Below are 144179 nucleotides of genomic sequence, written 5' to 3'. Positions count from 1 at the left end.
TATACTTTGTCACATACGAATAGTGAAAATAGCCTCTGTTCAAGCTCATAGCGCGTTGCGTAGTGGCGGGATGTATTGTGAAAAAAAGGCCATTTTAAAGGTTTTGTTTTACATTTTAGGAAAATGTTTGCCTATAATGACAATCCCAAAATAGGGAAGCCAGGTTTAAAGCACATTGCATCGCTACAAAAATGAAACATACTGTATTGGAAAACAAATAAACACCATTACTGTGTGTCCGTCGGCGTGTTCCAGCTCTGGTCGAAGACTTGGTGAAGACCAGTGGCCGACCCGTGATCCGACCCCAAGGCGCTCGCTGGGGCTCGTGGGAAACGTGGTCCGCCTGCTCCCGGGAGTGTTCCAGAGGGTTCCGCACGCGCAAGCGCACCTGTGCCACTCCGCAGGGCAAGACCACCCCCAACACCTGCTCAGGCTCCCCTGTGGAGTACCAGGACTGCAACTCCCAGCTCTGCCCAGGTACAAGACTCAAACTCCCAGAAACACCCTGGGCCATCTAACTTTCTCATTTGTCACAATTGCAGAACATACAGTAGGGTTATAGAACTGGTTCTATTCAAAAGATACCACCCCCCCCCCCCGCCAAAAAAACATAATTTTTATTACAGAAAAACTAAAGTTGTTTGTTGAGCTATTTTCACTATTTTTTAAGTGGTGTGTGTGTGTGTTGTTTTATGTTCCAGTGAGCGGCGCCTGGTCCTGCTGGTCGCCCTGGACTCAGTGCTCGGCCTCCTGCGGAGGTGGACACTACCAGCGCACACGCACGTGCTCCAGCCCTGCTCCTGCTAACGGAGGAGATATCTGCATTGGCCTGCACACAGAGGAGGCCCTTTGCAACACGCACACCTGCGAGGGTACAGCGCACGCGCACATTTATATATTGCACCTTTTTTTTAAGGCGGAAAAAGCTGATCTACAAGCCCTTATTTTTGGTGTGCGACACTGGCCTGCAACCAAGTATAAATCAGGCATAACTCCCACCCTAACCCCTAAATCTCTAAACCTCTAAATGAAATGCCTAATCCTAACTCTATCCCCAACCTGAAATATCGTAATTGTAAGCCTAACTCTAAAAGCAAATTTTAACCACAAAAAGAAATCATTTTTTAGGAAAACCGTCCTCACAATGTCTATTTATCAAATTCCCTCACATGTATATTAATAGAAACACACACACACACACACACACACACACACACACACACACACACACACACACACACACGCACACACGCGCCTGTGGAGGTGTTCATGCATGCATTCTCCTCTCTCTCCACCATTCCTTCAGGTTGGGGCGGGTGGACAGAGTGGGGTGACTGTGACGAGGAGGGTCTGCAGCGGCGGAGCCGTGCGTGCGGCGAGGACAGGGAACCGGAGGCTGCCAGCCTCTGCCAGGGCAACCTCACCCAGGCCAGGCCGTGCCAGGCCCGTGAAGTGCCAGGTAACGACCTCCACTTAAATACACAGTAAAAACCCTCAGTGTTCATTTAAGACCATCTTTAAATACACAATAAAACCCTCAGTGTTCATTTAACTACCTTTGAGCACTATATACTTTTTGTACAATGAATATCGTAAATAGCCGATCTATCAGCTCACAACGCGTCAGCTTATATTTTTGATTTAAAAACATTTTTTGGACAAAATGTAATCTGTAATGTAATGCAAAATGTAATTCTTTTGCCTATAATGACATGCCCAAAATAGGGATGTCATGTTGAAAATGGTTTACTCTGAGAGAGACAAGATCGGTATCAGATTTGAACCCGGGGCCTTGTGCACTAACTGGCTGAGGCATCAAGCACCCCATTAAACTAATATTTTAATTAATATTTTACTGTGTACTCGCTAGGCCTGACCTCGACTAAGTCGACTAGTCGACTGGTTAGTCGCGGGGGCTCCGAGTCGACTGCGTGTCTCTTAGTCGACTCTAGTCGATTATTATTATTTATTTATTTTAATGGCCAAAAATGTTTTAAATAGTTTTTTGGCCAAGTCTACACCTGCAACCACACGTAACTTCCACTTTATTCTTCTTATTCCTCGTCTTTGTATTGGTATTGTTTGTGTTGGAGCGCCTCAGTGCGGCTGCAGAGTTCATGTGCAACCTCTTCCAGAGAGAGATAGAGACACTAGAAACTCTGCTGGAGACACAAAACAAACTGTGTAGACTTGGCCCTTTGAAAAAAAAAATATTTTGGCCATAAAAAAAAAAAAAAAAATTATTAGTCGACTGCCAGTCGACTATTGGCAATTAGTCGCCAATTAGATTCGACTAAACAAATCCTTAGTCGGGGACAGGCCTAGTACTCGCAAATCACAGCTACAACAATATGAATATACTAAACTTGATTTATATAGCCAGTGTTGGGTGTAATGGATAAATTAGAATGCCAACCTGTTCTTCTATCATTTCTGTACTATCTAACTGTATTTGAAGTAAGGAGGTTTAAACTCACAGCAGGGGTCTTTAGTCAACCACTCTACACATGAATGTGCTAAATCTAACTCACCTACAGCTGTAAATGGAACAGCTGATCTGAATCCTTCATGCTATTCTCACTGTGTCAGCTATGTGTATTTGTGTAACTGTGTATGTGTCGCTCTGATCTTTAGTCCATACTTTATAAGACCATTTAGAATAGCCTCTTTGGTACAATGTGGAGTATAAAGAACTGTGGTAGAGGAGGTTTGAGAGGCTTGTGCCCCGAGGGGCGGTTGGTCAGGCCAGGAGGCCTGGCTCTACGGATCTGTGTATGCTGTTTGCTCTGATGAAATCTTCCGAATAAATGATCTAAAACTTCACCTGAATGGAATATAATATTTCTATTACATGGGCAGTAACACTATGCAAAATAATATATAACTCTACTATTATTACTTTCCCCAGTAACGAGTAGTGTAAGTTATTACAATTGCAAAAACAATATTATTATTATTGTTGTTATTAATCCAAGGTGAGGAGCCTAGTAGAGAAGCCTGGTCAAGCACCGCATAGTAGAACGTTGTCACGTGTGGAAAATAATTAGCTATAAGCACGTTGCAATGCAACGCATTGTTAGCATGTAGATCAGTTCTTTTTGAGCATGCCCCATCGTGCTAAACTATGACATGCAGGATGATAAGGAATCATGAGGGAGAAGAAAGACAGGCAAACTTTCAACACAGTATTGTCATTATTTTGAGTTTGTGTCAGTCAAAGATGCAAATGTTGTCCATTGCAAACCTTGAGCAGTCAGCAAATCACTTTCAACCATGAATAATTCAACATCTAATTTGTTGAAGCATCTGCAAAGGCAGGTTTGAGAGGCTGCAATGTGTGCAGTTGCGCTGTTTGGTAGATTTGTGACTCCTGTAATGATAATTATTGTTCCAATCATGAAGGCCATGGCCCCTCAGATTGGCCTCACCCGCCCACACCGCCCTCAACTGATTTCAGCGTTTGTCTCCTCTGCCTCTTTCCTTAAGGTTTTTAGACACCGGCATCTTTTGTTGAGATTCTGAATTCTTAACCCCCCCTGACTCCCCATCTTCAAATGAGTCCAATCAGTCCATTGACTCTGCTTAGTCCAGGGCTGAACCTTTACACTGGAGTTTCTACAAATATTGGTACATTTGTAAATGGCAATAAAGTATTTTGTGAACTGAACAGCCATTTATTTATTTCAACGATTAAACATTTTAAATTAAATGGATTATTTCCGTGCACTTAATATCATTGTTTTATTTGATGGCCTTCCTGCCCTGGCATTTGGTCTTTGTGCCCTCAAAAAAACAAACAAAAGCAATACAACAATTCTATTTCAATCCGGTCATGCTTTTAAAAGTAGAAGGCAGAATCAGACAAGGCTCCAACACTTCCCTGTTTCCCCGAACGACTTTTCAAAGTCACCGTTTCATCGCTTGGACGTTGATTTGGAGGAGTTGCGTTCATCAGGGCCAGACCGAGGCGGAGAGTAGGGCGTCTGGCAGTCACACAGGGCCTTGTTAAACCAACCAACCTAGGCATTTCGTCTACAAGTTCTTTCTTCCTTAAAGGACACGGGGGGCAGCCTACTCTCTCTTTTGCTTTTTATCTTTGCTGTGACAGACAGTAGGAAGGCCAAGAGAGGGTGAGAGACAGTGTGAGAGAAGTGTCCTTGTAAGCCACAACGAGGTTAAGCACAAGTTGAGGAAAGAAATGAGTGGTCATACTGTACATTTTTCATCTTCCTGAGATATAATTATATATATTTAATGGATAATCTTGCCGTCGCAATATTTTTGGTTTTCAGAACCAAGCGTTTGCATAACCCCACCAGGAAAATGAGGAGGAATTATCTTCCCGGTGTGCTGCTCAAATGTGGAAATATCGTTTTGTCTGTCTGTCTGTTCCCCCACAAAAGAACATACAAAGGATTGCTGACTTCTTAAATCTGTGCCTGTGGAAATAAGATGGTAAAAAAATTAAGATAAAGACAAAAAAGATGGATTTATAAAGACGTCAGCATTCTAAATTCCTGATGTGCGTGCGTGCATTTGTTTGATCTTGTGGAGTTCTAGCAATTAGACTACTAGCAATTAGACATCATAGCATTTTCATTTTTTTTGCCTCCATTTCTGTTGTTTTCTAATTCTGTATTTTTTGTGTTCTCCCATCCACTCTTTCTTTATCTTTATCCCTTTATCTTCACCTACATCTTCCTTTCTCTGCATTGCCACCCTTCTCTCTCTCTCTCTCTCTCTCTCTCTCTCTCTCTCTCTCTCTCTCTCTCTCTCACTCGCTCTCTCTCTCTCTTTCTCCCTGCAGTCATCTTACCGGGACAAGAGGAAGATCAGCGCTGTGGATGTAAGTTTTTCTTGCCCCTCTCTCTCAACAAAGACATTTTCTGGGGGGTTAACCAGGAAATGATGTAGTCTTTCTGACGTACACACTCGCACACACGCACTCACAGGCACGTGCCCGACACCCAGTTAATCTGCTTTTGTGTGTGGGGGGGGGGGGGGGGGCACTCGTTTTCATGCCCTGCCAATCCCGTCGCTTCCCAGGATGAGTCCACGCCACCCCAATTCATCACAGTCCGTCCCCCATCGAACAACCCCTCCTATGGCTCGTAGGGTGACTTCACTCCACTGGCTGCTAAAGAAGTCAAAGGGACTAGATGTCCGATTCGCTTATTTTAACGCGCACACAGCAGTCGCTGTGTGGAAACTCATAAATCTTCATTCTTTAATGTGCTTTTTATTTGTTTCTGAGGCAGCATTACTAAATCACTTACTTCTCTCTCTCTTTCTCTCTCTAACCCCCATTTTATTCTCCCCACTTCCTCTCTCTCCTTCTCCTTCCCTCTCCTCTCCTCTCCTCTCCTCTCCTCTCCTCTCCTCTCCTCTCCTCTCCTCTCCTCTCCTCTCCTCTCCTCTCCTCTCCTCTCCTCTCCTCTCCTCTCCTCTCCTCTCTCTCTCTCTCTCTCTCTCTCTCTCTCTCTTTTTTACTCTCCCTTCCTCCTTCTCTCTGTTCTTGTTCCCTGTCCAACAATCCAGTTTCTCCCCTTAACCATCTCTTAGATCACTTCATTGATTCCTGATATAGAATCGATGAAAGTACTACTCACTATTTTCAAGGCTTTAAAAGTCTAGCTCCTCATCTCTGACCTGCTCACTACCAATGAACCAATCACAACTCTCAGATCATCATGCACTGGTCTCCTAAGTGTACTTAGAATAACGTCTAACAATGTTAGTGTGTGTGTGTGTGTGTGTGTGTGTGTGTGTGTGTGTGTGTGTGTGTGTGTGCGTGTGTGTGTGCGTGTGTGCGTGTGCGTGGGATGAATTTGTATCTTTGTTCATAACACGCAGCCTTTACCTTGGTATGAAATGTGCCAAACAAACCAACTTGACCTTGCTTGACCTTCCCCTCCTCCACAGCCTTCACCTTGTTCCAGTTGGTGGCGGTGGGCGTGGCTAGCTTCCTAGCGGCAGTGCTGCTCTCCGTGCTGGCGTACGCGTACTGCCAGAGGACGAGCCGGCCCGCGGCCGAGTCGGCCGCCGTGCACCCCAGCACGCCCAACCACCTCAGCTACAACAAGCACGGCAACGCCGCGCCCAAGAACGAGAAGTACACACCCATGGAGTTCAAGGTTGGCATGGCGCGGCCTTTTATTATCTGCTTTCGATTTACAGTCAGTTTACGGTATATATTTCGGTTTATATGTCGTTGCTGTCAGGCAGAAACCTCCTATGTCCATATTCTAACTTTTTGTGTGTTTTTTTTTTTTTAAGTAATACTAGGTAACGTTTTCAACAAAACTAAAGTTAAATTGTATATCTTTTGTGAGTGGCAAAAGTTTCACAACACCCGCTCCATGAATTTCACCCCCGGAAGCCTTTTATTTATATATTTTCTATTGAACGGTGACGGGGGGGACTTTCCCGGGAAAATGACGTCATCTGGCTTTGGCCAGGAACTACCGCAACGGTTTCCTGTTTGGCCAGGAACTACCGCGCTAATAACAAAAAGGAACCTCACGCTGATTTTAAAGGTTTAATGACATTCACTTTTACACCACATTCAAAGTCTTTGTCCTGGTCCTTCAAAAGTGTACAAAAAGTTTTAAGTGAAAATTCCATTCCAGTGATCAATGGCAGGTGTTTTTCTCTCACATTTCTAAAGCCTTTTCAACTGCAATGAAAAAAGAAATCTTTGCCTGCGGGTGTCGCTGGTGAGGGATTTTGCCTGTCAATCATCGCCTCTGCTCCGCCCCCCCCCAAAGGAAAGGATAGGGGAGGGGAGGGGAGGGGCGAGGAGGAGAGTGGGCGGGATTATTCGACAGTGACCTCACTGTCGAAGGGCCAAGCTCAGATTACTTTTCAGCCTAATTATTCAGAAAACCCCAGACCACAGAAAATCCACTGAATGTTTTAAGTTCAGGTTTTTTGGGTGTAATTGAGGTCATAAAACCCCAAATAAAACATTGAAAATAAAAAAAGTGAAAATGAATGTCATGACACCTTTAAGAGAATGTAGGATTGGAAGATCGAAAAAGAACAGAAAAAGAAAGCACAGCTCATGGTAACTAATGCTCCACTGGCTAAGAGAAACGATCCGCAGATAGTATAAAACAATGAAAAGAACGCTTTTTGAAACGCTTCCGGCTTCCGGTGAAAACAAATGGAATTCTGGGTAATCGAGGACTACGGAAATTGTATGCAGTGACGGTAGTGACCAGCAGAGGTTGCTAAAAATCGTTATTTGTGAATCTGCATTGTACAACTTTAAATTAACGCCCTACTTGATCATACTTACTACAGCGTCACACAAAAGTATCCAAAGTAGCAGATCTGCAAGCTCGAAACGTGGCGCTAAGCGACGCGTTTTGAGCTAGTAGATCGATCTGCCACTTTTGCTGTTTTGGAATTTGAATACTGAAAAGTTACAGTTTTGGACATAATGAGGTTTCTACCCGACAGAGACGATATTCAAATTGAACGTTGTAGATATCAAGTAACCTGCTCAAGCTGCAGCCGAGGGACACAGACACACACCCTCTCCCCTCTGCTGTGCCAAACTGGAAGTGACGGGAGTCAGTTTTGTTTTTCCCCAAAAGCCCTTGAATAGGATGGAAGACATGATCATGATTACTGTGATTATGGTAAGCTTACATTTCACATCGCACACCATACAGTAAGAACTCCTGTAACTTTCACTAGCAAAAAGATAAATAATACAATCTTAATAGTAAAATATATGTATGAATAAATATAAATATAAAAATATAGCGATACAGTCTTTAGTCATGACGATACGTATTGTCATGTTTTAACCCATTAAGACCTGGAACGCATCTTTGTCACTTTAGATTTCTTTGGCTATTCAAAAATAGCAGATCTACAAGCTCATAGCGCGGCACCGAGTGCCGCGCTACGAGCTTGTAGATCTGCTATTTTTGAAAAATCGTGAAAAAAAATGTTTTTGATTTTTTTTTCAAAAAACTGTTAGGATTTAGAAAATGCTTCGAAGCGGCCTCAGGTCTTAATGGGTTAAACTTTTAAAGTCTACCATACCAGCCCTGACAAAAAAGGATAGTCGTTTTGTATTTTAATGTGGATGCTAGAGAGTTAATTATAACTAATAATATATCATTATTAATTATATAATAATGTAAGTAATATATATAATTCATATATCACAGCACAATATATTGTGACACCCCTAGTATCTACCATACAACTGTAGTATCTACAGTAGCTAATATTCGATATATTTGCATTCAAGCATGTACATTTACCTGGAACGGTTTTGGTCAGCTGCAGAATTTCATCAATATTGCAAAACCTTTACACTGTGCAAACCACAATTGCCCTGATGAAGACCTCTTGATAAAACTTTATGTTTGACAGTCTCTATTATAATGCTGAAATGTGGAGGCCAATTAATTTTATATCCAGTCTTCCCCGCCGCTTTGGATTTAGTGCCTTGGACACTGTGGATGTACTGTAGGTCAATAATTCCAGTTGAGTTTTGTAGCCTTAGAGCAATTTTCGTCTCTTTGTTGAAAGTTGAAAATGTTACCTCCCTACCGGCAACCTTTATCTCAAGTTTGCAGTGTGTGCAGAATAATCTGTGTACCTGTGAGGTTTGACAAAAGTGGCATAACCACTTAAACCCTATATACTTCGTTGACCGGAGTCCCCCAGGGCCCCCTCATTTTTTTCCCTCTACACAAAATCCCTTCATTGAAAATAGTCAATCTACAAGCTCACACCGCGTCACAACACATCGCAATGCAACATGTTGTGAGCTTCCAGATCGCTATTTCTGCCAAAGGTTTGCCCCAGAATTGGGACGCTAGGGTTCATGCGGTTAATTATCCTCCGTTGGTCTCGTTAACTTGTTCTGGAAAGACCATCACTCAAACAGTTTGATCCCCGGTGATGGGATTACCCAGGCTAATTAGTCTACACCTCTGCCTTCCCCCCTGCAACCCCTGTGTGTGTCTAGTATAGATCTCCCACAATTGATGGGAGATACTAGACATGTTAAGTGTGTGAGTGTGTGTGAGCGCGTGCGTGCGTGCGTGTGTGCGTCTCCGTGTATTGACATTATGTCACTGTAGGCATGAGTTGTGGTGTTTGACACCTCTACACCCTGTTCTGAGTACGTATCTGGAATAATCCAAATGAGGTTAGTGAGGGTGGAATAGAAGGAAGGAAGGAAGGTGCATTATTTGACTGTACACAGTTTGCTCACTTTGAATGTCAAATCTCCTGTTCCAAGCCCTGCTGTTTACCTCTTCGAGACCTCAGTACACATTGTATATAGAAAGTGTGTAGGTAAAGAGAAAGAGGTTGCACTGAAATAGGGACTATAGATACACAGAAAAACAAAGAGGAAAGTCAATCAAAATGACCAAAACTCGAAAGTCTTCCATTTATTAATAAATAGTCAGAGGGATGCTCATAAATGAACCAGCAACACCCCGCCATCCCCCCCTCAATGGTTTTCCTCTGGGTCCTGAGGTTCAGAATCGTGAGCTGCATAGGAGACAAGGGCGAGTCAGAGGTCAGACTGATGGTTGGAACAGTACACTCCCTACATAGTCAGTCTGACATCCACCGTGCTGTTTCTCTCCTGCAGCCAACTGGTGATTCAGAGCCAATTTGAAGGCCAATATCCAAGATATAGATATCTTAAAAACCTATTTCCAAAAGGCAATGCTTGCACGGTTTAAATGAGATCTCAGGGACATTTGGAGCCACAAGCCTCCACGATCAAACCCCCCCAATCTCTCTCAGCTGGTTAAAGGTCCCGGTATGTCACAGGACAGCACTTCATCATCCTGCGTGACCGCCACTGTCATTTGGAAGAACCTTGAATTTCCTTGTTTTTGGAGCCACTGTAAACGGTCTCTGCTTGACGTCCGTTCAGATCTCTAAATTATTATCTGATACACTATAAAAACACTTATTTTGCGACGGTCCAGCTCAGCAAGTAATGTATGAAAGATTCGGTCCCAATCCTGCGTCTAAATGAAGTTCAAGTATGCACCACGGTGTCGAGATCAAGGGAGGGTAAGGTGCAGCTCGGCCTGTTTCTGAACACATTTGTTGTTAATTTGTAAACCACCATACCGTAACGATCATGATCACAAGAAATACATGAACGTTATTCATTATATTGGTCGTAGTAGCAGCATTGAGAATGTTACGTGTCTGATACACTATAAAAACACTTATTTTGCAACGCGCTGTAAGCTTGTAGATTGGCTATTTTTGGCGAAGAGATTTGGTGTAGATGGGAAAAAAGGAGGGAACCGTGTCTGTATAGACACCTTGGGGAACCCCAGTCAGCAAAGTATAGGGTTCAAGTTTAAAACTCAGGTCTTGCTGTGTGTGCTCATCTCAACCTCATTTCTCTCTCTCTCTCTCTCTCTCTCTCTCTCTCTCTCTCTCTCTCTCTCTCTCTCTCTCTCCCTCCAGACGCTGAACAAGAACAATCTACACTCCAACGACGAGACGTGCAACTACTTCAGCTCCCCCCTTCCCTCTAGCAACGTCTACACTACCACCTACTACCCCCCGAGCCTCAGCAAGTACGATTTCCACCCCGAATCTCCCTGTAGGAACTACATGCACAGCTGAGAACCCCCCAACCAAGAACCCCCACCCAACGAAGCCCCCCCCCCCCACCCCCAAAAGAAAAGCGAGATGCCTGGAGGTCCCCAGCCCCTTAAACAAAAGCCCCTGTTGCAAACTGAAACCCCCCCCAAACTGTTTCTTCTTGTATTTTGCAGCTCCTCCATTCGTGGAGGGGTTCTGCGTGGGGTTTGCCAAAGCGTAAACGTGGGCATGGAGCCAGACCCCCCCCCCGGAGCTTCGGCCAAGGCCAGAAGCCACACTTGATCCAGAATGCATTCGTATTCAGCAGCACAAACCCATGTGTGCAGGAGCCTACGAAAACGATCCCCACGGGTCCATCTCGGACCCCATCCGTGGTCATTACAGTTACTCCATGAAGATTGTAAGCACGATATGTCATTTTAGTGAAATTGTCAACAGAGAGCCAGTTGAAAATGGCATCAAAACGGCATTTGGTTTTAGGTTAAGCGTGCGTTAACTACAGTACACAACGTTTTATCTTCTTTTTGTAATACCATGTGATGTCTATACATTCGGACACCTTTAATGTAAACCTTTTCAAGACTTTGTAGCCGCTTGTCTCGCTTGCCTTTTAAAATGAGCCAGACCGCCTGCTTCAAATCCATTGAGTGTACGAGCAGAAAAAAAAAACTGTAATTCAGAAAAGAAATACAAGTACTGATGCATTCGCAATGCGGTGAAGTGGCAGACAACGCGATAATCACATTTCAGATTAATTCACTGCATGCATTTGCTGCGTTTGGTGTGTGAACTGGGGATGAAGCAAGGATATCAAACTGAAAAGAAACACTCAATGATGAGCGACTCTTCTTTTTATCGTGTTCATAATTGAGTGAGATGTTTCTTTTCTGCTCCTCGAATGCACTCAACTCTTTGGCAAGGCAAGTTCTACGAGGACCAATGCTGTACTATTGTGGAATAACAGGCAGCTTTGGGACACGTTTATCACAAGTGCGCTCCATATTTTCACAACGCACGATCACTCTTTTCTGATGTGGATGTTTTGTGACAAAGCGGCACTATCCGTGGGACGAGGACCGGAGCTAATGTGTCGTGAGAAATCCTCCCCAGAGTCGTTAGCCTCGATTTGGGGTGGTGTGTGCGTGTGTGTGTGTGTGTGTGTGTGTGTGTGTGTGTGTGTGTGTGTGTGTGTGTGTGTGTGTGTGTGTGTGTGTGTGTGTGTGTGTGTGTGTGTGTGTGTGTGTGTGTGTGTGTGTGTGTGTGTGTGTGTATGTGTGTGTGTGTGTGTGTGGGGCAAAGGATTCAACGGGGTCAGAAGATACTCACAGAGGCATGTTGGCAGCCCGCTTGCTTTCATTTTTCATATTTCACGGATGGTGGACTGGAGCGTATGGGGAGAAACAATAGCGATGAAGGACACGTTTGACAGGCTTCCTCATGCGTGGCGCCCGGGACGCTAGCTCGCGAACCTTTTCCCGCAGTGGACCGCGCCAGTCCATGACGGTGTTGTTAGATCTGTCAGGTTCACCCAGTGTTATTTGAGCTGCTTTAGCCACTTGAACCCAAGCATCCCTAATCTGGGTGGAACATTCGCCGGAAATAGCAGTCCTACAAGCTCACAACACGCCATGTTTCAACGCATTGTGAGCTAGTAGATCGGCTATTTTCATTTAAGAGACTTGGTGTTGAGGGAAAAAGAGGACGCACAAAGTGCAGAGCCAACCCCAGTCAACTAAGTATTGGTTTAAAGTACAGTACAAGTATACCTCTCCATATTCTAACTTTTTGTATTTTTCGTAAATGATCACCCTACTTGATCATACTACAGTGTCAGGCAAAAGTATCAAAAGTAGCAGATATACAAGCTTGAGCATGTAGATCTGCTACTTCTCTACTATTTTTGAATTTGAATCCTTAAAAGTAACTGTTTTGGACATATGAGTTTTCCACCCGACAGAGACGATAGAGGGTTTAAGTGGTCAAAAGTAATTAAAAAAAAGGTGCCTGTACAGTGTTGTTACCGACAAGTATTTCGCCTGAGCAAATCCTTGAACTAAAGTGAACTGCTGCAAAATCAAAATCCATTTCTTGTCATGTGACTACAAGAATAGGAGCAGATGCCCATTCATCCAGACTACATGTCTTTTTAAGCGGAATGTGATTTTTGAGTGAACTGCAAAAGGCACAGAAAGAGAGAGAGATAGAGGGAAGAAAACTGTATCTCACACATCACTCACTGCTCAACTGGAAGGGTTCTGCTTGACATTTTCTTCAGGAGAAAAAGGACTCCAGTCAGGCCGTCAGAACGCCCTTGCTGATAAGCACCGTCTATCTGCACAGTGTGATCTGTTTAGTAAGGGTGCTATTTTTACTGTTTTGTTTTTTACATGTCATGTCAAAGGGAAATGTTATTCTTGTTGTCATGTGTTCTGCATTTAGAGCACGTAGCACTGTCAGCCCTCCCTGGACAGAGTGAGATAAGTGTGGATATTATTACCTTGGGCTCGTGTAAACATTACTTTCACTCTCAGCACATTTTGCACCACGGTATCATTTTTCACGACTCCTTCCGTGGCCGGGAGATTTGTTAGTGATGAGAACAGCACGTTTTTTTGTTGTTGTTTTTTTCATCGTTTTTTCTTTCGACAAATGGTTGATTGGTATGTGTGTATGATTGTGCGTGTGCGTGTGTGTGTGTGTGTGCGTGCATGCCTGAGCGTGTGCCCCGCTGTGCCTGTGCGTATGTGTGTGCGCGTGCAAATGCATGTTTGGAACAGTCCATATCCTACAGATGCGGTTGGTGTGTGGGCCAAAACCGAACCGATGGTGATGAATGGGGCTAAATCATGTCAAGCCCCTTAACACACGCTACAACACGCCAAGATATCGACTTTCCCGTTTCGCCTCATAATTTCTGAGCTGTAAATGCTGTGCAAACGGCATTCCTCCAATGACAATAATCAAAGGTACTGTGTGTTGTAAAATGTATATTATTCCAGACATGTTGTTTTGTTCAAGCTTACGGATGTAATTACTGTATGTACTTTGTAAATACCTTGAAGACCAAGCAATGAATAGAGGCGTTTCTCTCTATTTTATATGGTTATGTAGCATGAAGCTCCGAGCCCCAGTGATGTAAGCAACTGCATATTCAAGACACAATGTGGCATTTTACTGATTAATTAATTACGTTTGGCTGTGAGTATTGGTTTGTGTGAGAGTGTGTACTGTAGTGTGTGAGAGTGTGTGTGTGTGTGTGTGTGTGTGTGTGTGTGCGTGTGTGTGTGTGCGTGCGTGTGTGTGTGTGTTCACATTTGCATGGTTGCGTGCTTGTAAGCGCACATGCCTGTGTGAGTGAACTCGCATGTGCTGTAGATCTATGAACGTTTTTGACCAATAGCGTTCTTCACTTGAGCCTAATGTACACTTTGCCCTACGACAGTCGCTGAAAATATCCGCTTTTACGGTTGAAAATGTGTTATTTTTGGGTGAGCGACAAATCGTATGACAATGTATAAATTAGGCTTCAATTCTTTACAGGGGTATAGTGGTGTCTGGCTGGATGTGCTGCTATTTGCATGTATAAAGGGCTGCATTGCCTTCTATGCAACGGACACTGGTGGTACTCTCACATGCGTTATGTGTATCTCTCACACAATCTGTTGATCTTTAAAGGAAAAGTCAAAAGGAATTTGCTTGCCCCCCCCCACCCCGCCCGAAAAAGAAGAAAAAAAACCTCCCACACATCTGTTATTGAATATGATTATATGTGAGTTTAACTGAACACTGCCTTTTGGACACTGTGAACTTTTGGTACTTTATATTTTTGTATATTGTTCACTGTAAAAATGAGATGAATAAAACTTTGAACTTTGGTGCCAAATGTTCAGTATTGTCAGTATTACATTGCACAATTTTTTTCCTCCTATGAAGACAGTTTGATTTAATGATTTTCCTATTCACTTGCCCTCAAATATGCTACTTTATCTCAATCTGACAACAAAGATTGTTAATTTTACTGAGATTGTAAAAATGTACCCATAAAACATGACTCATTTAGCATTACTTGCACTTATAAATTACTTTGAGAATAAATATTTGGTTATTTATTACTATGAAATTACCAATGCTAGAATAGATCAGGTGAATATCTGTTGGCAACATGTGACAAAAGTTAGTTTCCATTTCTATTGTCTCATTACATTGCTATGGTACGAATAGGGTGCACTGCAAAGTACTGTAAGTTTTTTAAAAAAGGGATTCATTTGAAACACTAAGAGCTCTCCAGAGGTTCTCCCAAGGGACGGGAGGTTTCAGGAGAGGTGGGTTTTTTCTTGCCCGCAAACCACATCGACTACCTAAGCTTTATGAAACAGTCAGTCCATCGAGGCATTAAACTTTGATGTCTTCCTTTTAATCTTTGTCTGTCTAACCTGTGCCAACATCACCTCCTCCTCGGTGCCGTCAGCATCCATTATGAATCAATCCCTGCTCTGAAGAGATGTGAGGAAGGTGCGGTCAGTGCTGTCTGATAATGTGCCATGGGAGGCTAAAGTAAAATCTATACTTTGTAGCAGCAAGACGGTGCCACTCGTCAACACGCCACAAGTTGTGGAGTATAAATTAGTAGTAGAGTAGAGTAGACTTACAAGCATCTAAATCCTTCACTTAACTAGAGACTGACGATCTTTGTTTGTTGCTAAAACTAGGTGGAAACAATTACAGATTAGAAAATGATATACGTACATTAATCAATTAAGTAATTAATTAATACAGTACACACATTCATACATAAAGTACATAGATCATGTATGTATGTATGCATGCATACATAAAATGAATGCATGCATGCATACATACTATACATACTGTACATACATGCATATACAGTACATACATGCATATACAGTATACTGTATACATACATACATACATGCATACACACACTCTTTTTAATCATTCTGACAGGAATAGCACATCTGGCAGACCTTTTGAAACATACATTATATTGTAGGGGGAACACATTATGACAGGGATAAGTACCGTGGTACAATACCGGTCACAATCGGTAGTGTTTGTATTAAGTGGCAGCAGGTGGAGAATAACTGCTTAATAGGTTGGCAGTTAAAGGTTTTCCCCTCAAGAAAGACGGAAGCCATCCATTTCCTTACAGCTGTTGTGGATTAGGAAGCTTAGGCCTCTCCAACCACCTCTTCATCAGTTCAAAGAGTTGCTATGAGTTAATTTACTTCTTGTTGTATAATGGTGTGGATCTATTATTTCCCCTATTATCCATATTGTTAACGGGATGAATACGTCAGCTTGAGCTTCTCTAAACTTAGGCTTTTATCTTTGAATGTCTTACAGTGCACATCATATATTAAAGTCTAATACAATTAACACCATTTAATCATCCTCCTTGATTTGGCAGTCTTTCCTATACTCACCGTACAGTAGCCTCATTGTAATGATAATGAACATGCACAGCCCCAGTCTGCTGTCTTTCACTGATCTTTCACTGGTTTTCCTCTCAGACCCCTTTTCCTGTGGTGGTGTGTAGAAGATACATAGCTGCATATTCCACTTAAGTCCCAGTGATGAGGCCAATATGTCCCATATCCTACCATGTCTCTCTGATTGCTGTTTTCAAATCGTAACACTGTGACTGAAATCAGATTGCTGAATTGGTGAGTGAAACATCATGCTTGAAATGTTTTGTTTCATTCACATTGGCCTTTGTTATATACAGGCCAGTCTTTTCAGAAAACATGTGTTCTCTGACTGAGGAGTTCTGATCTGTGTGTGAAGATGATATGATGGCGAGCTAACCCACAGTGTTTCGAACCTGATCTTCAACACTATTCTGGACAACAACTCTTCTAGTCGGTAGGACAAATCAGCAGCCAACACACCATTCACACAAACACAATTCTCCATCTCTCACACACCCTTGCCCAGCACCTGCCCCTCTGACTTGACTTTGACTGAGCCCTGACTGCCTTGCCTGGGCTTAAGGATTGGGAAGTGAAGGGACAATCTGGTTGCTTTATTGAAGGGGCATTGTTTGGATTATGTTGAATATGTTGTGAATGGCCATACTGTGTTATGTTTATTTTCCTTTTCTTGATTTTTGCCTCTGGTTTTGAATACATGGTACTATTTTAACTGCAAATCTGTCTCTTGAGTGTTTTTCAGTGTTGTCATCATCAGTGTAATTTTCTGATGCAGTAGCTAGTCCAGAGAGAGTTAGACACTTATATCCAGTATATGCTACAAATGCTCATTCTGAAATTATCCTATTTGGCCCCCAAATGCCACCCACTCCTTCAGTCACACCTTGGCAGCATATCCAACGATGTTAAGTCATGTGGCCCGTAATTTGGCGATTATGTCTTTACACAAACTTCTCCTTCGATGGTCAAGATGCATTACCTGAATTAAGTCTTTCTTGTCAAATGCAGACCTTGGGAATCTCAATCATGCTTTTATTTTCTCACATTTAGACTACTGTAACTCCCTGTACTCTTGGCTTTAGTAAGAAATCTATTTCCTTGCAAAATTCAGCTGCTAGACAATTAACTAATTCTAAGAAATCTATCCATATACAATAGGTTTTCTAACTTCTCTGCCTGTGAATTTCAGGATAGATTTTTAAGATTTGACAGTGACTTGCCAGGTTAGGCTCCTACTATATTTACATTTTAGAAATGCTGGTCCCGTATGAGCCTGAGCACTGCTTGAGATCCTCTGATAGGGCTTGCTTGGTTGTTCCTAAAACTCGCCTCATTACCTGAGCGATTTATCTTTTGCAGCCCGGGCACTTAGACTTACAGAATTTACACTAGCAAAGTCAAGGTCTCCCTTCAAATCACTTCTTAAAATGTACATTCAGAAACCTCATATCTCAATATTTCAACTTTTTATCATAATCATACAAGAGCGTCACAAAATGCAAGCTTTGTGAGCTTGTAGATCGGCTATTTTAAAATGTTTTCAGAATAGTTATGAAAAAGGAACGTTTTGGACACACAAGTTTTCCGTCCAACAACGACAATGTATAACCTTTTATGCCTTTTTAATTTCTTCTTTTTGTTTTATTCTTTGTTTATTTAACTTTGGTGTTTTTTCTCTTTTGTTTCCGTAATTCTTTTGTTTTTTGTAAAGCACTTTGTAACCTTGTTTCGAAAAGCGCTATCATTTATTATATTATTTCCCTGCTGCAAACAGGCTAAACAAGTAACAAATCTGCACTGCAGGCTATATAAGGAAGAAAACAAGTAAACCTAGCAGAATTTTCAATCTAGGCAATTTGCCTGACAGAGTCATTCTGGCTGTAATAAGTGATGATCATTGAGATGTGAGCTATCTATGAACCCATTAAGTTCCAGGCTTTGATATCGTTCATTGGGCCCTTATCTGAAAGTAACAGTGCAGAATGTGGCGCAGGTGATCCATCTTCAAATAGATCATTTACCTAACAAGCTGCTATGTGAAAATCAGCTTTTTCTGAATGAATGCATATAAACATGAGGCAGTGATGCCGGATGTAATTTTGAGACAAAAATATACTGGTATAATCGACCATAATGGATCTCATCAAGGCTATGAATATGCATTATTATAATTGTAGTCTAAGCACCTTATGTGAGGGCAGATCTTTCCAGATATATAATTTCTTCTAAATATTTATAGTCTGCAAGTAGAAAGTTAGTTTTGACTTAGTACTTCAACACACGTAGCCTGTGAGGTTGAAATCTTTGTTGGTCTTTTTCCATCCGTCTCATTCTCTTCTACTCTTTTTTTCTCTCTGTCTGCACCACTCTCTAGCTGAATGAACAATACAATTGTGCCGGCCATGGCTGAGAGACTATATGAGCTGCCCATGTGTGACTGTATGATGGTTCCTGGAACAAATCCTGTAGATACACTGATTGTGGGTAATTGAAATTGTACCAAACTTACCTTAGTAATTAAGTAATTGTTGGCTAATTTCTCCATTTTCAGCTAGTTTAAAAAATAATCAAAATCACATCAAATCACAACAATAATGTAATTTTGACAAGACAATGATATTTAGTATGTTACCTATACCTCAAACAAGTTGTTGTCAGTCTACGCTAGTAGATTTTCATACTGTACTGAAATGAATGGAATCCAATGGCTTCCTCAACAATAGAAAATGACCACCAGTATGGTCCTTTAAAGTATCAGGAAGAAGCAGGGTATTGTTAAAAATGTAACAATTAAAACAACAGGAAGCATGCTCATTTAGCCTTGTCTGTATTACATTTCTAGAAACATCAAAGAGCCCAGATAGCATGGTAGCCTACTACATCAAAGTATTGGGGCCCCTCTTGGCGTGTCAGTTATAAATGGTATCTTGCTGACCAACTGTCATGACCTGCAAAGCAAGTAATTCCCTCTATCTACCCAGCCATTCATCATTCTTCATTAATTCGTCATTTATCATTCCAACAATGCAAAAATGCCTGAAAAAATGTCAATGTCAAGGAGGGAAATGGAAGGGTGTTTGTGCTGGGCCTGGTTTCTTTTGATTTCATCAGCCTTCCTCTTGCTCTCTTTTCCCTCTATATTTGCTTTTCTTGCATTTAACCAATTAAACCCTATTTCCCAAAATGTTCAAATTGTAGCTTGTAGATCAGCTATTTATGACGGCTTTTCAAAAAATAAATTGGGGTGTCTCTCCACTGTGCTGTGGAATTCACCCATGCACACAAGAGGAAGTTCACAAGTTGGTATGGTACAGTAGTATGGAAACATCCGCCGACTCCAGGTAACATCGCTAATCTATCCCAACAACAATGCATGGAACACATCACCACTGGGTAACAGGGGGACGAGAGAGAAATGAAGTTGGGATTTGAATCCATTTCACAAGTAGCCTACAATGAAAGTGCTCTCTCTCTTTCTTTTTCTCTCTCCCTCTCTCTCTTTCTCTCAGTGATCATCCTCAATGTGTGAGAAGCTGCCTAGAGCCCAATATTGATGTTGTCTTGAGAAGTGTTGTGGGGGCAGCCAGCCATTACTGTAACAGCACCATCATGCATCCCAGACAGACAAACTCTATATGTTGAACCTGTGAGTCTTCTGTATGGATCAGGTGAAAAGAACTCAACTAAACCAAAACAAAACCCGATAGCTGGACTACCGATGATGATCTCCCACCCAAAACTAAAATAACACAACTCAAAATACCTAAACACACGCTGAGGAAAAAAACGATTGTGGGAAAAAGAAAGAAAGAAATAAAAGAATCCTCAAAAAAGGCTGAGCTGCCTGCAGCCAGTAGGCCTACATGCCTCTACAATGAATTCAAACAGGCTAAAGGCAACGTTCCACCCCACCGATTTTGGGCCGACTCTGCATTGGAAAGCGTTGGAAAGCGCTGGAAATGTACTTGTAGATCTGCAATTTCAAAGGTTCCCTCCAGAATAGGGATGCTGGGGTTCAAGTGGTTAAACACTGCTTTTCCTCAATGCCTTTATCTGTTGAATGAAACCATATTGCATGATGAGAGACATAATGCGTTATTCTGTATGACATATGCTGATTTGGACTTTGGTCAGTGGAAGGCATAATGCATGCAGAGGAACATGCAACGCAACTTGTTGTGAGCTTGTAGATCTGATATTTTCACTGACTGTTTGCCCCAGAATATAGCAATAGGGTTCATGTGGTTAATCGGTCAAAATTCTTAGAGCTTATGTATTAATAATAATTAACATCCATATAAAATGTCTAGGCACTACACTTTTTTTTATGGTGCCTCAGAGGTAAAAAAACCCCCAAAAAAACACTGTAAACTTGTGATGTGACATCAAAGTTGAAATTGATTTAAGTTTTAAGTTAAATGTGCTTATTTCGTCCGGTAGTGAATACTGTAGGCTGTTTTCTTTGGTTGGCTAGTCCCGTGGGACATACTGTACATTTCTTAATAATATTGGCAATGGCGATCACAGGAACATCAAGCTCTCTACAGTAGACTTGTAACCTTTATATTGACCATGCTTGGCAATTATATTTTTCTAATCTTCTCAGAACACTCTCTGCTTTTCCTTATGTTTTCCATGTTAAATGTAATACACACAGTACGTCGTACTAAACAGCAGAGTGAGCATTTTCCTCTTTTTAAACTGTCTGCATGAGTGATTATGAGATTGAAAACACTTGTCATACTAATTAAAACAGAATAGTCTGCTTAAAGTATCACTACAATGCAATTATTTCTTACAACTTCTAAACTTTGCGGTACCAATACTTTTGGACAAACTATATTAGAATTATTTTTGCAGAATAAGCAAGAATTCTGTTATTTTCCCTTTTTAACTTTTTTGCTTTGTTCTACTGCAAACCAAAGACAGATATGCATGGATAATAAAATATATGATTTAATTTCAACACTTTTCTGGACAAATGGTACATTATTTTAATTAAAAAAATTCAGCCACATGTGTAAAGCTGACAAGGAGACAATATAGGGTAAGCCTTAACCACTTAAACCCTATACTAAGCCCCCATCTGTTTTCCCTCTACAATAAAAGTCTTCACGGAAAATAGCAGATCTACAAGCTCACAACACACCAAGTTGCTATGCATTGTGAGCTTGTAGATCAGCTATTTCCAGTCAATATTCGCCCCAGAATAGGGAAGCTATAGGTGGCCTTCGCACTCTCTTAGAGAACCATTGTGCCACAGCTGGGTTGTTCTGCAGCGGAGATACAGAAGACTAAGCAGGGGGCTTCCAGGTGGTCCGCTCGGAGACTAGGGGTTTGAATCCTCTGCAGTACATCTGGCTTGGCTGGCGCTCCAACGAACACAATAGGCCGTGTTCGGTCGAGGCGCCTGCTCAGTGGGGTGCAGAACTGGGTCAGATAGTGTGTTCTTCCGCACGTGCTACGCCTTCCAGGTGAAAACTCCTCATGGTCACGTCACGTGAAAAGAAGCGGCTGGTGACCTCATGTGTATCGGAGGAGACACGTGCTAGTCGACACCCTCCCACATGACCAACTGTAGGGGTTATAGCACTGACAGGCAATTGGCATAACAACAAAAAAATGGGAGAAAAAGGGAAAAAGAAAAAAGAATTTATCAGCTGCAGATGAAAGGGTCATATTGTTGTTCCATTTAACCCTATACTTCAGTTGACTGGGTTCCCCCAGCGGTCTATAGCCTACTTGGTCCCCTAGCTCCTTTGTTCCCTTTACACTAAATCTCTTTGCCGAAAATAGTAGATTGTGAGCTTGTAGATCTGCTATTTTATGCTAGGGTTCATGTGGTTAAAGTGACTTCATTCTCCAATCTCCAATTCCTTCCCTTCTCTTAGTACACAGTACTCACATCCCTAGAGAATTTGGCAGATAGAGAAGATACCTGGATGACCCCCATTTTGGCCCTTGCATGATTTTAGACAGTTTCTTTCAATATTTCATAAGTGCGGTTAAAGAGTGGGGGACAGTGGGTGCAGTGGGTGGATGTTGATTCGTGGGTGGATGTTGATTCGTGAATAATAGAGGTGAGTGCACCATTTGTATGCTGTAACAGCTGAACCATGATGGCACACATCAAAATACAACAGTTTAAAAGGGCACACACTACGGTTGATCAGAGAATTCATGATCAATTGTAAACAAGAAAAATAAATTTCCTGTGTCCCACAGGGACAAATTTAGTCAAACTGACTCCCCAAGGGAATTTCTTTGTGTTTTTATTCTCCGCCAGGTCGAAAGGCCTCTTGAACCGTAGGCCGTATAATAATTTCCCTCACATGCCAACAGTTGTTTTTTTTCCCAGCAAAAGAAAACGCCATATATGTTGAACGCAAATCATACTCAAATTGCAATCGCATGTTGAGGGGCCTTTATAGAACCTACCTTCATTGGCCTGTTCACTTCTGCCCATAGGGTGTGGCACAAACATGAAAAGTTGCACTGACCCAGCCCTGGGTGGCCAACCCAGCCTGGCAGAGATATGTGCTTTTTATGAATGTGGTTAATAAGCGTATACTTACAGTATGTACATGTATGCAGACCCTCACATACAACCGTACATACTTCCTCAACAACCCATGTATGTTCCTATGAGCAGTGCATGTGTGTGTGCATGTGTGTGTGCGTGCGTAAGCGTGCTTAAGCGTGTTGCTGTGTATAATGTATATGAGTGAGTTGTTGTGGAGTTGGGGTAGGGCACATGCTGTGTAATGTGAACATGTGGGTAAGTGGGGCTTATTAAAAAACAATATGTGTAGGAGGTGAGAGGGTGGGTGGGATTATTGTAGCATTATGTGCTTATACATAATGTTATATTGTCTTTTAATGTGAAGCACAATAAGTTAACCACGGTTGGAAATGTGATATCTCACGTGGCAAAGAGCTCATACTATGTATACCTTTGTTCCCGTGTCCAACACGGAGCGAAGCTGTAGATTAGTTCAACTGGAATTACAGTGCCTTGATCTCATCTAGTGGCCTGTTCTGCTGTAGGAAAGAAAGAAAAGAAAAGTTATCCAAGCCTTTCACTGCTGGTGGGGATTAGCGCTCCCATGGTATAAAAGGTGCTGTCTGGCCCATTTCTGAGAAATCCTGCACTCCATGGTCAAGGCAGTAATCCTGTGTTTGTGTTTCCCCATTGACGCTGGACAGGTGGCTTAGGAGGGCAGTGGGGTCCACTCAGCGATGGCCATTCAGTGGTCTCTCACACTCTATCAATCATCCCAGAGGGCCCATATTATGACTTTTTTTGGCCTTTAGTACCCTTCTAAGAGGGGGGTAGGGGGGATACTCAATCCCAATATGGACGCATGTTAACAGTATTTTCTCCAGAAAAAGGGGGTGGTTTATGATTTACAGTCCTACTTCTGAACATTTTGGCATTCCAGATTTTGAAATTCTGGAATTTTGAATAAAATGTGTACTTTTGTGGCAGAAAACACCAGTGCACCTGTCATCTCTGGACTACTACATTTTGGCTATTCATATTTTTGTCATTAACTTTCTTTGCATTAAAATGGGGGCATTAAAAACTGTGGCCATTACATAAATAAGTGGCTATTTGGTTACTTCTGCATGAAAAACATGGGCTAGTGTCCCAGCATGTATCTACTGTACCTTGACATACTGACATAACTCCCTGTCCTGGCAAATCCATTTTCATACTCTATGTTCTTCTTCTAGCTCTATAGATTATCTGGATTAATCACTGATTGTTTAAGGAATGCAACATTTTGGAAAAACACTACCTCCATTGGGAACAGAGTGATTTTTCACAGCCCCTTAACCTCTGCAAAAGACGCGCACGCACAGCACGTGTCTTCAGCATAGTGTGTGTGTGTGTGTGTGTGTGTGTGTGTGTGTGTGTGTGTGTGTGTGTGTGTAAACAGTGGTTCACTTCATGCCCTGATCACTGTTTGGTGAGAATTGATGGGTTTGCTATTTGCAGCTTGCCTCTAATTAACCTTTCTAATTACAGCTGTGGACTTGGACAGAAATGAGAGAAGGAGAGGAGAGAGAGAGTGACTTGTCGTAAAGGGGAGTTTGGTCAAACTACAATTTAACGGTTGGTATTCTGCAAGACTTTACAAGGTGACTTTATAAGATTTATATATTTTTCTGTTGAATAATAATGCTACAGTACTTACCAGTCATGAACCCATACCTATATTAAATTAAACAAATGCACCAGGGGATTCGAACCAGCATCTCTTGTTGTATGTCTCTCGATTGTAACCTTGACCTTTGAGCTTTTCGACCCAAAAGTTAAGCATGTCTTCGGGGCAGACTACTGATCACTCTCACCAAGTATCATCAAAATCATCACTTCTGCTATCGAGTTATTTTGCTAAGAGTCAAACCTTGATCTGATTTTGACTTTAACCGTAGACCTTTTCGACCCAACAGTGAATCATGTGTTCAGGGCAGCCTACGCATAATTCACTCCAAGTTTCCTAAAAAATCTTATGAATTTAATAACACATTGATATATAAATTGTTTTATTTATTACGGGGCCAGAGCTCAGCTCTGGACCTGTCTTAATGTTCCCCTCTTTTTTCTTCTGCCACTTTTCGCAGTTCTGGCTGAACCGTGCATACGCTTTTTACGAAACTTGGCCATATGGTACTGGTAGATGGTCATGAAAAACTATCAAGAAATAATTCTCACAATCTTTCATCAAAAGGTGGCGCTATAGCAAAATGCCAACTTTGAACAGGTACAACTCATGCCCTGTTTGACCTACAGCCATGAAACTTCAATATACATATGCGTCTACTCATGATCAACAACTTTCACACTCTGACTTTTGACCTCTGACCTTTAGATCTCCCACCATTTTGAATTATATGAAAAACAGTTAAAACCTATCTCCTCCTGGGATTTTTGAGTAATCTGCACGAAACGTTTTACACATGAACTTTGGACCTATGCCGACAAACATGTGCAAAAGATTTTCCATAAGTGAAAAAATGAAGCTTTAATGAGCCAATCAATATTGCAGTTTATGACAATTATTCATCTGCCCCTAACACATACATGCAGACTCACATTTCTTTGAAACTTTGCGGTAATGTTGAGGGTCATTCCAAATATCACTGAAACCAATCTTACTCCAATTGGTCAAAGGGGGGCGCTATAGCGATTTTTTGAAAATGCAAACTTTAAACAGGCAAAAGTCATGCCTCGTTTGGCCGACAGCCATTAAACCTGCTTACACATGTGCCTTGACTCATGAGGAACACATCTATCACGTTGACCAGTAAGCTCCGCCCTTAGATTGTCCGCAATTTGGAGCAGTTAGAAAAACACTTAAACCCAGGATTTTCCAGCTATTTGCGTGAAACTGTATCATCTGTGTGATCTCTTTTTTCACAGTTTCTGTCTGTTGGTCCAATGCCTTCTCCCTTAAACAAATGCCTCACAACACCAAGGTTGCCAGTTCAAGCCTCACTTGATGCAGGCTTCATTAAAGTTGCATTGCACACAACATGACTGTATCAGTGAATACATGTGCAATTGTTAAAAATAACATGAAATGCTTAACAATATTTGTTTGTCAATTTTCTGAAATAATTATGTTCTTGTAGAAAGTGAGCAACAGCAACAGTCCACCTGGCCTATTCCCATGGATTGGATCTACCCACCTCACCTGCTGTCATTCCCTCTCAATCCATAATCACACCTGCCCTCACTCACCTCTCTCTCTCTCTCTCTCTCTCTCTCTCTCTCTCTCTCTCTCTCTCTCTCTCTCTCTCTCGCTCTCTCTCTCTCTCTCTCATTGCATTGCACACAACATGATTGTGTCAATTAATGCAAGTGCAATTGTTAAAGATAACCTGAAATGCTTATTTGAGAGTATGTCTTTTCAATGTATGACATACTTCATTCTGAAAATAGCCGATCTACAATTTCAAAACTTTTCAGATAGCAACGTGTTTCTGAGCTTGTAGATCGGCTGCTTTCACTGGTTCAATTTTATCTTCAATAGACAACCTCAGCCTAGACAAAGCTATAGCACTATAGGTAGTGTTGCAGCCTGTCATTCCGAAGGTTGAGGGTTCGATTCCTGTTAATGGCAATAGGTTGAGACGTCCAATCAATCCATTCTGCTTCCATCTTTCTCTCTCTTCAATCTATTATGTTTCCATGTCTCTCTCTCTTCAATCTATTCCGTTTCCATGTCTCTCTCTCCGCCCTTACATTGTCCGCAATTTTGAGCAGTTTGAAAAACACTTAAACCCAGGATTTTTCAGTTATTTGCGTAAAATGGTATCATCGGTTTGACCTCCGTTTTCACTGGATCAGGTCTGTTGGTCCAATGGCTTCCCGCTTAAGTGAATGTTTCATAACATCAAGGTTGCCGGTTCAAGCCTCACTTGGTGGAGACTTCATTTAAAGTGCATTGCAAACAACAAGACTGTATTAATTGCAAACGCCGCGCCTCCGACCAAGTGGAGCTTACTATGTAACCCTGCTCAGGTTGTGTGTCTGTGTTCATGCTCTCATAATGCTCTGATTACAATGCACAACAGCCTGCTCTGATTACAATGCACAACAGCCTGCTCTGATTACAATGCACAACAGCCTGCAACACACACACACACACAATGTTCTCTCCCCATCACGGTGAAATAACACGGATTACAAGTCCGTAAATACACAATATTTTCGAGCTGCGTTCGCTTCCAGCGTTCGCGCGTCTTACTTGTGAATACATATGCAATTGATAAAGATAACATGAAATGCCTATCTGAGAAGGTATGTTTTTGCAATGTATGACATACTTCATTCTGAAAATAGCCGATCTACGATCTCAAAACTTTTCAGATAGCAACGTGTTTCTGAGCTTGTAGATCGGCTGCTTTCACTGGTTCACTTTTATCTTCAACAGACAACCTTAGCCTGGACAAAGCTATAGCACTATAGGTAGTGTTGCAGCCTGTCAATCCAAAGGTTGAGGCTTCGATTCCTGTTAATGGCAATAGGTTGAGATGTCCAATCAATCCATTCTGCTTCCATCTCTCTCTCTTCAATCTATTATGTTTCCATGTCTCTCTCTCTCTTCAATCTATTCTGTTTCCATGTCTCTCTCTCTCTCTCTCTCTCTTCAATCTATTCTGTTTCCATGTCTCTCTCTCTCTCTCTCTCTTGAGGGGTGGTCATAGCTGAGTGGTTAGTGAGCCAGCCTAGGGAGCCAGAGGCCCTAGTTGCCCCAGGTACGATTCCAGGCCAGGCCAGCAAATGAAATTTGTCCCTGAGCAAGACTCTTAACCCCTAATTGCTCACAGGCCCTCATTGGAAACAAGACCGCAAGGACTTTCATGAACGGACCTGTTAAAGGAATTATCCTTATCTCTTCAATCTATTCCGTTTCCATGTCTCTCTCTCTCTCTCTCCGATCTACAATCTCACAACTTTTCAGATAGCAACGTTTTGTGAGCTTGTAGATCGGCTACTTTCACTAGTTTTCGTTCCGAGGAGACACAAAAATGCCTTTATTGGTAAATGGTTTGTGAACCAGTGATCTAGAGTTGTTCGGGACACAGAGGCTTGGTTCATAATGGACGGAAATACTTATAACTAGAAAGCACAAGTCTCCGCCAGCAGACCCGTGCTATTTTAATAGCACGGGTCGTCTTGGTAGAACGCGTCGTCTTGGTAGAATGCGCGTGGTTTTTGATGTTCTGCAGGGGCGACTGAATATGTAGTGTCTGCATCTAAAAGATGTTCTTCTTGAAGCAATGTGTCATATGGGAGTCCTCGTAATTGACTGGTTTGTTCAAATGCTTGTCTGTCTTCTTCATCTTCATTGTCTTGAACAGTTTCAGCAGTTGATTGGTGTGTTTGATCTATGTCAGTTTTCTCTAGTGCTACATAATGTATTTGATCAAGGTGGCCAATTGTTACAGTATTAAGACTTCGGCCTTGTTGTGGGATCAATTCAACTCTATAGTCCTCTTCTGTGTTACTGTTGTAGATGAGTATGCTTCCTTAGCTTTGGCCTTCTGCGCCTTTGCTTGACCAATGTTAGGTGTTCTCAGAGGGACACACACACGCACGGACGGGTGATTTGTACTGGAAGGTACTGTTCCAATCAAGACTGATTGATCCTGTCTTACCTCACTTCAAAAGACATAAATGGCCTTTTGAAGTGACACACCTATTTATAGCATTTTATTTCGTCATGCGTCCCTCTAGCCAATCAAAGGCATTGGTGTCAACATATTGACACGTGTCACGTGGAGTTTGACCAATGTTAGCTTGGCTAGGGGCCATGCTAACACACGGCGGGACGAAGCGAAAACATACTCTCCACCTCCGGCGGAGACAATTATCAACAGACACTACCAGGGAGGCCATATATCTAGCTCAATGAGAAGAGAGGCAACCTCAGAGTCCGTAGATCGCTGGTCCGACCCCTGTCCGCGACAATCTATTGAGGTGATCATGATTTGACATTCTTGTGTTTACACATAGTGTTTCTTGAGGTTAGGCTTAGGCGTTGTTTTACTGAGGTTAGGGTTAGTGAGGGTTTAAAATGCTCATTTGTTAATTGCATGGTCTTCATTCTCTCAAGTTCATTCTTCTATGTTTCTATGGCTTATTGTGCATATTACTTATCATTGCTTCTTTCTGTTTTCTTTCTGCATTCCCTGGCCCCGCTTATCGCTGCTTGCAGCTATATTTATTCTTTTTTATTTACTTATTTATTTTTCCTTTCCTTCCTTCCTGGTGGCCACCATGGCCCCCACTTTGAAAACCACTGGCCTAGTTAATAGGTAAAACACAACAAAGAGAGAGAGAAAAGCCCTGAGCCTGTTAGTCCACACTTATTTTACCTGTTGTTTCTTCTTTCTGTCTCCTCCCATTCCATTTAGCACTTGCAAACTGGAGATAGCTCTTAAATATTAAACATATCCTGAAGGATGCACTCACATCCACTAGAGCGCTTTCATTCACTTTCTCTGTCCTTTACGCCGCACTTCCCATTCATATTGACACATTTTTTATTCATAAGAAGCGGTATTGACATCATAGTTCAATTTCGTATTAATTTTTTTGCTGGTGCTGAAGCCCAGAGAGTAAATGTAGGTCACATTGTAGTTAGTAGGGGAAGTAGGTGAAAAGGTGCACAATACTTTGGTGTTAATTAAGCTTGGAGGAGAGTACAAATTGACCCTAAATGGTGCATGTGTGTCCTTTTTTCTCTCTGAATTAAACTGATACTGAGGATTTTGCCATCTCATGTGGCCACTCTCAATGGACAGACACAATCTGAGTTATCTGGGAGAGAATGGTCTTCCGGGGTTAAGGTTTAATTTCTGTCTGGTTGACTTTTGTGCTAAATACTGGACAACAGAAACTTGTTTTTGTCCATTACTGGTATGTCCAGGTTACAGCAATCACATACTGTAGGCTACTCTAAACAATGTCAGAGTGTCAACAGCTGTGAAGAGACCCATTCCTCTCCTACTGAGAGAAATACAGCAAATTAATTACTCCAAAGGCTCCAAATGTCTTGAAGGGGCCGGGAGAAAAAAGCTAAATAACGTCTTTGAAATTTAAGGTTTACGGAAATTTAATCAGGTTTTCCCCTTTGACTTAGACCACTTCAGTGTAGAACTTAGTGTAATAAAGCTGCTTCGGCTGTCTAGGTGCCAAAGCAGCAGCACTGCATTGCTCAAACAGCAATATTGATTTAAAAAGGGGATGAGACCAAGGCACTCTTGTGGAAAAGTTAAAAAGCCTAATAGTTTGGCTAATGTATAGCAAGAATAAAAAATGCACCCACGCGTTGCGGCAATAATGCCTTCCTCAGTCAGTGACTAGTCTCATCCCTTTTTTTGCATCAGTTCTGTCACCCAGAGCACCTTGTTGGAGATTTTTACTCTAGCCAAACAGATGCGCTCCTTCCTCTTTTTTTCCCCAGCAATGTTGATTTATTGATGAGTTAATGCTTAAAAAAACAGAAGAGAATTTAGGTTTGTATAAAAGGAGAGAGAGTAAACATCCACCACCCATCCATCCATCCTTCCACTTTCTTTTTTTCTTTTTTTCTTTGTTTCTTTCTTTACTTCCTTCCATTCACTCCCTCGTTTGATGCAGTTTCAGGCCAGACCACAACACACTTCTACTGAATAGGTCTGTAGTGACTGATTACCTCTGAGGTTGATACCTATTACAGTACTGTACCATGCCTGAGCACACCAGATCAAAGATGTCCCCTTTATTTAATAGACTGTGGAGGTCACTCTGCAATGATTTCCTTTGTTTAATTGAAATCTTAACCACTTATTATCACAGGAAGGAGTTTGTACCTTGACTTTAAGTTTTGTCACGCAGTATGACTTAAGTTATGGTGGGTTTAATATCAATTTTGCGAAAGAGAATATTTTTTGCATCTCAGTATTTGCATCTCATGCATCTCAGCATGGCAAATGCATATTTGGTGATGATTTTTGTTTGATTTCTTACAATATATGAAACAGAAAATTACAACAGAATTAAAGTGCACATTTGACAATGACAAAATGAGAAGATAAACAATCAAATTCAGACAAGGCACAAATCCATAATATGGATAATATTTATATCCATGATATTTAAAAAGCTTTGAAGTTTTAAAAGCAAATATTCTGGCTAGTGTGTGGTTAACAGCTTGACCCACTGACCAATGACTCCAGGTGGTTCTAAAATAAAGCAAAACAACTTAATCCTCAACTTTTTAACTCTGTTAATCTACCACACTCAGCGTCCGGTTGTTAGCGGATTTGTCTGATCAAACTTTCTCTTAACACGTGAAGACATAATTCCCCCCAAGACAAAACGGGTCTAGTGGAAAAAATTGTCCTTCCTTTTGTTCTTCACATCAAAAGTAGCCAAGAGCTCAAAGGCAGTTCTGGTCTCCAGTAATCACATTTAATTTCATGAGATTTGAAATTAAATCTATTTGAATCAAACTTTTGAAAAGCTTTGTGGAATTTAGGTTGTAATGACAGTATTCTGTCTCATACCGCTGCTTTTAATGGGTAACGGTGATGTATATCTTAATGTTTAGTTAATGTTTATAAAGCACAGTTGACTGTAGACTTAGGCAAACCTGATATAACAAGGTTATATTGCGAAGATATGATCAAATTCATATCCCACATCAACATATATTTCAAGGAAATATTGTATAGATGTACACTATATCTTTTAGAGGTATATTTCAACTAGTGAAAATATTTTCGGCCACAAAGGAGAAATTCTTTCAAACTCTATTGGAAAGGATCATGGATAAAAATAATCCTGCACTTTCACATCTTTGTTAGAGTCAAAGAGGACGTGCGAATCAATCACAAAGGTGTCCCTTTGCTCCGCTCATTAGGGCATACTAGTCTGGGTGAGCTCTCTGCACCTTGACGTCCAACTATGACAGACAGGTTTTAATGATGGCCAGAGGGAACCAGACAGGGCTGCTTGTTTAAGTGAGTGTGACTTTTTACACTGTGTCATCATACCACCAAATTAATCACAGTGGTGACCCTAAGGCCACAAGAGAAGAAAGCGTGATAATGAAACCAGTAGGAGCGTTATCTTTTCAGATTTCTGTATGTTAGGCATCTATGTTTCTATTTCATTGCACAGTAGAAAGAAAAGCATTCTGCCAACTAATGTATTGTCCTTCTGTATATGGCAGATTAAAATAAACCATAATGAAACAAGTGCACCTGAGGGTACAAACCTCTGCATACATATCTTTTGTTCTGCGTCTCTCAATTGCAACCTCAACCTTTTCAAACCGAAAGTTAATCATATCATCGGCTCAGCCTACTGATCATTCCTACCAAGTTTCCTGGAAATCCAACCATCCATTCTCGATGTTGACCTTGACTGTGACTTTCACCTTTTCAAACTGAAAGTGACCTGTCTGTTCAACCCACTGATCATTCTCTACAAGTTCCATGAAAATATTTGAATACGTGAGACCTATTGCAACACACAGTCATGCTTTGTTGCAAGCAGATTCAACTATTTGGAAATATTTGACCCTGTAGGACTGGCAAATGTACAGCTACACAGAATATTTACAGTACTAGGATTAGTGCTATAAATAAGTGCAAAAAGGTGTACTTTTAACCACTCCTGCTATGTCATATTGTCTTAATCCATGTCAAGCTTTGGTTTCAGTGAGTGCTGCTATACATAAAGTGCCTCAGGAAGTTCACCTTGGAACCGGAAGGTTCCCGGTTCGAATGCCAGCTACTTCTGGGCTGGCTTCATTTTGAATTGTCCTTGAGCAAGACTAACTAACCCTAATTGCTCCTGATGAGCAGGTTGGTGCCTTGCAAGGTTACTTTCATCGTCGGTGTGTGAATGTGTGCAAATGGTTGAATGTAACATTGTAAAGCGCTTTGGATAAAGGCGCTATGGAAATGCAGCATTTATTTATTTATAAAAGTCTTACAGCCTCACTTTGAACTTTTTTGTCAGTTGAAAAATTGTTCTATAAGTAGAATCCATGCCAGGGGACCACAGTGTTTTAGCTCATCCAAGACAATGTCTCAAGAGACTCCTTAATGACAGGTTAGGAAACCTAAGGAGAGCTCTATTCTGAGCTCAAAGGGTTCAGATGCTGGACGCAGCAGAGGAAGGAGTGCTTGTTTTCTGTCCTTGAGTGACTTGGAAAGCCTTCCATTTACTTCCTCCATCACTCAGGTGACTACAAAGGAGCAAGTTAAAGTTAGGAGTTGGAATGGGGGGAGTTGGCTAGGGAAGGTAGCTATTGCTAACTTCAAAGTCTAATCACCTGAAAAGTGCGCTCTGGTATTTTTGTCCAGCAGGGGAGGTGAATTGAAGCCCCGGCTGCAAATTGCAGTCTTTTTTATTTCCTTTTGAGCTTTTCCAACCTCTCAAGGGGGAGGTGAGGCACAATATATTTCTATTTTTCTGTTAGCTACTTGAAGTGAAAGGAATTTCCTGTACGTGCTCAGAGAAAGAAAGTTCTTTACAACAAATAAAATAAATTGAAAAAACAGCGACTAAGCCGGACTTTGTCTTCGTTAAAAAAATGCATTAAAAGAGTCTGCCTCAGTCTTGATGTGATCAAGGTCAAGTAGCTTTTCTGCCCATGTAAATACTCACAAGCACAAAACTCCTTTCAAGTCAATTAGATCCTTCAGCATTCCTACCTATTACAGAGTGTGAATTCATTCAGTGGAGCAGGCTGGCTGGCTGGCATGCTACTCTTGCAGTGCCGTTTCACCTGCACTGCCAGTGAGGATTAATGGCCATCTTTGTGAATAAATAGGCAACACATTCCATCACTACTGAGACTTGAGTAGACCTTGGGCTGTCTATTGCAATTCTCCTAGGAACTGTAGAGCGTCAAGACTTTGAGGAACATTTGCCCTCTCTCTGAGAGTTGCTATTCAGTTCACATACATTTTGAGGAACCAGCGGTCAGTATTGGAGTGGTAGTGGAGGTGGGGGGTGGTGGTGGTGGTGGTGGTGGTGGTGGTGGGGGGGGGGGGGGGGGGGGGATATGTCAGGCTGAATGGATGGGAATCTTAATGTCATGCTTGTAAGTTCAGCTGAACAGGGGACTCTCACTTCACTTGTGTTTTTCAAACACAAGCAGGACTGTTTCTGTTGAATGGAATGGAAGAGTTCTAATAGATGGTCACTAAATTGTAGAATAACTATTTTGTATTGGTCCCTGTGGAGGGATTAATCCTCTGCGTTTAAACCCACATTAGGAGCAGTGGGTAGCCACTGAGCACTGAGCAGTGCCCAGAGACCAGCTCAGAAGCTAGAGACCAGTGCACTGGCAGGATAATACTACTAAAATCGCTTATAATAATACAAAAAAAAAGGGGAGTGGATTGCCTACTTCCCAAAATTATTATTTTTTAAAATAAAATTTGATAAGAAATGTAATACAGTAAGAAGATTCACTCTGTTGTGTGAGGTAACTCCACATCTCTGATACTATACTGCACTCTAGGTCTACTAAACTGAAAATGCAGCTTTCATCCTTCTCCACGATTAAAAGACACTGTATGTCATTATCCTTGGTAATACTGCCATCTTGTGGGGGAATAGTGACCGTTTTCTGAGCTCAAGAGACAGGTTAAGATCCAAATTATATTCAACACTGCAACTCTTAAACGCTTTCAGGCCTCCCTATTCTGGGCATGTCATTAGGTCAAAACGAAACAAATCCACAATAGGAAAAATAGCAGATCTACAAGTGTGTGTGTGTGTGTGTGTGTGTGTGTGTGTGTGTGTGTGTGTGTGTGTGTGTGTGTGTGTGTGTGTGTGTGTGTGTGTGTGTGTGTGTGTGTGTGTGTGTGTGTGTGTGTGTGTAGAAAAAAAAAACATTGGGGGGCCCACAGGGAATCTTTGTCCCCAGGGCCCAGAATTTGATGCTCTGTGTGTGTGTGTGTGTGTGTGTGTGTGTGTGTGTGTGTGTGTGCGTGTGTGTGGTGTGATGGCCCATTTTATTTGCAAAACCTGCAATAAGAGATCTTCAACCCACTAGTCAATGCAATATATTTAACTTGTTTCACCACATTTATTGCAATCTTTGGTCTACTCTCAGTCTCAGATCTTAGATGAAAATATCTTCTGCACGGCAACATCCTGAGTGTAATTGAACTCAAAGTTCTGTGTTTGCAGGTTTTTCTTCCAAGCTAACGCTACAACAGATGAGTTTAATAATCAGTTATCTCTAGTTTAAGGTGTGCTGATTGACTATTACAGTTTTTCACAATTGTTAACACACGTTTCTCAAAACAATAACGGCTTTCTCAAAACTGCACACACAAAACTGAAAACCTCACACACAAAATGCTAAACCCCACACTGCCTTTGCAAGATGACTCTTTGCCATCAAATATTTTAACTGTTCACAAAATGGAACTCGTGTTTTCATTTGGTACACACAGCCATATTTTCAAATGACACACACATACCATTCATTACAGTACACACAATAAGCATGTGCTGCACACTACCAAACATTTACAGCACACTGCAGGGCAAAATTGAAAACACAATCATAGAAATGGAACACACCATATGAATGACATTGACAATTTATTTTGTAAAATGACTCAGTGTATGTAGGCCTACTTTTTTCATAGTCAAACATAAAACAAAACACAAATATGCAGCCAAAAATGTTTTATTTCTCTACATGATTTAGGCATCATGCCTCCGGTTCATGTCTGGCCAGAGGGCCTCATTCACATCATAGGCAATGTTCTCCCTGTCCAAGCAGCGTTGGAAGAAACGCCTCGAGTGGCGCATGAAGCCCTGACAGGCCTCAACAGTGACTATAGGGCTGCAATCGATTTTCACGATTTTTGTATAATGACATTCTTCGATTTTGAATTGAAAAAAAAAAACATATTTCACTGTAATCGAGAATAGTTTGTTTTGAAAAAATCGGGAAAGAATCAGAATTGTGACCCCAAGAATCGGAATCGAATCAAATCAAATCGTGAGATAGCAGAAGATTCACACCCTAACAGTGACGTCGCCACAAGCCTCCTCCATGGCCTGGAGCAGTGGGACCCGGCTCTGTGGGTTCCGTTCATACTGTGTATACCTTCCACCTCCAAGCTCAAAATAACTCCTCAATGGGATTCAGGAAAGGAGAATAAGGTGGAAGATACAGAACGGAAAAATGTGGGTGGTCCTGGAACCACTCACGCACTGGAGCAGCCCGGTGGTGCAAATTGCTCACCAGACCTGAATGTTTAGAGATTTGACTATTTGTGTGTTGTAGGTTGATGCTTTGAGATTTTACGTGAAAAGTGTGTGCAACAACTGAACATTGTGTGTAGTGTTTGAACAACAAGGTGTGTTGTAGATTGATGCTTTGAGATTTTATGTGAGAAGTGTGTGCAACAACTGAACATTGTGTGTAGTGTTTGGACAACAAGGTGATAATGTAATGATAGTGAATCACTATCATTAGACTCTGACTTTCCTTCTTTACACTCATCACTATTAGTGATGAGTGTAATGTGTAAAGAAGGAAAGTCAGAGTCTAATGCAGATAAGGGAGTGTGAAGTAGTGCCAAATTGGGTCGAGCGATTAGTACATGAAGTTAAGGTTGTGAAAATTGTGCCGAATTTTCGCTTAACAATTGTGAAAAACTAATACTGGAACAAAGTTGAGTATTTCACATTGAGCTACATTGGGTGCTGACGGTGCTGTGGATAAGACCTGCAGGTGCACAACTGTATAAATCATAGATAAATAAATAAATAATTGTTTTTCTTTTATCAATTTGGTGGTCCTCGCCTTAGGTCTACATCCCCAACCCAAGAGGGATGGGTCTCGCCGATTGGCGAGTTGGTTACCTGGCTGGCAATCTCTACCAATACATTGACTTTTCCCCCCAACAATGTTTTTTATTCTATTTAACTACTAAACACAAAGCTAATTGTGTTTTGATAATACCTCTGAATATGAACAAATGAAAAAGACTTTAAATTAAAACCACCCGGCGTTGCCTGGCGACGATCTAAGCGACGATCTAACCAATCAAGGCGCGACCAACAGGCTGAGGGCCATCATATCGTTAAAAATGTACTTGAGTAAATGTAGGCCTACAGTGGCATCAAACCAAAAGTAAAAGTAGCCATAATGCAGAATGTCCCATTTAACACGTTTTTAAATGTATAGAAAGCTTGTACATTGGCTATTTTCAAATAGACAAAGTTTAAATAGGGCTGAAGTGGTTACTGTACTTAAATCTACAAAGTAACCAGTAACTAATAATTGTAGTGGAGTAAAAAGTACAATATTTGACTCTGAGATGTAGTGGGGTGGAAGTAAAACTGTAAAAAAAAATTAAGTACTCCAGTAAAGTAAAAGTACTTCAAAGTACAATACTTAAGTACATGTACTTAGTTACTTAATTTCCACCACTGGTGGTGACACTATAACTAACACCCCGCCCCCTTGACTGACACACGTGCATCAATCAGCCCTCTTCGCATCTCAACATCGACAAGGTAAGGTCAGCAAGGACGCCAAGACGATAACTAACAAACACGATTTATTCATTTTATGCCCAATATGCGTGACTTGGTGTCGAAATACTTGAAATACATGTAGTAGGCCTATCATATAATCCGCTCTAGTGGGAGTTGACTCTTAGAAAGGTTTTACTTTTAAGTATAAAACTTTATTGGTTGGATGTGGTAGATGCTACCGCGTGGAAGACAATGGCTGCCGCAACGCGATACATACAGTTAACATTAGCCTACAATACAAACTAAACCTATGTTATGCATTAAAGCAGTGGTTTTCAACCTTTTTCGTGTCCCCCAAACTGACACATGTTAGCCCAGGGACCCCATTTGAAAAGATATTCCAGGGACTAAACAATTTTGATTTCTTATTGGTCCCAGTCTACACTAGTATCATCATCAGTGTTCATTTAACTCTTGAGAGTGTACAAATGGAACCAAGTGGACCCATTCCATTTGTACACTCTCAGAGTTACAGACACACAAGGGTCAATTTGGTTGCTAACTATTAATTTGTCTGGGAACCCCCTCAAGGACCACTGGTGGTCCCCGGACCACTGGTTGAGAACCACTGCATTAAAGTATGTTTTAAGACAAAGGCACACCAATGTTGTAGGCTAGACGAGCACTGGCTCCCACGCTTTTTAGCTTGAGACCCGAAAGAGTTTCATGTCTCCCCTGACTAGTGAAAATAGCAGATCTACAAGCTCATAATGGAGCTTGAAGATCTGCTATTTTCACTACTTATTGAAACTTTTTTTCCTTTTCAGTTCATGGAATTTCTTGGATTTTTCTGTCATTCAAAATGCTAGATTGTCATTTTTCTTACACAAGTGTGACTGCTCCATCCTCAATTACAATAATGACCAACTAGAAGTGACGACTAGTTGTATCTCTATGAAATGTATGTTGAGACTGCACCTTTCTACACGTCAAATTGAATAATTGGACCTTCAAATAAAATATATTTCACTTTAAAAAATGTTTTGAAGTGAAATATCCCTTAAGCTCTCCTATGTACAAGGTCCTTGTCTTCAAACTGTAGCTATCTGTAGCCATCACTGTGATCAACAGTGATGTGAAATATGTATTCATATTTAGTTTCATTATACTGCTAATCCAGGTCGTGTCTTAGTTTAATGTTGCTTGAGATTGAAGTTGACTGCACTGTAGTTTCTGGGTCCAGTATGATTCTCATGTCTGGTGCAGGCCAGGGTTCCAGCACAATTATAAACGGTTTAATTTACCAATTATTTTTATTGGGTTTAAATTTACCCAAATCTCTCCACTGTTAATCTACATAGTATTCTGTACTCAATTTAATCAAACAGAAATCGTGTTATCGGGGTCCCTGGCACAAAAACATTTCAAATGCGGGTCTGCAGCCATCAGAATGGGGATCCTTGAAATAAATGTTTGATATCCACTGCTCTATAAATTAGTGTTTGTGTTAAATTTGTTTTCTTTAATTGCAGGCTATATACCTGTATATCTTTTCCAAAATCAGCTGACAATCATGGACGAGTGGGAGGAGGTAACTTAAATGGAGAGGACTGAACTGCCTTGATTAAAACATTCAGACTCTGTTGAAGTCATAACAGGTTTAATTTGTGTTCATGTTTACAGGGAACCAGCACCGGTGGCCAGGCTTCAAGCAGCGGTGGGTTTACTCATAGCAACTACACAGCAAAATCACAGACTGTTCTATTAACTATGACAGTGTTCAAATATACTCTGGGTTTGATTAACTCGCATGATTTTACTCTGGTATGCCATTGTAGACTTATTTTAATCTAGTCATAAAGTAGAATATTTCTAACTGACTATTGGAATACCCTCATGTATGTAACAGTAGGGGTAACCATTTACATTTGTACCAGTTAAATGTTCATATGGGTGATTGAATGGAGTTATTTTTGTATCCAGGAAGCTCCTGGAAAGACGACGGAGGATTTGGAGGAGGAGATGACAGAAGGGGTAAGTGTTGGTTAAGGGAAATGTGATTCCTCAGATTTGTTCTTCACCACTGGTTCAGGACCCGATATTTAGTGGCAGATAGATATTTGCCTGAATGGGCTCAAGTGAAACTTTGATAAAGGGACATTAGGTAGTTGACTTAATGTGAAATGCAAAATGGGTGTCCCAAATTGTGAAAACAGTCGACCCACTGTCCTAATGGGCAAATTCCCACATACAACGGAATGCAGACAACACTGGGCTGGGGTACTATGAGGCACTGAGTGATCCTTTCAAACAGTTAAAATTCTCAGAAGCAACACACTGTGCTGTTGGATCTGCTCCTGATTCGTATTCATTTGTGATCTCCGCCTGTATGTACAAGAATGAACATTAAGCAGTAGATGTCATTTACATAATGGAGGTTGCATGTGTTATCTACAGGTCGTGGAGGAAGAGGCCGGGGGGGACGAGGAGGAGGATTTAAGACTGAATTCTCTTCAGGTAAAAAAAACGTTTGGTTTGCACACAATTGATATTACTATAAAGGATCAATTTCATTTGCCAATAATCTGGTAACAAATCAAGCATACATGGCTATTTTAATGCTCCGCAAGCAGACAATTACATAAAAGAGCCAATCACAGCAGTTCTACTTTGGATATTCAGCAACATCTTTGCTACTCAAAATCATAAAACCCTTAAGCACACTAATACTTAAAGGGATATTTCACTTCAAAAAAACTTTGGGTCATTTTATCGTCTACTCAGGCTTTTGTGAGCCCCCCAGACCGTTTTTAAGTTGCTTGATTTAGTATTTAGATATTTGATCATTTTATCAGACACGCCCCCTTCCTAAACAAACCCATTATAACTTCAAACTCCATTTTTAACCTGTTAGACGTCCTTGGTTCTGCTGGCTCACCCTGCCCTCCTAATACGTGAGGGGGGGGTGTGTTTTTTCGATTACTTTTTACATTTTTTTTTCTATTGTATTGAATTTTTCATTTTCCCAAATTTCTTTTTAAAAATAAATGAAAAAAAGATCGAAAAAACACGGCCCCCTCGCGTATTAGGAGGGCAGGGTGAGTCACCAGAACTAAGGACTGGTGTTTTTGATGAATCTAACATGTTTAAAATTGAGTTTGAAGTTATAATGGGTTTGTATAGAAAGGGGGTGTGTCTGATAAAATGAATATCAAATATCTAAGTACTGAATCAAGCAACTTAAAAACGGTCTGGGGGGCTCACAAAAGCCTGAGTAGACGATAAAATGACCAAAAGCTTTTTTGAAAGTGAAATATCCCTTTAATTATACTAATGCTATACTATGCTAATGATGTAATCAAATTGAGGATTGTGCCAATGTAGCGATATTCTGTAAAGATCTTTTCCAATATCATGAAGCCCATACCCCGAAATGCATATAGTTTAAGTATTCTCAAACTGTTGATATTTTAACCTTTTCTTTTTTACAGGAGCTGATGAGAACGGGAATGGTAAGTACCAGTATTTTTTGGGGGGGATGGGAGTAGACTGATTGCACTAGTGTTTATATTATACAGTGTCTGAGTTGTGTATTTTGATTTGTTAAAATGAAGCGGGCAGCAGCTGGAACAGTGGAGGAGGAGGAGGAGGAGGAGGAGGCGGCGGCAGCAGCTGGAATAGTGGAGGAGGAGAGCAAAGCTTCAGAGGACGAGGAGGCCGTGGTGAGACAGGCTTTGGCTGATAGTTCTATGTGTAATTCACACTGAAGCAGCGTTTTAATGAAATCTATGTAAAAGAAAAAAGACATCCATTGAAATCAGTGGTTCTTAAAAGTTCACACAGTAATATTGTTACCTCAGGGGGCAGCAGAGGAGGTAGGAGTGATGGGGATGATGGAGGATCCAGAGAAGGTAATGGATGAACTGGCAATGGTTGATGATTGTCCATAAATAAGTGTTTTACTATGAATGTGATATAGCAATTTTTTTTGTGTATGTGAATGATAAAAAATAAAATGTCTCCTCCTCAGGGTTTGGAGGAGGTGGTCGCGGAGGAAGAGGAGGCGGGGGGGGCTTTCGTCAAGGTACACTATTACTAAAACAGCACCAACTTGAATCCTCCTAATGTGCTTAGAAATTCTGAAGGTTGTTAAAGTGATATTCCAGAGCTCTTTCTGGTAAACTCCACAACAAGCTTTTGGCATTCCAAAAGGTTAAAATGGAACGTGTTAGAAAACAAGATCATCAAAGTACACATTTAGCATACCACGAAGATTTTTCCTACTGTACATTTACCACGGTGCATTGTGCCTGCAACAGACAGTCAACTGCCGTGTTTGCTAACTGTCATCTCCATCTGCACCATTTAGTCTCAAATCAATATTCCTCCTTCCTTCCTCATAGTAAAACCTGAATGTAGTTGTAATCTTTCAAACGTATGTTTTTATTTGAGTGAAAAGGCAAAGTAATGTGTATTCCTGAACTAATTCTATGCTGAGGAATTAAATGTAAAAAGTTGATAAGTGGTTGAAGTGTAATGACACTTGTCTTTTAAGGTGGCGCAGAAGAAGGAACAGAAGGTTCTGGAGGAGGTAAATGAACCATGATACATAACTATAAAGTGAAATACTGAATCATGTTCATGAGTGAATGTCAACTGATCCTTCTTGTGTGACACTGCAGGGTACCGTGGCAAAGATGAAGAAGTCTTCTCTAAAGGTAATATTGGTGTGAATCAGATTCCATTTTTGTGTTTAACTTGGGACTTGGGGAACATGCTGCAGGTATAATTCTGTGCATCTGTGACAGGTCCAAGAGGAGACACGGAAGATGGAGGTGAAGAGAGTAAGTAATTGTTTCTATTGTGAACACACTGAAAGCTTGTCTTTTCTATGCCTTTTGTTTAAAGTCAGTCTAACCTCGTCCCCTTCCCCAGGACCGAGGGTGACCTATGTTCCTGAAGCTCTCCCTGAGGATGAAGCATCCATTTTTTCCCACTACGAATCTGGCATTAACTTTGACAAGTATGATCAGATCATGGTGGATGTTAGTGGCAACAACCCACCAAAGGCCATCATGGTATGGATCTGTTGGCAGAGTTTTCACCATCTGTTCAATAAGTATGGATGTTTTTTTCAGACCGCAATGAAACCCTGTTTGTTTTCATCTTCAGACTTTCGAGGAGGCACAATTCTGTGAGTCCCTGAAAAGGAACATAAGCAAGTCCGGCTATGTGAAGCCAACTCCAGTGCAGAAGTATGGCATCCCCATTATCACTGCGGGCAGAGACCTCATGGCCTGTGCCCAGACTGGATCAGGCAAAACGGTGAGATTCAGCTGATGCCATTATCTGGAATGATTGAGGACGGGACACATTGTCCATTGTAGGGATTGAACATCTATGATTATGAGTACATTATGTGGTCTAACAAACCACTACATTACACTAAAACAGTTTTTACCCAGTAGCAATCAGGCTGCTGAACAAAAACTAAGTCGGGTGACACTGCACAGACTGAAATGTGTTTAAAGGGACATTTTTATTAACACATTCATGACTTTTTATTTTTATGCACTCAGTCACTCACATTATTGTATATGTAGATTAGTCATATTATACACTTTATGCCTCTCCTCTCTCTATGAGATGACTATCTATCCTTTTTCAACTGCAATGATGAGCCTGCACAACCAATAATTTCACCCACCTTACTTGTAATGTGATGTGACAATAAAGATTGATTCTGATTCTACATTCCCTCTGAAGATCATCAAGGAGTATATTGAACAAGTAGAGGTCAGAAATGTCACTTAACTGTAGTTTCTAGGCACTGGGAGGCAAACTCGAAAAGTTTGAAGTCAATTAGTAAGGTGGATAAGCATATGCAAGGCTAAGATTGCAAGCATTGTCAAACTGTTAAGGAAAATGAGACTATTGCGCACTATTGAGGTATCAAAAGAGCACAGTATGTTTCTGATTGGGCAGATTACGTTCCTACGCACTGGGATGCAAACTGGAGCCGATGGGTGTCAGTGAGAGCGGGATGGACACACATGAATAAACAGCAACTTTGAATTATTACAAACTTTGTCAAATGATAGGTTCTTACATCTGGGAAATCGGTACATAATATTCTCTAACATGGTGTGCACATCAAAAAACTAGATCTGAATGTGCAATATGTATTTTGCTTATAATATCAGAATTTTGCTGAAATATCAGAAACTCAAACATAGTATCTATAAACTTGTCCACCGGGCTCTCATCGACAATGCTTTCCATTAGACTTCCTGTTCCAGTTTGACTCCGTGACAGTGCATAGACTGCATTCTGTGTGACTTCTCCGCTTCTCCGATATTTTCTGTCTGTTGCCTCTCACAATTTTCAAGCGCTTCCGTCATACAGTCTGGAGCACAGAAGCTCTGAAAATGATCAGAGGATAAAGCGGCTGTGACGCCTCCTTCCCGCTTCAGTTTCGTCCTTACAGTCACGCAAATTTGTCCTAATATAAATCAAAATAACAGAAGCATATATGGATTGCTGCTTACAAGAAATGGAAATAATAAAATGTAAAGATATGTAGAAAATGCATTTTCATGAACGGAAATGACAAACGGATGACTGCTTCCGTTGTCCGCTTTCGGGAAGTGTAGTCCCAGACTATTGTGTGTGTATATAGCATTCGGAAATAGTGGAATAGTAGTGTGGCTACGCGAAACTACTCAAGAGCAGAACTGGAGGTGAGCTTAGTTTCCTGCCTGATTGTAATGTGTCTCCTCCCTACAGGCTGCCTTCCTGCTGCCAATGCTCCAACAGCTGATGGCAGACGGTGTGGCTGCCAGTCAGTTCAGTGAGCAGCAGGAACCTGAGGTGGTGATCGTTGCTCCAACCAGAGAACTGATCAATCAGATCTACATGGAGGCTAGGAAGTTTGCCCATGGGTCTGTATTGTCACAATAATTTCATGTTCTGCAGTAGCACATGGTAAAAATTATCTGTACGCTCAGATGAAGTTTCAGGAGTCTTAACAAGAAAAACGCGCCTTGGCACGTAGGCCGTCCTCAGCGTTTCTAACTATCTATTAAGCGGAAGTGACATGTATAGCTTATCAGTTTAGATCATACAGCTGTCTCATTAGTGTTGTAGCACATGGAAAGTAATAATTTGTGTCTGTAAAAGTATATTGATAGACACATTTGTCTCGTCTGACCTGTGTAGGACATGTGTGCGTCCTGTTGTGGTGTACGGTGGAATCGCTACTGGACACCAAATCAGAGACATCCTGAGGGGATGCAACGTGTTGTGCGGGACTCCAGGGAGGCTGTTAGATGTGATTCAAAGAGGGAAGGTAATGAAGCCCTCACCAGTTATTCAGTTTTGAGTGTAGTGAACCTTCCCAGCTGTTTCTTAGTTCAAAGCTTTAATCTATTAGTTGAGATGCATTGTGTATCTATATTCTACTGACAAGTTAAACAGCTGCATTTCATAAGTTTAATCTTGCTATAATAACTGATGTGCCCTCAAGGTGGGTCTCGGCAAGATCCGTTATCTGGTGTTGGATGAAGCAGACAGGATGTTGGATATGGGCTTTGAACCTGACATGCGCAAGCTGGTGGGCTCTCCTGGCATGCCAACAAAAGAGGAGCGTCAGACCCTGATGTTTAGTGCCACCTTCCCTGAGGACATCCAAAGGTGCACTGCGTTACGCATCTTCTACAGGTTGTCTTTATGTGAAACCCCTCAATACTGATGCATTTCTCTGAATGGTTATGTTTTTTACAGGCTGGCCGCTGACTTCCTGAAGGCTGACTACTTGTTCCTGGCTGTGGGTGTGGTGGGCGGAGCCTGCAGTGATGTGGAGCAGAAGCTGATTGAGGTCACAAAGTTCTCAAAGAGAGATCAACTGCTTGATGTCCTCAAGACCACTGGTAACGTCTCTAACCTCACTAATCAACAACCTGAACAGGCTTGAAACAATGACAACTGTTAGGGGGGAAAATCTTAAGACTTTCTTTTTTGATTTCATGCAGGAACTGAGCGCACAATGGTGTTTGTGGAGACAAAGAGACAAGCTGATTTCATTGCCACATTCCTGTGCCAGGAGAAGGTTGCTACCACTAGTATCCATGGGTAAGTGGGAGCCTGCTAAAACATTTTTATAGCCAGCATGTGCTTAAACAGAGCAGCATTTGAACTCTTGTATCTTGACAGCGACCGTGAGCAGCGTGAGCGAGAGCAGGCACTACATGACTTCCGCTCTGGGAAATGTCCTGTCCTGGTGGCCACCTCTGTGGCTGCACGAGGTCTGGATATACCAGATGTGCAGCACGTGGTCAACTTTGACCTCCCCAAAGTCATTGACGAATACGTCCACCGCATCGGGAGGACCGGTCGTTGTGGCAACACTGGGAAAGCCATTTCCTTCTACGATCGTGAGAACGACAACCAAATGGCTCGCTCCCTGGTTAAAATTCTCTCAAATGTAGGTGACCTCACTCCTCAACACACTGCTCTGACAATACCTTAAAGAGCACAGCACCAGCCCTAATGTTTCGCATTGGTTTGACTGTGATTGACAGGCTCAGCAGGAGGTGCCTGCATGGCTTGAGGATTCAGCGATGGGTGCCACTGGAACTACAGGCTTCAACCCAGGAGGGTTTGCTTCCACAGACTCTAGGAAGGTAATTGTTGTGAATTAAGGAGACCTCTGCTGTGATCCTATGAACTATCCTGTAGTGAGATGGTGGCTCGCCATTCAATTGAATGGAAAGACCTCTCTGTAAGCAAGCACAAGTGCAGAACAAGATGATAGCATGGTAATCACACAGCATGTTCTGAGTTTTATCAAGCACATAGAGAGAATATACATTTGCAAATGTCATGTACACGTGGCCTGAGTATGATTCATGATGGATGGGTAAGCTAGAAAAGGCAGGACCGTAACCGACAGATGTGGTACAGACTTTATGCTGTTCATGAACAGCATGAAATTTAGGACATTATGTACAGATACTGGATGGATCATGCCTCAAATCTATTACTACATGGCAAAGTGCAACAAAGCAAACTTGAGCTTTTCCTACGTGGGGACAAGTTTGACGAAATCAACGTTCTAACATGGCTTCTGTTTTTGCCCTCAGGGGGGAGCTTTCAACACTGCCAACTCTGCAGCCAGCCAGCCACAAACGGCTGCCCAGAATGGAGATGATGAGTGGGAATAGATTGCCACTAGAGTTTCTTTCCTTTATTGTAACATTTATTTTGTCAACTTAAATGCATGCAGTTGTTTTAATGCATGAAGTGTGCTGTTTCGTTTTTCTTTTACATTGTGTTTGTTGTATTTGTTTGAATACGATTTAGAATGAGGCCATGGCTACTTTAGTTTGAAAACCTGTGTTCTTAAAACAAACAATACTTTCAGTTTTGTTATCTGTTATAATTTTATTTTGTATTTAATGTTAAGCCTGCTGTGACAGCAATGGTGCATTGTAGGATGTGTTACTGTCACTGAAGTCAAGATGTGTGTAAACGGCAGAAAGAGGAAACATATCAGTTGCAAAAATGCCTTGAATGTAGTTTAATATTGAAAACCGTGACAACATATTGAAAAGATGAGGGGAAGAGGGTTTTCATTAGATTAACATTAATCTTAATATTTTGTACTTGTGAAGTCACACAGACAGACGGTGTGAGTGTGACCCACCTAAAGTATCTAGGCATCTGACATCTAGTGGCGCTTTCGTGAAATGTGTGAGCTTTCTGTGAGAATCCTGCATTTCAGCCTGGGTGCAAAAAATAAAACGTATGAAAAATGTATTTGACTGGTCTTTATCAATAAGCTATCGGAATGATATGATAATGGTGCTCTGAAATGAGCGCAGGGTAGATTAAAACGGTTAGCCGAATTTGTCACGTATTAAACATTACATAGTCTTTACTCAACTGTTTGGACAATGTCGTGGACTTTGGCAGTGGTTCACAAACCGTGTGTGACCCTAAAGAGAAATTAGACGTTTGCCCGGGACCTAGTGAAAATAGATCTACTAGCTCACAACGCGTCGCTTCGCGGTGTTGTGAGCTTGTAGATCTGCCATTTTCACTGCTTAAAAGTTTTTTGTTTATTTATGGAGTTTCTTAGATTTGTTAAATTCATGAAATTCTCCTTTTGAACAACGAAAAAGGGGAAGTTGTGACCCATTTAAAAACTGGTCCGCGACCCAAACATGGGTCCCGAGTCCGACCCAGTGTTTGGGAAACAGTGGAATATGGACATCTGAAGTTTTCAAATAATTGTAGTGGAGTAAAAGGTACAATATTTGATGATGTGGAGTAGAAATTGCACTCCACAACGGCAGTAAAGTAAAAATACCTCAAAATTGTACTTAAGTACAGTACGTGAGTAAATGTACTTTACGCCACTGCGCAGCGGTGTGCGCACCTGTCACATTCAGACGGTGGCCAGTTGAGAGAAGAACTGCCTCTGCCTCCACACTGTGTGTGCGGTGCGGTGCGGTGCGCTGAGCTCCACTCATGTTCGGTTCTGCGGACATTGCAGGTGATTGAAGCTGGAGCAAGCAGTTGAGACCCCGCCACACTTCCACTGGGCTGGGCGGCCTGGGCCGGAGCGGCAACCACCACCACCCCTCTGGACCGATGTCCTGGCCGAGATGTCTCGACACATCTACATACGGAACAAGATCGGTGAGGGCATCCAAGCGCCCATCTTCCAGGTAGGTCATCATAACGCACAGGGAGATTCCTCTATTGATTTAGATTTGTTCTATTATTTTAATGTTTTAATGTTTTTGCTTTTCATTTTCGCTTTATTGTTAAATAATTATTGCTTTTTATGTAAAGCACTTCTGCTTTATTTTTTGCTCTGTAAAGCACTTTGAGCTGCATTCATGTCATGAAAGGTGCTTTACAAATATAAGTTGCACTTGGTGTGCCTACACGTTTTATGAAGTTTATGAGTTATTTTCGGATAGTGGCTCAAGTAACAGATTCCTTGCAGTTTGAACATTTAAGGGAATGGAATTGCCTATGTGGGCAATGTCAACATAAAGGTTTTCATTTTGTTATTATTTGCAAGTTATCTGCACCTTGATGGTGTATGTTATTAAGATATCATTTATTATTATTGTTGTGGTGGTGTGGTAGCAATGAAAGAGCCTGCTGCTTGCTACTTGTTTTATTTGAAGAAAGAGGTAAAATCACAAATGATTTGTGTGGTGCACTAGGACTAAATAACATATATGTAAAGCAAAATGAAATGGATCTATTTGAGAGATGTTGGACATCAAATACTCTATGTGAGAGGGTAGTCTGGCATTAGGAATCATAGTAGTCAGCTTTCACATACAGGGCAGGCCTCTCAAATGTATCCACTTTTGCATTTTTACCGCATTCACAAATTTATTTATCTTTAATTTCTTCACTACTCTCCAAAGTCCTTTCATTCTCTCTTTTTGTTCTTCATTCCTTAATTTCCATCCTTAGCTTTTCCGAAACGCTTCAATCCAAATATAGCAACAGCGGTTATCTCTAGAGAGACAAGTCAATTATCTAGCAGTGATTTGCCCCATTTCTGTTAAATTCTCCAGAGTTAGCGCCAATGTCACCGGCGCTGAAATGTCTGAACTTAGCCTACTTCCCCCAAATTGAATAAAACAGGGCCATCTAAACTGGGCCATATATCTGTAGGCTACTAGATCCTCCCTTGTGTGCTTGTGTTACCACGAGTTAACACAGCAAAGACACTCACAAAGAAGTAGGTAGCCATAATCTTAACACTATTTTGGCTATACTACAGGTAACTACAGGTACAGGTTATTATTGCCCTAATAAGACAGTTAGATTTTTGTTTGTCTTTTTTTCCTGAGTTACATGTGAATTATTGTAGGCATAGAGCTGACAGTACAATGTAAGTATAAGGGATGGAAGGTCTAAGCCCGAGTTCTGGTCAGTTTGATTATGATCAAAGTTTTTCCTTTTCTGTTTCTTACAATTTACAAAGAATAAATCTTACTCTAAAGGGGGGCACTATAGCAAGAGTTGAAAACTTGAACTTCAAATGGGCATCTCTCATGCCCTGTTTGACCTAAAGCCATGAAGTCTTGTACACATACAGTACTTTCCTCACGAGGAACAACAGACATAGACAGAGGCAGGCACACAACTTTTGCATGCATTTATCTTTTTACTAATTTGAGCAAAAACACTCGTTTTGTAATCTGAGCTTTCCTGTGCTTTCCAATGATACCACATGTGTAGGACCATGCTGACAACTTTCAGGTTCTTCTGAAAGCTACACACTGACCTCCAGTGGTCAGTGTCCCCTCAACCCTTCCACCACTACCCAAATATGGTGCTCCCTACCTGGCTACACTCCACCCGATACATCCATGCTCCTCCCACTCAGGGCTGTCACGATCATGACATTTTATTTGTTGATTAATTGCCGTACGAATAATTTCATTTATTGGCATTGAACGTTGGAACAGAGCCAGACTCTACTCCTTCAAGGACCCCTGGGTGTCCCGGACCCCACTTTGAGAACAACAGAGCACATGTTAGCTTTAGATTGAGTTAATCCTCATAACCCAGTTGTAGGGAAACTGCCGAATGGGTAATTTACAGAAAAAGTGAGTAGGTAAAATTTGCATGTGGTAAATTTGCGAGTGGCATATTGGTGCAATACATTTGTGCTTTTATTTTATTACAGTTATTTTATTGTGTTTCGGAGGTTTGCCATGGTTTTACTTGTGTTTGAACTGGTTGAAATTCTCACCTGAATTACATCTCACTTCTGTCTGAAATGCTCTGTTGCAATAATAGGTATTGCTTTTATATTTATTTTAATATGTTGAAACGTTTCATGCATTATGAATCGTCTTTTATAAGTTTCAATAATTTGAATGAGCTTACTGCATTTGGTATTGCATTGTTTGAGTTTTAATTGATTGGACTTTTCATGTACTGGTAAATGGTAATGGTTGATTGCTGGCCCTGAGTGTTTGACTGCAAAGACCTGTTCGCCCCCTACAGGTGAACCGGGGGACTTACTCAAGGAGGAGCCGGTTGAAGAGGTCTGATGGAAGCACCACCTCCACCAGCTTCATCCTCAGACAGGTACACATGTGCAACAATCTTTCTAACAGTGGGGGTGGCAGTGAATTGTAATTATAATATAAAGTGTTCTATATGCATTTGAGGTAATGGAACACCTTGAGGTACTTGGAGCGCAGGAGGCAGGTGCCGGAGCTGAGTAAACTTATGTTCACATCTTTCAGTTCTGCTACAAACTTTTCTTTTTCACAATAGAGAGGAAGGGAACAGAGTGGGATTAGGATGTGAAAAACAGGTCTCCAGCTGGAATCGAACAAGAGACATTAAAATAAAAGTGGAAAGTGGAGCTTGTGATCAGAAGATTGCCTGTTCCGATCCCTGGAGAGTGGACCAATGAGAAACCGGAATGAGTACTGCTGTCTAGGGCTGGGTGATGTGGACAAAATCAAGTATCACAATATCTTTTACCTAATACCTCAATATCGATATTGTGATGATAATATCTTTTTTTTTTAACTCAACACATTTAAGAGCTTGTACTGTACATCGGGTATTTTTGATATTTTAGACAATTAAAATGGGTATAAAATAAGGCTTAAATGATTAAAGGGATATTTCACTTTCAAATATGTTTGGGGTCATCAGTATTTAGATATTTGATATTCATTTTTTTCAGACACGCCCCCTCCTATACAAACCCATTGTAACTTCAAACTCCATTTTAACCATGGTTAGATTCATCGAAAACACCTGTCCTTGGTTCTGGTAACTCATACTGCCTTCCTAATTAGTGAGGGGGCTGTGTTTTTTTTCTCCATAATTTTTTGGGGAAACGAATAAATTAAATACCAAAAAAAAACAACAACATAATAAATAAACTTAAAAACTGTCGGGTGCTCACAAAAACCTAAAGTTAAAATGTCCCGAAACATGTTTGAAAGTGAAATATCCCTTTAAAACCAGGAAAAGACAACACTTATGCCATATCACATAAATGAATATCTAAAATCCCAGACCATATCACGATACCGATATAAATATCGATACTTTTCCCAGTCTTACTACTCTCCCACCTAGCAGCACAACCACTCTCAGAGTGCCCTCAACCCCTCACCTGCTTCAGTGGAGCAGCACAGTGGCTGACGGCATAATAAGTTCAGCACGCAGGTGAATATTTTTCACTGTATAAAATGTCAGTAAGCAGCATGCTGCTGAACATGCATGCTGAATAAGAGCATAAATCTCGGCCATCCTGTCAAAACGTTGCATACTGTAGATTAGTACAAAAGTGCAAAATAAATAAATAAAATAAAGCCCGTGGGTGAGACTTGGGGAACACATTTTCTGTCTGTCTGTATGATTCCAGAAAATGTCAAAGTTATCTGTCTTGGTGGCACTGCGATGCGAGATGTATCTGATGTCAGCCTTTTTACACACTTCAGTCATATTATACTTTGTTGTACAACAAATAGCTAAAATAGCCAATATGCATGCTCACAATGTGTCACATTGTGACTAAGGCTGTCACAATTATTATATAATCGTCTAATCGCAATTATTTGAGATAATCGTATTTTAGCATAATCGTCATAATCGTCATAATCAATCGATGCGACGCGTTTTGAGCTTATAGATCGGCTATTTCCACTATTAAAGTATTAAGTATAAAGTAATTCATTATGTGTCATTTGTCATGACAGAAAATACAGTCAAACAGAAATGCAATTTTTATTCATAACGTTCCATTGATGTTCAACGACAGAAACAATTACATCGTTAATCGCAATTATTTGAGTGACAATTAATCGTCAACTTAAATTTGTAATCATGACAGCCGTAATTGTGACACGTTGTGAGCTTGTAGATCTGCTATTTTTGTTATTTCTTTGAGGGAAAAATGGATGCCAGCGTTAATGTCGTTAATATAGTATATTGTACATACATACAGTATTTGTATACCGAATTGAACAGAACAGTTTTTATGAACATAAAAGGAACAATAGAAGAGAACTATTGGTGTATATATTGCATGGTCAATATGTTCTGAAGTGTTTGAATGTATTCGTGCTCTGTTCCTTTTTAGAACAGAGCCAGTGTACCATGCACTGCAAAAGCCTGAGTATTAATTTATGTCTGAGTGTGTAAAAATAGAACCGTACACCCTCTGAAATAAATTAGCCCTCAGGATGTTGTACAGTGTGTTGAATGGTATATACAGATTTTTCTCTGCCTCTCAGCAATTCCACATCTGTGCATCTGTGCATATGTCGCCTCGGGTACCCATGCGTTGGTGCATATGTAACTGGAAAGAAAAGCTACAGATGATACACAACAACTAAAATCTCTCTTGCATCGGACCACGCCTACATAAGCATTCTGTAAGTCAGGGGTTCCCAAACCTTTCCATGGCAAGGACCCCCACATAGCCATAGCCTCTGGCTGCGGCCCCCCTACTGTGCTTGTATTTTTGCTATTTTAGAAATGTTTGAAAATGTTTGACACATTTTAAAAGATTAAATGACTAAATAGGGTTGCCATAAGTGGTTAAACTGGCACATTCATTTTGTGAATTGAATTTGAATGAAATTTTTGATTTTTGTATTTATGTTTTAGATTTTATATGTATTTTTAATTACCGGTACGCATTTTCCACTTCTTTCCAATGGCGCCCCCTGGTGGCCTCCCTGGGGCCCACAGCCCCCACTTTGAAAGCAACTGCTGTAAGTGTTCAGTGCCTTACCGAAGAGCACTTCTGTTCTTTTGGAAGTTTCTCATAAGAAGAAAAGCAAGAGAAGCGTGTGAGACAGAGCAGGCACCCTCATTAAAACATTTGTTTTAACTATATCCAAGGTGTTGGTTGCCCTTATTTGATGTACCCGGGTGCTCCCTGCCATCACACACTGACGGAAAGGAAACATATCTTGGCTTGGTAGACAGATAGGGCTGTAGTACTCAGAGACCGGTCACATTTGATGGTCTCTGTCTGGCCTCGGTCTCGCCTGCAGTTTTCTCTTAACAGAAGGATTTTCTTAAAGCTCATTTCTCCAAAGTTGGCTACTGCAACTTTAACCGTCAGTATACTGTTTTGGTTTTGGTTCATTCTCATATTTATAATTGAATTGATTACTTAATTACTTGACTAATTACTTAATTACGGTACTTGATAAATGTATGCATAACATACACGTCAAATAGATGTTTTTAGTACCACTACGTTTTGGTGTAATTTAATTACACATGCTTTTTAATACAGACTGCAGTACTTATTATACCCAATACTGAACTTTTCCAAAGTCAGTTCATTGTAATTGCAGTGTTTCCGATCAAAAGATTGCCTTCTATTATATAGTAACATGTATACATGGACATATTTGTATTTTACTTTAAATCTTTGGAAAAACTGAATTTGGTCATGTTCTCAATTAGGATGAAAAAATATTCTGATTTCCCGCTAGGTCTTGTTCTCGACTCCCCTCAGTCTGAGTCTTGACTCGATCTTTCTCGACCCCCCTTTGGTGTCTGTCTTGACTCGGTCTCAACCCCCCTTTGGTTTCAGTCTTGACTCTGTCTCGACCCCCCTTTGCTCTCTGTCTTGACTCAGTCTCGCTTTAGGTGGTCTCGAATACAACCTAAATAGTTAAGGTAAGCCTAATTAAGCCGGACCCACATACATGCCTATTTCTATTAATTATGATTAATTAAAGTATTGTATGTGTGTATACACGTCACATTTATATGCTGATAAATAGGAGACAGACTGAAGAACTGGTCTTCCTGTCACAATTATACTAAGAGCAGCATTCAAAGAAAACAAGCAGAACATTCACCACAAAATGAACGTCAACAAGAAAAATACAAAATTGAAATGGTTGTATAATACACTGTAAAATTCTTGCATAACATCAATTTTAATAAATGGAGGCGTGGAGGTGCCTGGTGGGCTCAAAACAGTTAGCAGCATTAGTGCACTGATCACATGTGACTTACAAGGGCCCGAGCTTGAATCAGATTCCTGTCTTGTCTCGCATGTCTCCCCTGTGCTTCTTCCCTGTCTCCCTACACTCTCCTAAAGCAGAAAATGACCCAAAAAGTACATTTAAATCTACCACATTATTTATTTATATCACATTTATTTCTGAAACATACTTGTTGGTGTGACAATTACCATTACCATGTCTCCTGCCAGATTGTGTTTAGTATTGATCCCTACAGGTTTGAGAATCATGCCGGACCATACTGTAGAGTCCCAATGACCCACACACTCCCAATGCTAAGACAAATGAGTCATCATTAATCATCATTAATTAATTTGATAATTGCTATAAAAAAATTCTAATTAATTAATTAATTAGAAATATGTCATTTGATCAGTCAGAGTTCATTAAGGTTTGTTCTCTTGACCCTTAAAAGATCATATGGCCCACTGTTTGAGAAACCCTGCCATATGTAACCATGGGCATTTGCCCATGGTTACATATGGCGTTTGAATTTTCATGGCACACATAACAGTAAGGTACACCTCCTGCGATGCTGCTCCATGAGTCACACACAGTAATCTGCTGAAAGGAATGTGACGAGCTCCACGTCACACATCGTCCGTACACTGCACGCTCACACGACACCTCAGATCTACAGTCTATGTATGTACGCCAAGCTGTCCGCTGATCATAATATTGTTTTTAATTCATTTCAGAAGCCAAAACACTTCACACACAAAATTACATTTTCATCAAATAAAAATCTCTATTGCCATTTCTCCGATATCCACAAGACCTCGAACGCGTTCCTCCATAACAAAGATCCCATCCCTCTCTCTTTCTCTCTCTTTCTCTCTCTCCCCCCCCCCCCTCTCTCTCTCTCATATCCTCTCTCTCTCGCTCGCTCGCTCCCACACACACCGTGGAGAGATAGACAGACGAGCGATACAGTAGAAAAGGAGAGACAGCCAGGGTGGGTGGGGGTGAGGGGCACTGCTGCTGTTTCCCAGCACACTCCCCTCCCCTCTCCAATCAAGGAGAGTGTGCACCCCAAGCTGAGTGTGGAGGTTCCAGCCAATCAGCTCCTTGCACACTGGCTCTGTCATCAGTTCTGGCATTGAGGAAGAATCCTCTCCTCTCTCCTCTCTCCTCTCTCCTCTATGCTTTGCCGCTATTGCTGCTGTGCCGCCTTTGCTGCTACCGCCGCTCTCGCCGCTAACTGCTATTATATACGCCAGCAGCTCCCTGCGTGTGTTTTGTGTGCGTGCCCTTGGAAGCGGCAGACAGAACATGAGAATGCTGAGCTCAGGCCACCTCTGGGGAGCGAGTCTCGGTCCTATAATGTAAAAGCTAGCGGCGAGCCTGTTGTTGTGTTTTTTTATTTATTTTTTGGTTATTCTTTTTGGCTGGAGCGGGGAGGGGGAGATACTCGGGGTGGGGGGAGACGTGAAAGCTATCCGTCGAACCGACGCCGGGCCTCGAGAAGGACCGGCGGGTGGACCGGAGGAGGTGGGAGGGGGAAGCATCTTGTCCAAAGCGTCTTCCAACCGGAGGGGAGAGAGCCATTTCTCTTATTCCTTTATTTATTTATTTATATCCACCTCCTTCCTGCTCTCCTCTCCTCTCTTCTTCTTCTCTTTCTTCTGCTTCTCCATCTCCTCCTCATCGCCGTCTGTGCTGTGGAGAGAAGGGGCCGTTGTCATCGACGCCCGTCCGAAAGCCCACCCCGCCCCCTTCCCCTCCTCCATCCCTCATCCATCCTTTTTTATTTTTTTGTGGTGGCTCCTACCCCCCCCAGCCCCCACTCTCCTCCCTCCTCCTCCTCTCCGCTCTCTCGTTTTTTTCCTCCCTCTCTCTCTCTCCTCCTCTCCCCTCCTCCATTCTTCTAGAGCTGCCGTTGGAATAGCAGACCTCCATGTATGACAATTTGTACCTGCATGGATTTGAAGACTCGGAGGCGGTGAGTGTGTGTGTGTGTGTTTATGAAAGAGAGATACGGGGGTAATATGTGGTGAGGGGGGTGCTGATTAAAAGCCCTCCTTGGTATGAGTATGTTTGTGCCATCTCTGTGTGTCTGTGAGTGAGTGTGTGTGTGTGTGTGTGTGTGTGTGTGTGTGTGTGTGTGTGTGGTTATTGATGGGAAGCTGTAATTCTCTCTCACACACACACACACACACACACACACACACACACACACACACACACACACACACACACACACACACACACACACACACACACACAGACCTACATGCAGGCCTTTAGTGGCTGTAACCATCATTACAGTGTAGCGTGAGACGAGGTGGGGGGCTGGTGCACACATTAGGGAGATGGCGGCTGATGTGTGACATGCACACCGTTACGTGTGTGTGTGTGTGTGTGTGTGTGTGTGTGTGTGTGTGTGTGGGTGCATGCGATCATCCGGCGATGCTGTATGCATGGCGTTAGTCCAATGGACCCTGAATTTGGCCGCATCTCGCCCACCACGAGCCCTCCCTCCCCCCCTCAGACTCTCTCTCGCTCTCTCTCTCGTTTATGTGCGGCTGTGTTCACACTGGAGAAGCCATTTAGTGTACATCACACATTGTAGCTCTCATCTGAAAAATAATGATAGCATTAAATAAATAAAAGGACCTGGACATTATTTTGTGAGCCAAAGATGTTCATTCTCACTGCCACCCACCTCCCTCCTCCCCGAGGCCCATTTTTTGCCGCCTTTGTGGGACCATGCAGGGTGGGAAGGACTGATCAATCTCCGCTCGTCACGTCGTCCCCCCGCTGCGTTTATCAGTCTTTGTTAAAGGTGCAGTCTGTTCTATTTCTGTTCTCTTCAGTACTCTTTTTTTTTTTTTTCTTTGCCATTCCGTGTCGTGCCTTTTCCGCGAAAATGCATCAGGCATCCCGTAGGTAGTGATGTCATTTCGTGGACTCTGATGTCACATCATGAGTCACGTGAGTCACGAATGCCTCAAACATGGCTGATTGGATCCTGTAGCGTATATCAGAGAGATGTGCCCACCGGGCTACCAGCTTTCGTAACACTCACTGTAAAACAACATCCATGATTTCTTGTTGTGACGGTGGTGGGGTTACAGTGTGGGAGTATTTATTTAGACTGCAATCATAGATGAATTTATTTTAAATGCTGCCTTCTTAATCACTGTTAGAAGCCCATAGAGTGGACTATATATAGAATGTGCTTATTCTGTGAAAATATGCCAGACACCAGAGAAACCTCACTGTATAGATTCCTGAGCGTGGCAATTTGTGCTTGGACGGACACACACACACACACACACACACACACACACACACACACACACACACACACACACGTTCAATTTAGTGGTGTGCTGAAGTAAGGCTCAGTCATGGCTTGCTTCTTGTAAAAGAAAAAAGTGCTTCGCCATGATAACTACAGAAGCTGCTGTGTCTTTCTGAAGCGAATGCTCTTCTTGCTTAATGAAATCATCATTAACTGCTGAACATTTAAGATGATCACAGCAGAAGGCTACACCGGTCATCATGTCCCAGAAAAAAACAAAACTGCTGCCCTCCTCACTGCATGGCATTGACAAGCTGGCGAAATGCAAAAACGCCCGTAGCTCTGCTACTGCTGCTGCTGCAAAACAAAGTGTGTAACGTATTGGGAAGGTGACGAGTTACTTTTTGGGGGATTTGTTGTAGGGCTTTTGTGCTCTGCTGGACAGTTTGGTGGGGAAAGGCAGAAGAGAGGGTTGTGAAGGACTCCTATTTGTAGATTTGCATTCCCACAAGATGTGACAGGACCCGTCTTGGAACATTCAGTCCCTACTTTGGGGAAAAGATATAAGAAGATTGAGACAGCATCAGGGTTGTGCTTTTAGATTGCGTCCGTCCCACACCAAAACCTGTAATGGCGATGTTTCTGCAAGTAGGCACGATTACTATTACGATTAATGTACTGTATGTAGTATGACAGTATTATATATATATATACAGTATTTAATACTATCTAAATGATAACTTCATTCTACTTTAGCAGGTGTGCTCCGTTGTTGCTGTTATTATTTATAGACCCTTGTTGGATATCCTTTCATTGAAGGCTCAAGGATCACTGTGAAATAGTGACAGATATTTACCCAGGAAATGTCTTTCTGTAATGACAAAGCTTGACCAAAATATATTTTTTTATCAGTTTGAACTGTAATAATTAGTCTAGTTATTTAAATTGAAATTTTCATCAGACACAACAATTAAGCGTGCATGCATTATGATGATAGACGGTTGTAAGGTATTAAGTAAAGGAATAAGAAAGACACAAATAATGTGACAGACGAAATTCATTGAAAGGCATTTCAATTCATTATGAATAATATGCATAGACCTAACCCTTTTCATTTCTGTATCAAATCATAAAAAACGAAATTGCTATCATATTTTCCTATTTTCTTCTTTTGAAATCTGTTTTTGGTAGATTATTTATTTGTTGTATGCTTCTTGGCAATACCTTTTATACTGTTGGAAAGCCTGTTTATTTCCCTTTTAAATGGTGCCCCATTTGTACGGAACTTTGCTCTCTCTCATGCTGTGTGTCTAACGTATGTACTCTCGTACACTGCTTGTGTTGCTCATTGTGCAGGGCTCAGCTGATTCCTACACTAGCAGACCATCGGACTCGGATGTCTCTCTGGAGGAGGAGCGGGAGGTGCCGGCCCAGGTCCCTGGGCCGGGCCAGGGCCAGGGGCAGGGCCAGAGCCCCAGCCAGAGCCAGGGCCAGGCACCGGGACAGAGCCGACAGGAGAGGGAGCAGCAGGCCGCCATACAACTGGAGAGAGCCAAGGTACACTCCCCGTGGACCACCACTGCCAAATTAACCCATTAAGACCGGGAACGCGTTTCTGTCATTTTAGATTTCTTTGGGCTATTCAAAAATAGCAGATCTACAAGCTCATGAGCTTGTAGATCTGCTATTTTTTGAAAAATCGTGAATATGTGTGCAAATCTTTGGAGATATATTTTTAAAGCGAACATTTGTAACTCAAATCTTCTGGGGCCTGGAACACAATATTTTACAAATGTTCGCTTTAAGAAATATAGGATCGATTTTCACGATAAAAACAAAAATAGCAGATCTACAAGCTCATAGCACAGCACTCGGTGCCGCGCTATGAGCTTGTAGATATAATATTTTCGAATAGCCCAAAGAAGAAAAAAATGGCAGAGATGCGTTCCTGGATTGAATGGGTTAAGCAGTGACTTCTGGACCCCCGAATTGATATGTATTTCGCCACGGACCCCCATTTGAAATGCTTTTGTGCCAGGAACCCCAGCCAATTTGAAGAACATTTCTCAACATTGTGAACACATTTTGTTCAAATTTTTTCACAAACTCAGAAGCTTTGAGCTTATACAGATACTGTAGATCAGCTGTTTTCAAATAGCCGACCCCCTCAAGGACCCCCTGGGTTTCCCCGGACCTTTGTGCATTCACACATGTAGCTAGAAGTCCGTAACACTCTGTTAGTGTGTTTGAACTAAGTATGGCGAGTACTTCTGAATATATGATAAAGTGTGCGGCTTCCATTCTATTGTCTACCACTCCTCAGACTAAAGCCGTGGCCTTTGCGGTAAAGACCAATGTCAGCTACTGCGGTGCGTTGGACGAGGATGTGCCAGTGCCCGCCACTGCCATCTCCTTCGATGCCAGAGACTTCCTCCACATAAAAGAGGTACATGAGTGGGTCAGAAACATTATGAGGGTACAGTGCATACTGTATGCCTCTTCAAAACATCTTAACACACCCTATGGAACAACTCACAGTTGTGCAGTAGGCTGTTGTTGGCATACGTACTCTTTTATTTTGATTTAAAAACGTCGACATTTTGGAATAAAAAAGAATGTGGGCTTGACTTCATCAATGTTTTCTTTTCCAGGTTTGTCATTGATTAATTGTAAGTTGCTGTGTAGTTCTCGTCAGAGTTAATAATCGTATAATTATTTAATAATGATGTGTGTGTGTGTGTGTGTGTGTGTGTGTGTGTGTGTGTGTGTAAAACACTTCTCTGATAGAATAATGGCTAAGAAAATAATCGATAGTTGCAGACCTACGGTAAAGTACTCTGCCAAAAGGTTTCGTTTTTTTCATGAGGAAGTGCACAGATTACTGGCATTTGTAACTCAGCGTAATTACTCCCCTTTTTTCCTTATCGTTGCCCTCCCTTGTAACCTCTTTAGAAGTTCAACAATGACTGGTGGATCGGCCGGCTGGTGAAGGAGGGCTGTGAGATCGGCTTCATCCCCAGCCCACTCAAGCTTGAGAACATCCGGCTGCAGCTGGAGCAGAAGAGAGGCCGCATGCAAGGGTAAGACACAAGACCACAGAAGAAAGAAAAGAAAAATACAAATGATGAAGGCTCATTTATATGACATCGCACCAGCCTTTCGTTCGATAAAGATAATTGTGTATTTTCAACTGAAAAAGGTGTTGCGTTGATACTTTTTTCTAGTTGAAATCAATGTTTTTGTTTAGCGGCACATATTGAAAAGGTTATGCGAGTTGAAAACAACATTTTTCGTTGAGCCTCGCTTGTCGAAAAGGTTGTGCGACGAAGTATAGATTATGCCTAAGTCCTTGCAAAACCCAGTCCTCAACAACGGGTTCTGGATGGAGTCTACAATAAAAAGGAAATAAGAAAATAGAGCCTGCATATCTATCCAGAGAATTAACAAGTCAGTCATGCTAACAGGCATTGAACGAGAAACTGTTGCTTTGTTAAAATTAGAGTTAAATAACGATATATTCTTATAGTAATCATTGCTATAGAGTGTTTGTTCAGTAACCAGGTCTTCATGTCTCTCCAGCTCTTTAATAAACAGAAAATGCATTTTTGAGGTCAGGATACCAATTTCCTCCAATCAGGAGAGAGAACTCATACAGGACAGGGGATAAACAAGTGAAATTGGAAGTGATGACACAAAGAAATGGAAAAATATAAAATTGAAGTTGGTAAATGGGTGCTCTCTCCTGATTGGTTGAACCTGGAAATGTATAATCTGTTTATTAAAGAGCTGGAGAGCTGGGGGGCTGTTACTGAACACACACTATAGCAATGAATACTATCAGAATATAATACTTTAACTTTGACTAACAAATATCCCTTGATTTTATTGCATCTAAAAAGTCTCTCCCAAGCAGGGTGGGACATTAACCCATTCAATCCGGGAACGCATATCTGTCATTTTAGATTTCTTTGGCTATTAAAAAATAGCAGATATACAAGCTCATAGTGTGGCAAGGAGCGGCGCGCTATGAGCTTGTAGATCTGCTATTTTTTAATAGCCAAATACATCTAAAGTGACAAAGATTCATTGCCGGATTGAATGGGTTAACACCTGGCTAGTTTTTTCCCCGTTGCTTTACATCTTGGTTGCAGAATACAGTATGCAGGCTCTACTGTTTCTTAATAAGTCATAAAGTTCCCTCCACTGCTGACCCAGTGTGTGTCCATTGTCCTCCTGACCAGACTTGGGTTAATGTGGTTCTTTCCATATTAGCAGGCATAGAGGCCTACACAGAGAATAACATTCTATTTACGATAACATCCTGTCAAGATGCAAATGGGGTTTGATATGGATTTGATTGACCTTTAAGGTGTATATTTCTTTCTCGGTTCCACTGTGTCTTGTCACATGCTTGAGGCTCGAGTCTGTATGTGCCAAGCCAAGTCAATCACCCTCTGAAATGCATAGGCTATTAGGTACCGTATATGGATTTGCAACTGTATCCTGACCCAGGTCTGTTCTCGGCTCACCGTATACATTAACCCATTTCTCAACTGTTTTCTTCATGCACAATGTAGCAATGTGGCAAATTTTCAGAGCTGTATTTAGTAGTAATCCCTCCAACCTCCTACTGTAGCAGCCATGTCCATATAATCACTCTTGGATTTTCTGTCACCCGGGGTTTATGCCCTACACGCATCCATTCAAGCTGCGCATGGAGCTCGGCTGCTGGGTTTAACGCTAATTCTGCATAATTGCACAGCTACTCTAGGTTAGGTTGCTTTTGTGTCTTTCCTAGACTCTCTCAGACAAAGGGATCTGATCTCTGACCATTAACCTGAGCTGGATTTGTGCTGGAATGAGAAAGTTTGAATTTGAGCCTCATGGGATTTAAGTCTGACCTTTTTCATTGCATGGTAGTCATCGCCCTGTTAAAAGGGGAACTAACCCCAGGTCCCTTTTGTGCCAAGTTTGTTATTTTGCTGCTATCTAAAGGTCAAAATCAGGCTGTTGCTTACACTGTGATTTAAGCAACACAACTGCTGATAATAAACTTAATAAGGTGTGCCAATGAGCAAGCATTGACAATACTAACTATTGACAATACTACCTGAATCTAACACACCCATTATTAGTTATATGTGAGCACCAAGCTCAGCCTGGCCATTTAGATGATTTTTACCTTTAGATGGAAGCAACAAAAAAAAATCCCTTAAATTATTTTAAAGATTTTCCATAAATTTAGTTTAATAATGTTCCAAAATACATGATGTGGAATGTGCGTTTGCTCAGTAGTCCCCCCTTTAACCCTCTCCCAATAACTGTCCTTGATCAGCACCTTATCTCTGAGGTGTGTGATCGATTTTTGATAACAATCGATATTAGCCCTGTATCATTTTATTAGATTTTTTGTTTTTGTTTTACTTTTTTCTTCACTTAAATGTTTTCCACATTAATGCCATGGTATGTTTGTGTCTTTCTTTATCCCCTGTTGTCTTTTCCAGTAAGTCTGGGGGGAACTCCTCTTCCAGTGTGGAGGATGAGGTGTCAGCCTCAATCCGACCCCTCATCTCCTCCGCAGGTGAGCGCATCAGACAAGGAGGGGGAGGAAGGCACAGCCGCTTAACTCGCCAGCCGCTAGCTTAGACAACCCAGCTTCCATCAACCGAGCCATCGTAGACAGAGAGAAGGAAAGAGTGTGAGAGAGAGAGAGACCCATGCTTAAAGCATTCCCATGCCTCTGCATAGAGCCTAAGTTCATGTTGTTATTGCTGCGTGCGTAGAGTTTGTAGAGTTGTTGGTACCTTTTCCCATGATCCTCCTCTTCCTCCAGTTGAGGACTGCAGGCGTTCTGAGCGTGGGGCTTACCACAGTGTGAAACCAACGACAAGGCTATGACACTCCCCCCCCTTCCTGAACTGCACTCGTGTGACTTTGTGAATATCACAATAGGACAAATAGAGATTCTTCTTTTAAATTATAACAATACATACTGTACATAATGATGCATATAACTTACATATTTTGATGTTAGTCATGCCCTTGATGGGTTTCAAGTGCTCAGACACATTGAAGTTTTCTTTGATGATAAAACGTTTCCCACAATGTCTCGTGACTGACGATTATCTGTTCTCTCCCCCCCCCTCCCCCCTCACAGGAAAACAGAAACAGAAAGTGGTAAGTTGGTGACGGTAACACCAGATCATTTGCCATCCACTAGAATCTTGTTATTGCCAGTAGAAAAGACAAAAAAACAACAACAATAGGAGTTAATAACAAGCAGTTAGGCCTGATTTATACTTAGTTGCGCGCCAGTGTCATGCGCAGACAATAGCCGATCTATAAGCTCTGAATGCATTGCAGCATGATGTGATGTGGGCTTGTCGATCGGCTCTTTTCGGTGTGAGACACGATGTGCGACCACGTGTAACTCAGACTATAGGACTCCATGCCACATCTCAGGATGCATTGCACGCTACTACCACGCTACAAAAATCTGCAATACCAGTCCCTCACAATACTTGATAAAGGATTCAATACTAAGTATTGTGGTCAAATGTTCAATTTATACACTATAACAGTATAAATTGTCCATACGGGGCAGCAGCTAGTGTTAGTTGCATTCAAAAATAAATTAAAAGATCCCTATAAATTAAACTATTTTAAACCGTTGGAATGAAAAAAAAACCTCATAAGCCTGCCTGTTTGCACCATTAGTCTGCCTCTGTTCTAGTGGATGTTCTAACCTTCCATGACATTCGACATTTTACTAATTGGTTTTATAATAGTGCATGGTATTGTGATACAACATGGTATTGTGATACTACATGTTATCGTGATACTACATGGTATTGTAATATTACAGTTTATATATTACACGGTATTGTAGTATGACATGCTATTATAATAATCCTTGGTAATGGTATTGTGGTACTATTTGGTATTGCACTATTACATAGTATTGTGCTACTTGGGCTAGTGTATTAATAATTTAGACGGTATAACCGTGGTATAATGAAAGTTCTGCCACGTCAATGTAGCCAGCCATTGACCCCAAAAAAAGTGTTGACATCCCATTCAACACAACACACTCCATTCCACCAGCCACTGTTCTAATTAAATATAACCAAATCTAACAACTTGCAATCATCCTCTCATGCTGATTCTTTTCATTGTGTTATATTAAGCAATGCTACCCTGTAGATCTTAGGACCATACCGGGTGTCTGGCATGTTTAGTCCATTGACTATGACTCATGGTATATTTGACATTACTGCTGCTGACCATTTTCCAAAGCATACTATGGTTTATTGGATTTTTCGAGGAAGCCAGTCGGCTTCCATTCATTTCAGTATGGTATGAAAATCAACATGTAGAGAGTTGAAACTTGCTTGAGACAGGTAACCCAACACAGCGAACATTACAGTACATTATCGTGTGAATGAAAAGTCTAGCCGAAAATAGTTCCTGGAGAAAAGATTGATTTACGAATGAAACGTCCACGACTCATTAACCACGCAATAACGTTGGCCAACATTTATTCAATTTATCAGGTTTTGCTCATGTTTTAATTACTATAGAGAAATAAAATAATAAAATAATAAATCTACAAATAAAGCCATTAACAGGAAAATTGTCTCTGTTTAAGTAATTTATATGGTTGAGGCTGTGAATAGATAATGACATGTATTGACGGTGACATGTTCCTTTAAGCTGTGGGCTATTGGATGGCTAGATGTTACTGCTGATGTCCATATAGTTTGCCTACCTAGAGTGAGTCCACTTGGTGGTTGACTTCCCCTCTTCTCCCCACAGACAGAACACGTACCCCCATACGACGTGGTTCCCTCCATGAGGCCTGTGGTGCTGGTGGGACCCTCACTCAAGGGTTACGAGGTGAGCAGCTGTGAGCGGACATACTGTGTAGCGCTCTTTCAGTCACGTGGTGCTCTGCCATCTGCTCTCACTTCGAGGGTTGACGAGAAACCAAACCACCTCCTCTCTCTCTCTGTCTGTCGTTACCTCTCTGTCCGTTTCTCCCTCTACACAGTGAAACACAGAGTGTTAATTAAACTGTTTTTCAAATAACGCAATAATACATGTGACTAATACAAACCTACTAGGTACCAACCACATATTATAACAATACACATTTCAATTAAATATTTCAAAAAGTAAAGGGAAAAAAATCTTGGAGGTACTTCTTCGGCTTACTGGCAGTGTGCACAAGAAATGTGGTATTGATCAATCCAGCGGTGTGCGAACAAACACAGACAGACAGACACACAGACCATCTTATAGACAGCTACTGTAGCCTCCAGCAGAGCCACAACGTGAATAATTATTTCTGCCAAGATGCAAGAAAAAAGACAAAGATTTGTGTACGACGTACAAGTATAAAATAGGGCTTAAGTGGTTAATCAGACTAATCGATTTAATTGATTATAAAAAAAATATTAATTCATTTTGTCAATTCGTTGATATAGAATTTAAAAACACATGTTTTAACAAACACGCTTCTCGATTATTCTAAAAAACATCTTTAGGATCTGAATGATCTGCAGCTTCATTCACCCATCACCCTCACCATACCTCCTCTCTCTCTCCTTTCCCTTTCGCTCTCTCCTCTCCCTCCCTCCAGCTCTATCTCCTCCTCCACCCTCCCTCCATCACTCTCCTCACCCCCCCAGTGTGCACTGTTGCCGCGGTAACAACCTTCTGGGTGCAAACGCATCAGCGTCAGAAGTAGAACATGGTTTGAAATTAGAACGGGAGAGCAGAGAAGCCCCTGAATGTGTGTGTGCGTGCGTGTGTGCGCGTGTGTGCGCGCGCGCGTGTGTGTGCGTGCGTGTGTGTGTGTGTGTGTGTGTGTGTGTGTGTGTGTGTGTGTGTGTGTGCGTGTGCGTGCGGGCGTGAGAATGTATGTAAATGTATGTGTTTTTCTCTCTCTCTTGGTCTCTTGGTCTCTTGTCTGTTATAAATGCGGGTGTGACTGTCTGTGTTTGTGTTTAAGATCACATACTGTACATAAGCTTTGTCCCATACTTAACCAAACAATTAATTAAAAATAAGAGATCCACGTGGTATAAATATAGTGATTAAAATCATTATATGACCTATTTATTTCTCATTTTAAAAATACTTGCAAGCTCGACAAAACTTGTTGTGTTTTGGTCTAAATGACAACAATAACATGCCTGTCCCATTTTGACCATTATTAAAACGTCTTTGCTGGCACACTGCTGTGGAGATAGGCAGTGCTGTGGAGATAGGCAGTGCTGTGGAGATAGGCAGTGCTGTGGAGATAGGCAGTGCTGTGGAGATAGGCAGTGCTGTGGAGATGGGCAGTGCTTTGGAGATAGGAAATGCTGTGGAGATACAGTAGGCAATGCTGTGGAGATAGGAAGTGCTAGACTAGGCTGTTCAGTCAGTCAGTGGGTTCATTTGAATAGTCAAAATAATTATGTCGGCTGTTTTACTAATCACATTTATTTGACCTCGTTAGAAAGCGCGTTGAGGTCAAAGAAATATGTAGAGGATAATTCATAAGAGGAAAATACTGCCACGGTGCGAAGAGAATCTGCACTTACACTAGGCGATGTAATTATGTGATGGAACATTACTGACGTGGGTCTGCCATGGTAAACTACAATGTTTCAAAACCTTTCTAGGCACAGATGACATACATTTAACATACGTAGACGAGACATTTGCTATACATTACATTTTCTTGACTAATATCTAACAAGCATGAACACACACACACAAATACGCACACAGAACCTAATTGGTACAAAGAATACTTTGCTCTGTGCATTCATTCTATGTAATATCATGTAGGTTATACAAACATGCCCATGCCTGAAAATTCTTACTTCATACCAGGAATTGAAAGAAAATATGATGCCTACATACTAGGCCTGTCCCCGACTAAGGATTTGTTTAGTCGACTCTAATTGGCGACTAATTGCCAATAGTCGACTGGCAGTCGACTAATAATTTTTTTTTTTTTTTTTTTTGGGCCAAAATACATTTTATTTCAAAGGGCCAAGTCTACACAGTTTGTTTTGTCTCCAGCAGAGTTTCTAGTGTCTCTATCTCTCTCTGGAAGAGGTTGCACATGAACTCTGCAGCCGCACTGAGGCGCTCCAACACAAACAATACCAATACAAAGACGAGGAATAAGAAGAATAAAGTGGAAGTTACGTGTGGTTGCAGGTGTAGACTTGGCCAAAAAAACAATTTAAAACATTTTTTTTTTTTTTTTCTCCGACTAGAGTCGACTAAGAGACACTTAGTCGACTCGGACCCCCCGCGACTAACCAGTCGACTAGTCGACTTAGTCGAGGTCAGGCCTACTACATACCCAGAGGTGCTGGTCATCGTGGTATAATAAAAGGTCATCTATGTTAAAGGCATTGTTCATCTTTATTATGTAAAACTGTGGAATAAAGATGTTTATCATGCATCAGTCCAGCATGCACATTTTTCAAGGAGTGCAAGGTTATTATTTCCTTTTAATCCAGAGGTTTATTATTGATATGTGAAACACATAGTTTGATTGTTTTAAAATAGTGTTATACAGTCATGAAAAGATTGATAGGCTGATCTGATTATCTGTGTTCAATCACCACATAACTCATAGCTGATTTATTTATTTTTGCTATGTTTTCAGGCTTTTCTGAGCCTTTATTGATAAGTACTGTACCGCGCAGCTCCTTTCCTTTGGTAAAGGATGATGCAGTGTTCCCTATAGGCCTACTGAAGGAGATAAGAAAGTATTGAAGCACCTTTCTTTAGCATTTAGAGATAAGACTGGCTCTTATCATGGCTGCCACTTACTGGGTGATTTCAATCATTTAGCCAAAAAGACTATTCAGATGCAGCCTTCACCCCCCCCCCCCCCCTCCAGAATACAAAATAGCAAAATAGCCAATCTGCACACAATGCATCACAGTACGACTCATTGTGAGCTTGTAGAACGGCTATTTATTGCACGAGACACCTAAAAAGCAACAAACTAAGACAACAAATAAATGCCTATAAATATACAGAACAACTGTAGCCTTATTTCTTTACCAATAAGTTGACAGATCTTTCTTGTCCTGTCCTATAGGTAACAGATATGATGCAGAAAGCTCTGTTCGACTTCCTCAAGCACAGATTTGACGGCAGGTAAGCTGAACAAGCCCAGCGCTTCCTTTTAAAGCAGGACAGCAGTGATTGCATTATGTGTGTTTTAAATGTCAAGTGTCAGAGTTTCACGTCACTGAATCATACCTCAGGGGCTATGTTCAGACTGGCAGTCCAAACCTGATTATTTGGCCTATGCAGATTGGAATCAGATTGTTTATTAAGTCTGAACAGCAAAATACCACATGGAAACTGATTTGTGCTAATCAGATTTGAGCCACATTCCTAGTTAGTTTGAAATCTGATTAAAATCTGATTTCTAAAGATGTGTCTCAGTCCGGACACTTAGATACAGAAGCCTGATTTATAAAAAAAACAATTGCCAAACTACAAGCATTGCGATGCCTTGTGAGCTTGTAGATCTGCTATTTCCCGGAAGAGACATCGTGACAGAGCATTAATCATGTCTATGTAGTTACATCGTTACCAGAGCAACCAATGCAGGTCGACGATGTCTGAATACACATATCTGATCTCATCACCTGCAAAGAACAGTGTAAACAGTCAATCCTAAAGATAACATTTAAAAAACATCTGAATAAAGCTACTAATGGTAAGTTACGCAATAAAAATAATTGTCTTCAGTCCTGTTCCAGGCCAGCCAGACTTTTGGTAGGAGAGAGAAGAGTGTGACATCATTTTCCCTCAGTTTCACTGCTCTTTGACTTTGTCGGGCAAAGCACACAGCTACTGTACCTACTGTGTCACCTTCTCTCTGGCTTTGATACGCTCAGAAGGCAACGCTTATTAGAGGCCTCCAGGCTGCCACAGGGGAGCTCACCTCATGGAATCATGCTAATAATAAACCTAGGAATTCTGTGTTCTGTAACAGCGGAATGTATGATTTTACGAAGTTGTTGTTGGTAAGTGGGATTTTCAGGTCAACTTTCTGAGGTTTTCACCTCAGAAAATTTAGAGTAGGAAATTCTTTTTTACCCCTTTTTCTCCCCAATTTAGTCGTTATGCCAATTAATTCCTCCCCACACACATTTCTGCGTTGTCACTGCTGTCGCACCCTACTAACTCACCTGCCAGTGAGGAGCCCTCACCTGGAGGACGTAGAGCCTTCGTCCTATACTCCTCCGCCCAACACTCACCGCTGACAGGTGCCGCCCAGCCCGTAGGAGTACGTGCAATCACCAATATCACCCTCCCCGTCCGGCTTCCCTCCCCCGAACACGGGCCAATTGTGTTTGTGTAGACGCTCGACAAAGCCGGTTGCACCACGGTGGATTCGAACCCTCAACCTCCGTGGTGGTGGGCAGTGCATTTTGTTAAAGGGTTTCTCCTTTTCTGTTGCAGGATATCCATCACACGAGTGACAGCAGATATTTCGTTAGCCAAACGGTCCGTTCTGAACAATCCCAGTAAGAGGGCTATCATCGAGAGATCCAACACCCGCTCTAGCCTAGGTACAGTATGACACTCCGAAAGGCATTACAAGTAAATGTCATTTACTTGTATAACATTTAGTATCTACCAGAAACTTGGTGAACTTTGTAAATGTTGAAGACTTTGAGTCATTGCAATCAATATAAATACCCCATTTGGTTCTGCCCCCCTTTCTAGCGGAGGTGCAGAGTGAAATTGAGAGGATCTTCGAGCTTGCTCGTTCCCTCCAGCTGGTGGTCTTGGATGCTGACACGATAAACCACCCTGCCCAGCTTCTGAAAACCTCTCTGGCTCCCATCATTGTCCATGTGAAAGTCTCCTCGCCAAAGGTAAGGCATGGTAGAGGGGGTCATAGAAGTCATATAACCTTAAAAATAGCTGATTTACAGTATAAGCTTACAATGTGTCGCAGTGTAGATCAGCTATTTTTGGCAAAGAGATTTTGTGTAAAGGGAAATAAGCAGGGGGCCAAGTACAGACGCCTACGGGACTTAAACCCTATACTAAGTATATAGGTTTTAAGTGATTAAGCGCAGTGTTCCTCAACTGTTGGTTCATGACCAACGGTGGGCTAGAAGGCATCCTCACAGGATCAAGGCTAAGATTGAATTGTGAGGAAATATGTGGAGGAAATATGCCTGATCCTCACACAATTTTGGGTTATGGCTTGCTACTTTGTGTAGACCACGATAGCTTGACTACATGAACCCTAGCATCCCTATTCTGTGCCGAACATTCCGCAAAAATTGCAGATCTACAAGCTCTCAACGTGGTGCCGGAACAGATAGTTACTAATAAATTGCAATAAATATTACTTTACAACATTGACAACTGAATTGCCCCACTGTAGTACTAGTAGGAATATATATATACATTGAACCTTTGGTATGATGCACAATACTGTATTACTGAGGACACTTAATAAAGTAATAGTAATAGTAACTGAAGGCAGTTACGTTGCGACTCCTTTTATTATATAAACTTTATAATATCCAACATTAAGGAGATCTACAAGCTCATACAAGTAACACATTGCAACTCATTGTGGGCTTGTAGATTAGCTACTTTCGGCGAGTGACACCGTCACTCACAGTATAAATTGAGCATATTGCATCACTCTGCTTTCAAGTGTATCCCATGTGTCAGCAGATGTGTCCTTAAAATTGACGTTGTTCCCCCTTGTACACGTTGCATGTCTTGGTGTTGGAATCCTTTCGAGTGAAACGTAGCCACAGTTTAGATGGTTTAACATTAGGATTTTTTTAAACCGTGTTTAAGATATCAAGCTAACGGCAGCCTACAGTACATGCTGCTGTCAGAGCAAGTGTAATGTTGTTTACTAGTCGCACGTGCGGTGCGGAAAAAGGAGCGGATCTAGTATAGAGCCCTGGGGGTCTACACTAAATGTCTTATTTTGAATAGGGTTCAAGTGGTTCAACCAGATAAGAACCGCTGTCTCGAAGGAATATAGCAAGTTTTTGAAAAACAAGCTCCTCTCAATAAGATCTCTAAGGTTGAGTAACATTCTGGCCTTCGCCTCTCTGTTGTAAGGTGTTGTGCAGTAGCATCTATTTGTGACAATAACAAACTCATACTGTATCTCCTTTAAACCTTACAAAGGTAGCCAATTTCAATGACATTTATTTCTCCTCAGACCAGCAGTGTTTAGTGGGTCACACGGGCTCATCGTCTGGTCTTTCGTAGCTGATCGGAAAACAGGTGACATAGGTGGAAAAAGGGGGGAGCACTAATTGCATCTCTCAATTGTCCACTGCAGTTGTCACACAAAATGCCTCAAATGGAATTTATTGATTGTGAATGTTGATAAACGCAAACTGCATGAACACCGTCAATAAGAATTCCCTCCTGCTGAAAGCATCCGTCTGTGGCACAGATGAAGACTGTCCCCTCCCTCACTCATGCAGTATGTTAGCCTATAAGCAATGTGATGCCTCAAAAATAGCCTATTATCTTCTTAACCTCATGCAGTGGGTATAGGTGTGGGCCCAAAATTGCGATATTACCGTAATATTGCGATATTCACGCAATATTGTGATATGTTTTATGTATCCATACCATGTACATAAAACATCTGCTGTAGAACTGAAATAAATGATTGCATGTCACCATGCATGGAAAAGTGTGTGCACATCTGCTGCCCTTTTCTTTGAACACTAGGATGTATCCCCCTCATTTAAAAGGTCAAGTCAATTAACCACATGAACCCTAGTGTCCTTATTCTGGGGCAAACATTAGGTGAAAATGGCAGATCCACAAGCTCAAAACGTGACGCAACATGACACCTTGTGAGCTTGTAAATCTACTATTTTCAGCAAAGAGATTTAGTGTTGAGGGTAAAATATTTGAGGACCAAATAGACCCCTGGTGAACTGCAGTCAATGAAGTATATTTTGTAGGGTTTAAGTGGTTTAATAGAACACCTTTTCTTCTACAGTAGAGAATGGGCTAATTGCACAGGCCTAGAGGTTTTGCACAGATTCACACTTACCTGCACAATATCCAGGCCTATCAGGGTGTTGTACCAATGCAAGGTGTATGTAAGGTTCCGGTCTAGTGCCATCAGAACCTAAATGTGTCCTGTCCTCCCATACTGTGCTCTGTAGGTTCTGCAAAGGCTGGTGAAGTCCAGAGGAAAGTCCCAGAGCAAACACCTTAACGTCCAGCTAGTGGCAGCTGACAAACTGGCCCAGTGTCCACCGGTGAGAACGGGACTCATTGATCATCCTAACGATAACAAACTTTATTCTTGATTTTTAGAGCCACACAGACACGATACAACTTTATTTGAGTGGTACCTTAATCCATTCAATCCGGGAACGCATCTCTGTCATTTTTAGATTTCTTTGGCTATTCAAAAATAGCAGATATACAAGCTCATAGCCGCGCTACGCGCTTGTAGATAACGGTTGTAAATAACGGTTACAGCTAAAATCTAAAATGACGCGGATGCGTTCCCGCATTGAATGGGTTAATACACAGAATTTATAAAGTGTTTTACAGGGAATATGTAAACCTGTTTTCTAGTGTGCATTTTACGGTTAACATACCCAGCAGAACCCTCTTCTCACTCTTCATCCACTTGTCTTCTGCTCCTAACAGGAGATGTTTGACATCATTCTGGATGAGAACCAGCTGGAAGACGCCTGCGAGCACTTAGCTGAGTATCTGGAGGCTTACTGGAAGGCCACCCACACCTCTCTGGCCACGCCCCTAAACCCCCTGCTGGGACGGAACCTGGGACCCACTGCCCTCTCACCCTATCCAACCACCATCTCTGGACTGCAGGTACAAGCTCAGCAAATGTCATCCAATCTTTCCCGTCTCTCTCTACTGTCCTCAAAGCAGGAGAATAAGAGCTTAAAGGAGTAGTTCACCCAAAAAAAAATCTATCAATTACACACCCCATGAAGTTTTGAATTCATGGAGATTTTTTTGTTTTTATCGCATTCCTAAGCCAATAATTCTCAGGTACACCAGTACACGAAATTCTGTTCCACTAGCTTACTGAAATCTAAAACTACTCTAGTTTAGCCTAATCTGAGTTCTCATTCACATCATTTTTTTCCTCATTCTAACCTGTGTTCTAGTTCTCATTCTAACCTGTTCTCATTCTAACTTGTGTTCTCGTTCTAACCTGTTCTCGTTCTAACCCGTGTTCTCGTTCTAACCTGTTCTCGTTCTAACCTGTGTTCTCGTTCTCTTTCTAAACTGTGTTCTCACTGTAACCTGTGTTCTCGTTCTTATCCTAACCTGTGTTCACGTTCTCATTCTAACCTGTGTTCACGTTCTCATTGTAACCTGTGTTCTCGTTGTAACCTGTGTTCTCGTTAACATTCTTGCGATTAGCAGAGCCAAAGAATGAAACAGAGCAACCACACGGGAGACCACTCCACCCCCAACGAACGCCGCAACCTGATGACATCGGACGAGAACTACCACAACGAACGTGCACACAAGGGACGCAACCGCATGTCGTCAGGCTCACAGCATAGCCGGGAGCAGCAGGACCCTTACCAGGACTACCAGGACCCCTATCAGGACGCCTACAAGCCCCACCGCAACCGCAGCTCGCCGGGTAGCTACAGCCATGATTCCCGGCACCGGCTCTGAGCACTCCCCTTTTTCCAATTTTACTTATGGCCTGAACCGAACCTCCCCCTCCCCCAACACCCTGTCCCCTTAAAAAAAACACTGCAACAGAACCAAGAGGCTCCCAAATTGTTCTTATAATTTTTTTTATGTTGATACTAATTTGTTGTCCTGTATTTTCTTTTCTCCTCTCTAACAAAGTCCAACAAGCTACAGTAATATTTTGTTCAGTCAGCCTGCCAGGGAAATCCTGTCGATCCAAAACTCTGATTAATCAGCATGAGAGAGAGAGCCACCATTAGCTAATTGCTGTGATCTCTGATTTATTTTAACTGTCCGTATTTTTTTCCTTTCTGGAACTTGTTGGGTTTGTTTGCACTACAGTACTCAATGGGGCACGCTCAGCGGACATGCAGTGCAGACTGACCCCGGCGATAACGTTTGGCGAGGTCCGCAGGGGAGTGCGGTTGGATGGTACACATGTACAGGCTTTATAAGTGCCTGGGAGGAGCCACCGGCTTGGATCGAACCCCGCTGCACATAGACACACAGCTGTCCCCGACCCCCACCGTGCTCAATGTAAATCCTCTTCACCACTTAGCTGTTTGCATGCTGACGGAGTATCAACCTCCACTCCAAGGAGGTTTTGTACCCGCCGTTTATGGGACTACTCTGCGATAAGGCGCTGACGCAGAGGTCCGGTTTTTCAATGACTACTGGTTTGCCTGCTGGTTTTGTCAACCAGCACTTTTTTCCACTTGCCAGATAATATACCGTTTGACATTCAGTTTGAGGTTGGCCAGCATTTTTCAGTAGCATAGCGTTTACGATTTTCATTTTGAGGCGTGTAGAGATTGAAGACCCTCGTCAACGTGAGCTTAAGCATGTCTGATGGTGCTGGGATCAGATCTCGACGCAGTGGGGACTGTCGATGCTGGCTTTGTTCTCAACAGTTAGCACTTGGACATTTAGAAATCGGCAATAGATGACAGAGGTATGACAGTAAAAGCAAAACAAAAAAAAACTATAGAAGATGAGTATATGAGATGTTATTTGATGTCGTCTGGGGACATGCGCTCAGAGAGTGGAATAGATGCTGTCACGCTATAAGAGACAGCATGACATTTCTGGATATTCTCACTCGCCGGCTTCACTAAAACAATAGGATCTGGATGTTAGATGGATTGGTTTAAAAGAGCAACTCCTGCTAACCGACTGTTTTGCAATTGCAAACATTATGGTGAAAGTCACATCGAGGTAACAGTAGAGTTTTAAAAAAAATGTAAAAGTCAACTACAGTAGGGTGGTCTGTTTGCTGATCGGCCTTGTGTGATTGGTACATCACCATCTATGTGGCTTCCTGTTGGGTTTTTTGTTTCTTTCCTAATCTGGAGGTTTTGAGAAGCTCTCAACTACTGTAAAGCTTAATTTATACTTAGTTGTGCAACCGTGTCACCCGACCAAAATGACCGGTTTCAAACGGAAAAACATGACATGTCATCGTATGACGAAGTATAAATTATTTGTGTTAACATTGGGGATATCTCAACCCAGGTTCCCTTTGCATCATGTCCATTCTCCGTGTAGCTGGCATGTTGAGCATGATCCTTTCAATAGTAAAATAGAAACCCTAGTGTTATCAAGTGAAAGTTTTTAGGAAGATGTCGTGCACCCCCTCCCAAAAAAAAGATGGCCCAAAATCGCAGATGAACGGTAATGCCTTGAACACTAGGCTTATAAGACATTGAAGTGGCTTACAAGACAACCCTCAGACTTTTGTTTTATTAGGTTTCCGAAATGCCTAAACCACGTGTTGGCAAAGTGCATGATTCAAATGAGGGTGGGTTTTTCTTCCATCATCGATTAATTCATTCTCCCTATCTTGGCAGACATTACAATTAATCTATACGTACATTTATTATTAACTCCTAATTAGTCTGTAGAGTTAGTTCTCCACAGTAAAGGTTAAGGAGAGCAACATTCTGAATACTGCCCCAGCTTTTGTGTTCGTCTGGCACTTTGTATAGTTATGAATGGATGTTGTAGAGGTGATTAATTGGCCCCATGATCTGACACCCCAACCGTTTCCTTTAAAAGGGATAATTTGGCCCTGCCATCCTCGGATGAAAGTTTCTGTTGAAACGTGGACTAAGGGTTTTTAATAAAACTATCATGGTGCTTTGACAGAGGTGCTGTCGTTGGGCAACCTCCCACAACAGTTAGAGAGAGAAATACCAAGTGAGGGAAGTGATTTTGTTTGAGGTCTCTGTCTGATAGGAAAGATATGGTAGCAGCAGTGGTGGAAGAAGTACTCAGATTTTTTACTTAAGTAAAAGTAGCAATACCACAATACAGAAATACAAGTGAAAGGCCTGTTTTACCTGAGTAAAAGTATTGGCATGAAAATATACATACTTATAGTACAAAAGTAAAAGTACTCAATTTGATCAAAAGTTTTCAAACTTTTTCACAGCTTTTTTTCCAATGGACCCTTACAGGTCTGTAACTCTGAGACTTTGTACACTCTCAGAGTTATGGGGGTCCGTGAAAAAAATAATATCCAAAGTAGCAGATCTGCAAGCTCCAAACGCGGCACGAAGCAATGTGTTTTGAGCTTGTAGATCTGCTACCTTTGCTATTTTTGAGTTTTAATCCTGAAAGGTGACCCGACAGAGACGATATGCTACAAAACATTTTTAAATTACCTTTTTCTGATGGTTATAATGATGATAAGATAAGAATGATGATAATTACATGGTATGCAATAGTTGTGCCCCTGTGGTACTGTTACCCATTTGGAACAAGGAAGTCAATTACTTTTTTTATTTTATGGTATTGTAATTGTACACACCTTAATTTTGAAAGACCAGTTTGCATACATTGAATGATTAATTCATGATTTGTAATCATTTATATGAATGAATTATTTATTCTTTTGTCACAAGCGTGAAACAAAGTGCAGAGGTTCAGTGTAAAATACACACCCTAACAGGTACAATAGGTTCCATTTGTACCCTGGAGTTAAATTATCTTTAAGGACTTACTGTATGGTTGAAGATCCTGTTGATTCCTTTGCCAAATTATTTTTAAATGTACTACTCTGTTTTACATTGTAGACTTAAAATGTTTTCCAAAAAATAGAGCAGTATTAGAAGTACATATATAGTCATTTATGAGCAGACATCAGCTGTGTAATAGTGACCTATGGTGGAAATAATAATAATGATTTAACAGGGAAGCCCCCTCCTGTATACATTCACTAACTGTACACGCTAATGCCTAATTTATGCTCTGGTGTGCCAGCAAAGTATAACAGGCTTAAACCAGCCAAGTTTCAGCTTGGCTACTCACGACAATCAGAGGGGATTTTTATTTGTTTTCCTTCTTTGATCATCCTCTGTCACCTTTCCCCAGCCATGTGGTGCAGGTGGATGCGAGGTCTGGTTTTAGCACATTTCCAGTGAACAGGAAATGCCCCCCAACCAACCAACCACCCTCACCACCAAATAAATCTAAATTTCTCCCTGGAGTATGGCTTTCCTCCTTGAAATTAACTTTGAGCTTGACTATGGAACTTTGCGGAAGTTAAAAGTTATTTAAATTAAATTAATTTCACCCCCACCTCTTTTCCCCTTTGAATGCCACTCTAGGAAGACGAGCGATATTGTTCTTTGAAAAGTGTAGATATGTCAGTACAAACAATGTCATGCTCTTTCTGTTTAGAATTAAGCGGCCAACCCCCAATTCAACGTGTCTAAAGCTAAAGTTTCATCATGATCCTGTTTTATTTAACTGCATTGGGACAACAGTTGAGTTGAGCATACAACACAAGGAAGTTTTCTTTCTTTAGAAGAAAAAATTAAAGAAAAAGAAAAAAAAAAGAAACAACACAATAAGACAGAAACGAAAACAAACATTTACCCCAATAGGAAAAAAGTGATAGATTAATATTTGCTGGTGATTATTTTTATAACAAAATTACATACATGTACATAATGTCTTTGAGAGATGCTATTTGCTGTATACTTGTGCTCGCATTGAAAATGAGTGGGACACTTAGAACAGCAGCAAGGTCCAGCATACAAAGTTTCAGTAATGTGCAATACAAAAAACGGCATGCTGTTTTAAAATGAGGAACGTCACGTACTGTACTATGCAACCGCAACCGTGTACATCGCTTCCTGCTGTGGCTTCTCCAGTCCACCTTTTCCAAGCAGCTTTCATCTGAAGTCTTAAGGGAAATTTTGTGTTAATATTTTCTTTTCTTTTTTTTCCTTTTCTTTTTTGTTCTGTGGGAGATGAAACCTTAACGGCTAATGCGGTATTGCATGCATAATATACCATTCTAATTTATAAAAATGAATTAAAAGAAAAAATATGTCAAACAGGAGATGATTGTGTCAAAAGGCAAAGTTTAAAGTGAAAAAAAAAAAGCTTTTCTTTTTCAAAATAAAGAGTCGTTCTAAAGTTGCCTCCGGTGGTTTTGTCTCAGTAATGTGTGTTTATTGTACCATTTTCAACATATTTCATAATGAAGCAAATACTCTAAAGACAATCAATTTGCATGATCATGCAGGCTGTCCAGTCAGTATGTGGTTTGACCCACAGAAGAAATTGCAATAGAAGGTTTTATGTCATCCACCCTAGGGCAGTGATTCCCAACCTGTGGGCCAGGGCTGAACTCCATAATAACAATAACATTCTGTATTTATATAGCACCTTTAGAAACAGGAGTTACAAAGTGCTGCACAGAAAATGTACACATTAACCCATTAGGACCGGGAACGCATCTGTGTAATTTTCTAAGTCAAATCCAGGTCTGACAAAGTCTGGTCCGTACAGCCTGGTTTATTCCGTTCCATGAACGCCAAGCCAGGCTGAAAAGGAGCGACTTTGTCGAGCTAGACCTTGTCAAGCCAGGCTGTGTCGAGCCAGGATGGTAAAGCCAGGCTTCACGTATTCCTATAAAAGACCATGAAAGTCGATAGCAGAATCCTTGAACTTGACCAATCATGGAGCCCAAAACCAGAGCGGCGTTCTTCTCTGTGGCTGAATAGCAGCACTGCAGCAGCCCATAAGGAATTACATTTAGGGCAGGCATTTAGGCAGGCATTTAGGAAAATCTCGGGGGAAACAAGTTAACAACAACACTACACACACTGACTACAAAACTGAAAAACGTTAATAAAAACAATATGCAAGTATAATCAATCAATCAATTCTTCAGTGGTGGTCTCTTCATGTTGTAGTTTAGTAATGAATGGCTCAAGCTGCTCTCAGAGCCCCTTTTATGCCAGGTGAGTACAGGTGATGGCCCAGACCCCCACCCCTGGCACTCCTGGTACCCTATGAATAAAGCGTCATGTCTCTCATTTTCTACAATGTATTTGATATTACCTTTATATTATTTAATAAATTATGCATTTCATCCTCTATATATTGTCCATCAACCTTTATGATAAAGGCGAAAAAAGATAGTAGCCCCGTAAGAGCCAGATGCCAAGGATCCTGTATTGGGATTCGATCCCATGACCTTGTGGTCTGAAGTCAAGAGCTCTTCCAACAGGGCTAACCAAGCACACTGACCTTTGTACATTGACATTACATGAACGTGATGGGTCATTCCACCAAATGAATTAAAGGCATTTGGCTCATGCACTTTACAAGTGGGCTTATTGTCAGCAACAGCCAAGAACACAGGAGTCTATCCCTATTACAGCACTAGACCCCAGGGAGACAGACACATGCTGATATGCCATTTCCAGGATTTGATTTCCAGGATTTGAGTCTTGAGTCCCAAGACTCAAGACCCAAAAGAGTCTTGAGTCGAACCAATTACTCCCGCGGAGACATCAAATTTCGCTTTTGGGCCTTGAGTCCCAAGACTCAAGGCCCACCTCGCTAATTATTTGACTCCCCCCATTACTCCAGCACCGACCTATGAGAGAATTGGGATTTGAACATGGAATCTCTTCACTGAGAGGCTGATGCTTGGACCACCACACCATCACCCAGCTACATGTTGCAGATGTGTCTTTGACTAGTAAACTACTGTACCGTTCATTTGTATGTTAGCCCTCAGTTAGTACAGTTAAGTTGAAATACTCCAGCACTTTTGAATTTCTTTCTGTGAAAGGTTAGCTAGACAGAGTTCTTTCAGAAATAACCCCCCCACCTTCACCGAACAATCAAATACTGCCATTGTGATTTGCATATCAAAAACTCAAGGAACTAGTAAATTAACATGAATGGCTGTGGCTGCATATCAGTGATAGGGCCACACAAAAAGGGTGGAATCCCCAAAAACAAGAGAATAACAGGATAAATGGAAGAACAGCAGTTGTCCAGGAGAAAATAAGCAGACAAAGTTACTATGAAACTGAAGCAAATCCATGACCTTTATGGGGTTCTCTCTCCTGACCTGAAAATGTATTTTCTGTTTAAAGAGCTGGGGAGACGGGGACCATGACAGAAACAAATATTTAATGTCTGTCAGACATAAGGGGCACGGTGGCGCAGTCGGTAGCGCTGTCGCCTCACAGCTAGAAGGTCCTGGGTTCGATTCCCGCCGGGGATGCTGTGGGTGCTGGGGGCGTGTCTTCTCCTCCACGTCATCAGCGCCCATACCCTGGGTGGGGTTGGCGAAAGGGCCTACTCTGTGTGGAGTTTGCATGTTCTCCCTGTGTCTCCTAGGGTAGTTAATACCCTCACAAAAACATGTAGTAATCCTGGTCACTATACTGCCTCCCCCTGGTCAGCTGGGGCACCTGATGGAGGGGAAGGGAACTGGTTAGAATAACGTGTTCCTTCCACGCGCTACGTCCAACCAGGGAAACTCCCCCCTGTCAGGTGACAAGAAGGTCAGTTGGCTCCCATGCATTGAAGGAGGCATGAGCTCTGCCCTGGCCTCCCTAGGCTGGTGGGGGGAGTGTAGTGCCCAGGATCACTTAGCAAATTGGCACTGGGTGAAAAAAAAAGGTTACAAAAATCGAGGGATAAAAATTATTTTAAAAGAAAAATGTCTGTCAGACATTTTTTATAATATAAAAAAAAAATCTGTAATATATTATCAAACATCTAACAACAATATGAACTATAGTGTTAACAGAGTGACAATGACATATCACATGAGTCATTGTGAAACAATTATGATTCATGGTCACTCTATTTCAGTAATATAATTAAATTGATTATATCTTATTGTATTTATTTAATTTCATTTGAATGCAGGGTCATTAAAATGAGTCCATATACAAACACATGTGTTGAATTAACTGTGGAAAAACTTGAAGAACAAGGCACTGGATTAAGTAAACTTGGCTGTTAGCCTGGTCCCTACCAGGCTAACCTTCACAGCTAAATTTCCATGGTAACCAAGGTAGGATTGCGTAAATTTTCTTTCGTGAAATCGAGTCATGGATAAACTTATCCAGGGTGCTCTGGCTAAACTAATCTGGGAAGATAATTCAGCTTTCATGAAACCGATTCATCGCTAATCCTGGCTAAATTAAGCCAGGATAGGTGTTAAATCCAGGTTTAACCCCTAATTCTGCTTTCGTGAAATAGGCCCCTGAACTGGCGGAGACCTGTGCGAGGAGCACTTTTTCTAGTTTTCAAATGATTTCCTTCAGAAAGCAAGCATCGAATCCCACCTTCAATTGTAGTCTTCACTTGGTTTGCAGGTAGCCTCGTTTACCAGCCTTTTTGTTTCATAATTATATAACCTGCTCACATCCAAGGCAGAAAACACAAATAAAAAAAATGACAGAAAATGATCAGAACTTTATTAAATAGGCTATGTGATTAGAAAAAAAAGCACACACATGACAATTCAACAATGGCTTTTAGTTAAGTCAATTGAGCTTTTCTTTGATTTTCTATGGTGACGAGAGGTATATTTCAAGAAGCAGAATCAGACAGATGGCTAGCTACAGTCAAAACAATATTCACCAGAATAGTACTCTATGGAATAAACCTCCTGGTCCTCACCTTCCTATGCATTGTTTACAACTGTGTTGTATGAGATTCAATATAAAACATAGAAATAAGGGGGATCATGAAATGCCTTTACAGCCCAGCGCACACTACAAATTACAATTAAAACTACACAACCGTTTTGTACTGGGAGACTGTATTGTAGCTTAGGTGGTAGAGTGTGTAGCAGCCGATAATGTAATACCTGGTTCAATCCATGTAACCTCCTGGCTCCATGTTAAAGTGTCCTTGATCAAGACACTGAAACCCTACCTGCTCCCGGTGCGTAGGTTGGTGCTTTGCATGGTTTTCTCCACCCTCGGTGCGTGAACAGGTGAATGTAATCATATTGTAAAGCGCTAGAAATACAGACCATTTAACATTTATTATTACAGTTGAACCTGGCTGTCAATATGTTAGCTTTGCTACATGCTAGGTGTTGAACATGTAGCTCACTGTGAATTACAGGACAGAATTCAACCCATTTAATCTGTGTCACTTTAGATTTCTTTGGCTATTCGGTGCCGCGCTATGAGCTTGTATATCTGCTGTTTTTGAAAAATTGTGTTTTTTTTTTTTTAATATGTTTTTCCGAAAAACTGTTAGGATTTAGAATTTTTTTAGAAGCGGCCTCAGGTCTTACAGACTGAGAGTCCGACGACTGACCGACTTCCGGCAAAAACAACCATAACATCGAGATTATCACTGTCGACATGCTTACAAATGTAAAAGAAATATCTTCTGAGCTCAAAGACGTTTTTTTTTAAGGAGAAATCAAGCCAGGCATGGACTGGCTCCTATCAACCATTCCCCCTTTGTCACCAAGTCACAAATGTTCATGACCTGGCTTCCACAGCCAGTGTCCACAGTCTCACTTCTTTTTCTTGTCTTGTGTGGAGGTAAACCACTGGTCCAGCAGCCTCTTGCTGTAGTAGAGCTGCCAGCCGTGCACCTGCACGGCAATAACGATCACCAGGTACATGACGGACACGGCAGAGAAGCCAAAGATGAAGCGGTAGGCCTTGCCGTGGCGGTAGAGCTGCTGCGCCACAGGGAACATCTCCATGGATCCGTAGAGGAGCGGAGACACGCAGACGAGGCCAGCACTGATCATGGAGATGACCAGGTAGCTGATGTTGTTACGTGGCAGGGCCATGAAGCTGAACACGGTTGGAATGATGCTCAGGAGGTACGGGTACTGCCACTGGTATGGAGTGGCCACCACCTTGTGGGACACCAGGCCCAGCTGGCTGACGGTCACCTGCAGTGCAAAACAGAACCAATGTGACAATGTGAAATGAGAACTGGTATTCCAAACGTCCTCCTTATTCATTTCAACCAGTAGCTGTTGTCTTTCTTGTAATGTCACACAGAATGAGTAGACGGTGAACCCATGATGTATTTAAATTTTTAAGATGTTATCTGGATTGCGACAGCCGTGTTTACCACTCATTTACACTAATTGATTTTTTTTTAATAAGATGTAAGATATATATCTATCTATAAAAGGAAACCTTCCAAAATCAATAATCACAATATCGGTTAAGGTATGTAAAATCACATGATCATTTGTCTAGTTGATGTTTCATCACATTGGACTGCATGGCAATGGGAAGTCAAACTACTGTCAACAAAACTCTAAGTAAGTTTGGCCTCTGTCCAATTTTTTCCTTGCCATTAGGTGACGGGCCAATATAAAGGCTAATTTAAGAAATGAATAGTTAAAAATGTTACTGGGACTCCATAACAGACTACCTTATAAGACATACATTTGTGAGAGAAGTAGAGAATGGATCAAAATAAACGAGCCAAGCACAAGGAATTGTTTTAGACAGCACCACGAGACAAAGCATGGTACCTTCGAAGTGGTCTTTCCACACAATACAGACAGACGCACGAAAGTGAAAGATTAAAGCACTGACAGCAGGTTATGCACACAGCAGCAGGACAGCACCAGACGTTGTCCACTGACTTTTTATGCAGCGTTCAGCACCATATTTCACGCCTGTGCTTGATTGTCTGAGCCTGGTATTCACTCTCAACATGGATAAGTATAACAAGCATTCTTCAGGTGAGGATAGCTTCTCTATTTGCACATTATAGCTATAATATAGCCTATATGTTTTACAGTGAGTGTCGGACCGACCGATATTGTAAAATGAAAAGATTTTTTATTTATTTTCAAAATAGTCTGACAGGCCAGAAATGATTGCTAATTACTGGCCAATTACTGCTCTAGGCTGCATTTCAATTTGCGATCCCACAACACGATGACAATGATAAATGCCAAATATCGATGTATCACCCAACTGTATGTTACATAATAGGACCCACTTTCAAAGATGTCAAAAAATAAAAAAATGTGTTTTCTACATACAGACTTTATGGTTTTAAAACAAAGGGCTGCAGAAGATCAAATGTTTGGCCGTTACCTGAGCTGCCATCAGCACCCAGATCAGGACATGGACAATGTTAAGTTTTTTGATCTCAGACTTCAAGGCAACACTGTAGAAAACAAAAAACAAAACAAAAAAACAGAGTTGGTAAATGGTGGGCAGTGTCTCAAAGAACACTTTCCACAACTGATTATTACACTACAAAATATAACATTGCTATGCATTTTATCAAACACTTTGTCATTTCGGTTCATTCTTGTTATGGAGGTCAAATCTGGTGTCCTCTAGGTCAGTGGTTCCCAAAAGTTTTAGCTCGAGACCCAAAAGAGAAATTCTGTCTCCCCGTGACCCAAACTAGTGAAAATAGCAGATCTACAAGCTCACAACGCGTAGCGATGCGACGCGTTGTGAGCTTGTAGATCGGCTACTTCTTCTTAAACATCTGTTTTAGAATGTATTGCATTTCTTAGATTTTTGGCATTTATTTATGACATTATTTTGAAACATTTCTGACTTTGTAGAGTCTAGGTACAAGTGCTGTATTTAGTGCAAAAACTAAGACCAAACCTCATCTGGTAGTGTGAGGCAACCCTCTCGCGGTGCTGGAAATCACTGCCATCTGTGCCCTCTGCTCTGGGGCCATCTCGCGAAGCCATGACTGATGCTCCTTCTGTTCTACCCTGGAAGGAAAACACATCAAGTATGAAATGAAAGGACAGGCACTCTCTCTCTGTGCACTCTTCCTATTTAAGTTCAGTTAATTAGACCAACACTATTCTGATTGCTAGTTGCCGGTAGGAGTGGTCTTACAGGAGTGTGAAGGAGTGTGAGGAAGTCCTTCTTCACATGTTTAGATGAAAACAAATGGGGTCTGGGTGTGGTGTGCCGTATTTTGTAGCCCTGAGCAGCAGGTTGAGGTCACCACTAGAGGTTATTCATAAACTTTCTGAAAGGCAGGTAAGCAGGTAATTTTGAAGTCTGAAATCATTGATATTTCAGACTTCCCATCCCATCACCCACTGTACAAAAAAAGAAGAAAAAAAACTTGGTCTGGTCTTCGCTCATGTCTTGCAATCAGGTGAAGCAGTACAACCACAGAACCATTATGTCCACATTAACAGGAGGAACGCACGATTTAAAAGCATAAAAGACTGGTTTGAGTTGATCACAGTTAAATAAATTATTATTTATTGAAAGACTAAATGTTAAACCATTCATTCAGAGATTGATCTTTTCTTGTCTTAATCCAGATGATTGTAGCCAAAAGAGAGAGTGAGAATTGTTTAAGACAGGCCATTGGGTTATTTTTGTTTGTTTTTCTTCTTTTATTTTGTCAACACTGAACCAGATTGGAAACTCTAAATTCTACATTATTTCTTTCACCTTCTGAGAGAAATCAGATAATAAAGAACCCCAAATATAGCTTTGTGTCCCGTGTCATCCATATCACCAGGTTACATGATAATAAAGTAATAACTATCAGACTTTAGGTGGTGGTGGGGAATGGAGTGTTGCCATTTTTATTTCCCCACTGTAATTGGAAGTGTAGATAAAGCAAGCAAAGGTGCTACTTGAACTGTAGATCGATTTGACCCAGCTTGGTTAGCCAGGTATAAGTTGATGCTGCTAGCAATGGTGTAAAGTAACTAAGTACATTTACTCAAGTACTGTACTTAATTAAGTACAATTTTGAGGTATTTTGAGTTTACTGGAGTATTTTCCAATTTTCAATACTTTTACTTCTACTCCACTACATCTAAGAGGCAAATATTGTACTTTTACTCCACTACAATTATTTGAAAACTTTAGTTACTAGTTAGTTTGCAGATACAGATGTAAGTACATTTTGATGTCAGTACTTTTGTGACATTGTGACAAGTGACATTTTGAACACAGGCCTTTTACTTGTAAGAGAGTATTTCTACATTGTGGTATTTATTGCTACTTTTACATAAGTCATGTTTCTGAGCACCTCTTCCACCACTGCTGCTTTAGATACTGTAAACATGGAAGACCCACATCATATTCATTCATGCACCACATGATGTATTGCAGCAACAGCATCGGCACCAGCTGCCATTTCTGAGCAGCTAAAACGCTAACAAGTTTAAAAAGCTCGCGTCTCTGAGGCAACAGAATAAGCGTTTTAGCCAGCAGCAGCTTTTGATCAAACACCACAAAACAACATCACGGGTTACAACGGTTCATTGTGGTCACTTACTTTAGATCCGAGGTAGTTTATTAATGTCCTTTAAGAGATAAAACTCCGACAACAACCAAGCACCACCTCCTGCTCCCTGCAGCCAGCCGCAAGGATGTTACCGTGACGTCAGGAAGAAACCCGGAAGTGTGACGGATCATTCTGCGTTGCCAGGTTTTGGGAGAGAAACAAGCACCCAGGTTTATAAAAACAAGCCCAAAAGAAGCGACAAGGCCACATGAGCACTTTAAACTTTTGCGACGCGTTGTGAGCTTGTAAATCTGCTCATTTAAAAAAAACTTTGGGGAAACAGTGAAAAATGTAGAATGTAGAATTTTTTTAACATTTTAAAATAGTCATCTTGTTGACTAGTAAGTTGTACTGTATGTATGTTCAACTGTTTTGTTTAAAAACAAATCATGACCAAAATAAATAAAATAACTAACTAACTAAGGAAACAAGCCAAAATAAGCAACTACACCATAGAAAAAAGCCACACAAAAAAACGCAACTACCAACTACTGTTTACTGTACATATTCTTCTTTTTGATTACTACTCATTTATGTGATGTTTTTGCATAGTATCTGTCATGTTTTGATGAATTTAATACACATGGACCCCAATGGAAACAAGCCATAGCGCTTTCTTGGGTTCAATCCTCTAGTCCTTGTATTGAACTGTACTTGCCCTGTGCTTTTTATTTTTGCAAACTGCTAATAAAGTATTCAATCAATCAAAACATATATTTACAAGCAATTTAATCTCTCAAGAACAGATTCTGCTCTGCCAACTGAGATAGTCAAAAACAGCAGAGGGCGCTGTTTTTCCTTTTCATTTGGCGTTGGGTTCCCAGATTGCAAGCAACTTTACAGAAAAAGAAGCCCAAAGTGGCTTATAATAAGCAGACCTGGCAACATTGATGTGAGTGTGACGTGTAGACGAACACAGGAAGTATGACGTCTCAATCTGTGATTGGATAAATGGATGGCCAATGAAAACTGTCCCCGGATCATCATGGGAGTAAATTATTACAGTAAACAATATCATAACGGATTGGTTCTGTAACTTCTGTAGAACAACTAGGGTCCAGGGACCCCCAGAAGCAAAGATTTGTGTTAAAAATGTAAAAAAAAAAAAAAAAAAAAAGATTCAAAAACTTTCACACTTATGTTGAAGATTTTTGAAAAATAGCAGATCTACAATCTCATAGCACGGCACGATGTGATGCGCTATGAGCTTGTAGATCTGCTATTTGAATAGCAAACTATAAAAGGTTAAAGTGGTTAAAATTATTGTGAAGCTATATTAACTAATTTTGCCGGGGATCCCCTGGAACCTCCCCAAGGACCCCTGGGACTTTGAGAACCAATGCTGTAGAACATGTTAGGTAAACATGACAAAAAAGCAAAGGACTTTTTCTATTCAATGATTATAGTGTTACCAGTGAGTGAGTGAGTAAGACTGAACACTGACTTTCCCTTTTGACTCTCTCTCTCTCTCTCTCACACACACACACACACACACACACACACACACACACACACACACACACACACACACACACACACACACACACACACACACACACACACACACACACACACACACACACACACACACACACACACACACACACACACACACACACACACACACACAGAGAGAGAGTTGTAGGCCTAGTCAAATTTAGTGGGGTATTCATTACATTGTCATAGTAGGCTTTTCTAATGACATATGCCATTTCATATTGCTATAATGCAATAACTTGTAATTAAATTCAACAGTAAAATTCAGCATGAAATAATAACATCCAGACTGGACGGACACATATCAGTTTATTGGTTCATCTTTATACAAAAAAGAAAAAGGAAGAAAAATTGAGGGAAAAAGCATTTGTTTGCCTATGCTGTGCACCATTGTCCAGAGTACAATTACATTTACTATATATCAACAAAAAATATTTACATTTGAGGAGTTTCATTCCAAAATTAGATATCCACCATTGAAAGTAAACCTATGAGAAGTGACATATACTGATTATTGGTTACAACATAACCAATATTCTTTAATATTAATCTCTTAAGACTTGCTCATAATTTCTTAACAATATAGTTGGATCATGTGTAGTGCTTATGAAACTTTAGTTTGAATGGATATACAGTAGTGGCACTTTCATTTTGAAATAAAACCCCTCATTCACTGTTCAACACGACATAACAATTCCAGGTAATCAGTAGTCATACAAAATAAATTAGATAAAGGAATACTGACAAATAGACAAGGAGCAATTATTGCTCAGGTTACAAAACATTAATTTGTAAAGCAAATGTTCAAATGGCTCAAAAGGTTTTAACCACTTGAACCCCAGAATCCCTATTTTGGGGGGGAACTTTCGTGGAAAATAGCAGATCTACAAGCAACGCGTCGCGTTGTTTGATGAGACTCTGGGGAAGCCAGCCAGCAGTAATTGTCTTGGACAATGGCCATAGAATGACTTCGAAGCAGCTCACTAACTGGGCAGTGTACAGGCTCTTTAATTCAGTGGTTCTCAAGTGGTTCTTTTCAGGTCAAGGACCCCCAAATTGATATGTATTTGGCCTCGGACCACCATCTGAAAATACGTTGAGCCAGGAACACCCATAAGAGAAGATTTGTGTTCTCAAAATGTGTCAACATTTAAAAAAAAACTTGAAAATGCCTAACTACAAGCTCACATAGATCGGATATTTTCGAATAGATAAAGTATAAAATTAGCCCCATTTTACATGTGGTTAAACTGATTATTTTTTTAATAATAGCTCATTTTGCTAGGGATCCACTGGAACCTCATCAAGGACCCCTGGGGGTCCCCGCCTCCCCGGACCCACTTTGAGAACCACTGCTTTAATTCGACAGGAAAAACAGCAAATTTGCAAGTGATCATCATGGATATGTCTGGATAATATGCCTGTCCGGATCCGGTCTTTTGCGGTATCAACAGTGTCATACTACTTTGGTGTTGGGAGGAAAACAAGCCGTGTTCTGCTTTGGAGACTTACTAGGATGATTACCAGACCAGTAGACTGCTCATAATATGTTCAGAGCTGATTCTCTCAAAAGAGCAGTTTTGAGGGAAAATAGAGAGAAGAACAATGAGGACACCTACGGTGGTGTTATCAGAAACAGGCAAGTCTGTGACTCGTCACACGTGAAGCAAGATGAGGAGAATTTTCCCCTTGATCTCATTGCTGTGAAGTTTGAGGAGAACGTCAAAACAGTGGTCGTCATAGGAGAGCAGCCAGACCACAAACTTTAGGACTTTGATATCCGTATGGGAGAACTAACCCACACATTGTATCACTTTTACAAATCATGGCGTGTAGATCAGCTATGTTCTGCGAAGAGGTTTGGTGTAGAGCGGAAGAAAAGAGTGCACTAAGTACAGAGGGTTTAAGTTGTTAAAAGTTTAAGTTGTTGTTGGGGAAAAATATTACTAGCTGATAACTGTATGTTTTGTTGCTGAAAGTGGGCAACTTGATATGATATGGGAATTTATCTGATCTGGGCCACCTACTTAAAATATACAACATACACGTTTATTTTATAATGTATATATACAAAAAATGTTATGTTTCATAACATAAAACAGTTGAAATGAAAAACATTGATTCTCTGATGCTTTGTAACCTAAACAATAATCTACATGATGGCCCCTACTGAAAAGATGGAGAAAATGAATATAAACCAACCATATATTGTCAGATATTGTTATAAACTGAGTAAATGTATTGTACAGTGAACACCAATAAGGTCTTATGTGCCAAAATATGTAAGTATAGTGTGAGTTAATGGAAGCAGATTTTCATTGCACAGGGCAATCTCCAGAAAAGTATTCTGCACTGATATGAATAAAACAATAATGCATGGTTTAAACAATATGAATCTAGGTATGCAGTGCACAATTATGTTTTTTCAATAAAACAACAAATCCACGATTCAAACAATAGAAGTCTCAATGAAAAATAACAAGAACGATTGAGATACGTACATCGGCAGCTGAAAATGAGATTAACAATAGCACTGTTTGTGACATAGATTATATTTATTAATTAAAACATTTCCTGTGAAACTGATGCATCCTCGTATCATCTCACAAACTCTTCCAAACTTTCAGTATTGTTTTATCAGCTACTCAACTCTCTAAAAAGTTGATACAGGCCTTTGACAGCACACCTATTCATCAGAATATCTATATACAGATTCTACCATAATACCATTTGTGCCTCTCCTGTGCCTCTAACATTAATTTCAGAGGTGATACTGTACAATCTGTCATAAGTGTTGCTTAAAAACTGACTACCCATCCAAATCAATCGCATTGCTTCTACATAGTACATTTGGACGTGTGGTAGATTTCATCAGCATCATAGTGTTGTCACACTGGGTAATTATTCTGTCTCACTTACAGTGGGTACAATAAATATCCAGAGAACGTCGAGTGGACATACTGACCAGCATAAAGTCCCGCTGCCTGGTCAGATGGCAGCTGTACGTGCACCGTGTCCCCTTGGTGCAACGGGAGCACAGCACTCCCCGATGCTTGGTCCAGGGAGCCCTTTTTATACTCATCGTACGTGTACATTACTGGCTCATTGTTCCTCATCAGAGCCACCCACACGTTCCCTCCTTTGCAGTGGACATGGTACGCAAAATAGTAGACCCCGGGTACGCTACAGGTGAATAGGCCATTTTGGGGATTATAGTTCTGATTGCCGTTGTGCAGGAGTTTATCGAAGACGATGGGAGAGCCGACGGGAGGGAAGGGATTCGCGAGCAAGGCGGTGAACGCCGGCATCTCCAGGCCGCTTCCGCCCAGATCGCCACCGTTCTTTGGCTTTGTGTAACCTTGCTTTTGGCCGTTGTAAGGGCCCGTCGCGGGGAGAATATGTCCCAGGTCAGGAGACACGGCAGAGGGTCCCGGGGGTCCCGGGGGTCCAGTCATGCCTGCTTGTCCAGGAAGGCCAGGGGGCCCGTCGGGGCCAGTCTTACCCTGAGGGCCGTTGTGGCCAGGGAGTCCCGGTTTCCCTTCACCGGGATATCCAGGTTTACCAGGTGGACCGATTTCACCTTTTGGCCCCGGATGCCCAGGAGGACCGATCGGTCCCCCTGGTCCAGCAAATCCTGGTATGCCCTTGGGTCCCTGGGGGCCTTTCTCTGCCGGTTGTCCCGCCTCGCCTCTCTGTCCTGGTAATCCCGGGGTACCAGGGAGCCCGGGTAAACCTTTGTGACCAGGCTCTCCTTTAGGGCCCAAGGGCCCTGGCAACCCTCTATGTCCTGGCTGTCCACCCGCTCCGGGTAAACCCGGCTGACCCGGAAGTCCCGGAGGCCCTAGGTCACCCTTTCCACCTGGCGGCCCTTTATATCCTCCAGCCCCCCCTTCCCCTTTTGGCCCTGGGAAACCAAGACCTCCAGGGAGCCCTATTGGACCCGGTGGACCGGGTGCTCCGCCGGGCCCGTGAGGGCCACCCATCCCTGGAGGACCTCCTTGACCTTTGTCACCTTTTGGACCTGGAAGCCCAGGAAAGCCGGCGTGTCCCTTGTGGCCTTTAGGGCCGGGAAAACCTGGCTTGCCATAACCCGGCAAGCCAGGCCCCCCGGGTAGACCAGGTGGGCCGAGTTCTCCTTTCCCACCCGGGACCCCAGGTTGTCCTGGTAAACCATCTAATCCAGGTTTCCCTAATCCTGGCAAGCCTGGCGGTCCCGGTGCACCGCCGTCGCCTGGTGGCCCCGCCGGTCCTGAATCTCCAGGAGGACCAGGTTTTCCTAGTCCCCCCGGCTGCCCAGGGAGTCCATTCAGACCAGGTTTACCAATTCCAGGGAGGCCCCCTTGACCAGGGGGCCCTGGTGGGCCGCTGGGCCCTTTCATGCCTGGCAAACCAGGCAGACCGTGGCCTTTGTCCCCCTTGGGCCCTGGGAGACCGGGAAGTCCATGCAGACCCTTATGGCCAGGTTCCCCTCGAGGTCCAAGCTGTCCTGGGAGTCCCTGACCCCCTGGTTTCCCAATCCCTGGCAGACCAGGAGGACCTGGTAGCCCTGGAGGCCCAGATAGTCCTATGGGCCCTCCACCCCCGCTAGGCCCAAGATCCCCCTTTGGTCCAGGCATTCCGCCTGGTCCAGGTTTTCCCGGCATTCCTGGAATTCCAGGTTTTCCGATTCCCGGATAACCCTGGGGGCCAGGAGGGCCTAGCTTTCCTGGTGGGCCTGGCATCGCATGGCCTGGCAACCCAGGGGGACCTTGTGGCCCTGGGGGTCCCGAAATTCCTGGAGGCCCCTCTCGTAGACCCTCTCCACCAGGACCAGGGGGAGGTGGGCCTTTAGCGCCTCTGGGGAAGGTCTGTCCTGTAAATGAGAAGAGAAAGGTCAGGATTGACCTACAGGATGGTAGTCAGGATTGACCCTAGAATTACATATATATTGGCCCGGACGGTTGGTGTAACCGTCTGGGCACCTAGGCTGGTAATCCAAGCCTGACAGCGCGTCGCGGGTTCGACTCCTGATCCCGACGGCCTTTGCTGCGTGTCACTTCCCATCTCTCTCCCCATTTCCTGTCAGCCTACTGTCCTATCAATAAAAGCCAAAAAATGAATCTTAAAAAAAATAAATAATTACATATATATTCAATATTTCAATAGTTATTCAACATTAAATTCTCTAACCCATTAAACCCATTAAGACCTGAGGCCACGGACCCCCATCTCAAAATATTTCGTTCCAGGGACCCCCAGATTGAAGCAAAGATTTGAGTTACAAATATTTGCTTAAAAAATAAATATATTCAAAGATTTGCACACATTTTCACTATTTTTCAAAAATAGCAGATCTACAAGCTCGTAGCACGGCACTCGGTGCTACGACTGTTGGACAGAAACCTTGTATCTCTATATTTCAAAATGTTATATGTTAGTAAATGAATGCCCTACTTTGTCATACGAGAGTGTCGCACAAAAATAGTCTATCTACAAGCTTCGCTTGTGTCGCGTTGTGAGTTTGTAGATATACTATTTTTGAGAATTTGTAAAAGTCTAAGTGTGTAGTTAAGTGTGTTTTATAAACATTGAGCCAATGACACGTATTAACAAGCTTGTGACTAAATAATAACTCTATTGGATCCATTGGAACACAGGTTCTTTTTTCATTTCCTGAAAAGTAACAGTTTTGGACATACAAGGTTTTTGCCCGACAGCGATGACAGAGACGGGGTCTAGGGTCCCTCCCCTTTGAGAGACAGGGTCCCTCCCCTTTGGTATGACTCGATTTGGAAATCTGGTGGCATCACACACTACAGGATAATCTCATAAGAGTCTCTGATCGTATTATCTTTATCATGCACACACTACAAGATTTTTAAATAATGGTGCATAACACACTGCATGATATTATTACGATTATTGGGCTTGCAGAAGCAATACAAACGAACGCAGCAGCACCTAACCTGATTACATGCGAAGCAGTAGCAGTAGCAGTAGCAGTAGCAGTAGCAGTAGCAGTAGCGGTTAAACTTGCAGTGGTGATGGACAAATGGTTGTGATATACAGTACAGTACCAGGTAAGACATGTTATAGACAGTCGTGTTCTTGCCACATATCTAAAAGTCTCAGCTGTCCAACTCACCACAGGTTGTTTTGACCAGTTACGTGCCAAAATTCCATTCATTCACTTCACATCTCCTTGTAGACTGTCTTTCGCTCGGTCACGTGCGACTCTGAACCGCTCACACTACAGGATAATCTTGGCCGATCTTCGCTCCCGATCTATGTGACTGGTACCGCACTGATATTGATTAAAATAAAATGAATTTTATGTAACAGATAATTACACACTTGCATACAACAAAGACATTGTGTTTCTTTTTCCTAATGTCAGACAGTTGACACACTTATTAGGTGGGCTCACACTGTAAGGGTGTTTTTGGGTCGGAAACAACTCTCCCGAGTATCAGGGGAGTGTTCCGTACCCCAGCCTAGATAGTGAGTGAGTGTCGGGTATGATTATCCTCTAGTGTGAGCGGTTCAAAGATCCAATCTTAAGCCTCCAGATTTGCATTTGTTTGTGGCCATCCCAAAAATGTTTTATATTTATCTGGATCGCTACTGTGGAACAATACGGGCATCGTGCATGACCGAGAGAGAGAGAAAGGAGACAGATGTGAAATTAATGAGTGGACTTTTGGCAGCAGTCCAAACAACCTGTGGTGAGTTGGACAGCTGGGGCTTGTAGATACTGTATGTGGCAAGAACACTGTCTATAACGTGTCTTCTCAGACATATCACTACCGCTCGTCACCACTGCAAGTTCAAACGGCTGTGCGGTTTGTTGTTTACATCTAGTCTACTGCTACTGCTTCCACATGTGATCGCGCGAGATGAAATGACGCGAGGTGCTGCTTTCGAGCATGCCCGAGAATCTGAATAGAATCTGTGTGTGATGCCTCATTGTTTTAAAATCTTGTAGTGTGTGCATGTTTAAGATAATCCTATAAGAAAATAGTATAAGATTCCCCTGTAGTGTCAGATGCTCCAATATTTCCAAATCGTTTAACATTAAAAAAAATCCTATAGTGTGAGTCCAGCTTTAATAAAAATAAATTGAATTTCAGATTATATTTTTCATCGATACTGAATGTAATTACTGGAGGCCACGCTCACAGCGTTCACATCACCACCCCACAGTTTTATGCCGGTGTTATAAACTTGCCCAGCATTGTTTGGGTTATTGCGCTACATCTCTCCCTCTCTATCTCTCTTTCTCCAACTCACGCTGATCAGGCTCTGTTCTGCTGTCACATACTACAGAAACCTCAACAACCGTGATTTGACGTCGGGCATGTCTAGTCCATGTATATGGGCATACATTATATGTTCACCAGCCACAGACAGACAGACAGACAGATGCTCGCTCGCACCCACCCACGCACGCACGCCTGTAAGTTAGGGTGATCTACCTTAAAAAGAGCAAATAATGGTTCACTCTCACCTTTGCCCTCACTCAGAGGCCTCTCTTTGCCCTTGTGCATAGGCAGCTGTGGCAGTTCTTTTACATACTGAGGCTGAATGGGCATCTCATTCCCCAGGTACTGTTGCTGGGGGAAGCCATCATTGTACTGCGGCAAGGGCTGGTGCTGCTGAAGGGGCTGCTTGTGTCCGTAATACGCCCCGCCGTGGACAGAGGACCACATGCACAGCTGGAAGGCCACCATGCAGAGATGGACAGGTCGGATGGTCATGGTTTCTGCAGCAGAGTAGAGAGGGGACAGTCAGAGGGGAGACATATCAGATAGTACAGATTAGAAAAGCCGGTTTGTCCCTCGGCTCACCCAGTGTATGTGTCGAAGTGTCTGAGCAAGACACTTAACCCCTAACTGCTCCCCGGGTGCCTTATTAATGGCATCCACTGCTCCTAATAATAAAAAGATGCAATAATAATAAAAACTAAATAATTAGGAAGGGTAAATGCATAGGAAGAATTTCAGGTATGTACAAATGTACTTGACAAATACCCTAACAACAACAATTATCTTTTGTGTTATTATTATTAATTATGAATGTTCTCCGCTTTATCCCCTATTTTAAGTTGATGTTTCAGTTTGCATTTACAACATGAACACAATGGGCATTCAGAAGCAGTTCAGTCTTCTTTCCCCAAATCAATATTAACAAGGTAATAAGGCAATATTACTTATAATTGACATAACATCCTATTACTTCTCACAATGAATGAATTGCCTATTGTAATAAGAGAATATTATGCTGCCATATACAGTGTATTGTAATTATGTGTCACATAAATCATTTAATAAAGTTAGACCAATGTTGCCAAGATGTAGGCATGAATGAATATTATAGTTAATAGCCTAATTAAAATATTGCACGCCGAAGTGCAAACATAGCATTGTGTAGCTTGATTTGCACACTTGAATAAGGAGAGTAACTGGATGCACAGCGTGGTATAATTATGTTTTCCATAATTACATACTGTAGGAGCTCACTAGAAGATACTGAAGTGTGTCTTGAACAGATGCCTCATGGCCCGAAGTATCGTAGTATTACGTTTTTTATCAACAAACTAAAATCACACACACACACACACACACACACACACACACACACACACACACACACACACACACACACACACACACACACACACACACACACACACACACACACACACACACACACACAAAACCCAGCAACCCTATGTAAATTATGCCACTGCTGTAAAGCATCCCAGCCCAAACATTTACGTAACTAATAATTGGGCAGAGCGACCCGGAAATGACCGTAATAATCATAACACGGGAGCAAAAATATTTTTTGCCGCTGGGCCGACCGGGCATATGCCCGGTACGCCAAATGGCCAGTCCGCCCCTGCCAAGCATTGATATTCTCACTTGTCAATTTGTGAAATGCGGTTAGTCAAACATAGGCTTTTAGACCAAAGTGGGGTCCGGGGACCCCCAGGGGTCATTGAGAGGGCAGAATGAGCAACAGTTTAAACACTTAAGCCCTTTCGGCAAATCGAAAATAACCCATCTACAAGCTTGTCGTGATGCGAAACGTTGTGAGCTTGTAGATCTGCTATTTTTGAAAATGTTTGACAAATCTTCTCTTATGGGGTCCGCAGCCAAAAACATATGATTTATTTGTCGTCATTGACGTGGAAATGTTTGAGGACCACTGTTTTAGACTGTTTTAGACGTCTACGTCTAGAGCCTATATGCATTTGATGTATTGCCTCGTGTTTCCCTTGCTTACTGTAAATCGCTTTGGATTAAGAGCGTCTGCTACAGTAAATGCCTAAATTGTAAATTGAGCCTTTGAACCCTTGTGTATGCACATGCGCTGAGCTGGTAACATTTCAAGAGCAACAATACACTTTCCTCAATTCCTCAGACCATTGTGTGTGTGTGTGTGTGTGTGTGTGTGTGTGTGTGTGTGTGTGTGTGTGTGTGTGTGTGTGTGTGTGTGTGTGTGTGTGTGTGTGTGTGTGTGTGTGTGTGTGTGTGTGTGTGTGTGTGTGTGTGTGTGTGTGTGTGTGTGTGTGTGTGTGCATGCATGTGATCCAAGAGGCTTATTTGTGACTCATCCATACAGGTACAAGCAGGGAATCTTGGTGTGGCAAGCTCTGTGCTAACAATTACAAAATAACAAAAGATAATTATTGGAACACAGGCTCTTTTTTTCCATTTCCAATGGTTTTGGACATAATGAGGTTACATAATATATGTACAGTGCGTGCAAAACAACAAGGGGTATTAACAAATTGAATGCTTTATTTGTGTGTGCGTGTGCGTGCGTGTGTGCGTGCGTGCGTGTGTGTGTCAGTGTGCGTGCGTAGTACACCATTACTGGTTGCATATCTGCTGCACGGCTGCATGCACCAAATATGTGCCATGCTTAAAGGGCCATACCAGAAGTCTGCCATGTTTAGTCCATTGACTATGACTCATAGTAGTGTATACTTGACATTATAGATGACCATTTTCCAAAGCATCCTGTCGTTTGTTTGACTCCGTTCAACTAAGTAAAAATCTAAAGAGAATTTCCTAACATTTAAAGGTAGGGTAAGTGATTTTCTTTGATTAAAATAATTTCTAAATATCTCTAAATTCTGACAGTACTCGTTGCTATACAGTGATGTTCAGTTCATGGGTCTCCCTGTCAGGATAGAGACCTCAAACAGGATACAGATTAAACAAGTGAAATTGGAAGTGATGACACAAATGAGCAGACAAAATTGGAACTGGAACACTATAAAAATTAAGCTGATAAATGGGTACTCTCTCCTGATTGGCTGAAAGTTTGTCACCTACCTGGAAATGTATTTTCTGTTTATTAAAGAGCTGGAAAGATGTGGAGACTCCTGTTACTGAACAAACACTCTATAACAATGATTACTATCACAATATAGTGCTTTAACCTTTTAACAAAAATCTTTTTGTTTTAACCAAAAAATATCACTTAACCTACCTTTAACAAAGCAAAACAGAGTTAACTACAAAAAGTGCTCCTCAGAGCACAGGTCTCCGCCAGGTCAGGTAGGTTATTGTGGGCCAGCAATGTTGGTGGAATATAAAAAATCACACCCTGTGTGAAGTGGGCGGTGTCTTCCTAGCTAACCACAATACTGAATGGAGTCAACCAATGATGTACAAAAGATAAATACATTTATTGAAACACTCTTTATGATGGACAAAACCATAACTTGAAAAAAACAAATGTTTGGTTTTTTTCAAGTTATGGTTGCTTATATAGGGCTATGCACATGTGTCATGTGACACTGGCCAATCACAGTCCTGAATAGACTGTGATTGGCCAATCACAGCGCAGGATAATTGTACAAATTTCCTGGGCCCAGATCACAGCGCAGGAAAATGTACATTTTTCCAAATCTCACTTATAGGGGCGGTTTCACCGCCCAAAAATGGGACAGATACGTCTTGATCACATGACTATAGACATCACGTGTACCGATTTGCGTGATGTCTGGACAAAATCTGTAGGAGTAACATCTTTTTTTTAATGCAAAAATCGGCCTCCTGGTGGCGTTAGAACAGGATAATGTGAAAAGGTGGTATTTCTTCCTCGGCCTAGTGGGAATGTGCATGCAAAGTTTCACAAAATTTGACTGATCTGTCTTGATCACATGACTATAAATTTGGGGCAGAGGTTCTGCTCTGGCATTCAGGGAGTGTGTGTGCACAGTTTCATGTCAGGGCCAACGGTGCCGGAGATTAGCTGTCCACAGACGGACGGACAGACAGGGAGCAAAACAGCGTCTCGGCCACACCTTCGGCCTGGTGGAGACAATAATTATTGGTCATGACACGTCAGTTTCTTCTGCCAACTCCCCGCGCCCCTTAAGCCCTTCAAATTTGACAAACAAATTAGCTCTGTAGTCAAAACTAGCTTCTTCCAGCTCAGTCTTAGCTAAGATAACAAAAAGACAAAAGACATCTCTTCGAGGCTTGATTGGCTGTAACTCCCTCTATGCGGGAACAAACATGTGATCATATCACGCTGGTCCTACCTTCACTCCACTGGCTGGTCTGGCTCCTCTGTATATTTCGGAACTCATACACTGTAACACCCCAACTAGAACCTTTAGGTCGGCTTATCAGTTGCTTCTAGTTTTGCCTAAAACAGTAAAACCCGAGTCTTTGAGGCGGCCACCCCTAGGCTCTGTAATAGCTTGCCCCTACATATTTGTGCTGCTCAGTCACTGGCTAGAGGCTATTAAATCATTATTAAAGATACTTTTTCTCCTTGGCCTTCAACTCTAACCACTTTCATCCTGGTCACTGGTGTCCCTATGTTGGGCATGTCATTAATGGGCGATCTACAATTATGAGCCAATCTACAGTCTCATAATGGGTCGCAACACGCCACAAGTTTTAAATAAGGCTTAAGTAAATAAAGCTGCAGAGTGGCTAACAACAATGGAAGGTGCAGGTCCATTCACTTGTTTGTTTTTAATCACAAATGGAAATCAATTAGCCAAATTATTTTATACTAACTGTTTTATCATCATGCTGCAAATAAAATTTCACATTTCAAAATACATTATACCATAGTGTAAAATAGTGTTTTTGTTTCATCAATGTTCTTAGAGATGCTGGTACTGTAGATTACCTGTGGAACTGTTCAGTCAGTCAGTGTCAGCATCAGGCAGGGTCACTGCTGTTCAAAGCAAAGAACTTGGGGTGCCGTGCTCTGTCAAACCTCCAGTGGAAAATAAAGGATGGGAATAAGAGACAAAAAAAAAGACACAACAATAAATAAAGGCAAAAACCTGACAGCTGAAGCCTGACAATGAAGTCTGACAATAAACGATTCCTTCATGACAAAGAATTTCCAATGCATGCCCTCGCCTATCGTGCAGATCTTTTATTATTCAGTTTTGTAGTTTCTAGTGTTTTAGTTATAACTCATTATGTGAGGATACTTCCACGGTTCGTGGCGTTCATTGAGCGCACCTGTCTTCCCAGTAAAGCTGGAAATGTGGGTGTCGCACAGAAAAGAATAGCAGATATATTTCTAATTTTGCGCAACATCGTATATCATGCCCAGATATTACTGTAGCTCTATGTACCAAACTTTGAACCCTGTGTCTAACATCTTGAATATTCAATTAATTATTAACTCTGTAGTTTATTTATTATTATCCATATTACCCTGGACGTGTCGTTTAGTCTGACATGTTATTAACCTGAAATAGTATGTGTTGTCTAATTAGAATTGTATTTTGGCTGTACATTAATATGTTCGCAGTTCCAAGAGAACTGACTTGCTAAATCAAAACGATACTTGAGTTCTGCACGAATATAACATAAACTTTTTCGATTAATTGAGCACTAAGGTCCCCAATGGAAACAAGCCATAGTGGGGGTTTAAAATCCTCTTAACAGACCTTGTATTGAACTGTACTGCCCTGTGCTTGTCTTTGCAAACTGTTAATAAAGTATTCAATCAATCAATCAATCAATCAATCAATCAACTGAAAGGCACTTGCAGCAGAAAATACTAATCATTTTGAAAGAACAGCGACATCTAGTGACAGCTAGACAGAATGCATTCTGTCTGAACCACATTGTCCACACTACTGGATCAGTGTAACCATGGTACTGATTGATTGATTGATTGAATACTTTATTAACAGTTTGCAAATAGTACAGTGGTACGATTATACAATGATGGTAAAAGGATCAGGTTTCCATCGTGGTAACGGATTTACAATGGAACTGGAACACTATCAAGATTAAGCTGATAAATTGGTACTCTCTCCTGATTGGCTGAAATTGTGTAACTTTATTAATGAACATGACCAACGACATGTATGCTATCACAGGTTATGTTTTTAAAATAATTCGCTTGGCCATTTTTGCAATATTCATAGGGAAACATAACTAGCATTGTGCCTAGTTCTGCACTGGCTTGGGGGGCGTGCAGTAAGACAAACCAACTGACCGATTGCCTTTGCCGTCCTTAGAGCCCTGTTGTTAGCGGAGATATAATGTATTCGTAACATTCTCCCCTCCCTCAATAACTTTAATCAAGCAAGGCCATTTAATCCACAGTTGCTACAGTTGTTTAGTGATAAAACAGTGAAAGACTAAAGCTGGTTACAAATCTAGGGACCAAAATGGGCTGTGTGCCACTGTGCCTACATACTGGGTGTATGTACAGGATGTAAGGACAACAAAAGCCATATCATTCATGATGACTATGATAAATTATTCATTTTTAGTCATTGGCTGAACAGGTTTAATCACCCTGTCTGTAGATTGAATGGAACACAAGTGTATTCAACAGGCTGTCAAAGTAATTGTATCCATTTCTACAGCAAGTCCCTGATATAGAGAAAGAGTGACAGTACTAGCCGACTAGATATTTAGACTCCATGTGTGATAATAGTGTCGAGAACAGTCACAGAATGCACAGACATACAGTGCAGTGCATTTGAATTGACTCAGCAAGATTTCTAAAATGTTCTCATTGTCCAAGTGTTAAGGCGGTTACACACCGGCGAATATGCGAATATACGCAAAATTCTGACTCGTTCCGAATAATTAAAAGACGCTTTTTTCGCTCCGCGAAACTGGTGTGGAAGCTTGCATTGACTTTATAAGGTTTAAAAAAAAACGGGGGACCCCCAGAAGCAAAGATTTGAGTTAAAAATGTATATATATTCAAAGATTTGCACACATTTTCACGATAAAAATAAATAAATAGCAGATCTACAAGCTCATAGCGCGGCACTACCGCGCTATGAGTTTGTATATCTGCTATTTTTGAATTGCCAAAGAAATCTTAAAATGACACAGATGCCCAAACATGTTACTTATCATGCACACAGCACTGGGCCTACAGTGTTGCTGCTGTCAGGCAGAAACATTCTATCACCATATTAAAACTTTTTCAATGTTCTTCCATAAATGAATACCCTACTGTGTCACACAAAAAACAATATGTCGCAACGTACAGTATTGTGAGCTTGTAGATCTGCTGTTTTTGAAACATTTTGAAAGTGAAAGTGGTTCAGTGTGTCTGAGGGTTTTATTAATATTTAACCAATGAAATGTATTCAAGCTTGTGACCAAAATATATCTATATTGGGTGCATTGGAACACATGTGCTTTTCTCCATTTCCTGAAAAGTAACAGTTTTGGACATACATGGTTTCCCCCCGACAGCGACTATACTCTCCCACTGTGGCAACTCTCAAACCCTCAGTATGTTGATACCGTGGTTGACTCGTTCAACACATTCCTATCCCTAAAGGGACATTAAGTTTGCAGCTGTCATCATGCAACACAGTACAAGCAATAAAGAAAATATAGAGTGCAGGGAATTGCACGTCGAAATGAGACAACATAATGCGCAGTAGATTTAATGGCCAGATATTGGCCATTAAATATTGTGTTTATTGTGTTTAGGTGTGTGTGTGTGTGTGTGTGTGTGTGTGTGTGTGTGTGTGTGTGTGTGTGTGTGTGTGTGTGCGCGTGCGTGCGTGTACTTGCACTGCTATTTGTGTGAGAACTAAATGTCCTTTCAAGGATAGAAAGATGATTAAAATGACAGAAAGTGAGAACATTTTGGAGCTGGTTGCATCACTGGGAATTGGACTGACCTCAACCACAAAGCTGTGTCCTCCATCCAGGACACATACGAGTCGAAATATCAATATCACGATTAATCAAAACTTTTGCCTCCATTATGATTAATGAACAAAAGAAAAGTGGAAATAGCAGATCTACAACCTCACAATGCGTCGCATGACAGCAATTTTTGCTATTTTTGGAGAGCCCCGCGACACAACACCAGCTTCTCGATTATTCGATTAAAACACTGATGAAGGCCTGAGTAGCCGAAACGCGTCCGTTTGTCATGACTGCTGCTGCGGTAAATACAAAAAATCAAAGAAAATTCACCTGGGAGTGCAGACTGTTTCTATAGACTGTTCACTGAGAGTCTGCACCCGTCTGTCCTTCTCTTAATCAATTGACAGTAGAGCACGCTCAGCTCGGGACTTCTGTCCCACAGTATTTGGATATGATACGATTAACCTACATGAGCAAGATTAAGTCGGTTATTGGTTCTAAATATCGGTTTCGATATATATTTTTATATATATATATATATCAGGGGTTGCGCTAGGATATATATATATATATATATATATATATATATATATATCAGGGGTCGCGCTAGGATATATATATATATATATATATATATATATATATATATATATATATATATATATATATATATATATATATATATATATATATCAGGGGTCGTGCTAGGATATATATATATATTTAATATATTTCAGATAGTTACACAGCCCTATGTTGAGTGAACACAGCCTGTACTGTAGGCTTATCAGACACGCCGTGTGACAAGTGGCTACAGCCACAAGGCCACTGGCAGTAGCTACACAAGCTACTTCCCACAATCAGGCTTATATTATGAAACGTAACATGCGGCGGAAGCTTTAACCCTGACGCATACCATGCACATTGGTGCATGTCACTTTGAATATCAAAAACATACGCACACAATGTTAATGTACACGTACATACATATAGATATGTATACATACTGTACATACTGCGCAATGCACACATACACATAGAGTTAACATCTAGATGTAGGAAGTAGGAACCAAGCACACAGCACCTACAAGTACCTCAAAGATGCTGTGACCAATGTGACCTACGGTATGTACATTACTATTATTATATATGCAAGACAGTGTAGCTCAAAAGACAGCACACATCTCTCATAGAAGAAGTTGCCCAACTATCACTACTACTACCACAGTTGTTCTTCCCAATCTCTCTCTCTCTCTCTCTCGTATCTACCCATCTACAGGTATCTATCTCTGACTCACAACTTGCCTCCGACTTAAATTAAAGGTGTAGGAGGACCTTTTTTTAAGCTGTTAATTGATAGCTGTTGCTTGTGATAAGACAAGTTCTTCATATTATTGTGCATTTGTGGACAGCTCCTCTTTTGGATAAATCTGCTTGTTCCATTAGGCAATTTTAATATGGAATAAATATTAGTGTGACATCATCTCTGTTTGGTATGTATAGACAATAATAATGTGGCATCATGTCTGTTTGTGTGGACAGGTGATATCATTGATACATCTGTACCATGTGTGGTGTGTGGGGGTACTGTATTACTGTGTCAGTGTTCATCCGACACTGGAGGGCACTGCTTTCCTTTCCAGCCAGAACTACAAACAGTCAAGCTGAAATCTGTAGCACAATACTTCCACCACAAGGGGGCACACGCGCATCACGCAAAGTTGCCAGCCATGATGACAAGCTCTCAAGGATCGTTCCAAAAAAACAACCAGTAGTTCACAGTGGCCATACAAAAATATTTTGCAGTCTCCATCTCCCAGTCCTCCATTTTGAGTTGAGAATTCGTCAGGAAATGTTTGCTCTATTTGATGTTGTCTCACTCTCTCCACCTCTCTTCTTACTTAAGACAGCAGCCTTATGCTGACTTTATAGCCTGCTAGCTGTCTGATGATATGCCATGGTCATACACTGTGGTGGAAAAAGTACTCAAATGTTTTACTTAAGTAAAAAGTACAAATACTGCAATATAGAAATACTCTGTTACAAGTAAAAGTCCGGAATTAAAAATGTACTTGAGTAAAAGTACAAAAGTATTGGTATGAAAATGTACTTAAAGTACCAAAAGTAGAAAGTACTCATTATGCAGAATGTCCCATTTCAGGTTTTCAAATGTATAACAATCTTTTGAAAATAGCAGATCTACAAGCTCACAATGCGTCGCATTGAGCTTGTAGATTGGCTATTTTCAAATGCCCGAAATGTTTATAGGGTTGAAGTTGTTAATGTATGTTTTGTAATAATAATCCAAATCTACAAAGTAACTAGTAACTAAAGTTTTCAAATAATTGTAGTGGAGTAAAAGCACAATATTTGCCTCTGAGATGTAGTGAAGTAGAAGTAAAAGTACTGAAATTTGGAAATACTCCAGTAAAGTAAAAAATCCTCAAAATTCTACTTAAGTACAGTACTTGAGTAAATGTACTTTACACCACTGGTCATACATTAGGCCGAATCACACAAGCCCCTCCTTTAACGTCAGGAGTCAAGCCCACAGAAGAAAGAAAAAAGAATAAACGTCGCCTACATTCCTCATCCCCATTGCCTCATTCACACATCCATTCAAACGGCAATCGAAAGGCCTTGTGGTCACGTTTCCTTGGGAGTTATACATTAGAGCCCATGTCGCTAAATGAGATGTAACAATTGTACAACGTCGCACAACTGTGTCGCGTGCCAGGAAAAAGCAGATCTACAAGCTCACAACGTGTTGTGGATGCGACGCGTTGTGAGCTTGTAGATCTGTTATTTTCGGTGCACGACACTGTCGTACCGCGGATCATAAATGAACAATTAGGGGCCCCGGAGAGTGCCGCCGTTTGGTTTAGACCGCAGAGTGCTCTTGCAGGGCGCCTTAATCCTTTAAACATGTCGGTGCTAAAGAGGCTGGCAAACCGCTGCCAAGAGCATGGTGTGAAAATAAACGCTGATGGTTGAATGTATGTTTTCCTCTGCTGTGGTATTTGTTGCTCTAAAACGGAAAAAAGATGCCAAAGAGATCAAATATAAAATTCTGATTGAGAGTTGGAAGTACAACCCCAGAAAACAAGTGATAGCCTTGTTTTTCTTTCTTTCTGAATTAGTAATAAAGTAAACACTATTATGTCTTATAATTGCCATCAGAACGTTTTACCCTTGTATGATCAAAACCACTAATCATACAGGTGGTGTAAAACTGGCTATAAAGACTGTATATATAAGAAGATTCTCAACCTAAGCTAAAATCTAGCAAATGGGAAATTAGTTGCTGAGACACAGTAGGAATATAAAAATATATATTGGCTACTAGAGTGTTGTTGAATGATCTAATTGATAAAGAAAAATCTTGACCCAATCCCAATGCACAATAACAAGACGAGGTTACACCTACAGTACAATTGCAATTTGTTCACACCAGCCCACTAATTGCTGTGACACGTCAATTAACAAGGCGGTACCTCTCAAATAGCAAAAAGACACTTAATCACCTTAGAGGCCTTTCCTCGCTGCAAGCTGAAGGCCTCTGCCCTCTCTGCGGTTCCCTTGTCTAGTTCGATGAGCCAAGCCTGTCTTGGCTTGCCTCTGGGGTTTTGGCCTCCTCTATTTCCCCTGGCGTTGGGTCGCTGCTCTGGGACTTGCTCGAGGCATGAGCGAGGGCTCTGACACCGCACAGGGGATCCAGCCAGGCGCTCGCTGCTGTCCAGCAGTCCCTGTGCAAAGAAGAAAAGAAAAGCCAGGCTGAATGGCAGGCAGTGAGGCTCCATGGCGTTTCTCAGGAGGCTGGGGTTTGTAACACCGAGTTGCCATCCCCAACCAGACAGAACTTGGCCTTGATACAGTTTCCCCAAGACACACGTCTACTTGTTTTGTGTGTGTGTGGGCGGGGGGGTGCTTGTATTACTATACTTGTGAGGGCCAAATATCGCCATTAGCCACAGTTTAGCAGAATTTGAGAAAGTGTCGAGTTCGACTTACATAGGAAAAGATTCAGGTTGGGGTTAGGGTTAGAATTAGGCTTTTGTGGGTTAAGGTTAGAGTTATGCCTGATTTATATTTAATTACACGTCAGTGTTGTGTCGCAAGCTTGAGATCAGCTACTTTAAGTGCCAAACTCTGGCATGCAACTGAGTATAAGTCAGGCTTTAGGGTTAAGGTTAAAAATGGCAAAAAGATAGAAATGGCAATTATAAAATTGCTGTTCAATTTTTTTTAAGAGCTCATAAAAAAAGGGGGGGGGGGGCTGAACAGTAGACGAGAAGGTTCACAGATGCCGCCAGTAAAAAATATTTTACACATGGCAAAATCCTATTATTTTATACTGAGTGTGTCCCTTCTTGGAAGGGAGTCTGATAGTGTTGGAGGCCACAGGTGGCTTGTAAAGATGAGAATGGAAAGTGTTTCTGTCCTTCAAACTGTGACTTTGCGCAGGCACTTTTACTTCAAAACAGCATTTGATTAAAAAAGAAATGGTCTGATATTTAAGAGCAATCTAGATACTCAAGTTAAAATGACCTACAGTATTCCTATACTGACAACTCATTAAAGGCCATTTAGACAAATTGTGGAAATCATTGAAAAAAAAAAAAAAAAAAAGAGTTTACGTTTAAGTCGATTAGTCAACCCTCCCCCAAAAGAGAAAAGGTTCCAATTCTAGGATACAGTAAATATACTGTAGCTGTACTGTAAGAATGCCACATACACAAAAACTAATTATAGCCTATACACTCAATCTACTTTTCATACTGTATATCACGTGGTCAAGTACAACATTCAAAACCATTAATCTCTAATTGGTATTCTAAATTGATTATCAAACTTCGAACAATTTAAAACAAGGTCCCTTCAACCAAACGTTATACTGCATTAGCTCTACTAGGCACAGGCAGCTAAGAAAATGTAACTTTTCGTGTTGCCAACACCCAGTGCCCACTGCTGTTTCTGAAAACATCATCAATGAGACCCGACACCCTCCAATCTACATGATCCACTACCTGCACTGACATTAACTGAAACAGACATAACGGCCATGTCATACAATGTTTTACTCAAAGTCAAATTGGACCTTGCTGCAGTCAGAAATCCCACGCATTCTCACGACGGCACTGAAAAATCAAAGCATTATGCTTGGCAGGGACATCAGGCGCTCTTGATAAAGGCAACGAGCCGAGACAGACAAACAAGGAGGCCGAATCGGCGCTTTGAAATACCCCGTCCTCCAAGGATACGTCAGACTTCTACCTAATTTATGCGCCATCATAGGATGGAAAATAGTAGATCGATAAGTTCACAACATGCCGCTGAAGCGGCACGTTGCAAGCTTGTAGATCTGCTATTTTATTTCAGTCCACGACGCCGTCCTACGACAAAGTATAAATCGGGCTTTCTGCTTCAGCTTGCTGAGAGAAACCAGACAAAAACACATCCTATTTCATTTACCAGACAAGACCCCGCCGTGAATCACACAGCTCATTTAAAAAGCTGGACAGAACGTCTGGCAGTGTTCTCGCACTGTTCTATGTATGTACTGGGAGCTGGAAACAGGTGCCTAAGCTTCACTACTTATACATAGAACCTAGTCAGTCTGAAGGCATCAATGCATTGCCGTAAACAGAAACAGGAAACAGCAATTAAAGCAAAACAAGTGTGCCATTGTAAATGAAGAGACAAGAAAATTACAATAACCGGTGGTGTGTGATAATGTTAATGTTGTTAGTTTCATACAGTAGTTCATATACCCCTTTCATATTCATATTTCCATAAGTGATCCCATTGGTACCAATTGAAAAACAAACTAGAAAAAGTGCTCCTCGGAGCACAAGTCTCCGCCAGGTCAGGTAGGTTATTGTGGCCTCCTGGTGGCGCTATAAAGGCCAATGTGAAAAGGGTGCCTTTTATTCTTAGGCCTTTCACGGCAATCGGACACTGCATTCATGATTTGAGGCATTTTGTGCCAAAAATTTGTTTTGCTAAATTAGACCTGATGGTGGCGCTATAACAGGCCAATGTGAAAAGGGTGCCATTTCTTCCTCAGCCTAGTGGGAATGTGCGTGTGAAATTTAACGAAATCGCAAGCTGCGTGCATAGTTTGAGGCATTCTTCAAAACGGACCAATCCTGCAAACTTTGGAAGCCAACCTTAGCCAATCAGGATGGAATATGGGAAATCGGTCAGATCCGTGTTGATCACATGACTATAGAGATACTGTGTACCGATTTGCATGACGTTTGGATAAAATCTGTAGGAGTAGTATCAAAAAATGGGTTTTGCACAAATCGGCCTCCTGGTGGCGCTATAACAGGCCCATGTGAAACATTTGGGGCAGAGGTTCTGAATTGGCATCCAGGGAGTGTGTGTGCACAGTTTTGCTGCGAGCAAGCCAAAGGTGCCGGAGATTAGCTGTTCACAGACGGACACACGGAGGGACGGACACACACACACACACACACACACGGACGGACGGACAGGGGGTAAAACATAGAGACATACTCTCTCGCCATGCCGAGACAATTATCATGTGTGTTGCATATTTAACTCTCGTGAACGCTTTCTCCCCCTCGTGCTTTTAGGATCAACAGGTATGGACATTTATGTATATACAGTAATTAACTATAGTTGTGCAAAACATTACTCATTACGCATTCTGCGCGACTGACGGCTCAGGTCACACCATCTGAAATGCTGTGATGCTATAGTGAAAGGTGAACCTAAAGCTCTATATTTTGATAGCAATCATTGCTGTAAAGCCCAATGCACGCTACGCTAGGAGAGCAGAAAAAAGCTTCGGTTTGGGAGGGCCCCCCGAACCGAATTTAGTTTGGCTCTAAAAGTGTAGTATGCATTGGCCTTAACACTCATGGGTGGCACAGGGGTAAAGTACCTGCCTCCCACTGTGGAGTCTAGTGGTTGGAATCCACAGCAGAGTGTCTATAGTATAGACAAGAGAGAGGGGAAAAACAGCAATTGTAGTGTTCGTTCAGTATCCCGGGTCTCCCATATCTCTCCAGCTCTTTAGTAAACAGAAAATACATGTTCAGGTGGGTTACAAATTTCATCCAATCAGGAGAGAGAATCCCACAAACATTTATCTGCTTGTGTTCCAGTTTGAATTTTGTCTGCTAATTTATTTAATTACTTCATTTTACTTCCTTTTAAAATCCTGTTTAAAGTTCTATCTCCTGGATTGGATGAAAATGGTATCCCATCCTGAAAATTTGCATTTTCTGTTTACTGAAGAGCTGGAGAGGTGGGGAGCCCCTTGTTACTGAAAAAAACACTCTTTAGCAATGATTGCTATGGAAATATAGAGCTATTTAACAATTTGTTAAAAGAAAATATCACTTACAGCACCTTAAGTCCTATTTTATGCTTCAGATAATCGAAAATAGCCAATCTACATGCTCAAGTTTATAGAAATGCCATTTTCAAACAATTTTCTTTTGAAACTTATCTGTATTGACATGCCCAAAATATTGATGCCAGGGTTAATGTGGATAAATAAACTCTGTTAAGTAATGGGTCTCACTGGCCCACCAGTTGGAGAAACGACATGAGGTACTCAATGTAAACATCACATTGTCTTTATTTATCTCTAGGGCCTGGCCTTAGACAAATACGGTGGTCTGTCCAAGTTCTTATATAAATAATACGCTTCATAAAATCAAGGCGAGACGATTATCAAACCGATAATCCACGATGCTGTCTAGAAACAGAGAGCTCATGCACTTGGAAGGATTTGAAGACCAACTTTGTGAACTCAAACGAGCAGGGAAAAAAAAACTCCACATCCCGTAACAATCAACCTCTGTGTGTGTGTACAGACAGTCTCTTATGCCTAATTTATAATCTGTCATACAACGGTGTCGCGAGCCGAAAATAGCGGACCCGCAAGCTCACAACGCGTTGCGGATGCGACGCGGTGTGAGCTTGTGGGTCAGCTATTTTTTATGGGACGCGCGACACCACCGTGCGATGAAGTATAAATCGGGCTTTATTCACTAATATCTCTCCAGCAGCCCAGCACGTCTCTGAATGACATCATTAGTCTAAAGAGTCTCAGACTTATTGTTTCCAGCTTTGACTTATTGTATGTTCCCTTCTCATCCTATCATCATCAACGGGTCCTCTCACACACACACAGAGTTTCACAGATGAGGTTTGTGCCACGAAATACAGATTTTCATCTTGTTTTTATATTTATATATATTTTTGAATGCAAACACTGGCACAAAACGTTGCCAAAATCAGCAGCCTCTGTTTCCATGGCGATAACCCTAAAAAACTGAGGAATCACTAAATAGCTTGTCAACCATGTTGCTCATTAAACACTTAAAACATAATTTGTTGACCGGGGTCCCCCAGGGCTCTATATTTGATATGCTCCTTTTTCCCCTCTTGGTGAAGAGGCGCCCATAGTCTGTTAGCCCCAGACTAGGGGTGCTATATGCATTACAGATGAGATTAGAAAAAAGAAAAGATGTCAAATGTATAAAACAATGTATTTCACATATTGATTCAAACTCTGCTCTATATGGGTGATTTTGGGCTTCTGGGCAAGGCTACTCTGCTACTATACACAAGCATGTACATTACATGTCATGCAGCACTTGTGAAACAGAACGACATCTCTTTTAGGGTTAATTCAGATTTTTATTGTGTGACACCGTTGTACGACAAAGTAATTGGTCTTAAAACGGTTTCGTCTCGTCATGTAAAGCCTAGTTCTTTGATCTGAACTAGGCTTTAAATCAGTGTTTTTTTTTTTGGAGGGGGCTCCCCAGTGAAGTGACAATTTAAGGACTACTGCATCAAAAGTAATCAACAAACTATAATATAAAAACTGATAAAACATTGGCCAAATTGTCAAATACTATAAGAAAGAGGCAAAACACATAGCTGGAAAATAGCTGATCTACAAGCAGTTGCAACGCGAGGCTTTGTGAGCTTGTAGATCGGCTATTTTCCTTATATTTATCTGTGGAACCGAGTCAAACTAAATGTAATGCCTCAACTCCCTACAGTTCCCCAGTTCAAATTATGATTATCTTGGGGGGTCTCGGGCCTGAAAGGGTTGAGAACCACTGCTTTTACATGACGGTAATCCCCCTCCTTTGACCAAGGCTACCCGCCCCACAGCGGATGCCTGTTCCGCTGCATGTCTTTGCCAACATTCACAACCACAGACGGCCCTGCTTGGTGATGAGCCACAAGTCTTCTATCACTCCGTGCACAGCTTTGAAAAAATAATCACATTTCCATTTCTCCTCAGTAGTGTGTGTTTTTTTCCCCTCCCTGACCGGTTCCAGATGGGCAACTCTAGAGCTCGATAAACAAACCGTGTTTGAGAGAAGAGGCATGCGAGGTACGGACCATGTCATTTGCTTACAGATATGGGTGCCAGTCTTAATTGCCGGTGGTCAGGTCTGGATTTTGTTTTTCGAAGAGCGGTTTTGAAGTTCACCCTTCCCAAACGGGTATGGACACCGGACTGTGCACAGTCAAAGAAAAGGTCTGATAAAAGCAAGGTTTTATTAACTCCCAATGGGAGATTTCATGTGTACTACTGATTACAAAAAAATGGGTGAATGATGGAAAGACAGATGGGGGGATTAAAAAGGCAGTCCAAATTATTCAGAGGTACTGTTGTAGTAATAGAAGTAAAAAGTAAAAAAACACACACACACACACACACACACACACACACACACACACACACACACACACACACACACACACACACACACACACACACACACACACACACGGTGTACTTAATATTTAGAGCAATTGTTTTTTAACCGTTTGGTTTTTGTTATGATAGTCAGGGTCACTCATTTTAGGCTCTCTCACCCCCTCACACACACACACACACACACACACAAAATGCTGTGTGTGCATACGTTGGCCCATGTTGACATGACTTAGTGTTTAGTGACATCCATCTGGCTTGTGTCCAGGTGATTTAACTCAGCTCAAACATCTCCAAATACCACCCTGCAGAGGTCACATCTCACACAACACTGTGTCCTTCCTTGGTAGGAACACACCAATTAATGCAAAATTATTATTTTTGTTTAGAACCTTTCGTACAAATCTTTCCTTAACTAATATCTTATCTAATTATCTCAATGACATTCAGCAAAAAAAAATGATTTCTATCCCAGACCCTTCATTTATACGCAGTAAATCCTCAGTGTTTATTCAAAGAGTGTAAATATCGACTCCAGTTTATCACTCCCAAGAATTATAATAACCACATGAAACCTAGCGTCCCTAGGCTGTTCTAGGCATGTCATAATAGGCAAACATTCAGCGAACATAGCCGATCTACAAGCTCACAACACGTCACGTTGTGGCAGGTTGTGAACTTGGAGTTTGCCTATTTTCGTAGAGGGGGAAAAAAGGAGTACAGACCCCTGGGGGAACCCCAGTCAACTAAGTGAGGTTTAAGTGGTTAACACTGGACCAAACTTGGACCATATATTGGGTCAGTTTTTGCACTCTCAACGTTAAATGAACACTGAGGATTTTACTGTGTAAACTAGCTTGGGTTCAAGCCCCTTTTGGAAACCGTCCTGCCTTTAAATAAAAAAAACGGGTGGAAACCGATCGTTGTTGTTCCGTTTGCTCCTCTCATGTCAAAAACAAAGAAAACATTACATTGATCCCGCTCCGCTCCGCCCGACCCAGTTCCTCTCCCAACCTGTGTGTGTGTGTGTGTGTGTGTGTGTGTGTGTGTGTGTGCGCGCACACACGTGTTTTCCGTTTCCAACATTCCTTCACACCTACTCGATCTCTTTACAGAGTGAGGTCCGGGGGCGTCCTGGTGGAGATCCGCGGGTATCGATTATGAGGCAGAATGGAGGTCAGTGAAGGCGGGGAGGAGGGGTTTTTATGGTGGCCCTCGCATTTTTAACACTTGTTCCAAATTACAGGCTGACCACAAAGCATGTTAAGGGAGGGGAGGGGGTGACGGGGGAGAGAGCGCTGCGCCCTTGCAGTGTTTGCATATATACTGTCCTCCTGACCTCTGACTTGCATTATACAAGCGTGCGCGCGCACACACACACACACACACACACACACACACACACACACACACACACACACACACACACACACACACACACACACACACACACACACACACACACACACACACACACACACACACACACACACACACTGACCTCTTCACCCACACTCTGACCTCTTCACCCACCTCATTGACAGATTTCCCCTCCCCTGCATTTAGGGGGAACCACAAGTCACCGACGCTCAGACCACAATTTTGATTTCATGCAGAGAGCAGACTGGGAGCAGAATTATTTTCCTATTAGCCTTGAGTTCTGTCAAAACAGAGTATCTTGTATCGGGGTTGGACAGTTAATGGCAATTCAGAGCTGAGAACTACTTGGGGATTTTGCATCCGAAAAGCCAGCAGTTATTCTTATGTTCAGGAAAAGGCCCAGGGGGCGTGGGGTTCCACAGGAGTTTACCAGGGCCAGGAAGGATGTATACCGGTGAATCCAACCATCCAACAACCATTTATTTTACATGACATGCGTTGTTTCCACATCCGTAGCGGTTCCACGGTCTGGGCGAGTGACAAACAAACAAACAAGGGGCTTCACAATCTTTTCCAAGCTTTTGGTTTTGACTCGTATATCTCTGGCTGTTGTCTGGGAGCAGAACCGTGACTTTCCGACCAACGCGCTCGTTGCCAGTTAAAGTATGCAGCACTTTCCTCTACAGAGATGGAGGTATGCTGGGAATTTTGTTGGAAATGTTGCAAAAAGTCCTGCATACTTACGCCTACAGTGAGTATCCTCGCAATAGGGCGGGAGACCTTGCATGAATGTACGTCCATATTTCATCTGATGTTTTTTCATTAATTGCATCCACAAATTGAATACGCACTGTAGAAGGATGTGCTAATGGGACATTAGATGAGCCTAGACAGCATAGTTTCCCACAATGAACAGCAGTGGTAGAGAATAACCAAGTACATTTACTCAAGTACAATTATGAGATACTTTTATTTACGAAAGTATTTCCATTATTTTATACAATATAATTTGACTCGCCTACATCTCAAAAGCAAACATTGTACTTTTTACTCCACTACAATTATTTGACAGCTTTATTTGCTAGTTACTTTACAGATTTAGGTTATTAATACAAAACACACATTAACTGATAAATGATATTGATAGGTTAAGTTACCCAGCAGAACATAAAGTCCCCCATCTTAAGCAACTGCGACATTAAAGTGTTACTACTAAACATTACTACTGAAATTAGAGTACAATCCTAGTATAATAGCAGACTGAATGCTTCAGTCCACTCGAGTGGAGTGGGTGGAGTCTAAGGTCTGGAAGCAGGCAAGTACAATCCAAAAATATGATTGTGAAATGGGCCATTCTGCACGATCACTTTGGTACTAAAAGTATGTTTTGATGTGGTATTGCTACTTTTACTTTTTCCACCACTGATGAACAACGATGATAGTAATGGGCTGTGATCACTGCCCTGGGATAGGTTAGGCTAATGTGTTATACAGCTACACTGTAAAATATGCCATTCAAAGAAATATATGGTCTCCATTCCGTACAGTCCAGATGGTTTTAGCACCGTAGTGTAATTCCTGAGGGATAGTGTGGATAATTAGTGCCACTGCAAATATGACTCCTGTTGACGAAGATATTCCAGGATACGATTATTCTGTCATTATTAACCTGTGATTAAGACATAGTATTGGGAATTTATAGACTTCATCCTAACAAATTTTTTTTACTAACTCTCTGCAATTATTGTTGACATTTGGCAGGTGAAAAACTGCAACATGTGTGACCCCCCTCCAACATACAGAGGGGGGTCGAGTACTATCTTTTAATTAATTAACCACTTTCAATCTAGCATCCCTATTTTGAGCATGTCGTTATAGGCCAACATTTTCACAATAAAAAAAGAAAACACATTTTCTGTTCTTTTTTTTATATTTCTACTTTTTCAGAAATAGTGAAGCTCACAAGGCAATCGCAATGCGAGGCGTTGTGAGCTTACGACCAAGGCCTAAGAGGTTAGTTAAATAACTTATTCTGCCAGGCGGGAACCTCTGATCGCTTCCTACTTAGTGGATGAGAAGTGGGACAGAAAGAAAGGCAGCTGGAGACATATGAGGTATCAGCTGGTCTATCAAAACAACGTTTTTGTAACACTCAGAGGCATTGCAGTCCATATCTTATATGCTGGTTGAATACTTTAACACAAGCACACGCACTGTGTGTACCCCTGCAGCTAGTTCATGACAGGGTCATGACACGTCTCGCTCTCGGGACCACCGCTCGCTCACTGACACTGAAAAAATCACACCTTCATCACATTCAAACATGAGAAAACAGACGCAGGCAATATGATTTAATGCCGTGTTAGGGTCACGCTTTTCTAGCCGTGATTTGGCCTGTTTGCAATTATCACTACTAAGAGCTGCAAAGTGAATCTACAAGGATGCTGATGGATGGCAGATGCCATTGACCATATTCATATGGTGGCCATTTTGCTCTTACAGTACGTCATACTCCCACCTCCTTAAGTATAAAATAAGACCACAGTGCTGTAAAAAAGTGGTTGCATCCTATCAGGAATCTCCATGCTGAAGATAAGGGACCCTGGTCAACTCTCATCAACCCAATTAGCCCAAGTAGATGATGCTACTTAGTGCTGCTGCTTGAGAACTGCTTTGTAAAAAAACACATATTTGTATTGTAGACTATTAAGAACCTCCAGTGGAGCAGTCAGGGTTTAAATGCCTTGTTCAGAGAATGTTTGATTCACCTCATGCCTGGATTTTACTAGGCCAATGTGGAGATTCAAACCTCCAGTCACTTCAGTTCCTAAACTAAGACAACAAAAGTAACAACAAACAAAACGTTATCCACCTAAAATGTAATTGTAAACCTTTGATCCAAGTGCAATTAATTCCTGATAGCAGGTGCCACCTGTAACAAGTATACCCTCTCAAGAAATTGTTCATTTCTTTGCTGCAATACATTACTAGAGCTCTGAAAACATTAAATTCCTGCACATCCACCTGAGATCCTTCTCACTGAGCCTGATTTTGATTCTGCTATTTTAGGCACGAGACACCGGCATAAGACACTGGCGCCGGGACGCCAGCCCCGGTGTCCCGGCGCCGGTATCCATCAGGCTTGAGTTTGTGAGTTATTGCAGTTTTATCCTGGTCTGTTCAAAGCAGCTGATTGCAAGCGCCTGACTGTCCTTTAGAATACAAAGCACACCAACATTCCAATATTTCTTCTTCGAGCTTCCTAAATGGTTTGGATAAAAACAAAATAATATAATAAAATAGAATAAGAAGACTGGATAAAAACTGGATCTCGGACATCATGTGGCCAGTCTACTGTATATCATCAGTCATCTATGAATTGCGTCCGGACTGTGACATCAGTCATCTCCATATTTGGGCATAGTTTAAGACCAATACGACCTCCTTTGACTTCCAGCATAACATGTTAGTTAAAAAAAAAAAAAAAATCAGGGATTTACTTTTGCACTGGTTGGTCCAGTGGTTTGTGAGATTAGTCCCGACCTACACACACTGACAGACAGGTCCTGATGAAGACCTATTAGGTCGACACGCGTAGGTCATACTGTTGCCTTGCTCAAAAGAAATCGCTAAATATTTTTTCATCAAAGACGGAGTGGAGTGCCTTGGATTTATTTTCTTTGCAAGTCTGCAGTCCACACCACTTGTGAGTCAAGCAGTACTTCTTTGAAAAACGTTTTGGACACCTCTTCTAGACGGTTCAACCCCTACAGCTCCACACAGTAAAACATGATATACAAGTTACAGAATGCTTATGGCCACTGTCCTTCTCCTGTGCTAACACAGTGCACCCCAGTACATCCACATGTCCAATCCTAAATAGTTTATGTATACTAAATGAAACTGCTAGCTTACAGATAGCTGTGTTACAGCATGTATGAAAGAAGCATAAAACACAATGCATTACACAGCTAGTATCATCATCAGGACTAAATAATAATACATTGAATAAATGAATAGCAATTAAAAACATGTACTTTACGCCATGACGCATGTTATCAAATATCTACAGTATAAGAGGGTTTATCCTTTCAGTTTCAATGGACGTAACACCCGGACTTAACCCATTAAAACCGGGAAAGCATCCGAGTCATTTTAGATTTTTGCATTGGCTATTAAAAAATAGCAGATATACAAGCTCACAGCCCGTCACTTTGTGCCTCACTGCGAGCGTACATCTGCTATAAAAATAAATGGGGGGAAAAATCTTGAAAGTGTTTTTGAATTAATATTTGATCATTTTTAACACGAAGTCTCTGGCACACCAAAAATTCAGATGGGGGGTCCGCGGCCAAATATATATCAATTTGGGGGTCCTTGGCATGACGAAGTTTGAGAACTACTGATTCAGAAGGCATTTGTAGAATCTTAATGGGTTAACAACGCTATTGAGTGAATCATTTGAGAGCACAGTAAAGCTTACAAGGCCCTTTAATGGCTGAACGACGCAACACAGCACCAGAGCATGGGGAAGCCCCGGAATACTGTACGAAAATGTGATTTCAAAAGCTGCCAGTCTGAACGCAACGCTGATGTAATTGCTCTCCAACAAGTGGATCGGTGCTTTTAGAAGATATGCCAGGATTTTCATCTGATAACAGGGTTACGGTGAGGACTTGGCGGGGTACAGCTGATCCGAAGCCAGTTATTATAGCCCAGACTCCCTCTCCCGCAGTGCTGGGAGAAAGGGAGGATACACAGCTGCAACTCAAGGCCTTGGATCAGTCCGTCCACACACGCATGCACGCACGCACGCACGCACACGCACACACACACACACACACACACACACACGCACACGCACACGCACACACACACACACACACACACACACACACACACACAGAGCATAGAGAACAGGGAATCTGTTAAGTTGGGGCTTCCTGACTCTTTATAACTGTAGAAATATGATGGGTCATCATCTCCAAAGCTACCAGACACACATCAAGTGTAACACTACACAGAGGATGACAAAACCCGGAGCTGCACTCCAGGATCCCGGGGGTCTGGGACCTCGACTCCTCACATCTGCTACGTTGTGCTTTTTTTCCAGAGTGCTGCAGCTGCTGTGCAGTGACTGTGTATACAGTAACACTGTAAAAGGGGAGGGAGTAAGTAATGATGGCCTTTTGGTAATGCAGAAAAATTAAGGAAAGGAAGTATCCACACCGTATGACCCAAGCAGATTTCAGTTCTGTTTAACTTATGGTAATGGTCTCATCCAATCTAAATTCAAACTTACTTACAAATTCATTCATTTTACATTACATCTAATACTTTGTGTTCCCAATGCAAGTGCTTGTCCATATTCTACATGGAGATAAAAGAGTTGTGGCCTGAAAGATGTCGCTGAAAACATATTTTGATTACATGGTCGTGTGAGCACTAGTCTGTTAAAAATCTTATTTTCTATATCTTCTCTTCTTCTGCGTCACCCTCTACTCATACATTTCAAAATGTAATTCTCCTCCAAACTGTCCATCTGAATTATATTTTAAAGTTTATTGCACTTTATTGCAATTTCAAGTCTTATTTTACTCTTTGAGTTTGTGACTGATTTCAGTCATAATTTAGGGTGTGGGACAGGCTTTCATGGTAAGCCACATGACATTGTGGTCAGATAATTTGTGATAAGCAAAAGCAAATAAATAGTGTTTTACAATGTACCAAGCACAGACAAAAAAGGTTAAAGCTGCAATCAGGAACATATTTTAATGAATCTGTACAAATTATATTGTATTTAACATACTCTAGAGTATTTTAAATATGATATGACTATCACATTTGCGATGGTTAGAGGTGGTCTCCCTACGCTTCCCTTGAGAAATGTACATCCTGGTGTATCTAGGACACACCACTGATTGACAATTAGCCCTTCCTGAAGCTCATAAGTGCGACATCTCCCCTGGACAAGCAGAGATTGCCTCTTGACCTAGTGGTAGGAATTTGGCCTCTCATGCAGGAGACTGAGGTTTGAATCCCAGGTAAGTTACGGATAGCAGCTTTAAGTGCTGCATGGTTTTCCCAACGCCTACTCTGAACAGGAATGTTTCTACAAAACCTACAGTATGTTCATATCCGAGGACTCCACATGGGATCGCGACCGCAAGTTTGGAAAAGCTTTTTATAGGACATAACTTTAAAGATCGCCAACTATTCAATGGAGCCCATCCCATCCTGCAAAAAAAGATGGAAAAAAAGAAAAAATATACACGGAAAAATATATACATACTGTATATAATTAATTTCATATATATATATTGAAATATATTTTCACAAATACGTTTTAGATACGGGCATTTAAGATACATTTTTATCTCATATCGTAAGTGAGAGTATGTGCAACATATACAGTATATATATTTTCTATATAATACAGTATATGTATTTATCTTGCTATGTGGTAAGGATACCTCCACACTACAAAATACAATTTTGAAGATTTCCTGAAATTTCTAGACCAAAGTTTCCATTCCTGCCAAGGGATTTCAACTCAGGCTGTTGCCAGGAAGCCCTGACGAAACTATGATGCTGCCTTTCAGCACTGATTTGTTCTAGGCTTGTTAGACAAAAGGATGTTGTGAATTACAGCTGTTTACATGTCACTTGATGTGGGAGAGAGTCCTCATCAAACCACGGGACCACCGCTACTACTGTCCTACAGACAAATGTACAAACGTTTCCCCCCCAACAAGTGCCAGATGAAAACAGACAGGAAAGAAAGCTACATGAATTTTTAAATGTCAACGTATCATATTACATGGGGTGAAATATTGTCCACATCGTGTGTTGTGCATTTACCTTTACATGCATAAACCTTTGGCTGATTCTTTGCAGTTGTTGATGCACTGGGTTTCCCTTGGCCCACTGTCAAATGTCAAATATTATCAGATGAGATTTTGGATGCAGTATCCCGAGCAGTGGGCTCTGTGAAACTTGCATGGTTCATCAACACTTTTTCGAGAACAAGACAGAAAAGGAGGGAGAGAGTGAGAGAGTGAGAGAGAGAGAGAGAGAGAAAGGAAAATCACCTCTGCAATCTCGTCTCTCCCTTCAATCCACAGTGTCTGTGTGAGTCACAGGTGCGTGGTTGACCCTTCGAAAACAAAACGCGCCTCACGCCAAAAGGCACCTCCTGCCAAAACACACTCTCCCCCTCTGCCAACAGAAGAGAGTCCTTCCAACACAACCCGTTCCAGTCCAGACCCCGGTGGATCCCACAGATACTGTGACACTAAGCAACAACACGCCTACAAGTGCGTGCGCTAAACCCACGCATAACCGAATCCAGAGCAGACACATTATCATCAACAGCCCTCAGAGTCATCATCCAATTTGATGAGGGCAGCTTACACCTTGCCGGTGTTGTGAGTGGCGTGCCACTTACCTTTCGTCGGTGTGTGTCTTTGTGGGTGTGTGGGTTGTGTGTGTCTGTGTGTGGGTGTGTGTGTGTGTGAGTGCGGTGGTCGCACGTTGGAAATATCACAGGCGTCAGAGAAGTGTGGGACACGCAGCAGAATAGAAGAACCACGGTCCAGGATAGGCTTTTATCTGCAGGTGGGCGGAGCCGCCTAGGCTCTGTGAGAAGGTGGACTGAGGGAGGAGTGGGAAACGCTGGATCTGTGTGTGTGCGTGTGCGTGTGTGTGTGTGTGTGTGTGTGTGTGTGTGTGTGTGTGTGTGTGTGTGTGTGTGTGTGTGTGTGTGTGTGTGTGTGTGTGTGAAAGAGGAGAGAAGGCCACCGAGTCATACCCGGAGGAGGGGAGTGACACAGTGACGGAGCAGGCGACCTGCAAGAGACACAGAGAGAGAGAGAGTGAGAGAGAGAGAGAGAGAGAGAGAGAGAGAGAGAGAGAGAGAGAGAGAGAGAGGAGTTTTCAAAACTTTTAGCAACTTGCACAACAATACAGCAGATCCAAGTCATTTGACTTGGAGCTGGGAGTGCATTCTTCGCACGCTCGTAGCTTAAAGGCAGGGTCTGTTCTCTTGGCCGTGGCTGAGAAATCTCAGAGAAAATCTCGAGGTTTTCATCAGCTCAGCAGCGGCGCAGCCGTATGGGTTGTGCTGGACAGCTTAGCGTGTTATGTGTTGTATGTACATAACCCATGCCCACCCCCAGTTGCAGTACATGTAACTACTTCCACAAGCCATGTGTGTAAACAGAATCGTCTGGCTTAATAATGGCTCAGAAAAATCTTTTCTTCTGTCCAAAATTCTTCGCTGGAGCTGCAGAGAAATCTAAGGGGGACCCTAAGAGGGACGGTTCAGTGTTGTTCTCGTTCACAACAGCTGGTTTGTATTTTATGAAGTATTGAGTGTGTTGTGTTTTTGTTTTTTTTGTTATCCTGCTCTTTTTCACTTTATAACATGTTCTATCCATGATGGCGTTGTTTATGAAGAAAACATTTTGATAGTCAGCCACCCTCGATTAGTCTTCACTGTTGGGGGGGTAATTGCTGGTTGTTAAAGTAATTTGCCATGCAAATACTACACACTGGTCACTTTGACTCTGTTATAACTCCCAGCCACCTGCCTTGCATTCAACTATCGTGAAAGGAGTCGGCACACACTTGTCGAGTGATGTAGAACTTTGATAGAACCTTGTATAGCTGCCTGGCCATGATATACATCTAAATATTGTCCATCACCTTTATCCGTTACTGTTGTTGTGAGCGAGGAACCAGAAGCAGAGTGTACATTTACTGAATACTGACGTTTACTGTCATGGCGAAAAAGGACACATACTGGTAATCAAATGCAAACAAAGTGGATTCAGCTAATAAATATAAAAACACGGTATGAAATATTTATCACCAATTTCAATTCGTCATTATTACCGCTTACATAACATAAGATAAACACAGCCATTTTACTTTCACAAAATTAATTATCAGCACAAATTTACAGTATATTTTGTTTGCGTTCGTTTTTGTACTATAAGTGTGACTTTGAGAGTGAATTGAATCACTAGCTCCAGTTCCTCGATCACAGAGCACAGAAGCAACAGATAAGGATGACGTAATAATATTTGGATTCATGTCGTGCCCAGGTAGCGATACAAACCCAAGGTTCTACCAAAGTTCAACATGGCTTTGAGTGGGCGGCGGTCCAATCCCCCTTGGTATTTTATCTAGCCGAGTGCAGAGGAAAGCCGATAGGTGGGTTCAGCACGCGGTGGGGAATGTTTTCTGGTAGGATCTGATCCCGGGGCTGGCGAGGGCTACGTGAGGTTCAGGAGGCAAGCATCTGAACCGCTACACCACCAACATGTCGTGACGTCCCCATAGAGGCCCGGTCTGTTTTTCTGCAGCGGAGCACGGCAGAGAGAACAACGAGGGGACAGCTGTGTGGAAACACTGACCTCATACCTGCCTGTGAGCAGGCCTCCACTCTGCGTTATTAACCTGCCCGCTCAGATCTCAAGGCCAAGTCACTGCGCTTAATGTCAAACGCACACAGAACCTTGGCGAGGCTCGTTATTAATTGCCGTTTCCTGTTGTCCAATCAGCGTCCTTTTAATCTTGAGGTCGGCAGCTAGCTATTGGTCCTCGGTAACGCGGTCAGGTGCATGGACTGCTCGCACCGTTTGCACTAAAGACTAAACAGACTGCCTAAACACACAGTTTTGGTGCATACGTGTCGAGTACCCACACGCATACTCACACACAACCAAACATGCTCGGGAACGAATCAGCGCTCCGACGTGCATTTAAGCTGATATAAAATATCCAAAAAGCATTCCAAATTATTGATTACTTGGAATAAACAATGAAAATGTTGTACAATCATACAAAGTGGGTCCAAAAAAAATACACGCACACACACACAAAAAAAACATCCCAGTTGCTTCTGGACCTTGTCCAACTTGTGTTAACTTGACGTTAATTTTCCTAACAACTTGAGGGAACCCAGAGTGACCATGATGACAGGCTGAGCAGGCATCCAAAATGCAGTACTGTAAATCCAATCATTGTAAATGTAATCAAATTATATGGCGGAGAGAGAGAAAACATTGCCAACTGCACGCCCCCCCCCCCCCCCATCCCAGAGTCCCGACACAAAAAAGAATGCTACAAAACTCATGCTATAAAACCACCATATTAAACTGCAATGGCCTGAAGTGAAAAGACATCCTCCAGAACACTAAGCAACGAATCCAGTGAAAACAAAGGAACAGACATTGTGATACCAGCCGCCATGTTTTGAACCTTTGAAATGTTTTTTTTTATTGTGGTCGAATCAAAACCCTTTATGGATCACCAGCGATGACTGAGGTCAGTAGCCATGCCCCGCGTTTGCCCCCGGGGCCCATGTGTTCCCCGTTTCCTGTTGGAAGGAGGTGATGCTTCAGAGTGCATCGGTCCAAACTGGGGCCCGTGGGCCAAATTTGATTTCCCACAAATGTATTTTGGCCTCTGCCCCAAAGAAGGGTTAAATGGCCAAGGAGTGAGTGCGGAGGGATTTATTATTTGCTTGTTACGCACAAGGCATGTCATCAAGCGCTTTCATAATGCAAGACCTCCGAACGCGGCGGCACATATATTTATAAAACGTCGACGACAGTATTTGTTGGCTGGAAGCCTACCGCCCACGTTACACCTCGGTCCAAAACCAACTGTGAGTTTAAGCAAAAATGCTTGCCCTGTAGGACCGGCAGCACTGAGAGATGTTTCAGCGGGATTGAACTAGGGTTGCCCACATTACAGTACATAGTGTAGTGTAGCCCTGCTGTCACGTGCAAAGCATCTCTCGTTCAGGTACTGTTCCTCTTTTTTCTTTTGGACTGAAACCTGACATGGACCAGAGTGATCTTTACAGCTTTCTATAACCCGTACACTGGCACCCAAGGCTGGGGTTACAGAACCCTGGCACCCAGGGTTTCCATTCTATTTGAGCGATATACTGCCTGCATGCTGTTAAGAACATTAAAAGTTTCCAGTTACTCATATTGATTTGTGGCCAAGAGAATTATGAAAGGAAGGAAGTAAAGGAAGGAAGGAAGGACAGAAGGAAGGAAAGAAAATGAAAGGAAAGAAGGAAGGAAGAATGGATGGAAGTAACAACAAAGTTAGATATGGCTCTGTCACAGCAGGGGTATAAAGCACCTTTAGCCTTCTGTTCATATCGACCACCTTTTTCCACCCAGCAGAATTACAGCTGTTGGTTTTGGCTGCTGAGGGACGCTGCGTGTTCGCCCGGTAGAGCATTTCATAAAGTCAGAGTCACATGCCTCCCTCAGAAAAATGCAGATGGTCCCTTATTCCAGAGCTCAAGTTAGTCGAATGACCGCGGTCACTGATCCAGCCAATTTTGTGACCGAGTTTGAAAGTAAAAGCCTCATGTTTTATAGGCCCTCAGAGCTGCTCTTGGTTAGTCAGCTGATGAAGGACACTGGAATAAATCGCGTTTGGACAGGATGCGACGAGGACCGTTTGACTGCTCAAATGTTGCACGGTAGCTTGAAAACTGCAATGTGCGCCCACACTATAAGATATAATTCATGATCACTTGGGGGGAAGAAATTATGCACTCGGTGGCACAGTCGTAAAGCACCTGCCCACCACAACAGAGTCTGGGGGTTTGAATCCACCACGGTGCATCTGGCTTTGTAGAGCATCTATACGAACACAATTGGCCCGTGTTCTGGGGGTGGAAGCCGGGCTGGGCCGGCGTGTTGGGGCGAGAGGAGTAAAGCTGAAGCGCTATACGTCCTCCCGGTTGTATCCTACCTCCTCACTGGCAGGTGAGCCAGTAGGATACAACAGCAGTGAGGAATTAACTTGTATGACGACTAAATTGGGGGGGGGGGGAAACTAAACAAAAAAATCACACCCAGTGTGAAGAGAGTGGTGCCTTTCATGAGTTCATTTCGTTAGTTACTTTTTACAGACTTTGATGACTTCAAAGTATTTTTACTCATTTTAAGTACTTTAAAATGTTTTTACTGATTTTTACGTGTTTTTACTCATTTTTTTTTTTTTCTAAAATTTTTATCCCGCGATTTTTGTAACCCATTTTTTTCACCCGGTGCCAATTTCCTAAGTGATCCTGGGCACTACACCAGCCCTACACCAGTATTACACCTGTCACCCCACAGTAGGGAGGCCAGGGCCGAGCTCATGCTTCCTTCAGGCATGAGAGCCAACTGACATTCTTGTCACCTGACAGGGGGGAGTTTCCCTGGTTGGACATAGCGCGTGGAAGGAACACGTTATTCCAACCAGTTCCCTTCCCCTCCATCAGGCGCCCCGGCTGTCATGGGGGAGGCGGTATAGTGACCAGGATTACTACATGTTTTTGTGAGGGTATTAACTACCCTACCCTAGGAGACACGGGGAGAACATGCAAACTCCACACAGAGTAGGCCCTTTCGCCAACCCCACCTAGGGTATGGGCGCTGATGACGCGGAGGAGAAGACACGCCCCCAGTGCCCACAGCGTCCCCGGCGGGAATCGAACCCAGGACCTTCTAGCTGTGAGGCGACAGCGCTACCGACTGCGCCACCGTGCCCCTTGTGTGTTTTTTACTCATTTTAACATCTTTTAAGTATTTTTACTAATTTTAAGTATTTTTACTCATTTTAAGTATTTTTTACTTAGTTTAGGAACTTTAAAATGTCTTTACTAATATTTAAGTATTTTTACTCTTTTTAAGTATTTTTACTCATTTTAAGTATTTTTACTCAAAAGTGTGTGTTGTGTGTAAGTGTGTGTGTGCGTGTGTGTATAATTAGTGTAACTGGTTGCATCTTTGTGTTGCAATCAGCCGCAGCTGTTGAGGCTGTGCTCAAACATACAGAGAGGCCGTGCTCATACGGACGGACGGACGGACACACAGACACACAGACACACACCAGGACAAAGTCACTCCTTGGAGTGGCTAGCACCACTCAAAAACCCATACATGAGCCATTGCATTGCTGCAGTCATTACAATGCATATGCATTCTGTCAGATGTATGAGGACATTGCAGAGCGTACGTTAAGTATATTGTCACTGTCTGGTGGAAACCTTGTATGTCCAAAATTAATACTTTCCAGAAAATGTAAAAAATAACCTGTGTTCCAATGGATTGTAATTATTTAGTCACAAGCTCTAGTTAATACTTTTCATTGCTTCAATATTTATAAAACCCCAAAACAGACTTAACCAGTTTCACTTTCACTTCCCGATACAACACGTTGTGAGCTTGTAGATCGATAATTTCCTAAATACTTTTACGCGACGCTCTTCTATGAGGAAGTATCATTTACAAACAAAACATAAAAAGTTGAAATATGGATATTCAAGGTTTCCGCCCAACAGCAACAATATTTAAGTCTGATGAGCTTTGTTTTGAAAGTACCTATTAGTCTGAACAGAATACGACAAAGCTTTATCGCTGGCAAATGTCGAGGGACATTTATCCTGAGAACCTGGCAGACACAGTCGCAAACTGAACGGTGATGACAGATCTATACCTCTGTGTCCACCCATTAGTCAAAAAGGCCCCCTATTAATCATAAGCACATTTTTGGACTTAAAGCCTTATGGAGAGATTTGTGAACTCTGACTTCCTGCTGCCCTGACGTTCATTTTTAAACGTATTCATATGTCAGGCTTGAACAAAATGTGAAACCGCGTCCATTTTACCAGTCTACTGCAACCTGTGGGCCGTGAGGATGTTGGAAGTTGGACCCCAATAATTGGCAAAACATTAAGATTTTATTGTTAATATAACAATTGAAAAAATATTGATGAAATAGACATGCTCTGAAAATACACGTGGCCCAAGCTTGTGACTAAATAATAACTACATTGGATCCATTGGAACATACACGGTTTTGGACAAGGTTTCTGCCCAACAGCGATGATATACATGCGTAGATACAAATAGGTTTGATTTTTCGTGCATGTGGGCTTGTAGATTGGTGTGTCTATGCCCTTGTTTCAACTTCCCACTGATCTGCAAATGGTTCACAGAGTTTCTAGTTTCTCCCTGGGTCTGGTTCACTTCTAAGCTCGTGCTATGTGGAAAATATTTGAGGATAATTTTGGTTGAAAATAATAATTCAATCATGAGTGGATGTGGGTCTTGACTGTAATTACATGATGTCATTTACATCAAATGATGTGGGCAAAAGTACCGCTTACAGCCGCAGAGCGAGAGGGCCATTACTCAAAGCGCAGCGAGGCAAAACTGTGTACACAATCAGTGTAACCAAATCGGTAACGGCTATTCACACTATGTAGCGCGTGTAATGTAAATGTCATGCATCGGTCACTGCTGTCGTCAGCCGCTCCACTCAGCGAAACGGTAAAAAGATGATGATGCTGACAGTCCGTCTTTGATCCGGTCTGATGTCGGCGCGCTTGTTGTTTGGTCACACTTCTGACCACCTTCTCCCGGGCCGTGAGTTAGAATAGGCTGTCTGGCTGTTTAATCCGGTCTACTCTGAATGCAACCCGATATGCTGCTCTTCACGTTGGATGGACAGTTTTGGGAACCTTGGCAGAGGAGGGGACATCGTGTGCAAAGAAAGTAGACTGAGCAGCTCTGTGCGTGTGTGTGTGTGTGTGTGTGTGTGTGTGTGTGTGTGTGTGTGTGTGTGTGTGTGTGTGTGTGTCTGTGTGTGTACAAATCAGTTGTGCTTGTATATGAAATTAGAGATCATTTTATAACCTACTGCACCAGGAAAATTAGGAGGTCCCCAGCTAACTGTCACAAAACTGTTAAGTATAGATCCCTCAGAAGGTGCGATGCAGACAAGTTCAAAGATACTGTATGCTTAAGAACATAGACGGTCTAATGTCTTGACAAGTAGGGATGCTGAGATTGCATGGTCGCACTTTCAGGGAAACTTTCTTGAGGTTTTAGCACAAGAGCTTCATCACAGGAGGATCAAACAGAGAACTCAGCCATGGATGAATAAAGCTATTCTGGATGTTATCTATTTAAGGGACAAAGTAATAAAGGAGTTTAGGAGAAATAAGGTGCCAGTAAATATACAAATCTCAGCAATAGAGTGCAAAGAATGGTAGAAGAAGACAAGAAGCTTTTCTTTAAGAATAAGATAGAAGAACATAAAAGTGACCCAAAAAAAACCCTTAAGTCATTAGGGATCAAGGAAAAGCCCAAAGACAAAAGATAATAGGTCTTTAATATCAATGGGTCCTTAACCTTTGATAAAGCTAGTGTCGCAGTGGTTCAGAAACTCCCAGTCAGCTCAGGTGAATATGGAGAATCTCAGGGAAATAAATACTATGAGGCTAAAGAGATTAGGAAAGAGCAGTTCTCTTTTACACAGCTATCAATTGAAACAATCACCAAAAAAAATGCTCAAGAGGACTGGATACCAACAAAGCCACAGTCTTGGATGCCATCCCTGCCAAGTTTTTGTGTGATGCTGCAGAGGTTATTGCCCCCTATGTAACACATATTGTGAATCTTTCAATCTCTCAAAGGTTACTCAGGTTTATATAAAGGCAGGGAGGATTATCTAAGTAATTACAGGTGTTCTTGTTATTTTTTTTTTAAGAGCTATGATCAGATATTTAATTATGTTAACCGGTTTAATATTTTAAATGACTTCGTTTTTTAACAGTCACTCTACTGAGTCCTGTTTGCTATACAACCGATCAAAAAGGAAGTTAACAGAGGCAAGTACGGCAGAATGGCCATGACCACTATGTTTCCACAATATAGTAGTAGGGGTGCCACAGGTAATCTAAGTCGACTATAAGAAATTATCTATTTTAATGAAATCATTTTCAATAATACAGAAAATAGCTGACCTACAAGCTCACATCGCGTTGCACCATGACCTGAGCTTGTAGATCAACTATTTTTGCACAACATCATTGTACAATGAAGTATAAATTGGGCTTGAGTGGTTAATCAGAATCAATGGATTCATTGATAGAATTAAAACGATCAAAAATAATTGCTAAGAAGATAATTGATAGTTGCATTCCTAGTAGCTATGGAAAAATATGCCATAATTGTGTCAGAATGGGTACCACGTGCATGCTTACCCGTATGCAGCGGAAAAATCATACCAGAGCTACATTCAAAACCACTACCACAGCCTTTTGAAGACGAGAATGTGTGACTCAGGGCTTTCAAAGAGGCCTGCTCTTCTAAGATCGCTTGGGTGTGGAAAATTAATATTTGGACTTCACATCTCGTCTTTGTGGCCTTAAAACATAACTTATAACCTTCAAAGACTTTACAGCAAATTATTTGAAGGTCATTATGTCCAAGAAATGTACAGTATGTACTACCAAAGTATAAACAGTTTGTACGTACTGCAGTGCTACTTTGTTCATGACCATCACCTGGACTTTTAAAACAAAATACACTTTGTCACCACAAGTTTTCCTTGGTTGAAGGCAGGATAATTGCGGCGCAAACCTAAACACAGCAGTTCCGTGTGAGGTCACAGGAAACCGACTATTACCCCTTTTCTTGACATTTCCTGTGGCCAGTGGGTCTGTGGTAAAGACGGGGGTTCTGTGAACAGTGAACAAACTGCCCCCATTGCCATTTTTACAAGTTGTGATATGTGAAGCATCCCCCCCCCCCCATCTTCACTGGTCTGCATCACTGCTCTGGCTGCATATCCACTTTGAGCAATCATGGGTGACACTAAAGTTATGGATGGAAACAGCCATGCAGTCTTGTACTTTCCTGCTCCTATATCTTGCTGAATGCAGTAACATCTAGATTCTATAAAGTACAGAAATAATTTATCACCCTCTCCTCTATGGTAATAAGAGCCTGCTTACCATACCAGTGGCCTGGCGTGTTTTAGTCCATTGACTATGACTCACGGTATACTTGACATAAGTGCCGACCATTTTCCAAAGCAAACCTGTAGTTTATTTGATTGTCGAGGAACCCATTGGATTCCATTCACTTCTGTACTTAAATCAACATGCAGAGACTTGAAACCTTGAGATACAGTGCAGTAGGTAATCCAAGAGCGTGCTGTTATTTGATTTGGTCAAAGTTATGTTATTGTTGTGTTTAAAGGCATTTTTCAATCACGGACTGATTTGAAAAGTCTAGCTGAAAATAGTCCATTAAAAAAAAGATGAATTGAATTTCAAATGTTAACCGCATAATGTTTAACCAACATTGACCAAATTACTCTGGTAAGTTCAGTAAAACAAAATAAAAATAAAGCCATTTCCAGGAAAATGGCTTATAATTATGTGTGGTACACGGCCAAAGTTGTGAATAGACAATGACATACAGTATATTGACATGATATAGTCCATTAAGGCTGTGTGGGCAGTGGGCACTGTGAAAGCCATAAATGAAATGATAGCTATAGGTACATACAGTTCAAACTGCTTGCACAAAGCACTACCACCAAACACCAATATGTACTAAGAACAATAGTGGACATCTGTCTTTAAGGGGCGGCAGTGGGGCGGCAGTGGCTCAGGGGTAGAGTGGCCGGGTAGAGTGAACTGGAAAACCGCAAGGTTCCCAGTTCGATCCCGGGCTGGGGCGCTCCCCTAGAGTTAGTGTCGAAGTGTCCTTGAGCAAGACGCTGAACCCCTAATTGCTCCCGATGAGCAGGTTGGTGCCTTGCATGGTTTCCTCCGCCATCGGTGTATGAATGTGTGTGTGAATGGGTTAATGGCACAATCAATGTAAAGCGCTTCGGATAGAAGCGCTATATAAAAAATGCACCATTTACCATTTAAATCAATAATACAAAAGGAAACAGCAAACTGGGAGAAAATACTTTACAATGCAGTGTGATTACATTGTGGGCAGAACATGAACTGCTAACAATCTGCTCTATATGCTTGCTTGATCACTGCTATTTTACATGTGCTTTTAGCTAGTGCGATACACTCGACTGAACATCTCAGGGTTTTATTTCTAAATTGAATTACACTTGTCCGGATGGATAATCTGTGCCAGCATAATGACATCAGTAGTTTTATTTTCCTTTTTATCGTCAATTTTTTTTTTTTGAGGGACAATTGAGCATAGGGACTCAGAACACTGATTGTGCCAACAACTGTTTGTGGGCTTTGGACATAAAGGTGTTCCCTCACTATTGCAATTGCGGAATTTATTCTCATAGTATGAGTGAATACCACATCAGCGACACCCTCTCTCCAACGTTTTATTTATTTGTCTGCAACCCTGAGCCAAAACGCCTTGGTTTGCGTTCCATTCTGCCGCCTGTCCTTAGAGCAGCGGAGCCAGATATTTGGACTGGAAACCCCCAGCGTTCGGTGGTGGGAAGCAAAATTAATCGATTTAGTTGGATCCAAAAAGGAGCCCGCTGACAGCATGTAAAAGGCGCTGAGTCACTGTCTGCTCATCTGACCGGTTGTCTGGCCAACGTCTGGGCCCACGGAGTTTGTGGCAAATGTTTGAGATTGCTTTGAGACAGGAGCTCAAAGCGCAGAGCGCCATGGAGACATACGGTACAGCTGTGAGCCCCCACTCCACCCCCCTCCTGTTTTTCTTTCCTTTGGACGGGGCGCCATTTCCATGGCAACTACTTGGATATGTCAGTGAGCTGAATGTAATTTAAAACCTTCAGAGTGTGGAACAACTTAGTTACTTGGCGTTTTCAGATGAACGCATGAAGGTCTCAGAAGCTAAATGTCTTTCTTTTTAAATGTTCATAAAGGTATAATAACAGAACATCCCCTCGTCTCAGAGGGCAGCCTGTGACGGTGAAAGGGTTCATTCTAAGCATAATGCAGAAGGTTCAACAACCATGTTCTCTTACACAGTGGAGAGTGTGGCGACTTGGCGTCGTGTTTAAAAATGAGCCATCTATCTTTTCAGCTCTCACGTTGCACTCTGTGACCTTTGGGAGGTTGATCAGCAGACGGTGCTCCGTGTTCTGCAGTGGGCTTTTCGGGTGGAGATGTTGAGGCCCCATGTCAAGTTCATCGTGGTGCTGGTGTTTGAACAACGCCAGACAGGTGTCTCGAAATGCAATGCTGAATCTCCCCTCCTCCCTGTGCACCATCTCCTCCATTGTACACAGCAATGCACATCTCACATTTGCTGGATGAAGACAGCGAAGACAGAGGGGAGGCAAGTGCCAGTGCAACCAGGGTTTGATTTGTAAAATAAAATCAGGGGGGGGCCCTTCATTTTCTTAACCACTTATGGCCTGTATACATCTTCGTATGACAAATAATAGATCCACAAGCCCGAGATCTATTTCTTCTTCAGAGCTATTTTTGTTATTTTTTAGTTTAAATAATTTTGAATTAAATAATTTTTAGTTGGACAAATGTTGAACATTTTCTTCAAAAAGACACACCAGGGTTAATGTGGTTAACATGCATTCTAAATTACATTTTCAAATTGTGATATTATCAAACATCAAACATCTACACAAAAGGAAATACATGTCTTTATGTCTGTCTGACCAGACCTCACTGGGAAAGAAATGCATGTCCATTGTACAGAGTGAAACACCCAGGATTTTAACCCAGGTCTCCCATATGGGAAACTAAGCATCTACCAGTCATCCAACAGGGGATGCCCCCTTAGCCGGGGGAGATATTAGGTTTGGTACTCCACTGACCTTGGGCAGGGCTACTCCTTCACACTTTTTAGATATGCCTTGAAATGTCAAGAGATGAACTCAAAACCTCAAAGGGATAGAATAAAATAAAATAAACTGTGAGGAGGGAAGACCAGGGATAAGCTCGCGTAGTTCCATCAATAGATAACAGCTCAGGAATTGAAACAATGTCTGATAAACATTGTTACAATTCCGCATGTTATCAGGGAAGGTCGACAAAGAACTGACGTTATTCATGTGGTATTGAAATCCAACCATACCAAGTCAAATGTGGAGAGTTCATTTAACTCTGAAAGTAAATAGAGCCATGAGGATCTGTGCTACTGGGATGATTAATTAACAGGATGTGAAATTTGCACTGATGTCCAAGCACAACCTTCTCTTCTCATGGACCGTAAATGTATTTATTTTTATGGCATGGCGCCTAAGGGCCTGGCCGTCTACAACAGGGATTGTCTCTATCTCTGTCTGGCTACAGTATCTCTTCACCTAACAGTATGTCCCCACAAAAGTAGACAATCACAGCTAAAGTACTTGCATACTGTATACTGAAAGTCAACGTCAAGCTCCATTTGGCAATGCCTTTTTGATTGCACAGAGAAGCCATGCTACTAAGTTTAATTTATGCTAGATCGTACGATGGTGTGGCGTGCACTGCCGCGTGGCGAAAATGGACGGCCTACAAACTCACACCTTGTAGTTTTGCTATTTTCAGTGCATGACACAGTCGTATGATGGAGCATAAATTAAGCATCTGTCTTGTTTTTACTTAGACCATCTTTTGGCTGGTATATCTTAGATATAAATAAGGAAACCTCTGTCCGTCAGTCAGTCACTCTGTTCCGCACGGTTCTCCTTAGTGGGTTGAGCAATTGGATCTGAACTTGCACACGGGCATTGACAATTAGCACATGCAGACAGTGACGTAGCCCATTTTTCAAAGAGGAAGGGTCAGGGTAGCGTTTCCTGAAGAGGTGGGTTTTCAGCCTGCGGCGAAAGATGGGCAGTGACTCTGCTGTCCTGACATCAGTGGGGAGTTCATTCCACCACTGTGGGGCCAGAACAGAAAAAAGCTGTGACCGTGTAGATCGGCCAGAAGGACCACTGAGCGACGAGGCAACCAGTCGCCAACTTGGCTTACACACACACACACGCGCGCACACACACACACACACACACACACACACACACACACACACACACACACACACACACACACACACACACACACACACACACACACACACACACACACACACACACACACACACACACACACACACACACACACACACACACACACAGCAAACTTATAAAGGACTTCTCATTTAGGGCCTGTGTCCACTCACACTGCGTTTTATAAGTATATCATCTTCATAGCACTAGCACGCAGATTGACTTGTGCACTGTTCGAATGCACATTGTGTTATTAGCACACATAGCTTAGCTGAAACAGCATAAACATCAACTTCTCATGGTTGTGGGTGGCAACGATTCCACGTCAGGTCGTAAATGACCGGGTTGTCTCACACACACACACACACACACACACACGCGCACACACGCACGCACGCACCATTGACACCAATACAATTAAATCACGGTCCAAAACTTTAACTATGCATACCGAGCGCATAACCCAAAAGTCTACATATAATTTCGCCGGGTATGGACTAGTACTGTACATTCTCTAGTTCAGTCCCAACTCCACGAATGAGAAGAAAACATTTAATACACAAATAATGGCTATAGCCTCTCTTTTACCTGGATGTCAGGTGGTTGTTACTGGGCAGTGGGGCGCTTGAGAACTCACAGACGCTTCTTGGGAGTGCAATTCGAATGCCCAAGACAACCACACCACAGCTATTTCGAGATCATGCTGTGAAACAGCTTAAGGTACCTCTCCGAAGACGTGTATGTTTTTCGGGAATGTAAGTGAAAATGAGCGTGATGTTGAACAGAAGCGGGGTCTTTTTTGTGTGTGCGCGAGACCCCGGCACAAACGCGGAATTCCTATGTGCCTGTGTGTCAGAGGAACCCACAGAGCCCCTGTTTCATTTCCACCCCAGGCAAAATATTGGTATTAAAATCTTCTAAACGGAATTAATTTGACCATTCGCCGACGGGATCAGGGCGCTGCCCTTCACCAACTTTCAAAGAAGACATTGAAAGTTCAGAAAGAGTGCACACGTAGTCGCGGCACGCAGGCGTTCGCACACGCGGGCGCAGAGACGCATGCATGTTCACTAACCAAACATATTGTGTTCCCACGCAGACACCCGACCACCTCTGATACACCGTTTAGAAAAACACAAGCTGTGGTTTTCATGCCACAACTGCTATGCCCTTTACAACACATGAGATAAAACACAAATTCATAAATTAGACGAATGTGTGTGTGTGTGTGTGTGTGGTGTGGTCAGAAGCACTAGTTGAAGCAGACAGTGCAAACAATTCCCAGCATACCAGTGCGGACCAGAGTAAACTGACCCCAAGAATTCTGTTGCTACACAATCCGAGACCCACACCTTAGTCTGAACGCGTTTGGGGCTGTGAATGCCTGCCACGTAAGAACTACTATCCACTGGTATGAGCAGACACACAGGGAAATCCACAGTGTTCATTTAATTCTGACACTCTACAGTAGTATCGATCTAGGGGCACAACAGTAAATCGAACATCCATGATTTTCTTATAATTTATTTTATTAAAATAATCAAATTTGGGGGTATAAAAAATTTCTGACACCAAAAATAGCCTATCTACAAGCTCACAACGCGTTGTAAAGCGACACTTTGTGAGCATACATTATATTATTATAATAATATAGTCTCCTTGGGGTGTTTTTTTTTGTCTGTAATTTGCATACTGTACGTGAACACCATTATTACGGCGCTCGGGAAGCAGTTAGGGGTTAAGTGTCTTTGCTCAGGGACACTTCAACAAATAATCGATAGCCGCAGCCCTGAAATGCATTTGTGGGCATCTCTCGCATGGGTTTCTTCCCCATGTCTAGTGGCAGTGGATATAGCCAAGTCAGCCATTTAATGTCTAGGTTAACAGCTCCCACGGGGCTTGTAACACTAATGTATCTGGGTTCTCAAAAGAGCCACTCCCCACCAAATTGTGTTTTTTGGTATGTCTTTGAAGCTGACCTGTGAAAAAAGCATTATAAAAATGTGGTCTTCAGACCAGCATTCACTGAAAACAGGTTTGACGCAGGTCGCACAGCTCCGATGAGGTGCGAACGCCAAAGTACGCAGGGATACGGAGTGAAACAAAACAAGCACTCCCCTGTAACCTGACACCACCATGCATTATGTCAATGAAGAAATCACTGGCTTGTTGTTTTCGTCAGGATTTGATGTGCATACTCTTGGATTACACAAATGCATAATTCACAGGATATGGCATACTAAATGAAGGCAAAGATAGAGCAAAGACAATGGTAGTATAAAGCCCCTTTAGGGACATTTTTGGGGGAGAGAATGTATAGATTTAAACCACACAATGGGACACAATGGGACATGTGGTCAGGGACTTTAACCCAGTGACACTCGATGCTGACGTTTTCGGATCGTTGCGACAGAAATTATACGAGTCTGGCGGAGTCGGCTGGGTCAGATCGAGTGAGTCAGAGCTATACTGTACGTGAGATCTAGAAGAGATGCCTCTTGTTTTGAAACCAGGTGCAGAGGAGAGAGACAGAGAGGGAGCAATGAAACAATAAATAGAGCGATTAGAATCAAGTAACAGAATCAAAGAGGCCAAAGAGGGCAGGAGGCCACACAGCAAAAACTGTGGATTTTGCTGTTCAGGAGCACAAAAATACTTGGCCTTCTTAGTAGGTCTTTACCTCCCTGCTCTCAATCCCCTCAGCAGAACCAAGAACTGTGGACTCTTGTTTGTCCAGCTTTGATGGACTGTGTGGACTCGACTCTCCCTCTCTCTTTCTTTCTGCGTATGCCAGGAGAACAGTTTTTATTGGCGCGTGGTGGCCTGACCCGATCTCACGCAGGCCGCACTGGGATTACGCGTGGAGCCGTGTTGACCGAGCGACGATTCTCCGCCAGACAATACACACAACAACGGTGGAATGCGCCCACGGACCCCGGGTCTGTGTACCACCCTGGCGTTTCAGGACAGAGTTAACATTGATGACGTGCAAGGCAGCTGAAAATGTGTATATACACTGTACCTCTGCTGACAGCTGTTAATGACTGACAATTACCACAAAGCAGGTGCGTTAGAAATTTACGTCATGAGTCTGCCCCAGAAGTAGACTACATGACAACCCCCCCCACCCTTTTTTATGGCTACATCAATTAGCCTTCTTGTCCGACGTCTACTGTTCACCTCTCCCTAGACTTCCTCCCTCACACACACACACACACACACATATTATTATGATTGCGAGGACGGCAACATTTTAGGATGGCAATTTTATAAATGCACATTTTACCTCTTTCTTGTGATTTTTTTTTTACCCAAACCAAGTAACCCTAAAGGCCGAGTTATACTGTACTTCTAGGTTGTGCGCCAGGGTCATGTACCTAAAACAGCTGATCTACAAGCTCACAACGCATCACGCTGCCACACATTATGAGCTTACAGAACTGCTATCTTCGGTACGCGATACCACTGTCCAATTCAGTATAAATGTGGCATAAAACCTTTTAATGCCAAATCCTAACTCAAATCTGAAACTTTTCCTACGTGAAAGCCTAAAGGCGGTTACACACCGGCGAATGTGCGAATATACGCAAAATTCTGACTCGTTCCGAATAATTAAAAGACGCTTTTTCGCTTCGCTTTTCCGCTTTTTCGCGCCATGTACGCTTGCATTGACTTTATAAGGTTTTAAAAAAAAGCTTATTATTCGCACGAAAAAATCGCCCCGGTGTGTAAGGACCTTTACTCGCAATGTCTATTTTGCTAATTCTACCATACTTGTGGGGACATTTGGCCCTCGAGAGTATAGTAATACTATCTCACACACACACACCAAGTTAAATGAACACTCTTATTGTGAACTGTAAGTGTTTGCAGTGGGACTAATTGAGTACAGGTGTGTGGAGGGCAGGCTGCTTCCTGTCTGGCTACTGGCATTTTGCAGCTTTCCGACATACGCACTCCTCTAATGAAATGCTGTCAGGTGCAATATCTCTCTCTCTCTCTCCAAGCTCAAATGTTTGCACAACGGCTGTTTTTTTAGGTCAAAAAACAGGCACCACATTTCAGACAGTGTGAGCTGAGCTCCCCATATAGCTGTCAAAAAGTTGTTTTTGAAAGAATTAGGACAGATACTAGGTTTAGTGGATGGCTGCTATAGCTAGCACTGTGCTGATGCTAGAGTTATGTACTCTATATGTAGCAGTGGTTCTCACAGGTGGGCATGGACCACAGTAAAACAAAAAAAGTAATAGTTTAACTAATTTGATTGATTGATTATTTTATTTTCGTGTCATGCTTAAGCCTATCACAATTATTAGGCTACATTATCGACCTAATCGCAATTATTTGAGATCATCGCAATTATTTTGCATAATCGTTGTAATCGTCATAATCGTTTCCATGTTGAAAAATGGAAACTTGTGAACTGATGTGAACTGATGTTCACATCCATCCATGTGTTACTGCCGTTCAAGACCCTGTGAGTGTGAGGGAGTTTATTTGCAAATGTTCAGTGTTTCATGGGAGCTTCAAGCACATTCCTTGACCTACTGTATAAACTCAATGTGATGGATTTATAGACACATGGGCTTAGGAGAAGATCACTGCCGCCACACGCCAAATAGAAAAATATTGATATTTCACATAAATAAAATAATTTGTTTTGGGAAAATATATTCTGAAATACATATACAATTACAGTAACTTTTTTTGCTGCTATATACAGTAGCAGCTACCTCATATGCACTATGTAGTGCATTTTGTCAAATGGTGCTATATAGAAAGTGCCTAAACTAAGCTGAAGAAACAATAGATAATCTCTTAAGAACCATACAGGGGCTTGAACCACCATTTTTTGTTACCTTAGTCGTTCTAGTAATCTACCATCTAACATGAAAGTATTCACTGTCAATGTATCCAGACTTTAAAGACAAAAAGCACATCTGACCCTTGCGGCTGCATCACCATTATAACATGCGTTGTACAGGGCTGTGGCCGGAGGAAGGCCATCTCTTGTAGGTAAACGTAATGCTTAATTTATACTCTGATATAAGATGGTGTCCTGCACCAAAGACAGCAGATCTACAAGCTTGCAACGTGTGTGGTGTGACGCATTACAAGCAAGTAGATATGCTATTTTCGACATGGGACACCTTCGTACGACAAAGTATTAACAGGCTTAACATTTCATTGGCATTAGCAACCACCAGACACTTTGACAGAAATACAGTTTAAAAAGCCACAGGAGTTTTCCCAGACTCTCATAATAAATGGTTATACTGTATATTGCTGTAATTACATGAAGAAGTGCTGGCTTCCTCTATTGTAACAGTGCCATAGAGAAATGTCTCTAAGTTTCTCTGCATTAGCACATGGATAGGCTTGTGTAAGCAGAGGTAAAATACTGTAGCAGCTGGACTGCTAAACTGGTAAACGGTACATTTGAATAGCGAGATTATCCAAAGTGCTTTTACAATGAGCCTCACATTCACCCAATCACACACTAATGGTGGAGGCTGCCATGCAAGGCACCAACCTGCTCATTGGAAGCAGTGTCTTGCTAAAGGACCCTTTAACATGCAGCAAGGAGGAGCCGGAGATCGAACTGGGAACCTTCCGATTTCAAGTCAGCAACTCTACCCCCTGAGCCACTGCACCCAGGAGGTACATTCACCACAACAAATCACATATTTTGTGGTCAATTGCAAAACATCTATGGACCTTATAATATGTACTTATTTTTTATTTTAGTTGACCAATGCTGACTTTGATGTTATTTATGTGTCAGAAGTCAACAGGTACACTACAATAAAGAGTTACATTGTACAAGGTAGCAGCCACTTTGGTCAATTTGTAGTATGCTCTTGAAGACCATAAGATTTACAGGAGATGTGTCATCAAGTTAGACGTGCAACCACCTTTCACGTTATGATGGCAGTGCACTGCATGCACTTTGCACAGTCTTCTTCTTTAGAGAAGTGCAACAAAACTTTTATTTTTCTGCTTGACATCGTCACTCTCAAGTCCTGATGGCCTCCGCCTTGTTCGAGGGACACTCATTGTCTGATCTGAGATTGGTGGGTGTTACTCCACTCCCCACTCACTCACGTAGGGGACATCACCCTGAAATGTATACAGCCAACAAGCAAAAATGAAGGAAGACTACACAGAGCAGCGAAAAATCAGGGAATCGATAGCGGGGAAAATTAATGTGAAAGTGATGGAACCGGTTCCAGTCCCTCAATGTTGGATCCGGTTCTGAAAAAGAACTGTTTCCAGATCCCAACCCTAGTTAGCAGACAGAGACTACACATGTGTGGGGAAAATTAGGTATTGGCATAACTACTAAATTGGGGGGGAAATGGAAAAATGTAACCGAAAAATAAATAAATAACATGTCTAGGTCGACTAAGAACCAAACCGACTGATTAATTGAGCAATCATCTTAAGGTCGTGATCGTGACAGACGGGAAGCGGTCCACGCGGGCGTTACCACTCAGATCAGCGGTGATCGCGCCGCAATCATTGTTGTTTTGTCCTCCTGCGCGGTGCGGGGAAAAGAAAAAGCTCACCACAATCCAGCTCTTGCCACCCGCGCGAGAATTTCACGGGACCGCGCCCGCCTGCCTCACCGCCCCCTCAACTTCTCCGCGCGTCCCAAATAATTGCCCGCCTCTCATTGAAAATGAATTACATAGGCGCGTCGGCTGCTTCCCGTCTGAAATGACCCTAAGAGCGTGCAGCGCTAGTCATTTGTCTCTATACTAGCTGGAACTATACAGTTACTGTACTTATCAACAGTTATTGTTCTTATGGGAATTGACAGTTTGAAGAATTTCTTTCCCATATTTCAAAACTATAAAGATAGAGGGACCAAGTCCCCAAATCAGATGGGGACGATATGGAAAATACTGAAGGTACTACTACTGTAGATCGGAAAACAGGTTTGGAGTAGGCCTGAAAACGGGTTCTAGAAATAAGGACAAAGCTGGTTGGTCCTTAGTGATCTGGCCGAGGCAAAGTGCACTCACATGCAGACGGTGCGCAAATGTTTAGTCTATTATGTTTTATTTTTGCACAGTTGTCGAGCATCCTTGCCAGTGCGAAGCAGAGCTGCTTCACACTGCTTGTTTTAGCCTGTAGGGTGACCTTCCCTCCCAGCTTCTCTTTTCCTTGGGCATTCCACATCAAGTAGCAAAACAAATGACTTCAGCGCGCAGCGGTTTTGCTCTCTTTGCACAGACAGAGAACAATCCGCAGTGGCCAGCTCCTCAAACAGGGTTTTCATTGCCATAAGGAGAGGGGAGAGAGAGGCCACATGGACTTTGATCAATCTACACAGTAAAAGCGTCTTAACCACCATATTTTATTATTTGTTGTATGTCAGTCTCATGCTAGGAAACGCTGCTATTTTTATTTTTTTAAGTTTTGGCCTATGACATGCCCAAAACAGGAATGCCAGGGTGAAAGTGGTTAATGTCTCAAGAGCGTAAAATTGGACCTGTAAGGTCCCCCCCCCCCCCCCCACGAGTTCAATTAACACCAAATTAACACTCAAAGCAGTGCATGTGTCCTACAGCTACCTCATTGTGTATAACTAAAGGCTAGACGGGATAAAGTTTATGAGGTGATTTCAATTAACTTCACGACTTCAACAGCCCAGGGAGAGGTTCTGATGTCATCATCATTATTGCAGACCATAATGTTGGGCTAGTTTGCCCTTAGCAGACCTCCAAAATCTGCTTTTCAGCAGTACTGCTATAGAGGTACAGTAACAGCAAAATTACAGGAAACCCACTAAAAACAATTGGACTGACCCAGGTACAGCTCCAGAATGTCCAATTAAGTTCTCTGTTGGCTTTGTAGCTAGTTATTGAGAAGGCTGTGGCATGTGGTTTAATAATTTCCATGTTAATCAAATCAGTGCCCTTTGGATGGAGACCTGATAAGAGTCCACTCCCATTAAGATAGAAATGCCTCAATTTAGGAATAGAACGGTCTCTCACGGTAGCCTTAGATTTGTATTCGTTTTTTCCTCGTCTTCTAAAATTTGGAGTTGAGACCTGAATCATGTCATAACAATACACACCACAGCTAGATCCCGCTTTCAAGATATACATCGTACTGTACGATTAAATGCATCCTTTATTTTGTCTATTTTAATTCATTCGTTTTTATTATTGAGGCTATTAGTACGTATAAGCTGACCAATGAACCCACAAAAGACATGGAAAAGCAGCACTCTGGAGGTGGCGTCAGGATAAAGTTCCTGCCCACCACCAGGGAGACTAAAGGTCCTTACACACCAGGGCGAATTCTTCATGCGAATAAATACGTTTTTTTTTAAACCTCATAAAGTCAATGCAAGCGTCCACATCAGTTTCGCAAAGCGAAAAAGCGTCTTTTAATTATTCGGAACGAGTCCGAATTTTGCGTATATTCGCCGGTGTGTAAGGACCTTAAGGGTTTGAATCCTCCGCAGTGCATCTGGCTTTGCCGGACGTCCCAAGTCCCTACAAACACAAGTGGTTGTGTTCAACGGTGGGAAGCCGAGCAAGCTCTATGGAGTCCTACAGGTTGGTCAGGCCGTCTGGTCAGTGGGGAGCTTAACTGGGGGGGATAGTGTGTTCCTCCACATAATGTTATGTCCTCCCAGTGAAACTCCTCACTGTTAGGTGAAAAGAAGCAGACAGACAGCGTCGTCAGGTGAGTAGCCTGGGAACCAACGGATCCAGACCTACACCCTGAGGTCAGCAGCAACAAGCGACCACAGTACAAGGGTTCATGGGAGAAAAAGGGCCCATTGAAAGGCATTCTAAAGACTAAGCTTATTTCAGACTGGGAACAAAATGTGAATGTTAGCATTTGGTCACTGCAGTGATTGAATCAATCAACTGTGGTTATCCATAATCCATGGCAAAGTTGTCAAAACGCTGTAACATCAAAGGGGAGTCTTCGATTGTGAAACATACTCG

The 144179-nt window shown here is 41.9% G+C and overlaps 5 protein-coding genes across 12 annotated transcripts in view; 3 read left to right on the top strand and 2 right to left on the bottom strand.

Moving 5' to 3' along the window:
• Positions 1-14512, top strand: part of LOC308080143 (semaphorin-5B-like) — a 102932-nt gene extending 88420 nt beyond the window's left edge. For 2 of the 3 annotated variants that reach the window (XM_080421912.1, XM_080421913.1), the window contains exons 17-22: positions 256-477; positions 702-872; positions 1307-1459; positions 4808-4846; positions 5923-6134; positions 10474-14512. In XM_080421912.1, the coding sequence (XP_080278038.1) occupies positions 256-477; positions 702-872; positions 1307-1459; positions 4808-4846; positions 5923-6134; positions 10474-10635 (959 nt within the window). In that variant the 3' untranslated portion in view covers positions 10636-14512. Of the gene's footprint in view, positions 1-255; positions 478-701; positions 873-1306; positions 1460-4807; positions 4847-5922; positions 6135-7491; positions 7647-10473 lie in introns of all 3 variants that reach the window. The other variant, XR_013932675.1, reaches the window with a different exon arrangement.
• A 24159-nt stretch (positions 14513-38671) lies between these two features.
• LOC308080531 (putative ATP-dependent RNA helicase DDX4) lies at positions 38672-46319 on the top strand (the record flags this gene model as incomplete). The annotated part of the gene is made up of 18 exons (XM_080422427.1): positions 38672-38689; positions 38782-38815; positions 39082-39132; positions 40590-40610; positions 40713-40820; positions 40959-41009; positions 41129-41182; positions 41781-41816; positions 42007-42176; positions 42271-42423; positions 43885-44039; positions 44317-44446; positions 44624-44790; positions 44881-45026; positions 45129-45228; positions 45310-45580; positions 45678-45779; positions 46239-46319. 18 exons carry the CDS (start codon positions 38672-38674, stop codon positions 46317-46319), a joined length of 1848 nt encoding a protein of 615 aa, XP_080278553.1.
• Positions 46320-47765: 1446 nt separating this feature from the next.
• Positions 47766-74124, top strand: LOC308080648 (voltage-dependent L-type calcium channel subunit beta-4-like; the record flags this gene model as incomplete). Of its 4 annotated transcripts, XM_080422564.1 has the most annotated exons (15): positions 47766-47828; positions 50146-50229; positions 58765-58830; positions 58897-58965; positions 59732-59854; positions 60361-60488; positions 62913-62989; positions 63566-63585; positions 65224-65304; positions 68525-68583; positions 69904-70013; positions 70171-70322; positions 72618-72713; positions 73114-73299; positions 73864-74124. In XM_080422564.1, 15 exons carry the CDS (start codon positions 47766-47768, stop codon positions 74122-74124), a joined length of 1575 nt encoding a protein of 524 aa, XP_080278690.1. The 4 variants fall into 4 exon arrangements, with proteins under 4 accessions (XP_080278690.1, XP_080278689.1, XP_080278692.1 ...); XM_080422563.1 differs by having other exon boundaries at positions 58765-58965; XM_080422566.1 differs by lacking the exons at positions 47766-47828; positions 50146-50229 and adding an exon at positions 56059-56103.
• Positions 74125-81870: 7746 nt separating this feature from the next.
• LOC308080458 (protein jagunal homolog 1-B) lies at positions 81871-86792 on the bottom strand. The gene is made up of 4 exons (XM_080422351.1): positions 86695-86792; positions 85041-85153; positions 84510-84582; positions 81871-83338 (listed from the first exon to the last, which is right to left on the bottom strand). The coding sequence occupies exons 2-4, from the start codon at positions 85127-85129 to the stop codon at positions 82949-82951; spliced, it is 552 nt and encodes a 183-aa protein (XP_080278477.1). The 5' UTR covers positions 85130-85153; positions 86695-86792; the 3' UTR covers positions 81871-82948.
• A 1513-nt stretch (positions 86793-88305) lies between these two features.
• Positions 88306-122047, bottom strand: LOC308080806 (uncharacterized protein). Of its 3 annotated transcripts, XM_080422812.1 has the most exons (5): positions 121862-122046; positions 106838-107059; positions 100345-100434; positions 95687-95941; positions 88306-93052 (listed from the first exon to the last, which is right to left on the bottom strand). In XM_080422812.1, exons 4-5 carry the CDS (start codon positions 95934-95936, stop codon positions 91116-91118), a joined length of 2187 nt encoding a protein of 728 aa, XP_080278938.1. In that variant the 5' UTR covers positions 95937-95941; positions 100345-100434; positions 106838-107059; positions 121862-122046; the 3' UTR covers positions 88306-91115. The 3 variants fall into 3 exon arrangements, with proteins under 3 accessions (XP_080278938.1, XP_080278939.1, XP_080278940.1); XM_080422813.1 differs by lacking the exon at positions 100345-100434 and having other exon boundaries at positions 121862-122047; XM_080422814.1 differs by lacking the exon at positions 106838-107059 and having other exon boundaries at positions 121862-122047.
• Between the last annotated feature and the right edge of the window lie 22132 nt (positions 122048-144179).

The sequence above is a fragment of the Gymnoscopelus braueri genome (genome assembly GCF_963280865.1).
Source record: "Gymnoscopelus braueri genome assembly, chromosome: 24".
NCBI classification, from domain to species: domain Eukaryota; kingdom Metazoa; phylum Chordata; class Actinopteri; order Myctophiformes; family Myctophidae; genus Gymnoscopelus; species Gymnoscopelus braueri.
The sequence above is the reverse complement of the archived record's forward strand: the minus strand, read 5'-3'. Positions and strand labels throughout refer to the sequence as shown.

Excerpts from the sequence above, each read along its gene's own strand:
- LOC308080806 (XM_080422813.1), bottom strand. The coding sequence starts at position 95,936 with ATGACCATCCGACCTGTCCATCTCTGCATGGTGGCCTTCCAGCTGTGC. Across the intron at positions 93,053-95,686 it reads GCCTCTGAGTGAGGGCAAAG|GACAGACCTTCCCCAGAGGC; the intron begins GTGAGAGTGAAC and ends TCTCATTTACAG.
- LOC308080458 (XM_080422351.1), bottom strand. The coding sequence starts at position 85,129 with ATGGCTTCGCGAGATGGCCCCAGAGCAGAGGGCACAGATGGCAGTGAT. Across the intron at positions 84,583-85,040 it reads GCCTCACACTACCAGATGAG|TGTTGCCTTGAAGTCTGAGA; the intron begins GTTTGGTCTTAG and ends TGTTTTCTACAG. Across the intron at positions 83,339-84,509 it reads GGGTGCTGATGGCAGCTCAG|GTGACCGTCAGCCAGCTGGG; the intron begins GTAACGGCCAAA and ends TTTGCACTGCAG.